A 119958-nucleotide genomic window follows, 5' to 3' on the forward strand; every position below is an offset into this window, starting at 1 on the left:
TCTGTTGGAGACATGGCACTTCTTCACTGTGTCTGTGGGATCCAATGCCTCCTAATAGAGTAAAATGACATCGCATTTGGTTTGTATTTGGTTTGTAAGCGCTGCATCGTTGCAAGGTTACATGCATCTGGCGGAGTAATACAATGGGAGCTACGGGAGTGGGATAATGTCACTCAAACTGTAAAATGTCTCTTAGCCAATCACTCTGCAAGGTCAGAACTAACAGTGGTATAATTTTACATAAGTGGGTAAGCAATGCAGGTATGAGCTCAAGATTTATGCACTCTGAAACTACTCAGCCAAAACTCATCAACAATCGCGAGGTCTCCCTCCTACTCCTGGGCTCTTTGAAGAAATGAGCGAGATAATGTAAAGTCAAACGCGTGGAGAGAGCCTGCTGCTAACTCTTCTGGAAGAAAAGGTGAGGATTAAACGAAAGGCACAACAGCTTTCGGGGAGATATAAAAGAAGAAAGGTTCCTATAGTGGATTTTCCAGGCTGATCAATGCAACCCACAAGAGAGACGAGGCACTTCTACATTCTTTCCCACATTTTCACACCACACCCTCTCTCCTCCCTATGGGAAGACTGTCTCCAATGTGAGATAATCTGTAAATCAATGAGGCGAGTTGTAAAACTCTTGCTAAGCCATGTCGACCCAGCTGGGGGTAAATTCACTTGCCAGGAGCATGAAAGTCCTAATTAGAGGGCCGCCTGTTTCGCGGGGCCAAAGGGAACAAGGTGAGAAGAGATTGGACGGGGCATTAAAACCCAGAACCGCGTGACAGGAAATGATGCTTGATGCTAAAACAATACACAATGTCTTAGAGATAATTACTTGAGTTTTACTCAAATCAGATTTATTTATAAACCCTTTTTTACAAGCAATATTGCTACAAACCAGCTAGTACCACTATAAAATAAAGCTCTATTATAAAGCATTCATAAATATTTTTAAAGTGGTTTATTAACCCTCAAACTTTGGTACTGGTACCGCTGGTGGTACCCGAAGCATCCCAAGGTGGCACAGTAACTAGATGACCTCAGGGAAAAAAAACTCTGTTATTGTTAAAATATTAAGGAATAAAATCAATCAATCAACCTTTATTTAAATCAAAATAAAATTTTAAAGACAGTGAATAAAAGATAAAAACAGATGCAAATAAACCTTAAGGTTTAATTTTTAAGAAACTAAGATACAGAAATATGATAAGAAACAGTAAAAATATTAATAACAGTACTATTTAATACACAATAATAAAATAAACAAAATACAATAAGTTGAAAAATAATAATTGCAAAACTATAAAAAAAATACATTCGGCATTATATTACCAGAAACTTACTAAAACAGTGCTTTTTTTATTGCTGCCTTTGGGCAACATTATGCAGATAAAACACTTTTTTACTTACTTTCTCCAAAACAACTGATTCAAACAATCAGTTTAAATCAAACATCAAAATAGAAATGTTATATATCCACAGGGATATACAGTCTTTGCAAAAATCATAATTTTAGTGCCATAGATGGTTCATGCTAATTAATTTTGTTGTAAATACTTTGAAAAACATTAATAATTATTAACTTTTATGTAATAAAATAATTAAATAATATAGAAAGTCAGTTTATATTAATTTAATATATCAGTAATATGTGATGATATGTTATATTTACTGAATAAAGAAAAATCTGTAGTTAGATATCTAAATACTGACATTTTTGTTTGTCTTCACCAAAGAAAAAATTATAATGAACAATATTTTGTAGGAACATTCAGGTGGGGTGATTAGTGTATACTTAATATGGTTACAGGTGTATAATGGTTGATTATAATGGTATAATATAAATACTGAAAAAAGAAAAAAGAAAGATCTGAGATTTACTGTAGAAATGATTTTACTGATGAATGAAATTATTTTTACAACCTATTTATTAACCATTAATAAACTCCTTTATACACCTTTTATAAACCCTTTATAAAGGAACCTTAGTTTAAAGTGGTACCAACCAAATTTACAGAGATGTAGGTCCGAGATTATTCTGAGAAAACCATTAGCAAACAGTAGCAATAAAAAAAAATCCTCAAGAGCTCAAGAAAGAGGAACCAAGACTCTAAATGTAAACCCATCCTCACGCTCACACGCTCAACACCTGATTGCACAACGTATAGCAGAACAAAAAAGAAAAATAACTGGACTGAAATAGTGAGATAATCAGGAGCTGTATTTAATGTGACAGCAAGCCATGAGTTATGATTATGAATGCACGTGGTGGGTCGGACACATGGTCAGTGTTAATGTGAAAGACCATGCAGGTTAAATAGTCGTATGCACAGCAATGCAGTAGCTACTGTGGCATTAATGAATCAAAGTAACGCAAATCTAGCAGCAGGGTAGTAGAATGCCAGACCAAGCAGAACCCCGGCAAAGAATAGTAGGAACTGGGCAGTGCAATTGCAAATGCATGGAAAATAGAGGGAAATAGAGAGGAGATAAATTAAGAGAAATAAATGAAGGAAAAATGAAACAAATAAAAACAGGGATTGTTGGTGAGTTTACTTAGTAAAAAAAGAGCTTGATCCAGAAGTAGGCAGGCACCAGCACCCAACCACAATTTGTTTTCCTCTTCGGAGGTCTATTTAAGAGTTCATTTTTATTGGTTATTCATTGAGGAAGAACAGAGACATGAACGCGAACATGAAACTCCAAAAGAAGAAGAAAAAAAGGAGAAGAATAAATAAAAAAAATAAAGGGAAGATAAAACGAAGGGCAAAATACAAGAAAATCTCACAGAAATAGGTAGAAAAGATAGAAAAAGAAGAAAAGAAGATTAATTGTTGGTAGAGAGTGATTTAGTAATTAATGGGAGAGAAGGAAAATAAATAATTCCTAAATGATACCAATTGTTGCTTTGATAATGTATGTATATTTGTAGGTGTTGGTAAGTGTGTGTGTGTGTGTGTGTGTGTCTGTGTGTGTGTTAGTGTGTTGTTACATAGACTGTTGTATTGGGTTGGGTATTGGATCGCCGTTTGGCTGTTTTCATTGTTTTGAGTTGTTTTTTTAGGCTGATTTCAGTTGGAGGAAGGTAAGGATGGAGGTCCAGATTGAATTGTATTCAGGGATTTTATTTTTTGCAAGAAACAGATATTTTATCTTTGGATATATAATCTATAAATACACTTTTTCTATTGACTGATCTTAATGCTGTGTCTAGACTTCCAGTTAATGAGGGTAGTTTTTCTTTTGGTGATGGTTGGAGCTGTAAGTAAAGCAGTGGGCATAAAACACAAAGCACCCAACCATAAATTGACCTGCATGAGCAACATGAAATGAAATAGCATTTATTGTGCTGTGTTCTAGATTTATTTTGCACAATTTGTTGCACGCTTATGTCATACTTTACTTTTTGTTCATTGTGGCACCATGGGGTTGGTTGATGCTGCAGTTGGTCTGCAGGTTTAGGTTCAGCAACAGTATGTGCTGAAAGAATGAGGTCAGCAGAATATACTGAATATAGACCAGGTTATTTTATTAATGGATTTATTTTTTCTTCCCTGATGAACACGACCATATTCCAAGATAAGACAATGTCAGGATTCATGGGGCTGGAATTGTGAAAGAGAGCATGGAGGTTCAGGGAGCATGAGATCACACATGGATTTTCACACATGGATTGAGAGAGAGAGTTCACCACAGAGTCCAGATCTTAACCTCATTGAGAATCTTTGGGATGTGCTGGATGGAGAAGAGCTGCTTTGTGCAGCGGTTGGTCAGACTCTACCATCATCAATGCTGCTGCAAGATCTTGGTGAAAAATTAATCCAGCAACACTGGATTGAAATAAATGAACAAAAAAGCTTATCAAGCTTTTTGACCAGGCAGTGTATTTTAGGTAAACTATATAGCACAAACGCATAGCCATGATTTCTGCATCTTCGCCCAAGTAAGGGTCAATAGCGTCTTGATCAGTCGAGCCAAATAAGCCAAGTATTGATCGTAATAAAAGCATTTTTTTTTGCAGTAATGAATCAAAATGAAGAGCAAGCATATTAATCTGGCAGAGGGAATCAGATCCATACAAAGGTAGTTTGCTGTGGGTGTATGAATCGGAATGCGGCGAAAGGTGGTAATGAAGATACACAAACCTGACCTTCACTATTGAGCATCTCTTTGCACATGCATGACTCGACTAAACCCGGGCACTGCAAAATTGATTGGGCCCGGGTCAGTCTCGCATTGCAACCCCCGTGCGGACACTGTAAACATGCGAGTGACTCGGCGAATCGGGTCAGCAGGCATTTCCATAAGTTCACAATGGCGGCGGATCAGGCGTGCGGGTCGAAGGGAGCGCGGGGGATGCCAGGGTAAACATATTGAGCTGTAATTAAAAATCGCAAGCTTTGTAGACTTTAGCGCGGCTCGACGGGGCTCAGGTGGAGTGGTGAAAAAAAGAGGAGACCTTGGCTTACTTTGATATGCAAGCCACCGCTCCATTTTAATCCGTGGACTTTCTCGGTGTGTCCCCAAAGTACTCATTGCCTTTAGGAAGACAAACAAAGGATATCCTTGGATCTCTTCTGGATCACATCAGTCCAGTAATCATCCTTCAGCTTAGGACAGGGAGGAGCGTGCGTGAACCCTGTGGATCGGTGTGTGCCGACTGACTTACGTCGGTTTTTCTTTATTTCTATCTTTCTTGATTTCTCTCCCCTAAGTCTTCATTTATTCCTCCTGTCATTCTTGATGATTCTCTCTTCATCTGATTTATCTCTTTATTTCTCCTGCTTTCATTCATTCTTTTCCACTCTCCGTTTCAATAAACACACAGCCCTGAGCTATACCTTAAAACACAGACAACAGCAGCAAAAAAAAACGACATTCGCTTTAGGAGAGGAAAAAAAAAAAAAGACGACAGATAGAGTTTGACAACAAAAGAAAAATGAGTGAAACTGTGCTTCGCTGCCTTTTTTCTCACACACACACAATGTAAAGTTACGATATGTTTGACTGATTTTTCAGCTGGTTAGCTCCAGGCTATTGTTTGAAAAACAGCATCAATCTAACTTAGAGAGCTTAGATGCTGGGGGAGATAAAAAAATACTTTTTTTTACTCAAAGGTACACTCTTCATAATTGTACCCTCAAAGGTACAATATTGGTCTTTACAGGAACATATGTGTTCTCTCTGAAGTACAAAGTCATTTCTAACAGCAATAAGTAAAAATTTGTACCATTTAACCTACAGCCAAAGGGTACATTTAGTATTCTGTATCACTGTACTAATAAACAATTTATATTTTAATTGCACAATGTTTATTTGCAATCCAGACAATTTTGGATCATCAATTTTTGAATCATATTCAGTTGATGATGATGTTTATAATCTTTATAATCTTTACTGGCACAAAAACCATTTGTACAAAGTCAAAGTCAAAGTGGTTTTTATTGTCATTTCAGCTATATACAGAGTACACAGTGAAACGAAACAACGTTCCTCCAGGGACCATGGTGCACATAAACACAGTGTAGACAGAACAATAGTGCAACAGTACAAAAGTGCAGACAGAAAATACAACACAATACAGACAAAGAATTATAAATAACAAGACAGTGTGCAAATTATGCAGTGTGCAAAAAGTGTGCAATAAAGACCAGTGAGGTAGTAATTACCTCTATTACACAGTGTGCAATAGAGTCCAGTGAGGTAGTAGGGTTTTTAGTGCTTTCCATTTTCTGGGGTAAGTGGGGTAAGAGTGTGTGTGCATGTACAGAAAAAACATCAGTTCAGTCTCTGCAGTTGAGGAGTCTGATGGCTTGGGGGTAGAAGCTGTTGCAGAATCTGGTCGTGCTGGACCGGATGCTGCGGTACCTTCTTCCCGAAGGCAGGAGGGAGAACAGTTCGTGTGAGGGATGAGTGGGGTCATTCACAATGCTGGTTGCTTTGCGGATGCTGCGGGTGGTGTAAATGTCCGTGATGGAGGGGAGAGAGACGCCGATGATCCTCTCAGCTGTCCTCACAATACGCTGGAGGGTCTTGCGGTCAGAGACGGTGCAGGTCCCAAACCAGGCAGTGATGCAGCTGCTCAGGATTTTCACTGAAAGGTACTTTTTTGTACCTCAATATAAGGTACAGCCCCAGCGACGAGCTTTGTACTCTTTTAGGTACAAATCTGTACTCACTTTTCTTAGTGTGTACTGTATATATCACTGGCTTTATTACGAAATGAATTGCATGCTCTTGCTTTATGAAACTGTTCGGTCCACCTGCCTTCACCTTTATCATATTGCCGCACGCTTTCAGAAAACACACGCTAGCCTCCGCTCCGTGTGGGTTCATTGCCAAAGCCAATATGTAAGAACGCAAATCAATATGTCAATATGTGTCGCGCTCGTGTAGCGCCGTTCCTGTGCAAGTAGTGCAAGCGTACGCTTTCATATCTGCCACATCTGCTGATCTCTTTAGTCTGCTGCGGCAGTGCGCGGTGCGAGCTCCAGCCCATCATTCGCACTATTCGCTATTCAAACTACGAACTGCACACTAACTACTTCAGAGAGCTGACAAGACTTAAGAAAACCGTCAATGGAGTCAAATCTAATAAGATCATACTGCTTCTTTCATGTGGAACTGTCATTTCACCTAAACTGCACTTCGTTTGATCCTGAATCCGAAAGTGACTGTCCAGAATAGGTCAGAAGAAGATTCAGTAACACTTCCTGTGAACCCTGTGTTCATAACGCCTCATGAATGCATTCATAGTGCATTATATGACATGCATAATACCTTATAATGACTGTAATAAGCCTGTATAGTAACTCACAATTACTTACAGCGACATTCATAACACATTACAAACTACAAGTGTAAGGGTTTATAAAGAAAGGGCTTACAATGCCTTATAATATCTGTTCATAAGAATATTATAGTATATTTTGGTTTATAATGCATTATAATATGCTATAATTGCTATAATTTCTCAATGTATGCTTTTATATAAGAGCGAAACACATTATAAATCCTTTTATACACTCATTACTGACTTTAAGTGAAGTAAGTTTTGATATGCTTTTTAAACATGAAGTAAATTTTATTATGCCTGACTATAATGTCTTATAGAGCATTGAGTGCTCTTTATTGGCTTTAAGTGAAGTGTGTTTTACACGGGAAGCAAATGTTATAATGCCTTACTGTAGGCATTCAAAAGGCATTTGAAAACACACTTCACTTAAAGCAAATAAAGAGCATTCATAATGCTCTATAAGACTTTATAGTGAGCCATAATAGTTATAAATTTACTTCACGTTTAAAAAGCATATGAAAACTCAGTCTCAGTACTGACTGTATATAAGGATTTATAATGTGTTACGCACTTTTATAAAAGCTTCATTTGAGAAATCATAACTGCATAAAAAAGAGCACTCAATGCTCTATAAGACATTATAGTCAGGCATAATAAAATTTACTTCATGTTTAAAAAGCATATCAAAACTTACTTCACTTAAAGTCAGTAATGAGTGTATAAAAGGATTTATAATGTGTTTCACTCTTATATAAAAGCATAAATTGAGAAATTATAGCAATTATAGCATATTATAATGCATTCTACTAATATATACCAAATCTATGTTATAGTGCATTACAAGACTACATTGCACAATGTTCTTATAAAGCATTATAAGCCCTTTCTTTAAAAAACATTACTCTTGTAGATTATAATGTGTTATAACATGTTATAAATGTCGCTGTAAGTACTTATGAGTTATTTTACAGGCTTATTACAGTCATTATAAGGTATTATGCATGTCATATAATGCATTATGGATACAGGGTCATATGAAGTGTTACCGAAGATTCATATCAGAGAAATAAATATATAAATAAATCATCTGTCCACATTGGGATTCAACAGCTGGATCCAGCATATCTGAGCATAATAATATGTTGCAGTAAAGATTTAAATAGGTCCTTTCCTTCCTACTAAAAAAATGTGGCGATCTGATCTCCCGCTAACCGACACCGCCAGCCTTCGCTCGCTATTAGCCTCATTAGCATTTTTTTAGGGCTGAACTATATCCCTTTAAAACATCAACTGCACAGAGGCTCAAAGAAACGCCAGGCGTATCACCTCGCCAGGAGCTGGAGATGAAAGGGTGAATTTAATATCAGGCGAAGGCAATATTAAGTGATAATAATGGAGTGAAGGTGCCTTTTGATGGTTCGTCTGATTTTTTACCGTCCCGCCACCAAAGAGAAAGACCTGTCACTGTCAAACTCAACTGTTCTGTTTCATATCACTAGAGCACTGTATTGCTTTAGTGGCTTCACTGCCACTACACACGAGTCATGGGTGTCTCATCTAGAGAGGCTTATCCTATCACATCTTAGACACGCATACACACACACACACACACACACACTGTAAACACACACACTCACACACAGACAAATTTGACATCATATAATCAAATAATCAGACATGCAGTAGATACTCATGTCTTTATTAATTTAATTCATTTAAAGATAGACAAAAGCAACTGAACAGTTACAAAATGAATTAAAACTGCAACATCTCGGATTGCTAGAGCCCACAGCGGACAGTTAGGAGAGCTCTATTTCCTCTCTATCACAGACATATACACTACATGCTGCATCCGCAAAACCACCAGCATTGTGGATGACCCCAACCAGCCCTCACACGGACGCTTCGTTCTAATGCCACCTGGCGAAGATTCCAGAGCATTCGAGCCTCCACTACCAGACTCTGCAACGGCTTCTTCCACCAGGCAGTCAGACTCCTCAACACACAGAGACGAAGCTGAACCCCCATCCACCACACATTCAACACACTCACACAAAACTTAGTAACTGCTGTGATCATGTATGTTCTGTATGTTACAGTATGTTACATACCTCTGCACCTTATCCTCATTATGCACATTTCACAGTACCAGATCGGCACTACACTGTCCTGTCTGCAAAACTGTCTCGACTGCTGTATTTATTGTAGTGTTATAGTTTTTGTTGCACTATTGTTACTTTTTTGGACTTTATGTTTGTCTATTGTGTTGTCGTTTCATATTGCACCATGGTTCCAGAAGAACGTCATTTTGTTACACTGTGTACCTGTGCTCAGATGTAATGATAATAAAAGCCTCTTGACTTGACTTGAAAAATTATTATTAAAAGTAAAGTTGATCATGGGTGTGTGTTTGTGTGTGTATAGAGGGTAGAATATTTTTGTTGCTACTGTAACCTAGTTAGAGGTTTGCATGAGGCATAGCTGTGTGTGTGTATGTGTAACTGTATTTGCATGTGTGTCTGTAGCTGCAATACTTTTCCACTGAGACCACATATGCATATATTTAAAAAAGCAATCCATATACATTATGCAAATCCAGGAGTGTAATTATCTGTGTTATTTTTAAACATACATTTCTGTGCATTTCCAACTGTCTTCCCATTAGATATCAGACTGACAAATCAGACAAATATGGACAGTGATATGTACATGATTCTATTATGTAATACATACAAAAATTATGCTGCACATGCTTAACAGTACTTGTACCATATACCGCGTATATGTACGTATACAGCTCTTAAAAAAAAGGAGACCACCTAAAAATGATGAGTTTCTTTGTATTTACCAAATTGAAAACCATATATAATAATATAATCAAGAGGAAGATGGGTGATCTACCAAGCTGAACTGCACCAGGAGTAAAGGCACAAAGTTATCCAAAAGCAGTGTGTAAGACTGGTGCAGGAGAACATGAAGCCAAGATGCATGAAAACTGATTAAAAACCAGGATTATTGCACCAAATATAGATTTTTGAACTTATTTCAGCCTTTTACCATATTCTGCAAATAGATGCTCTAAATGTAAATATTTTAACGTTATAGAATAGAAAGTTTATAGAATAAAAACAACGTTCAACAATGAATATGTATATATATATATATATATATATATATATATATATATATATATATATATATATATATATATATACTGACAATCATATTACACCTTCCTTTTTTGTGTTTTACTAAATACCCAGTAGTCGATCTACCTTTTTTTTTTTGCATAAGATCGTATATATATGTTCTTTTTTGTCTCCAGCCCGCCTACTTGGCTGCCATCTGTCAAATGAGTCTGAAGCTTTGCTCTCCTTTGTAGTTCGTTCCAAACCTCTGTTCTCGAAGGTTGAAAGAGATTTACTTTTCATGTCACCTTGTGAAGCAGGCGCAAAAAAAAGAAAAAAAAATCATCTTTAGGTTGTCGACTCTTTCAGCCAAGAAGCTCCAGTCGCGATGCGTCTTTTTTTTTTTTTTTTCAAAACACTCCCTGACAATCTGAAGCACGGAGACAGCCACGCATTAATTCCTGCGCTCTTGATGGGACTCCAAACTCAAAGGCTTGCGCTTCAAAGAGATCGTCACCTATTGGCACATAATAGGGCGTCTCTGCAGACGTAAGATTTTAAGTGTCATTTCGGCGCCGGCGGGCTCCTCAAATCATTCATATTTTACAGATGGATTTGGAGCGGTTGAAGCTAGAGCAAGATTTTGATAATGACTCGCTAAATTGGTGGGGGACCAGTCGAGCGGCTGTTGGGTCCAGACAGCGCTTCAGTGACTCCCGTCCCTTTGGTTCAGATTCACCTTAGGGGCGACTTAAAGTGTCACGAATGCATAAACACACCAGCCCAGCGCTCATGCACAACCGCTCAGCAGATCGTGACGGCGGAGACTGAGCCATCCTCGCCGCTCTCTAAATAAAGCACGTGGCCTTGGGCAGTACCTTGGGCTCCATTTTCACTTTGCCGATGACTCACATCCAATTAAAAAGCACCCCCTTTCCATTCTTATTTGTTCCGTTTATTTATTTTTTTTCCGAAGCCCTTTTTCACACATTGTCCTCCACGAGCATTATCAAGCGGAGAGGGGCGAAGAGAGACAAACAGCAGAAGAAAGGCTCAGGCTGTTTTGATTAACAGTAATTAATGAACTCAAACTGGTTGGGGAGGATAAGCGGCCGCCGCGTTAAATTGCTCACCGCAGAATGCGCCGTGTTTACAGGCGCGTGGCCACCCACCTTAGCACTGCTGGGCCCTTCTCTGGCTGACATTTCCAAGGACAGAGACCTGCTGCCTTTCCTTTTCAAAATGTTGTTTTCACTTAATTTCCCGTGAATGGGCTCTGACAATTTCGCTGCGAAGAGAGCAGCATGCAAAAATAGGAATGGATTGATTTCAGGCTTCCGTCGGCTAGCTTGAACTCGTATCACAGTAGCCTCACGCTTGTAATGCCTTTGATTCACAAAACGCGAGGCATTAGCCTATGAGTGTACGCGGCATGGAGATTATTTTCTATTATAACATTTCACGCTTCAGTGTAGAAACACACACATGCAAACCTACCCAAACACTACCAATAAAGAAATCGAAATTTGCAATATACACTGCCTGGTCAAAAAATAAAAATACCACCTGGATTTAAGTAAGTAAATGATGTGGGGTTGTTGCTGCAGTTGGTCAGGTCTAGGTTCTGCAACAGTATGTGGCCTATGCCTATGACCAGGCAGTGTATATATATACAGTATAATGTATATATATATATATATATATATATATATATATATATATATATATATATAATACACAGCTCTGGAGAATTATGAGTTTATTTGATTTTACCAAATTGAAAACCTCTGGAATATAATCAAGAGGAAGATGGATGATCACAAGCCATCAAACCACCAAACTGAACTGCTTGATTTTTTTGCACCAGGAGTAAAGCAGCATAAAGTTATCCAAAAGCAGTGTGTAAGACTGGTGGAGGACAACATGATGTCAAGTCTTAAAACTTTATGAATTTATGATGTTTTCTTTGCATCATTTGAGGTCACAAAGATCTGCATCTTTTTTTCTTTTTTAATTCAGACATTTCTCATTTTCTGCAAATAAATACTGTAAATTACAATATTTTTATTTTGAATTTGGGAGAAATGGGGTCTGTAGTTTATAGAATAAAACAATATTCTTTTTACTCAAACATAAATACCTATAAATAGCAAAAAAAAACTGATTCAGAAACTGAAGTAGCCTCTATTTTTTTTTTGTATATAAAACTAGGTAATGAATTTAGGCTATGACAATTGGCTGTGCTTACTGGTAACTATAGAACATCACTGGGGAATTATTGTATAACATGCTAAAAGTTTATAAGATGATTGAAGTTTATGGTTAATATTTTTTTTTGTATCCATTTTGTTATTTGAGTTAATTGCAGTTTTTTTGTGGAATGTGGAAACATTCCTCCAGATAAAAAACAAATGAAATAACTATGTGACTAATATATCTTGCTCAGTCACGAGACATAAGTTTAAATATATGGCCATATGTATGCATGCAGTGTATGCCTTCATTTGTCTGTTTATGCATTCTATATTTTACAGCAAGCAGCCAGTCAGTCGCTGCACAATCCATTATCACACAGTAAAACTCACACAGGCAGCGGATGCAGTTGGTCCTGTCAGCGCAGACCAATAAACTGGCATTAAGCGCCCCATGGTGTACAGGCAATATTTATTCAAAGCAACAAAACGAGGCCTCTGAGCAAACGCCCATATTGTGCGAGCTAAATAGTCATAACTAGTTGCGCTTCATCACCTTTGAGAATAAGCAAGCAGATGGGATCAGTGAAACATGCAGGGCTTTTATTTATTTCATTCTTTCTTTTTTCAGAGCAGACAGCGCGCTGGAAGCACATCCTTCCTCAAATTAATCAGGTGGGATCCGTCCGACGTTCTAGAAAACTGTCAGTCAGTCTGAAAGACTTGCTGTTATAGACAGTTAGCCGGAATGGGGGACTAGCTGTCACATATTAGCCTGTGTCTGTCCTGTGTTTTTCCCTCTTTTGGTTTTCTGTGCTCCTGCCCTGTTTTCCTGTCTTGTGTTTCCAGCCATGTGCTTTTTTGAGCACATGGCATTGTTTTGTTATTGTTCTGTCTCCGCCCTAGCCCCGCCCTAGCCCTGCCCAAGCCATTAGTGTTGTCACCTTGTGTCTCATTTGTAACTCCGCCCCCTCATTACTTCTACAGGTGTCCCTAGTGTGTGCCTGTGTATAAATACCTCATGTGATCCATTGTTCTCTGTCGCGCTTTTTTGTTTGACCGTGTTCGTTAATCTTTTCCAGATTGTGTTTAAATGTTTTGTTTAGCCTCAGACCTGTTGTGTTGTTTGTCCTCAGTGTCTCAGGTTTGCTTTATTTAGTTTGTTTCTTTGTTTGCTTAGTTTGCTTGTTTGGTTCAGTATTTTAGTTTATCCTCTGTTTCATAGTGTTTTGTTTTAGTTACCTTTTCTTTTTATACTCTCTAGTGTTCCTTCATTTGTTAGTTTAAATATGGATAATAAAAAAAGACTTGCACTTGCATCCTGCCTCCTCCTCCATGTTACACTAGCATTAGCGAAATGGCTGTAACATTTAGCATTAGCCTGTAAAAGTAGCCTGTTGAAAATCATTACGGAGATGACAGCAGCCACCCTGCTGGGATATAATTATCAGAGGGCCAAAACAAAGTGAGACTGAGTGGATTTGTTCCGAGCGAGCAGGAGACTGGAGAGAGACCGCACCGATATTAATACTGCGAGGCCCCGCTTCCTTATTTACTGCAGAAAATGACCGTGGAGAAGCTTTGACACATCGGGCGCTAGGCCGCCATGCCTGCTTTTAAAGGCAATTACCAGGATTATTTCCAGAAAACAAGTGCTAGGCTTCCTCCTCTAGTGCCGGAATAATGCATCTAATTGAATAGATTGCCTCTGAAATGAGAAATTCACTATGCTTCTTCTCCATTATATGCAGAGATATCATTTCAGATTGACAATTGGCACGGCTCAAAAACACGTCCATCCACTGACATTCAAGTTCAGCTAATGCAAGCCTCGGCTCTCGGGCTTTTAATTGCCACAGACTGAGGCATGAAGAAAAAAAAAAAAAAAAAAAATATATATATATATATATATATATATATATATATATTTATATAGTTATCATTTTGCTAGCTTTGGACATTTCACCTATTTTCTGGGACACACATTTCTGTTTTAATAGTTGCCGGTACAATTTTTGCATTCATACACTCACCTGTACTCTCTTCCTGGTCTGGCAAAGGGCCCTATCATTGTTTTTAGCTGCCCTTATATAGGGCCTGAGCAAAATTGGGGCATGCTCACTGGGCCCATTTTGGGCCATACCATTTTTGAGGGTATTCTTTGGTGTTAAAAATATTTTAATTATTCTTTTCTTTTCTTATTTTCATGTTTATTTCATTGGATAGTGGCCTATGTAATACATTATGATTATTTTGAGAATTTATTTTTTTCATTGTCTGTTTATTTGATTTATTGTTTGTTTTGTTTATAATTGTATCCCCCTGCAATGGAAAATATGTTGGTTTTGGCTGGGTTGGGTAGACCAGTGGTGGCCTATTTAAGGCCTCATTTCATGTTTGATAAAGGTTGGTTAAGGCTGAGGTTTTGTACGGTTAATTTATCGTATGAACCAATGTACGACTTAAGGAATGGGTTGATTCCTCATGTACATTTTTGTAAATAGATTTTTTTTTTCTTTTTTTTTTGGTATTTTGCCATTTTTGTGCACCTTCACAAATAAAATCACTTGTACTGGATGTGCTACTGCAGTTGCCATCATTTCTTTTTCCTACAACCCATAAAAATTTTCAGCACAACTACCCTCACCTACAAGTAAGGTGTGACATATATATATATATATATATATATATATATATATATATATATATATATATGACATATATATATATATATATATATATATATATATATATATATATATAATCTAGATGTTTAACATTTTACATTCATGCCTTCCCGTCTGTTAGAAGGTAATTAACTTTTTTTCCATTTTTTTTTTTTTTACGTTACGCTACTCTCACATTTTATACACAGTAGGCTATCTGAACATTTTTTATATTAATATTATTCTTTTATAGAATCACTATGTTGGAATCTAGGCCACAGAGCAATTTGAGGTTAATAGCCTCGCTCACAGGCACAGTACAGCACTCCTGTACCCGTACCTAGAGCCCACCAGAATCCATGTATGGACCACATGCATGGTGGCACCCATTGGAATAAACCCACAAACCGCAAGCCGCAATGCTTCCTCTGCTTCCTCATTAGTGTGCTTATAATTGACCTACTGTATTTTCACTATTATGTACAGTAGACACTTGGTGCCGTGGTGAGTAGACTTTACAGTAATTTAGGTTTAAATATATCAGTTTCTCTGATTTTGCTATTTATAGGTTTATGTTTGAGTAAAATGAACATTGTTGTTTTATTTTATAAACTACAGACAACAATATTTTCATTTAGATCATTTATTTTAGCAGAAAATGATATTTGGTAGAATAACCCTGTTTTTCAATTACAGTTTTCATGCATCTTGGCATCATGTTCTCCTCCACCAGTCTTGCACACTGCTTTTGGATAACTTTGTGCCTTTGACTCCTGGTGCAAAAATTCAAGCATTTTAGCTTGGTTTGATGGCTTGTGATCATCCATCTTCCTCGTCATTTTTAATGAAAATTGGCTGTTCACGAGGTGTAAGATAGCAATGAGCATCACGTAAGATAGGGCCCCAGGTCAAGCACGTTTTCATAAAATCTTGTAGCTTGCAGTGATAGAGTGGACACATGCACGACAGGAAATAAAAATGAACATAAAAAGTGATAAAGCTGGGAACATTTTATTCTGGTCTAGTCTTATATGTTTGAGTTAAAATCGAAATACTTTCTTTTTACCTTTTAAGGACCAAAAGGCAACGTATTTTGATAATGACCCAATAAAATAAAGCTTTCTGAACCTGTAAAAAGGTTCTGATACGAAGACAGGTAGGGTATAGCGTGTTATTATATATATTTTTTTGCCCATTTTCAAAGCCATACACGTAATTAAATAAAAAATGGCCTGAAAAATGTGCAGTGCTGTGGAACGCAAATAGACTTTCTTTAAATGTCAATGTAAATGTCTACATTATTAACTGTGAGACATGAATTATCTTTAACCACATGTTTGCTCAACCTTAGGTTGCTTGGTTTGCTGTTGAAAGTTTTGCTTGTGTTATTTTTACACAGATTATGTATGTATGTACATATATATGTTTGTTTACTGTATGATTTTAGTTTTGTTGCGTAGCATCATGAAGAACTAACTGTAAGCAGGTCTTGCTCTTTTAAGTGCTGCTTAAGGTAAACTGGATTTTTAATGCTATAATGTTTTCTCAATATCAACCTCCAGTAAACCTTGTGGTAACAAGGCAAGCAAACCAATCAATTGGTGTGTGGGAGGTTTCATGGCTAAATTGGAGCAGCCTGGTGGTCAATCTTTATTAATTTCACATTGCAGCAGTAAGAGCAGTAAGAGTGTGAAGGTTCAATTAGCAGGGTAAGAGCACAGTTCTGCTCAAAATATTGCAATGCACACAACATTATGGGAGACATACCAGAGTTCAAAAGAGGACAAATTGTTGGAGCACGTCTTGCTGGAGCATCTGTGACACAGACAGCAAGTCTTTGTGATGCATCAAGAGCCACGGTATCCAGGGTAATGTCAGCATACCACCAAGAAGGACCAACCACATCCAACAGGATTAACTGTGGACGCTGTAAGAGGAAGCTGTCTGAAAGGGATGTTCGGGTGCTAACCCGGATTGTATACGAAAAACATAAAACCACGGCTGATCAAATCACGGCAGAATTCAATGTGCACCTCAACTCTCCTGTTTCCACCAGAACTGTCCGTCACCACAATCAATTATTGTGGTCTAAAACCAGGTGTTTCAGTTTCATTGTCCAACCCCTGTATATATTAAGTATGTGTACTAAACATAAGCATTAGTTTGCTGTGTTTTAAGAGCCCCAAACAGCTCTGTATTCAGCACAGTCTAGACTGGACGTGCAGGTTTTAGTTCCTCCAAGCAGAAGCACCAGTTCACATGGATCAGAAAATCTGAAGAAGCAGCAGCAGCTGAGATAGAAGCAAGCTGCAGACTTGTCATTTAAAGCAGAAATGAGCTGTGTGTCAAAATGTCAAAACAAGTGCCTACTACAGTGCATCAAGTGATCAGAGGTAAGACAGGAATGTTTCATAACCACCTGTCCAGCACTGCAGAAGATAAAAACATTGGGTACCACTTTAAAATAAGACTACCTTTATAAAGGGTTCATAAATGGTTTACAATGAGTTTAATAATGGTTACTAATTAGGTTGTAAATGCCTTAAAAATCATTAATAATCTGTTATAACACATACCTAGAAAGGGTAACAATATAAATGGCTGTGGGTTCACCATTTGCCAAACAACAGGTCATTGTTGCCCTTTCTACGTATGTGTTATAACTGATTATTAATGATTTTTTAAGGCATTTACAACCTAATTAGTAACCATTAATAAACTAAATGTAAACCATTTATAAACCCTTTATAAAGGTAGTCTTATTTTAAAGTGGTACCGAACATTTTAGCCTAGCAGGCATGAAGGTTTGGATTTTACCTCGGCTACAGTACGTCTTTTTAGTAGACCTTTCTGGGCACAAATTGTGGCAGTTTGTGATTGGACAGTGATGATTATGAATGTATTTCTGCAGTTATCTACTTATATTCTATACCGCCTGTCCAACAAAAAAAGCAGCACACTGCATTCACTGTGGCATTGTTTCAATAAGCTTCTGCAATTTTACAAGATTTATTTCAATCCAGTGTTGCATTAATTAATTTTTCACCAAGATCTTGCAGCAGCATTGATGATGGTAGAGTCTGACCAACCGCTGCACAAAGCCTCTCTTCTCCATCCAGCACATCCCAAAGATTCTCAATGAGGTTAAGGTCTGGACTCTGTGGTGAACTCTCTCTCAATCCATGTGTGAAAATGATAAATGATGATCTCATGCTCCCTGAATCTCCATGCTCTCTTTCACAATTCCAGCCCCATGAATCCTGGTATTATCATCTTGGAATATGGCCGTACCATCAGGGAAGAAAAAATAAATCCATTGGTGGAATAACCTGGTCTGTATTATTCAGTATATTCAGGTAGAGTCACCTGACCTTATTCTTTCAGCACATACTGTTGCCGAACCTAAACCTGCAGACCAACTGCAGCATCAACCAACCAACCCCACATCATTTACTTACTTAAATCCAGGTGGAGACTTTTTTTTTTTTTTGGCCAGGCAGTGTATCTACACTAAATAGTCATGTCAACACCATTTTCTGACTTATTAGATTCCAGTAAGGTCTAAATATCTGATTTTAAAATGTGACAAATAAAGAGAGCTTGATTTTAGCTCAGTAATCATGTCCATCTCTGTCTATGTAAACTCATTACCAGATTTCATACCTTAAAATTATTGTTTAAATATTCTTCATCTTCTACTCTGTAAAACCCAATAAGTTCACTAAACGCCACAAAAACTGATTGCATAATAAAGTTTAACTTTATATATTTTTATAAAGTTTATAAAGTATAACCAGAACATAGCCAGAACATAAAATATATGATAGTGTATTTTTTTGTTATATCTATTGCTCAGCTCAAATAAAAATAGAATTTGTAGATTTGTATTTATTCTTCTCTTTGATTTCAAGATGTTTATATCTCATTTTATTCTGTGAGATTATTGTCTGCTTGCAAAGCAACCTCCTATTATTATCCTCCTCCTGTAAACTTAGAGTTTTCCTAAAATCTGATTACCCAAGTTCATGTAAATGTGTTGATTGGATTACTGACAAACTCTAATCTTATGTAATGTTAAGTGCATGTAGTAAATACACTCAGTGAAGGGTCTTTCAGTGCTTGTTCACAGTCATGCTGATGATATTGAGACTGCGAGTGCGTTTACAAGCACTTAATTTAATCTCTAATAACTGCAGAAAATCAGATTTTGGCAGTAATCCAATCAACACATTTACATGCACTCGGGTAATCAGATAATGGCAAAACTCCAGGTTTACATGAGTCAGGCAATAACTGGATTACTACCTTGCAACCAGACAGTAGTCTCAGAGAAGCCAGGGACATAAACCTCAAAGTTCCTGATGTGGCTTTTTGTTAACATTTGTTTTTAAGACAAAACAACAAGACGACAAGACACCAATAAAAATACAAGAAAAGACAATATGACAACAAGAAAAGACAACAAGGAAAGACAATACAACCAGACAAAAAGACAAGACAGTATAAGACAAGAAAAGAAAAGACTGGACAACAAGACAAGACGACAAAACAAAACAAGACAAGACAACCAAATATACAATACTTATTCTTAGATGTCTGATTTCTAAATCATTTTTTAAGACAAGACAAGACAAGACAGGACAAGACACCAATAAAAATGCATAATAACACAAGACAACAAGATGAAACAATATGACAAGCAAGGCAACAAGGCAAGACGATATGACAAGGCAACAATACAAGACGACAAGACAAGGCAACAAGATGAGATGACAAGACAAGATGACAAAACAACAAGGAAATACAACAGGACAGGAAACTAATAAAATACATGATAAGACACGACAACAAGATGTAACAATTGAAGATGACAAGACAAGGCAACAAGGCAAGACGACATGACAACAAGGAATGACAACAAGACAAGATGACAAGACAATACATAACAAGACAAGATATCAAGAAAATAAAAGACAAGACACCACAAGAAGACAAGTCAAGAAAAGACTAGAGAACAAGTCAGGGCAACAAGGCAAGATGACAAGACAATACAAAACAAGATAACCAAATATAGTATACTTATTCTGAGCACAGACGTAACCTAGTTTGGTGTTTCACACACTGTTTTGACAGATCCACTCGACACTGTATGTCCTCCTGTCTCTCTCACGGATCCTCCCGTTTATTCCTTTGATGTCAGACTTAATTAGTTGATTAGTTATATGAAGTGGAAGGAAAATCCTCGTTTGGAATAAAAAGTTTGCACGGATTTAGATTATTGACCCCAAATCTGCTTCCCATTTAATGGAATTCCACTCTGAAAAAAAAAGATGAGGCTGGAAATTGGACAATTATGCACTGATAAGGAACATTATGCAATTATATATTGATAACATAAGAAGCAGAGGAAGTTCAGGACAAGATGAAAAGACAAGACACAAGACAACAATACAACAAGCTAGCTAGCTAGCTAGCTAGCTAGCTAGATAGATAGATAGATAGATAGATAGATAGATAGATAGATAGATAGATAGATAGATAGATAGATAGATAGATAGATAGATAGATATGCCATAGAGGTATTAATATGTATATGTAAGAAATATAGTTCTGTAAAGTGAATATGTGAATATGCGAATACCCAATCATGGGTAAATGTACACCAAGACAAGACAAGACAAGACAAGACAAGACAGAACAAGACAGGACAAGACAAGACCAGACAAGACAAGGCAAGACAAGACAAGTCAAGGCAAGACAAGGCAATATATGAAAAGAAAAGACAACAAGACAAGACCACAAAACAACCAAATATACCACAATTATTCTGGGCACAGATGGAATTTTATCTCCATTTATAAAGTAAAATCATGAAAATTATCAGGGTGCTCAAACTTTTTCATACAACAGGCCATCCTTAACATGCAGCAATTACAATGTGTGTTTGTGTGTGTGTGTGTGTGTTTGTATGAAAAATAAAACAGTATTTTGCTGTTTGCTGCGAGCTCGATTTGCCTGGTTTCATGTGAATGCCTAGTCATGGCTTGAAGCGTCAGCAGATGGTTATGCTTCCATCCAAATGGCAAAGTCACTCTTTCTTTACAGACGAAAAGATTCAGAAATGGATATTTGAATGCAGAGTTAACATAAAACCATCTGTCACCTGATGCTGATCTACATTTCTCTCATTTCACCCATCTTAATTACTTTACTTCTCGGGGACAGGGAGGAATTATGCATCCCGCACTAAAACTATACAACTTCTTATCTCAACTCTCAAGGCCTTTTAAGCAGAGGCATTTTGTGACTGTGAATAATTGATGAAGAAGTTCCACTTGACTTGTAGCTTTTAATTTAAGTTAGGCCATTATCAACTTGTTTCAATTATGTATCTGGACTAAAAAAGGGAGGATCAGGCACCGCATTAATGACTGTATCTTTGTCTGCAAGCCCATAAATGAAAATCCGCTCGCTGGTTTTATTGAACGGATCTGTTGTTTTCTGACTGGTTTTAAAGACTTGTCATGAAGAAGCTCAGGAACACAATAAAGCGAGCTTCAAGATGACTTCAGGTAAGAAAGAAAGATCCAATCAATGCCTCCTAAAGCTTTAATCACACCCCTCTTTAATGATAGCCTCTTCTGCAGCTTCTAATTTCTTCTTTACCAAACTACTTTTCTTCTCTCTCCATACTTTCCCTTCGTGAACTTCCCTGTCTTATTGATTGATATCGGCACATTAACTCCACAGAGATGGAGGTCTCTGTTTTTAAGCTGCTCTTGAAGAGCATCTTCAGCTATTGCTTACTTCACTCCTCCTAGGAGCAAATTGGACTAAACCAGACAAATCCAGTGGAGTAACTTTCTTTCTTTTTTTCTCTTTCAAGGAAACCAAAGAACACAAGCGTATCAATTGTGAAATGCACTATATAAATAAATGTTTTTTATATATATATATAGGATTTACTATAATGTAAATCCTGTTTAGTTATAGTGTTTATTGAATTGTTGAATTGTAGAACTCTTCCTTTTAATGTTTGCTGCAGTTCAGTCAGTATCCAAGGGCTCTTATTCTGAAAACCAGCAAATAGTGGGTAGTGGGTATTTACTATTACTGAAACAGTAGGTGTTTATGACACCTCAGCTTATCAGACAATACAGTGTTGTTGATGCTGGAGAGCAGCACTTCACCTCCAAGTTCTGGTAGTTATAGAATATACAGGTTGCTATTTACTGTAGATACATATCACTTGTAAAGTGCGCTATATAAATACATTTCATAATTGTATTTAATCAGTTGTGTTTTGTGTTAAAATATAGCTCCTGTTTAATTATTGTGCTTTTATTGAATTGTTGAATTGTAAGACTCTTCCTTTCAATTTTTAATGCAATTCAGTCAGTATTGAAGAGTTCTCACTCTGAAAACCAGCAATTATAGCATTACTACCCACCACCCGGGGCAATGAATATTCACAATTAGTGAAACAGTAGGTGTTTATGACACTTCAGCTTTTCAGACAATATGGTGTTGTTGATGCTGGAGAGCAGCACATCACCCCCCAGGTTCTGGTAGTAATGGAATATACAGGTTGCTATACAGGTCTTCCCAGTATTGTACCAGTCTCAGTCACAGTAGAGAATGATTTTTAAAGAAAATACACTGTAGATACATGAGTATCCATAATTACTGATATTGAGTGGCCAGTGGCATCATATAGGCTTAATCTGTAGGACCATAGCAATGTGTATGTGTAAGGGTAGGAGAGAGTTAAATACTGTAGCCTATCTATTGAAATCCTGCATTTGTTTTAATGAAAAATTACATATTCATGCAAGAACTCTAATAAAAAAAAGTGTACCAACTCTAATATTCCAATTTCAAATAAATTGTTTTTTTTTTTATCCTAAATGATTTACTTTAAATTGTTACACTAAGTTTTTTAAGTAATAAAAAAGTCATTTTAAAGTTGTAGAGTTAAATGTGCTGCTAATTTAGACGAATCTAAAGTATTCATATAAAAATATTATGATTTGATTTACACCTTTTTGTTTTTTGAAAGAAGAAAAGTATATGGGAACAACAGTATATGGGAAACGATGTTTGGTTGTCCTACAATTACATTATTTAATAAGAGTGTTTAAACTATGCTTACTAAGACTGCTTTAAACCAGTCAATAAATCAGAGCTTATAGATTTATATATTTGTATTGTTAGACTTTGTACAGAAAAAGAATTGGAAAAGTTATTTTTTTTTTCATTTAAAAAGTTATGAGTTACTGAATCAATCCTTCAGTATTAATGTTCCCATTAATTGATGTTTCTGTTCAGGTTCATGGAACCATTTAAATGTCAATTTGTTTTTGCGGAGAAGTCACTCAGGCTTTAATAAATGTATTAATGACTCCAAGGTTGTGATTTTACTTTCTTATACAGAAAATAAAACATTTCTCTCAGTGACATATTATATTTAGACCTGTACATATTGATCAATGATTGCATTTATGTATATTTGTCAGGTCTGGTGCTAGAAGCACTGCTGTCTCTCCCACATTCAGCGCTGCAGACGATCTCCAGTCTCCCAACTACACTTCCCAGAACACACCACACTCTGACATCACGCACTCACCTGTTCACCTGCCACCACCCGGAAGCCCTGAATATTGATTACCCACACTATAAAAACCCCCTTCACTTACACTCTGTGCCGAGTAATCGATTGGTTAGCCCTCATTACAAAGCATATTCTTGTTATCTATAATTCTGATCTCCTGGTTTTGACTCTCTGGTTTGTTATTCTCGATTCTGATTTTTGCCTTCTCCCTATTGTTGGAACTCTGTGTATTACCTGGACTGTTACCGATTCTGATTGTTTGGATTATCCTCTCTTGTTTGCCTTCCCGTGCATGAACTTTGGACTGTCCCTCACTCTGGTTAGTGCTTTTCCTCTCTGGTTGTTGTTTGCTCCCGCTGACCTTATATTTCAGTCTGACTATCCTGTTGTTATTATTGATATCTGCTCTATTTAATAAAATATTCTTTATACTGCATCTGCGCTTGTCTGAGTATATCTGATCATTACAATATTTTTTTTCTGGTTTGTATACTGATTAAAATGTGCATATGAGTTTATTTTAAAAACAGAAATCAGAATTTATGACTTCATCATAAATATATATATTGTTTTATACAGTACATTTCGGTACTGTCTAAAAATATATATTTTGACTATTTTATTGCAGACAGTAACCCAATATGTTTTATGTTTTGTCTGGTAACATTTATTTTATTATTTGCATCCATTCCAGGAAAGGGGCAAAATATGAGAAATGAAAAAAAAAACAAACTAAATAATATATTTTTTTCCTAATAAACACTAAATGAAAAAACAGCTGATGTCAACAGTTGATTGTAATCATGTTTTGATATCAAAGGTGTGAAAAGTATTTCAGTTCATTACTCTTGTTGGTAGAAGTATAGATATCTGGGTTTTAAAAAAAATAAGAGAGCACTTAAAAAAGATGAGTTTCTTTCATTTTTACCAAATTGAAAACCTCTGGAATATAATCAAGAGGAAGATGGATGATCACAAGCCATCAAACCACCAAACTGAACTGCTTGAATTTTTGCAAAGGAAGTGTAAAGGCATAAAGTTATCCAAAAGCAGTGTGTAAGACTGGTGGAGGAGAACATGATGCCAAGATGCACGAAAACTGTGATTAAAAACCAACCAGGGTTATTCCACCAAATATTGATTTCTGAACTCTTTAAACTTTCTGAATGAATATGAACTTGTTTTCTTTGCATTATTTGAGGTCTGAAAGCTCTGCATCTTTTTTTTTTTTTTTGTTATTTCAGTCATTTCTCATTTTCTTCAAATAAATGCTCTACATGACAATATTTTTTTATTTGGAATTTAAGAGAAATATTGTTTGTAGTTAATAGAATAAAACAACGATGTTCATTTTACAACCCAGTACTTTTGCACGATTTAAGATGTGCTTGCATGAAGAATTTGAGAAAATAACACGTGAAACACTTTATCAATTAGTATCCTGAGTGAAAAAAAAATGTATTTTAAGTGTTATGAGGAGGAATAGCAGCAATACAAGTTAGTACAGAGGAGCAAATGCTATTCTGTCTCAATGTATTGATTTATTTCTTTTGAAATGTGAGTCTATGTATATTAATAAGAGAAATAAAGCTGACCAGACAAAACATAAAATACAGTATCTTGGGTATCTAATCCAGTGGCATGGAATAAATGTCAGTGTAGCTTGTTTTGTCTTTTTTAATGTTGGGCTTGTAGATTACCCCCTTTTTCTTCGTTCCTTTGTTAGAACTGTATTATTATTTTTGTTTTTTTTTTTCTCTCAAATTTCTTAGTATTTTTTTCTGTGAAGAGAAACAGGAAGGAGTAAAAATTTGAAGTTGTACAAATGCAGTACATGAACAAGCACAGTGTTAAACATGGGAGCTATTCCTCTTTGCTGCTGACACAATAATAAACTCATTTTTCTACTGAAAGGAAATATGTCAGAATCTCGTCAGCCACCCTGACAGCAGAGCAGAGGTTCTGCAGATCTGATTACTGCAGATCTGGAGCGCCACCAAGTGAATCTCTGTGGTTAGTGTTTGGTCTTTGCTTTCCCACTAGTGGAAACACATACAGTACATTACAGTTTATACATATACATATATTTTTTCTTTTTAAATTCTTCTCTTAATTGAGCTAAAAACTGATGGTTAAAGGATATATAGTGGGGAAAATAAATATTTGATGCTTTTTTGCAAGTTTTCTCATTTACCAAAAAAAGGAGATGTCTATAATTTACATTGTAGGTACAAAAAGTTTTATTATATGATTTACAAATTATTAATTTGCATTTTATTGCATTAAAATAAGCCTTTAATATGCATAATGCATATGAAACACTGCAACATGCAACATGCCAGACATCTCAATTCCATGCAGCTCCAAAATTCTCAATTGAATTTTCTAATTTTAAGGCAATAAATCTTATTTACTTTGCTGAGATTTTTTCTGTCTTACTAATTATTGTGTAATTATTTTTAGATTATTATTTTAGGAGTATTTATCTTAATCAGTCTTTTTTCAAATTTTTACCTTATTTTAAGTCATGTGAACTGTAAATAAGCACAAAAAGTCATCAGTCAAGTTATTCTGCTTCTTGTGTACAAATTTCACATCAGTGTTTTGCTTTATTTAAGTCTTTCTTCACAAATTTTTAAAACCTTTTAAATCTTCCTTAAGATTAGCTCACCCCGCAGATGTTTTGCTTAATATAAGCATATATGTCATAATTTACATTTACAGCTCTGGAAAAAAAAATGAAGAGACCACTTCAGTTTCTCTGATTTTGCCATTTTTAGGTTTATGTTTGAGTAAAATGAACATTTCTCCCAAATTCCTAATAAAAATATTGTAATTTAGATCATTTATTTACAGAAAATGAAACAATGGCTGAAATAACAAAAATGATGCAGAGCTTTCAGACCTCAAATAATGCAAAGAAAACAAGTTCATATTCATAAAGTTTTAAGAGTTCAGAAATCAATATTTGGGGGAATAACCCTGGTTTTTAATCACAGTTTTCATGCATCTTGGCATCATGCTCTCCTCCACCAGTCTTACACACTGCTTTTGGATAACTTTATGCTGCTTTACTCCTGGTGCAAAAATTCAAGCAGTTCAGCTTGATCAGTTGGATGGCTTGTGATCATCCATCTTCCTCTTGATTATATTCCAGAGTTTTTTTATTTTTTATTTGGTAAAATCAAAGAAACTCATCATTTTTTTAGTGCTCTCTTATTTTTTCCAGAGCTGTATTTTGTCTTGATTTTGCCAAAGGATTTTTTTGCAGTCTGGATGTGTGATTCATGATGGGTTTATTTCTGTAGCTGTTTTTTGATTAGGAGTAATTCTTCAAATGATATAAAGAAGTCTGAGTTTTAAAGCTTTGGAGTTAAGAGGTATGAGCCACTAGGTGTCAGGATTGCTCTTCACCATCTATCATCTCATAAGCAGACGACACATTTGTGTCACTGCTGTTGTTTCTACAGGCAAATGAAATCACGTTTCTCATTAACTCATAATTATTCCTCCAAATTATTGCGCTCGCATTGTAATTCAATTCCGTGGGCATTAATGCAACAACCCAGATTATACTGTGATTCCCCTCAGCAGGTGTTCTTTTGATGATGTGCAAGGTGGATCATTAGAAAAAGAATATTTATTCTCTTATCTTATAAAAGCCTTTTATAATCCACTCCAGCTCCATTAGGCCTCCAGTGCTTTCACGAGCGCGTGTGCCGTTACCTCACTGCTACATCTGGCCTGTTCCTCACCAGTGAGCACCAGGACATCACACCAGTTTACCTCCAGTCACAGCAGCTGATAGACCTCCTGATTCATTACCAGCTTTACTGGGTTTAGTTACTGTTCTAGAGGGTCTCTTAATGAAAACGTGGGTACCACTTTAAAATAATACTCCTTTATAACGGGTTAATAAATAGTTTATAAAGAAGTTTATAACATTAAACAGGATATGTGCAATAATTTCTAAACACAGACTAAAACATACTAAAACTGTGTCTAATAATAATAATAATAATAATAATAATAATAATAATAATAATAATAATAATAATAATAATAATGTGCAATAACTCTCCTGTTGAAATCTGGTATATTGTAATTTTTAATTTATTTCTTTTCAATTGTCCTTGTGTTTATTCATTGATTACTGTAATGATGCTCTATCTATCTTTCTATCTATCTATCTATCTATCTATCTATCTATCTATCTATCTATCTATCTATCTATCTATCTATCTATCTATCTATCTATCAGTTGAAACCATTATTAAGCAGTTATAACACATGAATACCCTGATAAAAAATATATACTTAATTGTACTTAAAATATATTGAGAAATGTCTAAGTATGCTGTAAATATACTTGCAGATTTAAGTACTTACCTAAAATATACAAAAAAATACATTAATATTATGCTTTAATCAAATTTATAAAAGTAAACTTTGATCATGCTTTAAAAAAAGTACAATATAGTGTATTTTTTTAAATAAATAGACTACTATGGAGTACACTGTTAGTTTAACATAATTCAATATACTTCTAGCATATATTTCCAAATATATTTTTGTACATTTTTAGTAAAGTGTGTTTAAAAACAACCGTTACAGTAGTTCACTTAAAGTACAATGTATCATTTAATAACATGTTTTGATAAATATCTTTGTATCTTTGCATTTTCCATCAGTCATTTCTGTTAATTAATATACATATATATATATATATATATATATATATATATATATATATATATATATATATATATATATATATATATATATATATATATGTATATTAATAATAACATATTAAACGATCAAACTGACTTTCTATTATATTTTATTAGATATGTTAAAAAGTCATTGTCTTTTAAAGTATTTACAACTTAATTCATGACCATTAATAAACTGCTTTATAAACTATTTATAAACCCTTTATAAAGGAGCCTTGTTTTAAAGTGGTACCAAAAGTTAGATATAGAATAGAGTAGAATGATGCAATTATAAGTTATTAGGGCAGAATTGTTGGTAATACTTTAATTTCTGAATGTCATCTCTATAAATCTCTATAAACATACTCATAACACATTATAATTAGAGCTGTCAACATAAAAAGCTTTAACAATAATGTGTTACACATTTTTAGAAATACTTTTGTAGTATGAATGCATTATAATGTTATATGCATGCAATTATAAAGCATTATACACATTTCATGCATCCATTTCATTAATGTTTTATTTTTAAATTAATCTTTGCATATATGATAATTTTTTTCTCTGACAAAAATCTGCAAACTCTCCTGCAGTACTTTACCCATCAGCAACTGTTGACACGTAATGTGATATAATACACAGTAATATGATACTGGGTGACATTGACGCTGGCATCGCTTCTCAGCCAATCACGTTGCAAGGATAGAGCTAACTGTGGGATAATGCCATGCAAGTCATTGCCTCTGTCTGCATCACCTTGAGTCTTATTAGTCAGCTGGAGATCAGGGGGCTTCACGCTCATCGTCTGTCACATCGAGCTTCATGCTTCAGCAAACATTACAGCTATCCTCCTGAAAGCAGCCCTGGAGAAACGTTCAGTGACATCATACTGCGGCCTGTCGCCTGAGAGATAAATTATGTCACATAGAAGAGTCACGTCGCTCTACTTCCCTAGATATTCTGTATTTCATAACATAAAAGATGTAAATTATTTCAATGGGGCTTACTCAAATTTTTTTAAGACAAGATTTTAGGCCTTTATTAACAAATTAGACTTGACGGACAGTTCTGGTCGAAACAGGAGAGTTGAGGTGCACACTGAATTCTGCCGTGATTTGATCAGCCGTGGTTTTATGTTTTTGAATACAATCCGGGTTAGCACCCGAACATCCCTTTCAGACAGCTTCCTCTTACAGAGTCCACAGTTAATCCTGTTGGATGTGGTCAGTCCTTCTTGGTGGTATGCTGACATTACCCTGGATACCGTGGCTCTTGATGCATCACAAAGACTTGCTGTCTTGGTCACAGATGCTCCAGCAAGACGTGCACCAACAATTTGTCCTCTTTTGAACTCTGGTATGTCGCCCATAATGCTGTGTGCATTGCAATATTTAGAGCAGAACTGTGCTCTTACCCTGCTAATTGAACCTTCACACTCTGCACTTACTGGTTCATTAATGTGCAATTAATGAAGATTGGTCACCAGGCTGCTCCAATTTAGCCATGAAACCTCCCACACTAAAATGATGACAGGTGTTTCAGTTTCATTGTCCAACCCCTGTAGATAAGTACTGTAATTAGTAACTGTAGGGCTGAACAAAAAAACAAAAGCTTTACACATTTGTATACATTTTTAGTTTTACACATTATTTCTGACATGGTACTTACACTTTTGAAACATGGGCTCCTTCATCGCTGAACCAATCATTAGATTCCATTTGTCTTCCATTAGCTTCCATTGTCTTTGGCCACTTCCAGATGCAACATTGCATTTCTTCTCTTTTCTCCCAGTTACCCCAGGGTGAAGGCTCCACCCACTTGCCCTCCAAGATCGCAAGTGTGTGCAGGAAAAATAAACATGGAATCACTTGTCATTCCCTTTAAGAGGCAGGTGAGCTCTGACTTTGGCGCGTTCTTATATTCTTTATTCTGTTTATTGTTGAGAAATAAGTTGGGTTTACACAGCTCTGCAGTGCGTCTGTGTGTGTGCGTTTAATGAGCGAGTGTGTACGATCGCTGTGTGCACCTATAGGAATATAGGACTCTGATGATTGACTGTTGTCAGGGTTTTAATCAGTCAGTGGAGCTCCTGTGTTTTCCTCCTCCAAAATATATATAAACCCGCCAGCAGACCACCACGCCCATCAGTGTAGAATTATTTCTAAACTCTGATGCTATTTTAACAGCATGGGTGCACAGGGCATACGATAGGGCCCTAATTTATTTGTTATCAATGTAGGAAGACTGTGTTAATTGGTTTGTTAATTAGTTGATTATAGAACACTCACAACAATTGACTACATGAAGGTAACAGTGCCTCCGTCTGCTACTGCTAACAAGAGTGCTCTGAGAACAGAGATACAGAAAGAACAGCATCATATGCAAATGCAGCATCCCTATGTCATCTGCTGGTGTTGGTCAACTGTGTTATATCAAGTCCAATGTCAGTGCAGTGAGGACTTTTTTGGAGATTTCATTTTCCAGCAGGATTTGACACACTGCCCACACTGCCAAAAGTACCAGTTGGTCTTATATAACATTCTAATTTTCTGAGACACTGATTTATGGGATTTCATTGGCTGGAAGCCATAATCTGTGTGTAATACATCTATATAAAATATTATATTGTATATATAAGTTTTATATTTTGAACTGAATGACTGAAACGAAGGAACTTTTCAATGATATTCAAATGTTTTGGGATGCACTAGTAAGTAGACAAATCATTTTTTATAAGATTCTCCGACGCTGTTTTAACAGTGTGGGCGCAAGGTGTCTGATAGGGCCCTAAATTGTTCTTAATTTAATGAGTCTCTATTAAAAAAAGTAAAGTGTAAAACATGTAAAGTCACTATATGTAAAGACAAGACCCACAGCAATCCAGAATCTATTGACAATGATCTAAAACACTCACATCAGTGTAGGAAGACTGTGTTAATTGGTTTGTTAATTAGTTGATTATAGAACACTCCCAAAAATTGACTACATGAAGGTAATAGAGCCTTTGTCTGCTACTGCTAACAAGAGTGCTGTGAGAACGAAGAGAGAGAAAGAAAAGAGAGAGAGAGAGAGAGAGAGAGAGAGAGAGAAAGAGAGAGAGCAGCTTCATATGCAAATGCAGCAGCATCCCTATGGATGAGAAATCTATCTCTTGAACTAATCCTGCTGGAAGACAGAAGCTCTATCTTGTCCAAAGCATGAATGTAAATGTAGAGATAAAATACATTTTGCAGTTTTGTCGATTTTATCATTGGACAGTTAGTCGAGATGGGAATGGAGCTTTTGTGTAATTATAGAGTGAGGGAGTGAAATAAAGAGAGAGGAAGCAGCTCAATAAAGAGTAATTATGAAAAAACATCTCTCTTCCACTTAGGAGAGGTTTGTTAATTAGCTGATTATTTGCGTGACAGTGGAAAGGAAACGACTGAAATTTGTTAGAATTTGAAGCTTTTAAAAGAACATCACTAACGAAACCCCTTAAAGAAACCCCTAAAGAGATTTACCAACAATGAGCCAAAGGAACGTCTTAATTATCCCATAAATCTCTATCCTGTGAGTGAGTGAATCACTTCTCATTGCATCAGTCAGAAACCAGAAACCACAGAAGAGAGAACAGAACACATCAACATACAGCCTTTTGTTTAATTGCAACAAATTACATCAGTCAGTTATACAGAATTTTCAGTTTTATTACATACAACACATTCCCAGTGCTTCTTATTTCTTACAAATAATAAAAAAAAGAAATGCTGAAATTCACTCTCAAAAGATTGAATATACCTTCGTATCAGATCCACTGATAATCCAAATAATCCAGGCTGCCGAGTGGAATCAGGAATATTAGGGAAAAAAAAGGCTCTGCTGACTAGAACGATTCTGAAATATGTGGATTAATATGATCTGCCTATTAAAAAAAAAATAAATAAAAAAAATGAAAGTACCAGCGCTGGCAATTTAAAGCTAATGCTATATGGAATGGAACATACCCTAAATTAACATCAGTGCCATGTGTACTCAGTCAATCCAATTAAATTCTGGATAAGCGGAAATGGAAACTGCAACTAAAAGTAGTTATTTGGTGTGTCTTTTCATTTTTTATCTACTATAAAATTACTATAAGACATACAGGGGTTGGACAATGAAGCTGAAACACCTGTCATTTTAGTGGGGGAGGTTTCATGGCTAAATTGGAGCAGCCTGGTGTTCAATCTTCATTAATTGCACATTATTGCACCAGTAAGAGCAGAGTGTGAAGGTTCAATTAGCAGGGTAAGAGTTTTGCACAGTTTTGCTCGAAATATTGCAATGAACACAACATTATGGGTGACATACCAGAGTTCAAAAGAGGACAAATTGTTGGTGCACGTCTTGCTGGCGCATCTGTGACCAAGACAGCAAGTCTTTGTGATGCATCAAGAGCCACGGTATCCAGGGTAATGTCAGCATACCACCAAGAAGGACCAACCACATCCAACAGGATTAACTGTGGACGCTCTAACAGGAAGCTGGCTGAAAAAACCTCAACGCTCCTGTTGCCAAACAAAAAATACAGTATATCTCTCATTTGTGCCATAATCACAAATTCCATCATTCTCGTATTTCACACAATCACAAAGTGAATTCATAATTTAATGATGAAATAATAAAAAAAAAGACGAGCAAGACGGAAGCTAATCACTTTTTATTGTTGAGTCCACTTTTATTGTCACTCTTTGTTTTTTTTTTACATTATTACATATTTCTACAGCCTGGAACAATAACCACAGGCCACCTTCATGTAAACATCATTACAGTCAGTTCAAAGTTCACCAAAGATATTTACTGCCTTAGGGCTACACTCTGGTAGCTCTATTAAATGATTAAATTCACTGTGTAGTTAAAACAAAACATAAAAAATGTACAATTTTATAAGCTTTGAACTAAAGGCAGAAACATACTTTACACCAGGATGTGAACGCAAATGCAAATTCACAGTTTCTGTTTTATTCAGACATTATTTTCCTTTTTTAAATGTAACAAAAAAAACATACTAGTGCATCTCAAACAATTAGAATATCATCGAAAATGTTTGTTTTATTTCAGTAATTCATTTCAAAACGTGAAACTCTATATATTACATATAGATGTATTACACACAAGTGATCTATTTTACGTGTTTATTTCAAGTGGCAGTGTGGGCAATGTGCCAAGTCCTGCTGAAAAATGAAATCCGCATCTCCATAAAACTTGTCAACAGAGGGAATGCTGTAAGATTTTGTGGGAAAAAAAAAAACTGCACTGACTTTAGACTTGATAATAAAACACAGTGGATCAACACCAGCAGATGACAGACATGTCTCTCCAAACCATCACTAATCATTAGTAAATTTTGCATTTCATTTGTAAATCAAGGTACCAGAGTCTGGAGGAAGAGTGGAAAGGGTAAAAAAAACATCCAATGGAGATGCGGATTTCATTTTCCAGCAGGACTTGGCACACTGCCCACACTGCCAAAAGTACCAATTGGTCTTATATGATATTAAACTTTTTTGAGATGCAAATGAGATGCGATGTTCATAATCACATTGTTAAGAGTAGGAACCAAGTGCAGTATGGTCTAAACGTTCATCGGAAAGGAAAGGATGCAAATCTGTTAGACACAAGAAAACTTGGCTCGTGGCAGTGCTCAGAATGCAGATTTCCTCTGGGTTGCATTATGAAATGTGTTGTGAAACGTTTCTGAAAGCAACTACGCATAAAATCCAATCTGTGTAGCTTGAAGCATCTGCTTTGCATCCTGGTGTGAAGTATGTTTCAGGCCCTAATCATATGTTCATTTTGTAAATGGGCACAGAATAAGTTGCAACAAAACGAGCACATGCTTTTTATGTGCTGTCATCTTTGAAGCATGACCCTGCATTCACCTCCATTCATTCCCTATTATCTGCCTCGGTCTGGAAAGCTGTTCCAAATTCTACCTTTTTTTTGACGCCGTCTGAAATTTGTCACTTTAATGATGAAATCAGACTAAATGCAGCATTTTCTCTCTCGGAAGGAGGCTAAACGAATTTTTTTTTCAAATAAATGCGGCACACGCTGCTTGTCTGCTGTCATCACAGAGCGAACCGAAGAAACTTGTTTTCCCACTAATTTGCAAGTGTTCTAATAATATGCACGGGGACACACGACGACGGCGCATTGCGTTCATCAGTAGATATTCACCAGCGTCACCAGTGGCACGGTGTTAACACACACATTTACGACTGAACGGCTGCCCTACAGTCAGAAACTCAACTCAAACACTGCAACTCAAACGTGTTCAATTATTCCACTGCCGCTGCCTCATTAACCAAGTTATTCATACCCCTTGAACTTTTGCACATTTTGTCACCTTAGAACCACAAACTTAAATTTTTAAGTAATAGACAAATACAAAGTATTGCATACATGTGAAGTGGAATAAAAATGATTTCTAAAAAAAAAAAATGTGACGTGCAAAAGTATGCAGTGTTACTTTTCTTCCCCATATATAGCGCTTTGCATTTAGGCCAGAAAGTTCAACATAGGTCTTATCTGACCACAGCACCTTTTTACACATCTTTGCTGCAACTGAAAAAACATAAACAGCTATTTATTTGTTTCTTTTAACAATGGATTTCTTCTCGACACTCTTCCATTAAGGTCATATTTGTGTAGTGCTGATTTCTGCAGCTCCTCCAGAGTGACCATGGGCCTCTTGGCTGCTTTTCTGACCCCGTGCTCTCCTTGCTTGATCTGTCTCTTTGGTTGGATCATGGCCATTTTATCTCAACTTTATGTCTGATGAGTTCTTTGGTCTTTATGATGCTGTTTGTTCACTAGTGTTTTTCTAACAAAGAGGACTTCAAAAAAAAAAAAACAGGTGTTTTTATTTATACTGAGACTAAATTACACACAGTTGGACTCTATTAAATAATTAATTGACTTCTAAAGGCAGTTGATTGCACTGAATTTTATGTAAGGGGGCTGAACACTTTCGCACGTCACACTTTTTTTTTAAAAGATTTTTATTTGATAAAACGTTTGGAAAAAACTGTATGTATAATTTGCATTCTACTTCACAGTTATGCAATACTTTGTGTTTGTCTATCACTGAAAATCTCAATAAAATACATTTAAGTTTGTGGTTGTAAGGTGGCAAAATGTGTAAAAAGTTCAAGGGGTATGAATACTTTTGCAAGCCAGTGTAATGGCAGTTCAAAATCAAAGGCTGGAAGCATCAAAGATGGAAGCAACAGAAATTTGCGTCTCTGCATCATGCGGATCACTCGGCGCTCAGCGTTTCCATGCACCTGTTTAATACTAAAGCTCCTGTACACAGTATATCTCATACTCAAAATATTTCAGATACAGGATTTTTCATATCTACATTACATACAAGGTATAGCTGCATGTTCACAAAAGATGGAATGTTTATTATTATTCAGAAGCACGTGATTGATTCTAATAACTCTCATAATAAAACACTCAACTGTGCAAAAAGAAACAAAAAAAAATAAAAAAATTGAAAAAATAGAACAGGTAAAACTTGCCTGACCTAATTCATTTCCTTTCCCCTCTCAAATCTTATTTAAGTGATATTCTAGACCTGATTCAACCTAATCTCAACCAATCTCAATCAATTCTGTAGTGTATAAAGCTGATTATCACAGACAATCATTTTATTGTTTTCAGCTATAACAGAAAATCTGCCAGCTAAACAATAGCAACAATATATAGAATTTACTTTAACCTCTTAACAGGCCTTGAACCCATTTTTTTCTGCTTTAAAACAATTTAGGTACCACTTTATATTAAATAAGACTACCTTTATAAAGGGTTTATAAATGGTTTACAACTAGTTTATTAATGGTTACTAATTTAAGGCTTGTAAAGGCCTTAAAAATCATTAATAATCAGTTATAACACAAAAATATAAATGGCTGTCAGTTCACTATTTGGCAAACAACAGGTCATTGTTACCCTTTCTACGTATGTGTTATAACTGATTATTAATGATTTTTTTTTTAAACTCTGTTTATGAGGGTTTTTAATACAGAAACTTACACACCACTATACAATATACAATCACTCACAACATTACTTCCAATGTAATCAAAAAGATTCATTATTAATGATTTTTAAGGCATTTACAACCTAATTTGTAACCATTAATAAACTAATTGTAAACCACTTATAAACCCTTTATAAGGGTAGTCTTATTTTAAAGTGGTACCACAATTTATTCTATAAGTAAATTAAGAAAACTTAGAGAAGCCTGTTTAATGCATATTTAGCATATTTAACAATAGACATAAAAACTAGACAACCGTGATGAACCGTGGTGAATCGAAAGGTTTAAAGGACACAATATATTTGACTTGTATTCTGGAAAAATATATTCAAAATGTTTGTTAATGGAAAGTTTGTTCATGAAAAGTGCCAATTTTAGGAATTTTATTCTTAAATGTAGACAGTTGCATATTTTCTTCCATTTTTTATATGTATTACAATTACAATTATGATTTTCAGTAACATTTCTTATTAATCATTAACTCTTAAAAAAGTAATGTTTTGATACAAATCCTCAAGATATGGGCGTGTAATATCAGGGAGAAAGGGGTTAAAGAATAGCGCCTCTGTTATTGCTACTCCGGGCTCTAAATGCTGCACTAATTGCACTATATAACTTTGGTGAAGTGATTAGGCCAAAACATTTATACAGTAAACTGTACTGTAACAATGCAAAAAGAGTCATATTACTGTATGTATATAAATACTGTATTATAATTATATTACCTCAGTCCACAGGTTTCTTTTACTTTTAATGATGGTTCTCGGTCTCATACCTCATTTTAAAAAAATGTAGTGGTGAAATGTGTAAAGCGTGTCCTTAACTGGTGAATAAAAGCAAGAATTTCTGACAGTAGGTGGAGCCCAGAAACAAAACATTTTATAGACATTTTATTGAGTTACTGTCGGAGGTAACCCATTTTATAAACTACAGATGCATCAAATATTATGTTGAGATCAGGTTGAGTAAGTCCACTAAATAGATTACAGTAAACTGTCCCTAGCATGCCACAGTCTATAATTTTAGCTACTGAAGCTAAACTTATCAACAGACAATCATGCATCATATTACTCAACACTTTCCACCGAATGCGACATGTGCATTCCAGTGGCTGTAGGGAAAGATGGAACCACACTGTCGAACAGGAAAGATTAACCGGGTGCAGGCTTCATTAACTCAATCATTAAGCACTAATCAAACGCTGCAAGGCACTGTTCAACAACGTCTGGGTTTTATGCACTGAACATGTAAACACATTCTGAGCTTGACCTGAGCTTGTCTTTAACCCTATGCGACACCATGGGAATGTCATTAAAGGAATACTCCAGTGTTTTTCAGCCTCCGTCTCTATTCAAATGTGCTGCGTCTGTAGTAGGGTTGAGTCACAATTAATCGATTAAGTTACTTTTCTAAAACTTGTAGGTTCTTCCAATTAATGCTGTTCTTACACAAAACGATTTTCAAGTGATTTTACTGTTGTAGACAAATGTCCAGTGTCAGGATAAAATCATGAGTGTCTTGCTAAAGTGGAGTTCAGTGTAAGGTGGTTAGGAATAAAGGTTTAAGTCAATCTTTTGGTCATCCTTGCTTTTATCTTCAGATAAAATCAACTGTGTTCAATATTATCATAAGTCTTGAGACTTGGCTCACGCAAAGAGTGACGTGAACAATGTCAACAATCAACAGAAGAGCTACGGGAAGCCGCAAGGAACACACAAAGGCAGCTCAGAAAGAATCCAGAGATTTGCAAATAGTGACCCTACAGGATCCCCAGTCTTCATAAAATCTTAGCCAGTGACTAAAAAGTCTGTGACTTGTCTTTAGACGCAAGAGGGTTTCAGACTTTAGTCTATCAAAAGTATTTTCAGACTTCTTCAAAGGCATCTAGTGTATGGTTAGCACAAAGGACCATGAAATGTGTGGATGTGTAAATGCTAACCCCCAGCAGACGGAAGCATAGAGCCTACAGTACATATTGGTATTGCCTTGGTAAGTCTCGGTAAGAGTTAGGTTCAGGTTCACACTACACAAATTTACCCCACTTTTTCATTGATAACAGACAAAACCTCTGCTTGCGTGGTGTGAACTACTGAAAGACGGTCTTCGACCAGTTGCAGATGCCCAGCAAATATTCAACATGTTAAATATCTGACTCAGTCGACGACTGGGAGTCGGGAGCAGCGGCTACCTACAGCCAATGGGATCAGAAAAAGAGAGAACCACAAGTCCAAAACACATCAGAGCCGTTTATGTATAATCTGACCACTTCCTGCTTCCCCTGTTATATCAGTAAATTATTGTGAAACTCTAGCGTGAGCTCGCGAGCACAATGACTTACGACTCAAAAAGTGGTGTAAAAAGGAAGGAAGCACTGAAAGGCTACTAAAGCCGCCTAAAGACAACCACAGACTACTATTCTATAGATTTCACTATAGATTGAGTGAAATATACGGTATAATTAATATTTATGTAGTAACTGTATCAAAGTGTCAACACAAGCAACATTAGCTTAGATGCTAAATGTACTACTTTCTTAATTATTATACATTTTTTGATTTTTAGATGTATTTATTGTGCCTATTTTTTCTCATGGAATAGACCCAAGTGTATGGGTGGAATTTATTATTATACTATCATATAAATCTAAATGTCATATTTGAACAAAATGCCCATCTCTAGTCTGTGGAAAATGGTCTGCTACCACTGATTATAATTTCCCTGTGCTTAGCTCCAGTCTCTGCCTATTGACCTCTATTATAAGTGTCTATAAGTACAGAGAAAATAATCTCTTATGTTTCTAAAGCCTGTTAACCTCTACTCTTTATTTTAAGTACAGGAAAAAGGGGCAAAATCATAAAATCAACCGTACACTACAGACGCAGCAGACAGTGAGGCTGAAAAACCCAGAACTATTGCTTCAGGAATTAATACTAATACTAAAGACCTAAAAGTGATTGTTTTGCAGTGTTTACTGTATATAAATCGTTGCACAGCACACAACCCACACTGTGTCAGTTTAGTTATCAAGACTAAACAATGAAGACGAAATGAAACAGAAATGTGTGCAATATAGTTTAACATCAAAAGATTATATATATATATATATATATATATATATATATATATATATATATATATATATTTTTTTTTTTTCTTTTCAGATTTTCAGTTCATCACATTTATTTATGGGTATCTATTTTTTTTATAAGTCCATATTATACAAAATGATGAATGGATGTCACCTCCAAGAGATTACATTTTGCTTGTGCTGTGTAAAATGCAGTTCATTTATTTATTTTTTATATATTTTTTTTTTCACCAACATGTCATCACTGCAGGAGTTAAATATAAATATTCGAGGGATTCGCTGTCCTTCCTTTGGCTTTTTTTTAGACTAGCCATTAAACCATTAAATCATTAAACCAAACATTAGCAGGCCAGTTCTGTCCGTGGGCGTCGTCAAAAGTCACAAAGTATTTTTGGCAATAAAAAAAAAGAAAAGAAAAAGAAATTTCATACTTTCATATACACTTAAACATGAGTATCTGGTTGATACTGCAATCAGATTTGATTCACGGGTATAATAAGCATTTTTTCTAAGTATGTACATGAAACTGCAATTTTATTTGTATTTATTAATATTCATGTTATCAGTAAGAGTGATAAATAGCATTTAGTGCAGCTATTAGACAAACAATAAAATAAAATAAAAAAAAAAACCCATCAAAACTCTTAAATACAAATTAAATTGTATGAATGATTTGGCTGTGCTTATTAGAGTGTAGTGATACAATACCAGCAAAAATAAACCCCTTTTGACAAAAATATCAGTAATAATACACTTTCAAACTTTCAAACAAACAAGACTTCAATGGACATAGAAAATAAAAATAAAAATTCAGTGTTTGTTCTTACTTTACAGCACAAAGCACACTGCCAAGCTGTACTGATGGATTTATTCTCATTTTCCTCTATATGAAATTCTCAACCGTTTTCTAAAGATGCTCCACCACAATGAGTTTAACACCCATTGTTCTAATATCAAAGACAGAACTAGGCAACTATTATCAAAAAGCATATCCAAGCTATCCTCAGATATGTGAATTTAGGCCTGACAGTGCTACCAAGACATTATAACTGAACACTGAGTAAAGTGCTTCAAATAAGATCTGGAATTGGTCGTCTGGATGCAGAACAAATCCACGGTAAATATATATATGCTTAACATGACTTTGGCACAAACTACTGTATTCTGAGAAGGAAACTTTTGGCAGACTGTAAAATCAGAACAGATCGTCACCATCACCGAGAATACATGAATACCCTGTTAGGAAGATTTGGTACAGGCTTTTTTTAGTCATGTTAAGCTGATTTTTCTTAAGGTGTACTCACACTAGGCTAGCAATCCGTCCCAGAGCACGGAACAAGATGATGTCAGTGATGCACCATTCCTGTATACAAAATTGGCGGCGTTGTGCCAAATTCAGCACCCCCACCAGGAAAAGCACCCTCTCTCTGAAGTGCGTGCTATGTCACTATGTACAGCTCTGGAAAAAAAATTAGGAGACCATTTCAGTTTCTGATTAAAATTTCAATGATTTTGCTATTTATAGGAATATGTCTGAGTAAAATAAATATTTATGTTTTATTCTATAAACTACGGCAACATTTCTTCCAAATTCAAAAAAAAAAAAATTGTCATTTAAAGCATTTATTTGCAGAAAATAAGAAACGGCTGAAATAACAAAAAAAAAAAAAAAAAAAATCCAGAGCTTTCAGACCTCAAATAATGCAAAGAAAAAGAAAGTTCGTATTCACAAAGTTTTAAGATTTAAAAATCAATATTTGGTGGAATAACCCTGTTTTTTAATCACAGTTTTCATGCATCTTGTTTCCTTCATGTTCTCCTCCACCAGTTTTACACACTGCTTTTGGATAACTTTATGCTGCTTTACTCCTGGTGCAAATATTTAAGCAGTTCAGCTTGGTTTGATGGTTTGTGATCATCCATCTTCCCTTTTGATTATATTGCAGAGGTTTTATTGCAATTAGGTAAAATCTAAGAAAATTATAATTCTTAAGTGGTCATTTTTTTTTTTTTTTCAGAGCTGTATGTTACTGTGACTGAGATCCTGAGAGAGGGTGCTTTGCATGGCAGGGGTGCTGAATTCAGGACGACACCGACCAGCCCAGTGAGCAGTAACGAGGAGTAATGACTTAAGTGGGCTTGGGCACGTATTGTTTAAACGCAGTGTGAGTGCAGGCCAGCGGGGCTCCAGCACAATTCAACCAAACCAGGTGTGCCTAGTGTGAGTACACCGTTAAACTCAACCTGCATGGTCCACCCTAAAACAAAAAGGCAAAAGCAAAACTTACGCATTCCTTCACACACAAAACAATCAACAAAAAAATAAAAACCCAACCTGCTTAAAGAGATGAGACAGTACAGAGCAAGAGCAAGTATATCACGACTGAGTTACAACTCTACTGATCTTCTGCTGCCAGTTACAGTTCAGTAACTGTGTAACTACTATCCAGTGCTTACTACTCAGCTTACATAGCTTACATTTCATAGAGCATACAGCGTATTCAGGCTATTTCACACTTCATGTTCATATTTCCCTTTTCCTTCTTGGTGCAGTACTGTTTCTGTTATACTACACTTAAATAAGGATGCTTTCTCCAATGAGGCTATTGCTAACAATGGGGCTAACAATGAATGAAATCTACACTGAAAAAATGATGCGTAAAATTTACTTTAATTAAACTTTAAATTTAATTTCAGATAAATTTAAGTAACTTCAACTCGGTTTCAAGACTTAAATGTTACACAGAGTAAATAAGTGAACTGAACTTCAGTCAATCCTTTCTTTTAGTAAACTTTACTTCATTTCTGCATACAATATTACCTCATTACAATTACTTCATTTATACAATATTATTATATATAATTTTAGTTAAAACACACATTCAAATATTTACATAATCTCAAAGATTTATTTTGTAAACAGACCAAGTCTCACTGTCTCAACACATGGACGGCATGTAATACATTATTTTTAGTTTACTAGTATAAAGAATGTACTACATGCCATGCATGTGTTGAGACTAAATGCATGTGTTTTAACTAAAATATTTTAAATTTATATTTCAGGAATTATAATATAATATTATGTATCAAAAACTATTTGAGTAATATTGTATAAATGAAGTAATTGTAATTAGGTAATTTTGTATGTAGAAATTAAGTAAAGTTTACTAAAAAAAAGGATTGACTGAAGTTCAGTTCACTTATTTACTCTTATTTATTAACATTTAAGTCTTGAAATTGAGTTGAAGTGACTTGAGTTACTTACATTTATCTGAAATTAAACTTACTTAAAAAAAAGCAAATGCAGAAAGTTGCAAAAAAAAAAATAATTAAGTAAATTTTATGCATACCTTTTTTCTTTCCCATTGTAGTAACCAGTTAGCACTAGTAAAGCTTTCATTAGCTGTTAGCCACTTCACTCACCACCACCAGCATTTTGGAGGAACTACTCCTTTCTTCATTATTCATTCATAGTCCAACAATTATTCTAGATAGCAAAGTACACATTAAGCGTCAATAATAAATGACACACACTTTGTCATTTTACATTGTGCCAATCTGGAAATTAAATGTAAAAAGTAAAATAAAATAACAAACAATAAAATAATGAACAACAGATGTTTTTGATGCCGTTCAGTCACTGGATGCTGAAATGTCTTCGTCATCGTCATGATGAGCAAAGTCTTTAGTCCACTGTTATTGTCTGTCCGCAGTGTGAGATATTCAGAAGAAATAAGCAAAAAAAAAAACAGCCTCCGTATCCAGAGAGATGGCTACTTTTTTAACAATGCTAACCTACCAAAATTTTGCCAGAATGGAGACTGGCTCCGCCTAGGTTGATGAATCTCGTATAGATCTGATTGTGCCAAGTGGTCAGGGAGTATGTACTGCCCTTGGGCTATGGGGTCCTGTGGGGGCGGGGATGAAGGGGGCACATACCTGTTTTGGCTCACACCTGAGCAGTGAGGAGGTGCAGGAAGTGGAGGAAGTGAAGGGAGGAAGGAAGGAAGGAAAGAAAGAGTGTGGTGGAGGAGGGAAAGAGTGGAAAACAGAAAAAAAAAATTAGTAACAGAACCAAAGCCTTCAAAGCCATTGTACAACTATGACAACTCATGCTTTACAACATAACAATTACAGTACATATCTATCAGCTACAAACTGGAGGAAGACAAGCTAGCTTTACTGTGTTTTGATGCAAATCTAAAGATATATCTGTATAAATCTACTGTACTACGACTAGAACTAACATCAATATCAATTTGTACAATTGATATTTGTAGTTAAGAAGTTGAGAAGTTGCCATGGCACCTTGATATAAAAGAAAACACAGCAATCTTTCAGCGTCAAAGCGAGCTTTGAGCTTAATTGCTTGTTTACCTGATTTGCTTGGTATAGTAAGTGTTTGATATTGAGTGCACTATGTGTCTTAATTTCCACAGACTCTCAAATCCGAGGGTACATTAACGACCGCATCAACAATAGCATTACAGCTACCGCCCACTTTTCTACAGAGCCATTTTCACAGCAGTTGCCATGGCATCTTGGAGAAAGTATAACTCTACATAGAACGCTTATAAATATACCTTTATCATTTTCATACCATGTCCATATAATATGGCCCTCTTTCTCAAGATGATATCTATAAATGAATCTGCAAATTCAAGAAAATACTTCACCGTTTGTCAGTGAAGTACAATGGATTTCAAAAACAAGGTGTAAGTATGACAAGAAGAAAGTATTATGCAAAATACTTTGTTTTTTAGAAGTAACATTCAAGAAAAAAACACAATGTCCATGCATTTTCTTTTTTTTTTTTTTACTTTACAGACAACACATATTAATGGCAATTTATGGCAATTACATGGTTATAAATATCTCTACTGATTTATGTATTCATATATTGTTTTAAAAGACATTATTTAGAAGCATGCACAGATATTATATATATATATATCTGTCTTTTCATTGATGTTTCACTTAAAAAAAAGTCCTATAGCTTTAAATTAGATAAAAAAAAAACAGATGGTGGTGGTAAGATTCTTTTTTTAAACTGAAATTTTGGCATTATAAAGAAAGCCAAAAGAATAAAAAAAAGGAATACAATAATTTTTTTGCTCTGTATGGATTTTCTTTTTTTCTTTTTTTGCCTTGGCCAAAGTGGTTTTCCTCTCCAGCTTAGTGAATTCAAAAGGAGAAGAAAGATTATAAAAGATATAAAATATATAAAAGATATAAAATATATAAAAGACTGCACAGCCGTCAGATTCCTCACAAGAGGCCGAAACAGCAATGATAAGACAGGCTCGGCTTAAAGAATAGAAAAAAATTGAATTCACCTGGTATCGCTTTGGTGCCTCACCTTTCTGTTTAGTCACCTTACGCACTGTCATAGCTGCTTGCCGTTTCTGATATTCAGAAATTTCAAAGCCTGAAAGAAAAACAAATGTATTAATAAAGCTTATATATTAAAGGCAAATGTAGAGGTGTTTTAATAAATAAATGATCAGTCTCAGAATTCAAATATGAGACTTGTGTAAATAAAAATAAAGTTGTTAGTTAAGTTAGTTAAGGTGTTCAGTGTTTTTTTGTGTTCTTTTAAGTTTAAGTTTGAATGAGAACTGGTTAAAATATTTTGGTATTTAGTTTCTCGAAAAACTTAAAGGGCCCTAATTTAGGGATCTATAGGCGAGCCGTCAACCCTGCACCATATAGCTTAATTTACTACCAATTCTCTTGATTTAGTCCTAATTCTCGTGTTGTGTTTTTAGCGTATTGTGCAATAAACCTTTAAGAGCCAGGTGTGCTCTGACTTTTGCGGATTGCTATTTTAACGGTGCAGCGCTTCTGTGCTTTTCAGCAGAGAAAACTGACTTGTTGGCGGGGTGTGAGATAGCAATGAACATTGTGACGCACCTTGTGCAGTGTGTAAGACCTAACGACCTAATATGGCCCAGGGAGTTTTGTGTTGTTAAAAATGAGGTAAAAGCTTTAAACTAAATCTAAACAGTGATAAATAGGGTTGGATGGTATGACGGTAATACTGTATGCTGTAGAATTTTTTTTTTATTTAATTCTAATGCTATCTTGAAATGAGGACATATTTCAATATCAATATAAATATATATCCTGTGTATATATTAATTTAGTACAAGGCCAATATAGCTCATTCATTCTTGTGCATTAAGGATGGACACAGAAAGAAAATAAAAGCAAGGATAGGGATTAATTTAATTAATATAGACTTTTTGTATATATCAAAAAAATTCAGTTTTAAAACAAGGCAAAATTAGATGAAAGTATGATGGTATGGAAGCCATTTAATGCAAAGCCATATGTGCTTCATATAACTATAATATATATATAGTTGTTATTGTTATATGTATATAATATATAATCTCTATTGAAAATACTGTGAATTCCAGGACAAGGCTTCATCATTGTTTGATTAACCGTCCCTGGATGTTCAGATAAAAAGAAGGCTTTTTAGTATCAGGTAATACATTATCAGTATTAAAGAACAAATCCTATTAGGAACCTAGCATTCACTTATTTATGCAAAAAAAATAATATAAATATATAGTAAAATAAAATGTGTGATATCGCTGTATAATCATGCACAAAAATTACAATTACAATAATGCTTTATTAAGATGAAGATTAAGTCTGTTTAATATAAAACTGCATTATAATTGCTTACCTATTTTTTCATCTTCTTGCACCATCTTACGCTCCTCGTGAAAAGCCCTGAGCCAGCGAATCTTCTCCTCTAGCTTTTTGGCTAGGAAGATGTGGATCTCCTCTGTGTCCTTGTTATGAAGTTTGAAAGCGTTCTTGACGCTGACGTTGAAGTCATCATCCCGGCCATCGATTGCATCCCTCACATCATACCTGTCCATGTCGATGCGGCCTTTGTAGTACAGGATGTCGCGTCGTATCAGGTCCTGCGCACAGAGAGCAGTCAAACGCATTAGCTTCAGCTTAGCCGAGCAGCTTTACACGCTCACCGGCTCACGCCACACCTCACTGCACACATCAAAACTCCAGCAGGAGCCTTTCACCACATCCCTCACGTCTAAACTGGAATTAACGCGTTAGAAAAAGCAGCAGCAGTGAAGCTTAGGTACTACTTTGAGTCTTTGCATTTGCGTTTTACACCAGAGCATTGTATATTGTGACTCTGTTTTTCACTATGTAGTAACTGAATGTTTATATTATATATTATTGACAAACACCCTATTTTTTTTACACTAACCATGAAATCCAGATATATCTAAAAAAAATATTCATATAAAAAGGGGCTTAATTAATTAGCTACTTAATAATCAATAGGTTATTTATGTTTCATTTTCTACTTATTGTATTTTTTGCACTATAAAAAGCACCGGGTTATAAACATCAATTTTTTGATCTATTGTTTGGTCTATTTTCATACATAAGACACAATGGATTATAAGGCACATTATGTACATTTGTAAGGAACAGGGTTGTCACCATGTTTTCCTTCTAATTCAGCCCTCTTAAGCTAAGCTAAGTTTTAACACTATAAACATGCAGACTACAGTGCAATATACTCACCTCTAAATGGCAAAAAAGTTAATGCAGTTAGCAAGTAATGCTGATACTGCTCCAGCAGTGCTAGCGCGGGTTAGCAGTAGGCTACAGGCCAATAATACTCCCCTCTGAATGGGGAAATAGCAGTTAGCGGCTAATGCTAATGCTACTTCAGCTCCGGTGCAGGAGAACTAAACTGAAACTCCTGTATAACTCTGTACTTCAGCGTTCAGAGTGACTTTACTGCTCCTTTATACCTGACTGGTAAAATATATAAGTCATACATAAGACGCCCTGGATTATAAGGCACACTGGCGGTTTTTGGGAAATTAAAGGATTTTAAGTGCACCTTATAGTGTCAAAAGGATGATAATTAGGTTGACCAATCTATCAATAATATGTCCTTCCAAAAAAAGCATAATTGCATGCTCTAATGCTGTGTCCTTTATTTGGTGTGCAGATCTGTCCTCAAAGCTAAATGTGGTACTTATAAGAATCTAAAGTATACATTTTTAAATGTAAAATTTTAATTTTCAATGTAAAAAGAAATATAAAAAGAAAGAAAACACATTAAATGAGAAGAGGTGTGTCCAAACTTTTGACTGCAATAAAAACCCTAAATGCTGGGGGTCTCGTAGCAGTGACAGAGGGTATGCATGTGTTGTAGATGGGGGTACGTTTGGGTGCGTGTAGGCATATGTATATTTATGTCTATATATATATATGTATGTATATACACACACACTGAAAATAATAATCTATCTATCTATCTGGTGCTGCATATATAGCGTGGTTAAAGTTAGGACTTAAAAAAAAAAAGAATCTAGTCCTACTTTGGTATAAATGTCCACCTTCTTTTCTTAGAGTCTTCTTTTACTGACAACTCTTGCTTCAGGCATCTGTCACCGGTGCCCATCTCTGATACAGCCCACTTGCACTGGTCCCACAGGGGAGATGATACATTTGGAAAAAGCATTTTTTTATTTTTACGCCAGCTGAGACAATCTTTTGATGTTTGACGGCTGGTGAAAATGTCGTCTTGCCTCTGTTTTGTTATTCTGGTGTAATAGAGCGTACTTGATATTCTCCTCTCATTCTTACTGGAACACTTTCCTATAGATAGTGTGAAAAGTAATTATTAGCTCGCTTGTCATTTCACTTGTCACAGACCAGGCTTATTTGCCTACTATTTGATAGGCTGGGCTGAATATTGAACACTTGTATTTACTCCATATCTTGACTGTGAAATTAAAATGCTCGTTCTTTTCAAAAGCAATTGGAGTCAACAGCTAAACATTCTGGCTGTAAAAACAAAAAGCGTGATACAGAGTGAATATCAATCAACTTCCATATTTCAACTATGTACAGCTAAAGAGCTTCAGTTGTGAAATGTGAGCATAATGAGTTTTGTCAAAACAAGTGTGATTTGAAGTACTTCATGAATTGCCAGCATAATTTTAGAGGTATGATTTCAGTATGTTGGAAATGTTAATTAAGGGTATATTTGGAATATCTGGCGCCCTAGCGTAGACCCTGCGCAAGGCGTGTTGCAATGCTTTTTGCTATCTTACACCTAGTCCTGTCACGATAATTACATTATTGACTTATCGTACAATAAGCGGACATGACCTCAATAATATTTTAAAAATTTAATACTGTCTATTGTGATTATATGTAAAAAAATAAATAAATCACATACGTTACAGTGAACAGTATTTTAGCCAGCCATGCAAGACCAGACACAGTGTGCAGTGACTGAAGTAGGTGAAGAAAAAAAAAAATATATATATATATATATATATATCCTGAACTAAGATTAATTAAAATGTGTTGTCTTTAAAAGGGTAAAATTGCTTTGTTATGTTATTCTATTATCATTATATCAGTGGCAATAAATGGTCTTAAAATTACAATTATATTGTTTATTCCAAGCATTTCTGGCTTATATATCATATCAAATAGCGATATATATTCAGATTGTGACAGGTCTACTTACATCCCCTCAAAAGTATATTTTCACGCCTTTGGCCAGCGCTGTTAAAACAGTGTCTGAGTTTAAGAATAAATCTAAATCTACACTGATGGGCGTGGTGGTCTGCTGGAAGTGAGGTGTGTTCAGGCAAATATCTGGTGTGTTTCTATATATTTTGGCGGCAGAAAACACAGGAGCTCCACTGACTGATTAAAACCCTGACAACAGTCATCATCAGAGTCCTATATTCCTATAGGTTAACTCAACAATAAACAGAATAAAGAATGAAATAACATTACTGTTCTCTTAAATCTGAAAGCTGCTGGTGTATCTTCACAGTGTGGACGCGCAGCTCAGTATCTGTCTCTGCTGAGACGCACAAAAGCGCCGTGCTGTTACGATACGAACACGCCAAAGTCAGAGCTCACCTGACTCTTAAAGGGAATGAGAGGCAAGTGACACACTGATTGGTTTATTTTATGTTACACCCAAAATTAAATACACCTATGATTAGTTAAGAGAATTAGTACATGCCTTTTGTGTGTTTTGAGATGCGCAAGCCATATATTTTGGGCCCTCACATTACCAAAGACTAAAATAGGGCCCATTAATTCAAACTCAAAGGTGTGAAATAAATGCTGGCCATTAACATCCTAAAAAAAGACATGTAAACCTTCATCAAGATGTTTGCAAACAATCAGCACCAGTCAAAATCCCACACTCCCTTTCAAATCTGGTTAAACATATCTTGAGAATAATGAATTGTGTTCCCAGAATCAGGCACAGAATCAAACCGTGAGTCACGACACCCTCAAACATATGCCGTGACTCGCTTCCTTCACAGTTTTTTTTTTTTTTTTTTTTTTTGGCATTTGGTGCAGTTTTTCTGCCAAAGACACTTCAGAAGCAGCAGTAAGTAATGAGTATGGATTTATGCAAATGGATGATTCAGGAGCATGCACATGGATTGATATTCCTCAACACAGCAGAACAACACATATTTAGCAGTGGGAAACGCTCAGGGCCTTACGATAATATGGCAAACCAAAAATGAATGCAAGGAAATGGTTTTGTTTTTAGTTTTTTTTTTTTATTATTAACTTATCATATGTTTAGTGTAGTGTTTAGTTTAGTTTAGTGTTGGTAAAATCTCTAACCACGTAGATACAGCCAAACCACGACTTCACACTACTTATAATTACCTAGTAACATATATAGAAATGGACAGTAAATCAATCAATTATGGAAACCAGACAAGGATAAAATGTCTCTATGGGTCTTTTACTGGTCTTACCTATGTTACAGTATGTGAATACAAACAGTAGATGGCTGCATTTAATAGATAGTAGAACACAAAAAAAGGTCACACACTCTAATATTTGGTTAAACCACCTTTAGCATTGATTGCTAAAGTGCCACACTGCATGTGGTATTGTTTCAATAAGCTTCTACAACATCACAAGATTTATTTCAATCAATCAATTATTTTTTTTTACTAAGCCTTCTCCAGCACATCCTAAATATTCTCAATGAGGTTAAGATCTGGACTCTGGAAGATTCTTTCAGCACATACTGTTGCTGAACCTAAACCTGCAGACCAACTGCAGCATCAACCAACCAACCCCACATCATTTACTTACTTAAATCCAGGTGGAGACCTTTTCTGGCCAGTGTATTATGGGCCCTCCAAGTAAAGTGATACCCAGTATTATTGTAGATGTGTGTCTTTGTCTCAACATTAACAGCATGAACTTAGGGGCTTGCTGTAATAGTTTTATGACACCAAATGTTCACGTTTCTGAAACATATAATGAACCTTCAAACCCTTCATTTCCAGTTACAGAGGAACTTTAAGCAGCTAACGCTGAGCACCGTGTGAAAGTGAATGCATATGTCCACAGGGCTGAAGACAACAACTGTTTATAAGCCACTGATTAGCAGAAAAAAAGGCAAGGCAAGAACAGCACATGCATTTCAACCATGCCCAGGAGACTGGCATTACACATACATGCTGCCTGTCCTAATAAAAAAACACAGAACAAAGCCTTCTGATACATAATTAAGCGTGTCCGGAAGACACTTCCAAGTAAACAGCAGTTGGTGTTAATATTAAAGTGGGCCGTGTTCTCCCTGATGGAAAGATAGTCATCCGTTGGAGATGATGGGAGGATTACAAAAGGCTATTTGTGAAGATGCAGAACCGTGCGGTGAACCATATTTCTGGCCTGAGATCAATTTATGCATCTAATTACGGCGAGCTGGTGGAAGCTTCCACTCATTAAGCTTCAGCATCTGATTTTGCAGGTATGATATTGAGTAATTAGAGGGAAGAAAGTATTAACATGTTTACAAACTCCGGGGAAATCCAGGTCCAGCTACAATTCACTGAGGATAGTAGTCTTTACAAGTCAGATTCAGTTCATAATCACTGTAGACTGACCCCATGAATGAAAAAAATGGTTGCCCAAGGCAAATACCTGCATCATGATCATGGAAACATTATAAATGCTGTATAGCAAGAAAAAAAAATCTCATAAACAGATAGTAACCTCCACAAGACACAAGGGGTGTAGATATATCAATACACCTTTTAAAAAAGACATTTATAAAAAAGTGAAGAAAATATACTCATGAATCTACCCAAACAAAAGGGGAAATTGGTAGAATAGCCAAGTCAATGACCAGAACTTATTGCAATTGTGCATATAATTGTGCATGTCTGCCTGAAGAAAAGACAGAGGAGAGAAACTACCTGAAATAACTGAAATAAACTGATAAAAAGAGAGAAAAAGCAGCATAAAACAAATATGCAACAGTTTGATGTCAGTGGGAAACCCAGTGTGAGGCAGTTGTTGTCAGTAAATGATATTTAACCATGAATAGGGTTATTTCCATTGAATTTACTTACTAATATTTTTCTACTTTTTCAATATTGATTTTAACATACACGATTTAAAGTGTCCATGTATAAGTAATTTGATATATCTATATGTAAAAATAAGCAAATAAAGCCTGAATAAAGTATCTTCTGATGTCACATATGCATACCTTTAACTCAATACCAAATATCTTCAATATATAGCAAAGCAAAAAGAACTGACAGCGGCCCTTTACTACATTTCACTCTCCTGGCTCAGTGGAAAATGTGGAGACTGGGCTAGATGGTAAATCTGGTTATGAATCTGTGTAAAAACTGAAATCTGTGTTAAAAAAAAAAATATATATATATATATATATATATATATATATATATATATATATATATTAAATAGCCTACACTGTAAGCTCTGATATGTTGAATTTACTTTAAAAATTTGAGGAAACCGGTTGCCTTAAAAAAGTTAAGTAATGGGGGATGAAAACTTGAGTTAGCATAACTTAAAACATCAAGTTTTGCAACTAAAGGGGAATTTTTTTTTGTTATACTGTAAGACCGGATAAGTTGAGTTTATTTAACTTTTGTAAGGCAGTCGGCTTGCTCAATTTTTTTAAGTAATGGGGAACAAAACTTGAGTTAGCATAAATTAAAACATCAAGTTATTACAACTAAAGGAAAAGTTTATTTAACTTTTTTTATTTTTGTTATATTGTAAGAACGGATAAATTGAGTTTACTTTAAAAAATCGAGGAAACCAGGTGCCTTAAAAAAGTTACGTAATGGGTAATGAAAACTTAAGTTACCATTACTTAAAACATCAAGTTATATATATATATTATATATTTATATATATAAAGGGGAATCTTTATTTTTGTTATACTGTAAGACCGGATAAGTTGAGTTTATTTAACTTTTTTTAAGGCAGCCGGTTTGCTCTTTTTTTTTTTAAGTAATAGGGAATAAAAACTTGAGTTAGCATAAATTAAAACATCAAGTTATTCATTACAACTAAAGGGGAAGTTGATTTATTTGTAAGGTAGCTCAGGGGGAATCACTATGATCACACTGATGATGAGTGTTGGTGTCAGAAACTGTTGGACACACCCAGTATGCAAATAGATTGTGACAGAAGCCAATGAAAAAGAAGCTGATAATGGAAACAGACTAAACTCAGTTATTATAAGTTGTTTCAACTTAAAGATCTCAGTTTGAATAGTACAGTATATGTGCCCACAAACGTTTAACTAACTCAAAATAGTTGAGTATTGTTTAGAAATATAAAATTTTATGTAAAACAGACTTAAATCATTTGAGTTCAAACAACGTATGGGTTTACAGTGTAATATGTATAGGGTTCATACACGTTTTAACCAATAAATTTCCATGATATTTTCATGACTTTTCCAGGCCTTCAAGGCAAATTCTCATGACCATACGATTTTTAAAACATCAGTGCAGAAGACATGGAGAATAAAACCAAAAAACTACTAAAACTATAGCTAAAATAGATTATTATAGGTCTAAAATGAATCAGATAAAAATTTGACACGCAAATTTTAATAATAAAATGTGTGTCAGGTCCTGAGAGCTCCATTGTGCAGGATTAAATTGCTGAATTAACTCTGAGCTGATGTATTTATAGCTCACAATATATTTCCTCTAGTTATAACCTGAAACACAAAGATTTGTAGACCAAATTTTCATGACTTTTCCAAAACTTATCCAGGCCTGGAAATTGCAATTTTAAAATTTTTCATCACAGTTCAAACCCTGTATGTACAATGTAGACATGTTCAACATGTATATGTGTGTAAAATGGGATCTTTACTAGTGTTTAACCTCAAAATAGTGGATGCAAAATAACAAAAGTGTGGGAGGAGCTTAGATAAGGCATCTGTTCTAAGTATTTGATTGTATTACTTAATGTATGTAAAACATACTGTAAACATTTGAAATGAGGCAAAACTCAGGAAGAGTAATTACCTTTTTACACAAAACCAGCTGGTGGTCAAAGAGGAAGAATACTCGCTGCTGACTCCTCCCATAAGGCTGGTATATCCAGGACAGTTCCCCTGTGTAGATCAGTTCTGAGCTCCTATCCAGAATATCATCACCCTGCATAAAAAAAAAAAAAAAAAATCACACATCAGAATCACTGTGCAGAATCAGCCCAGCATATCACTGCTGCATGAGCTTCTGAGATTATTTATAAGATCAATAAAATAGAACAGAACAGGATTATTTGAAGCACGGCTCTCTGTTTTGTTTACTAACTCATATCATTAAAATGATGTATATTGCTTCTGCTAGATACAGTGAATGTGATATACCCTGAGCTGCAGAGGGAACAAAACACAAACAATGCAAAGAAAATGAAGTGATAAACGCAGAAAACAAAAGGAAAGAAAAATAAAGAACAAAAAAAGAGAAGAAAATGAGCAAAGGTAGAACAGAGGGAAACAAAAAAAATAAAGACAAAAAGAATAGAGCACAAAATGTAAGAAAAAGTCACTGACTGACAAAATAAGAAATAAAAAAAAATAATAATAAAATAAAGAATATTGTAGGAATAAGTATAGAAACAATTGTATAATAAAAAAAAAATAAGAAGAGAAAATAATAAAGAAAAAAGAATAACGTAATTGTAGGTATAGAAACAATAGCATACTGGGAAAACAAAAGAGGTAAGGAATAGAACAAATGAAAAAGAAAGAATAATGTAGTAATAAGTACAGAAACAATTGGATAATAGGAGAGAAAAATGAACGATAAAGGAGAAGGAAAGTAAGTAAGAAAGAAAGACAGAAAGAAAGAAAGAAAGAAAGACTAAACTAAAAACTAAACAAAAAATAAGGTAGAAATAAGTATGAAAACAATTGTATAATAGAAAAGAAAAATGAAAGAGGAGAAATTTAGCAATAAATACAGGAAAAAGTGAAAAGGTTAAAAAAAAATAAATAAGCACTAAATAAGGATAGAAGCACACAAAAGGTAAGAAAGCTGTCACGTCTGGTGCTGTTAGCTCCTCTGTCCCTTCCACACCCAGCTCTAACGGAGGTTCTCAGGTCAACAACTACATTACCCAGAATGCACCACCCGCTGACATCACGCACTCACCTGATCACGTGACACCTCACCTGCTTCCTCCAGGAAGTCCTGAATACTGATTACTGGCACTATAAAAGAGCACTCCACACAAACACCCACGCCGCGTATTGTAGGTTCTCCTCATTACAAAGCGTTTCTATATCTCTTGTCTCAGTTTATCTTGTGTATGACCTTGCCTTTGTTTTCTCGACGCCGATTATTGCCTTTGCCTCTGATACTGGATTGCTTGTGTATTACCTGGACTGTGTTTTCACTACTGCCTCTTGGATTACCTCTGACATTGGATCTCTCGTGTATGAACTCTGGACTGTTTCTCGTTTATGGTATGGTTTTGTCTACATTGCTCTGGTTTCTGGTGATTAACTGTTTTCTGTATCAACCACGTATTACATCTGTTTATTTTTATAATAAACATATTTTATCAGTATCTGCACGTGTCTGCAATTCTGTGCTCATCATGACAAAAGCAAGAAAAAAGAAATAAAGAAAAACAAGAAAATGAAATTAAAAAGAATAATGTAGTAATACGTATAGAAACAATTGAATAGTAAAAAAGAAAAATAAGAAGAAGAGAAGGTAGAAAGAGTTTGAGAAAGAAATAACAAGGAATTTAGCAATAAAGGAGAAAGGGCCTAAAAGAAAAGTGAAAAGGTGAGAATAATAAATAAGTACTAAATAAAGATAAAACAAAAGAACACAAAAGGTAAGAAAGAAAGAGAAAGAGAAAGAAAGAAGTGAGCCGACTCTGTCAGGCAGCTGCATGCAGACAGTGAGTGTAGCAGCTGGAGGCAGTGGCGGCGGTGGTGGCAGGGCTGTGGGAGTGGCAGGTGGCGGTGTGGAGTGTATGGCAGGTCTCAGACAGCGGCTGACGGCAGGCCTTCAGTGGGCTGAGAGGTAATAAGATTAGATCTGAACGGTGTGACAAGCTCTTTAGACACGAGCGCCGGCTGACTCGCCTCAGCCCGGACCACTTCAATTATTACACTACAGGAGCAAAAATAGACTCGCCCTCCATACAGGTGTGAGACATCTGGCTCGACTGACAGCTGATTTAAATTCATCACCTCGTGGCCTGGCGCATATGAAATCAACTCATTTACAAATGATGGATAGGAGCACTGTGGCATAACAATTTTACAGTGTTACACAGTCAGTCATTTTAAAGGAAAGCCTATTCAGATTTAGAATGTTGATGATAATTCAATATTTAATATTCAATATCATTCAAAATTCTATATTTGCACAAAAACACATCCATCAGTCCGTCCAAAATGGACGTCAAGTTGAGGAACACTGTAGAAGCGCTTTGTTCCTTCATATCTTGGGTCTCAACAAGCAATGAACAGTGGCTTGCAAAAATATACATACCACTATTTTGTCCTATAGACCCATATTTTGTCATTTTACAACCACAAACACAAAACAAAGAAGCATAAAGTGAACAAACAGCATCATGAAGACCAAGGTACTCATCAAACAGGTCAGAGATAAAGTTGTAGAGAAGAAGTTTAAAGCAGGGTTAGGTTATGAAAACATATCCCAAGCTTTGATCATCCCAAAGAGCACTCTTCAATCCATTATCTCTAGAAGCAGTCAAGAGGCCCATGGTCACTCTGGATGAGCTGCAGAAATCCACAGCTCAGTCCACAGGGCTATAATTATAACTGTAAGTTGTGCACTTCACAAATCTGGCCTTTATAGAAGAGTGGGAGCTATTCCAAAAAGTCTCTAGATGCGCAAAGCTGGAAAAAACATTCCCCAAAAGACTACTTATAATACTTATAAAGACTGCAAATATAATTTGCGGAAAGTAAGTACCGATAAGGAGTACTTTGAGATTTTAATTTGGTTACAATAAAAAAAAAAAGATTATTTTTGCTGCACTTCATAATTAAGTGCTACTTTTTGTTGGTCTATCACATAAAATGTCAATAAAATGCATTTGAGATTGTGGTTGTAAGACAACAAAATGTGAAAGTGGCTGAAACAACAAAAAGATGCAGAACTTTCAGATCTCAAATAATGCAAAGAAAACAAATTCATATTTATAAAGTTTTAAGAGTTCAGAAGTCAATTAATCATATTTGGTGGAATAACCCTGGTTTTAATCACAGTTTTCATCATGCATCTTGGCATCATGTTCTCCTCCACCAGTCTTACACACTGCTTTTGGATAACTTTATGCCGTGGAACTGTAGGGTATATAAAGGGCTAGGGAGGAGGAGTTCAGGTAATCAACGCTTGTCCCATTCAAGCATGAAAAATTGATTATCAAAAATGATCTTACAGTATGATCATAAGTAGAATGTCCTTCATAGCTGCATTACATGCATCAATATCTATTAAATTACTGAAAGATGAAAACTGCTTGCATATTTTGCACTTTATTGTCTCAATACTAAATTATCATCACTGGGATTTAATACTTTAGAGTATTTCTCACACAGACCTCCCAGTCCAGCACAGACGCCTGCCACTGAGCGATCTTGTCAATGTTCTCCAGTCTTCTCTTGCGCTCGTTTATCTGTTGGGTGACGTTCCTCATAACAGCCAGTGCTGCAGCCACATAGCGGTAGTCACTGTGGAGAGATCCAGATAAAAACATATATATATATTACTGTCAGTACAATGTTGCTCCCAGAACAATTCCCAGAATTATCTCAATATTATTCTCATTTGTTCATTAATACTAGAAAAATAATACACAGAATTAGCAAGATCTATGCAGGGCTGTGTTTCAGTTCACTTCAGTTCACAAAAACTGAAACGAATGCATTAGAATTAATAAAAAAATACATTATGTTGTGCACAAAGAATTTCTTACAGACAGACATTTCATTATTACAGATTTAATATTACAGCTGTAGCATCAACTCTGTATTCTGTACTCTGTCTTAATAGAAGTCAAAAATCACATTTTATGGAGAGTAAATATCTTTCTCCGAGCAATCATGGGCACCCCCAGGGCAAAAGAGCATCAGACACCTGGCACAGTCTATCTGCTGCCCACTGCCAATGCTGCCAATGGTGTGCCAGTCTGTGAGCCAAGCATCATGCAGGGAGTCGTGGGTGAGCCATTTGAGCTTTCTTGGCAGGTCCATTTGTTTGGCCGAGGCTGCACTGCTTAAAAATAACACTGGCTCCAGATCAGATGCTGGCTGCCGAACTTCACACCAGTAATTGACAATGAGTGAGGACAGCTCCTTGTCTATTGTTCTATTGTTTCGCTCCAGCAACACACAAAAGAGTGCCCACCAGAGGATGGAGAGTTAGTGGACCACTTGTTGTCTGTTTACAAAATACCTTATGTCTGATGTTGAATCAGTTTCTCTGATTTTGCTATTTATAGGTTTATGTTTGAGTAATATGAACATTGTTGTTTTATTCTATACACTACTGACAACATTTCTCCCAAATTCCAAATAAAAATATTGCCACTTAGAGCATTTATTTACAGAAAATGAGAAATGGCTGAAATAAAAAAAAAGGTGCAGAGCTTTCAGACCACAAATAACGCAAAGAAAACAAGTTCATATTCAGCATTGGCATGTTCTCCTCCACCAGTCTTACACACTGCTTTTGGATAACAATTCAGTTTGGTTTATATTCAGAGCTTTTTATTTTGATAAAATAAAAAAACTCATAATTTGTAAGTGATCTTAAAGCTGTATAAACTGTGGTTTTCTGAGAAGTTTCTCCAGCACTAAGGCTGGGTACAGCAGCATTAGCATTAGCGTTAGCCGCTAACCGCAGTGCTAGCTCTTTCGTTGTTCAGAGCCGAAAATATATCAGACTGTAATCTGTATGTTTACTGTGTTAAAACAAGCGTGGGATGTGGGATGAACCTCTAGGCGGCATTTACTTCCTGCTAGCGCTGTGGTTAGCAGCTAATGCTAATGCTAAAGCTGCTGCACCCAGCCTTAGTGCAGGAGAAGCTTCACTTATAATCTGGTGTGCCTTATGTATGAGACAGACCAGAAAATAGACGTTCACTGACAGTTTGCTACACTGATATTCCGAGAAATACAGGTATTATTGAATCAGACCAGTAAAAATAACTTTTTTTTTTTTCAGAAAACTTTTATTAAATGAGAAACTTTTCTCTTTTTCGAAATAATATGTCTCTTACATATGAAGAGGGCCATAATGCACAGCTCTGGTGATTGGTTACATATGTAGATGTCAAAGACAAAAGCGAGTTATGTGAGAAGCTTCAGTGTCTTGCTGGATGTTTACCCTTTGTTGAACCACTAAGCTGTTCGCATTTGATTAGAAACGACACCCGGAAATTGAGCTAGATAAGAATTAATTGGAAGGCATCCTCTGTATAGAGCTGGCCGGGGCACAGCTTTTGTTCCTTTGAGCTTTATGGTGAAATTCTGACATATCAGTAATTAAATCAGAAGAAGCGTAAAGAGTGAAAGCCACATCATAGTTTTGTCACTGCGGCACAGTGAAAGTCACAGCTTTCACTATTCACAGTATTATTATAATGTATAGGAGAGGTTAAGGATGGGATATGCGTGTAGGTTAATATGATAATAGGCAAACATTCATAACATGTATATATTGCATTTACTTGTATTATGTTTTTTTTAACGATAATTAATCTTAGCATATTGTGTAGTTAATCTCACTTAATTGCATTTACATAATTTGCTCAATGTGGGCCCTAAATAAATTCTTAAAATGAAAAATAAGCTTTAACAGAATATATATTACTTATATATTAATTATATATTATTATAACTGTTCATAATTCAATAAAATTGTATTGTGTGAATACAGGTCGCTGCATTGCAAAATTGGTATTATTTTAGGGCAATGATTATATTTACATGTTTTTTATGTTTAATATGTTTCTTAATATATTTATTTTATATTAAGGAACACAGTCAATGTGCTCTCTTTAAAATGTCTCTTTAATCACAGAACTACCCAGTTTTATTTAATCATTTAAGTTAATTACATATTCTAGACACACCAAGGCGGAACTGCTGCCAGTTGTTCAGTCTAAATATAATTTAAAAGAACCTTGAAACAAATGTGCTTTAGGCTAATAGACACACTATGACGTGACACGTGAAACAATACAGAAGCAATGAAAAATACAATTATCAGCTATGTACCCCTTATGCTCTTTCATTATATTTACTATTACTCTTTTTTATAGCCTAAGAATTTCTAGCAGGTCAATACAAGTAATGTAATGCAGAAATTGTACCTTCCTTATAATAATGGAGAAAATAAAATATGGACCACTGTTGATCCAATGACTATATTTTCAGAAGTAAATGATAAAATGCAAAGTTCAAGCTCTGTCATCTCTTGTCAGCAAAGCTAAAGCCAGTATTTTATTACTAGAATTGTGCAGTACGCCTATATCTCCAGGTGCTGCTCATTCCTCAACACTAATTCTATCTCCGAGGTTGCCAGGTTTAAATATATATGTAAATAACAGGTGCTGCAGCCATGGGCTTGTTCAACCTAAACCTTAGCTGCTACACAGCATCTTACATCCAAAATGAGTAATGCTAAATGTTGCTTATGCTATTCCTAGCAACTAGCTAGCTACTTAGCTAGACTTTGCTTGACACCATTGAGGGCATGTCATAACTGTAGATTTATATGTTATCTGCTGAACTAAGCATAATATTACTGAGATCTGTAAAGGTGTAACTCTGTAACTCCAAATCTCGGGTGTGTATTTTCGGAGCAGTGGGCTTTTTTTTCCGTATAACGGACTTGGCTTAGGCTAAACACAGCTAGCGTTGCAAAAACGGCTAGCTAGCTAACAGCGGACAAAGTTTACTGCATAAACTCCAAATGAGCTGATTTATATTGTTATGGTACAAGTTATTGAACCTTTCACTCATTCATGTATTTCAAGTGTCCCCAGCTTGGCAACCCGAGTGAGCTTGGCGTCTCTGGAGAAGTGGGCGGGGCAGACAACTCTCTCTGGTGTTTTGAAATTGGACTCTTTGTAGCCATTCCACACATTCTCTCGTTTGCTACTGATTGCTTGTTTAAAGAGGTTAATATGAGGGGTGTTATTATTTATTCATACTTATTATTTTCGCATTTGGTTTTTTTTTTCCAATATTCCTTATGTTCTTTTCGTCTTAAATATGTTTTTTTTTTAGGATATCAAATCTAGAGTGACAAATATATATTTTTTTAGCAAAATACAGCACAGAAAGGCGAATACAGAACCTTTTTTAATGGAATTAATTTATGCATTAAGTTTTAAAACACAGTCAAAAGACATTTTAATGAAAAGGGAATTTTCTGGCACCTTACGCAGCTCTAGCAGTTTCCAATACACTTCACAACTCCATCCATCAACTCAGTATTACTGTTTTGAATAGCGTATCTTGGCAGGAAATGCATTTGTTGTGTGTGTCTGTGTATGTGTATGTGCAGAAGTGTGGCTGTGTGTGTATTTGTGTGTTTGTTTGTGATACCTGTGCTCCTGCGCTGTGTATTTGAGTAGCTCCGCCAGCTGCAGCGGGTATTTGCAAATCTTCTGCACGGGGGTGAGCAGGAAGCCATCGATCGCGATGTCAATCATCTGCTGAAGAAGGCGACAAGCCTCGAAGAAGTGCTGGTAGCGCCCATCCTTCATCAGCTTGGACAGCTCCATGCATGCGTCCAGATGGTTGTTGCAGTATTCCGAGTAGATCCAGAAGCCGTCTTGCTGTGATGCAGACAGAGAGAAAACGCACAGCCGTCAAAACTGCATCAGCGCTGCAGCTCGAGACTCATTAACACTTGCTGCTTACACACAACTGCTGAACAACCAGGATCAACAGAGTGAGGAAATTAATGACAAGGTACCAGAAACATACTTATAAAACAAAAAAATCTAACTTTTTTCAATTATAATAAAGTTCGGTAACTTCATCTTTATTAGACGCTATAACCACATTCATAACATATTATAATACATTCATAAGGCATTATGAACGTGGCTATACATGTTTATAAAAATGCATAACCCATTATAGCCATGTTTGTTAAGCATTATGACTTGTGATCATAACACATTATAAGCTGTGCTTATAATATATATGTTAAAATAGTATATCTCTATCATTAATAATCTAGTCCTACAATGAAAGTCTGTCACTTTACTTAAAGCGCACAAAGACCTGTTATAATACATTATAACTGACTATAATTAATATAATATTCAAGACAAGAATAATTTATGAGTGGTTAAAATATACTTATAGGATTATTGAGGGTGTGTTTATAAGTTGGAAGCTTTTTTAGTCATGATACAGATGGTCTGCAAGCAGGCACTGAGTTTCTTGGTATTGATGTATAACATGTTATAAACGCAGCTATAAATGCATTATAATCACAGTTCATGCCGCATAATAAACATTGCTATGATGAATTATACATTTTTATAAATATGTATAGCCATGTTTATAATGCCTTATGAATGCATTATAATGTGTTATGAGTGTGTTTATAGAGTCTTATAGAGATGACATTCAAAGAAAGTGTTGTCAGACTCCGCCTCTTTTTAAACTTTAGCATCACAGCGCTAACGCTCGGAGAAAAGTGCAGAGACTCGGTTCTGATACATCAGCTCACAGACGCAGCCTTGTGCTAATCGACATCACCCTTGGAGTGATGAGGGAAAAGAGTGCCATCTACTGTACTGTACCCATCCAGAGAGAGGGCAAGGCCAATTATGCTCTCTCGGGGCTCCCGCAGCTGATGGCAAGCTGCATGTCTGGGATTCGAACCAGCAATCTTCCGATCATAGTAATAATTTGTAGTTTGTATGCATTCACTACATTTTCTCCACTTTAGTATAGTGGTGGTTGGTGTGGCGCAAGCCAAACCTTGGGTTTAATTCTTGTTATGGGTGACAATGCTATGTTACACCAATAAGAGTCCTTGGGCCAGACTCCTAACACTACACTACACTTATCACCTGTATAATTTAAAAGTAATCCTTTATGGTGACTTTATTTTTATACATTATTTTTATATTATATTATTATTATTTTGTTACAAAATTATTAATTAATATTTACACAAAAACAAGCAAAAGTAAAAGCTTTTTTTTATTTTTACTTAATGTATATTTTGTTGTAAAAGGGTAATCTTGAAATTGATCAAACATTTTTTAAGCATTCTGACATGTCACCAAAAATGTCCTTTAAATATCGGAATATTAATCTACATCCATATCAAACACCTCTATTTATAACTATCAAATGTATTTTTTTTTTTTTCATTAAACTCTCTGCAAGGTCGTGCAATTGTTCTAATTTAGACTGTTATAAAACAGCACTCACAACCTCTCTCAAGGTCAGTACTACTGCCACACACTGTCCTCAAAATAATTCCACTCCAACTAACAGAGGCTGGAAAAATGCTCAGCAGAGAGAGACGAGCAGAGAACTGTGCTGCAGAGAAACAGATAATAAAGAAGATGTGCGTCTGAAGTGTATAATTTGCATTCAAGTCCCTAAAGAAAGAAAGCACATTGTATTTGAACATTTGCTTGAGTTTTAAGAAAGGAGGAATACCACTGCAGTAAAGCAGGGGGTCCAGTCCTGGAACTCAAGGCTATATAAACTTGAACCCTAATCTTAAAAAGCTGAACCAATTTTACATCACTCTCTTATTGCAATTTGGGATTAACAGCCCATAGCTGAAGGGCAATGGTTTTGGCCGTCCTCCAGAACAAGAGCTAAGCTCAGTGATACCCTCCTTCAGCAAAAATGTTTCCTGGTCTAATGTAGAGGCACTTGATAGCTGTCCTTTTCCAATCTACACTTCTTACACTTCTTAAATTCAAATGTTTTTGCTTGTGTATATATATATCTATATATATATATATATATATATACTATATATTGTCAGTCCTGTTTCTGACTGTCCGTATGCAACAGTCTCTATTTCTCGCGCTAAAGACTCCCAATTTTCCCAAAATGCATCAGCGTTCCGGCTCACCTGACTGTTCAGATTGTCATTTCCTGTCTCCCATTGTATAAATACCGCCCCTGTTTCTGTTCCCTGTTGCTGAATATTTACCCTTGATCCTCAGCACTTCCACTCCGCATTTCCTTTTTTATTTTATTTTATTTTTCTACCTTGCTACTGAGCTTTTGTCTCTGTTTTGGATCACCCATGTATGACCTTTTTTGCCTATTATCTCTAGTTTATTGTATCTTGCTGTTCTATTTGGATTTTTACCATGCCTGTTCAGCATAACTTGTGTTTTTGCACTAAAGCTATAAACTCAATATATCAATATAAAAAAATGTGTTGGTTTAGAAAGTGTTCTCTATTCTTAAACCATGTTAAATTATATAAGATTAAAGAAAAGTAATTCAGACATTATGCTTGTAGCCTAATTTACAGATGTTTAGGCGTGTGAATCGTTGTTCGCATTGTTCGTGTTTCAATCTTTGGGAGATCTTTTCTTAATAATATTTTTTATTAATTAATAGGTCTGTGCTTCTTCAGTGTTGCAATGCTAATTATCATCATTCTGAACAGATTTTCGTCATTCAAACAGTCCCAAAATGTTTTTAAAGAGCTCAGTTTTAACGCTCTACTTACTAAAAAAAATGTGGGGTTTAAATCAGGCTTAGGCTCATAATAACAGTTGGGTTCGGGCATTACGTGCACAGGCTCGGGCCGGGCTGGATTTTTTGGGCCCAATCTAAGCTCTAGAAGGAAGCATGTGCTTAATAGTAGTAATATATGGAGCAATGTTAAGAAAAGGCAATAACTAAACTAAAAATTGGAAATTTGATTTAAAATACTAAACCTCAAAAAAAAAAAACACACACACACATTTAGGCCAATTAGCAGCATATAGTTCCCAGTCTAATTACATATGATGCATTATTTATGTGTTAATAAATTATTAATCAGTTGCATTAAAGCAGTCAGGGTTATTATCAAGGTAGAAATTAAAAGTGCTTACATGTTCCAGGAAGCACGGTCCGATTTCACTGAGATGAGGTTCCTCTGTGTTGTACTGCTTTTCCAAATCCCGAACAAATCCCATCTGAAATCTGTAGATGTCCTCAATGTTGCCAAATATGACCCTTAGCTGGTCATCGTTGAACATGTCAACCCTCTTCCTGCACTGCCTCAAGTAACCCTAAATAAAAAAAAAGAGAAAAATATTCAACATCCCCTTACTAAATAAAAATCATGTAAAATTAGTGCTGGGCGGTATGACCAAAAATGCATATCACAGTATTTTTTTTTTTTAATTTATTTAGAGTTTTTTGCATGACTGGGATTTAATATAGTTTTGTGACTTACTGTACTGTTAGGAGTACATCTAATATAAAAAATTAAGGCTTTAAATTAAGGCTTTGATTACTATTGCGTTTACTTCGTCCCACGAAATAACACAAAAAATGAAGAAATCAGACTTAATTAGCATAAAACAGAAAAGAGATACACCAACAACTTTAACACAGCTTTCTTTACTTTCTTTACAATTAAATATTTTAAATAGTTCCATAAACACTGTAAATGAACCTAAAACACTCAACATGTAAGTAATCATTTACACACAATAATTTTTTAAAAGCTTTATTGCACAAATAAGGTAAGATAAGTTTAATATTAATTTACAGTGTGTTATTACTGAAGCCATTAGAGGCATTAAAGTATTTAGGCAGCTGTTTATCAGTTTATAACAATTCTCTCGGTTCTCTAGTTAATAAATACATTCAGTTCAGTGTGCATTAATATTATCCTTTTAGCTACAGTATTAATATATATATATATTCAAACAGGGCTATAGTTACTCATATTGTAAGGAATAATAGTTAAAGCACTCTACACTTTTTACATGGCAGTATGGTAAGGGAAAAACATATACCAGTTCAATTTTCCCCTACAGTATATCGTATAAATCGGTATACTGCTCAACATTATGCAAAATAATCCTATAAACATGTAAATCACACAAAAAACACTGTGTCTGTATTTGTACACAGCTTTTTAAACAGCAGCAGCAGCAACAGCTTCTAGCACGTGGCCGGTGTTTGTACACAGAGGGAGAAAAAGCCTCTGGCTCTGAGTGGGCTAAACTATTGATTTGCTGATATGAATCAGAATCATTTGGGTGAGTCATAGCCAAGAGTTTCTGAATAAACTTGTGTTTTCAGCCTGGCAGAAGTGCACTCGAAAGGGCCGATGACTGGCCGGCCTGCAGTCTGTTTCATCTCCAGCCAGCTAAAATCCCAAACACAGACGCTGAGGGTGAAAAACAAGTTATCAGAGTCAAGACTGTTTTCATGATTCTGAAGGTGACAGACAAAGATCATTCTTAAAGTTCTTATTGTTTAAATCATTTTTTATTGTGGACAATGTATATCTACCGTATTTTTGGGACTATAAAGTGCGTTTCAAAGTCAAAAGAGCACTGGATGCTAATCCACACAGATTTCTCTCTTGAAAACAGTTTATTTGAATAAGTAAAGCTCCTCTGTTTATTTACAGGAAGCTTAGATTTATAATATTTTGTCTAAGGATGAGTTTTCAGTGAAGGTTCTCCAGCACTAAGGCTGAGTGCAGCAGCATAAGCATTTGCATTAGCCTCTAATCCCAGCACTAGCGGGAGAGTTAGCGCTGTGGTTAGCGGCTAATGCTAATGCTAATGCTGCTGCACCCAGCCTTAGTGCTGGAGAAACTTCACTGAAAACTCACCTTTATAACACTGTAATTCAGCAGAGTGGCTGACTGGTAAAATTATTTAGGATTATAAGATGCACTGTTGATTTTGGGGTAAATTAAAGGATTTTCAGTGCGTCTTAAAGTGGAAAAATTCGGTATACTGTATAACTGTGTTAAAATTTCCCCAAAATTACCTGAAATAACCTGAAATTACATTGACTTTCACTGAAAGTAAAGCTAGAGATTATGTTTTTTTGCTTGTTTTTCATTAGACAGCGACAACATGCTATACACTGACTGCACAAACATATGGCAGATAAATATCAAATCTAAAGTCCACACTTAAACAGATCCTCTCCTGTTTGTTCTTTTATAGGAAAGCTACCTGAGGCTGTTACACACTTCTTTTTAGCTCTGCTAAAAAGCAGTGTACGCTGGCTGTTAATGCTGAGTGGTGAGTGGTATATACACTCCATGCAGGAGGCCTAGCAGCGTTTAATGACATTTAAAACTATACACTGGATATAGAAGGTCAGCAGTGTTCAATGGCATTTGACAACAAACAGAACACTGAATGTAGAGAAAGCCTGACAGCAGCTGATGGTATTTCACTATCTTCCCTTTTCTTCCCAGCAGCAGGAGTCTCATGCTGTTCTCTAGTCAAGGTACAGCAGTTTTTACTCTGATGGAATCTCTTCAGAAAAGCAAATGCAATATACCAAATCATTTTTTACAGCACTATTCATGCAATTGCATGTTCAATTTATTTGACTATATTATTCTAATGTGATTAGGTATTTCAAAGATCAGACTATAACAAAAGAAAAAAAAATAATAGGCAATTTATTTTTTATATGAATTCTCAATTAATATGAAATCATTCATGAACAATTACACAAATATTTTTTGTCAATTCTAAGTGCAACTGTATTGTTGAATGGGAACTGGAATGTCATAAAGCTGTAAAATATATATATATATAAATATATATAACTTTTTGTCTGTTGAACCACAGTGCAGTATCCATAATTTCACAGAACAGACTATAATAAAAAAATTAGATTTTTTAAAAATAAGTTGTTTTTATTATTAATTCTTAATAAAAAAAATATATATATATATATAAATAATTATTTTTACAATAATTATAATAATTATTTACAGTAACTATAATTATATTGGTAAAGACTATAAAAATATCTATTATTTGTATTATTAATTCTTAATTTGAAAAAAAAAGAAAATGTATTTTTTTATAAAAAACAATTATAAAATACTATAAAATATTTGTATTATTTATTCTCAATTTAAAAATAATTTAAAGACTGCTAAATTATTTTATTCTTAATTATTTTTAATTATTTGAAAGAAAAAAAAATACAAAATTATTTTTATTGTCAACATTAACACCTCATCCCCAACTCCCTAAACCTTCCCCAAACTATTATTAGATAATTTGCCAACAGGATAAATGCATCTGCTACCATTATAATTGTTATGTTAGATATTATTGAGCAATAATTTAGAATTTTGTGCTAAAATACATTATTTCCTAAACAGTAAAATATGTCTATTCCTATGATATTCTATATTATATATTCTATATATAAATTATACCCTAACATTTACTGTAACATATTTGTTATGATTTTAAATATACTATAAATATATATTTATGATTATGACTTGATCATTAATGTATTTTCAAACCATCCTCACACCAGCTGTCATGTTAGGCAGTAAAGTGTGTGTGGGAAGAGCGTAATGCTCAGCAGTACCTCACAAATGTCTTTCAGGTGTTTGATGTAATGCCGCTCGGTACTCATGATCTCGTTGATGACATTGGCCCTCATCTGGTCCCTGTTCTGCAGAGGCTGACCCAGGCAGAGGCAATCATTGCCCGGGTCAAGGTGACCATTCTGGACCTCGCTCGTGCCCTCGGCCGGCTCCACCGCTCGGTCCTCCTGATTCACCCACAGCTACGAGAAGAGGTGCAGAGACACTCATTACCAACAAAGACCAGGCCACAGAATCAGAAATGGCTCTTTTTTTTCTAAGCTGCTTGAAACCGGGAAGAGAACAGGTATTTAGTCTGTCATCCAATGAAGCTCCAATGAAGCCACACAGCAAATAACACTTGAATAAGAGAACATAATCATGTTTCACTTACATTTACTTCCATATATATTAGCATGTATTTGTCTAATGTAGGATATATACAAAAACTGTATTGTGCAAAAGTTGAAATAAGTTAAATTGGCCAAAAGACACATTTTGTCAGTAGAAAAAATAATGTTTTTAATAACAAACCCTAATGCAGTTAAATTGTCTTTGACACATCAAAACACAGTTAATGATGTATTATAATCATAGAATTCATAATGCATATTAAACTTAGCTATTTTCTGAATATTTATAACCATGTTTATAATGCTTATGAATGCATTATACTATGTTATGAATGTGTTTATAGAGTCTTATAGACATGCCACTCATTGAAGGTGTTACCAGTGCATTTAAGATTGTTCTTTTACACTGTTCTTATTAACAGATACCTGTATTATAACGCATTATGAAACCGTTTTTATAAAGTCACACTTAAGCTTCTTGTACTACCTTTGTACGTGTTTTGCTATTTGCATTAATAACTTCATAAAGTAATAATAATACAGGTTATTACAATCAATATGAGGTTTAACCGAAGCTCTACATGTATTTCTCCGCCACATACAGGTAACTTAGCAACAATTCAGCGCTTACAAACCAAATACAATCCAGTAAAGCGCTTCCGTTTATTTACAGTAAGCTTAGATTTCCACAATTTTGACTGAAATGGCCGATAATAGAGGTCACCACACTTTACTAGCAACAATGCAGCGCTTACTGCGCAGCTACAAACAAAGCAGCTATGGAACTATTTGAGCTCGTAGAGTGTTTATAACCAAACAGATTGCATTTTGCCCTTAACTTTAATTAAAAATCTTTCATTAAACAGCTATAATGGAACTGTGGTATAGTTATAATAGTACAATTGAGGTTTGTGCTGTAACGTGTAACGGCTGTGCCAATATTACACATTATAGCACGAACCTCGAGTGTATTATTGCTTGAATATGTTCCACATAATGCATTATAACTGCATCCATAATATTTTATGAACACAGGTTTCATAGAAAGGTTTACAAATGTGTCCTTTGGCCAAGCGTTTGCTTAAGATTGTATCTATATATCAATATGTAATACACACATTCTTCATAGAACTTACTGGTAAAGTATATTTTATATATTCTTCATTTTTGTCCTTAAATGTTTTTTTTTTTCTACTTCAAAGAACAACTCATCCGTGGCCTTCAAGGAGGTCTGTGTGCCTAAAAAATATTCCCCGCTCAAATCACTGATGCAGCAGGGTTCCACTGCTCCAAAATTACACCCCCAACCAGCAAATTAACTCAGTGTGACAACAAAGAGCATCTTAAATCATAGGCATCCACTAAATTATGAAGCTTAGCGTTTGGCTAGCGACACGTCGACATCCTACAAGCTACAATGCAAACAGAAAAAAAATGAGATGTCGCCTCACAAAGACAAGCAAAGAGAGAAGTGGTATTAGATAGAATGTGAAGCAGCTCACTACAGAGATGCTACGAAGCACTGACATGGAGCCTACCTTTCAGAGAAGAGTCTCACTCACTACATTAAATGATGCATCCAAAATAGGCACATCACGGAATGGTTACATACACTGAATGTTATTCCTTTCGGAATAAAAGTCTACCAGCTCTAACATGAAGAACACTAAGAGCATGATCTTGGTCTGACGTGCTTTGATGCTCGTGAGGTGGCTGCGTTTGACAAACTCGGCAGCGCTTGATGAGGTTGGATGAGCCAGGAAACGCACCTTTGCTGTTGTGTTTTGGAACCTTGGAGTTGCTATAGGGTTGATATAGAAAACCTGTTTTGTTTGGGGTTGAGGAGGGTGGGGTTCGACCTTAAGAAAGAATGACAAAATTACAATTTGGTTTAACATGATCTTGTGGGAATGCAGAATGGGTGGGATGGAAATGGGTTGGGATTCGGGCTGGGTGATATTTTATTTAAAAATTATATATTCTTTAACTTCAGTCGATACGATATAATTGTGATATCTAACATATTTTTCGCACTATAAGGCCAACCAGATTATAGAGCGCACTATCAATAAACGTCTACTTTCATACATGAGGCATAACTAGCAGTAAAAAACAGGGGTGTCAGCAAGTTTTCCTTCTAATTCAGCCGTTGAGACCTGAAAAGCTTGATAGATAGATAGATAGATAGATAGATAGATAGATAGATAGATAGATAGATAGATAGATAGATAGATAGATAGATAGATAGATAGATAGATAGATAGATAGATAGATAGATAGATAGATGTTGTTATCCACTGCACCACAAAAACCACCAATGTAATAACCATCATTTAGTGACAGATGCTGTAAATAATAAAGTAATACCATCATTGAACTGCTGCCCAGTCCTAGTTAAGATCTGTGCTAGTCAATCGTCTTCACCTTGTGTTAATGTTTTCCAAAAAGCTAAAGCTAAAAAATCCAAACTCGTCAAGATCGTCATTGCCCTCCCGTCTAAAAGAGCACGAGTTACTGCATGGAAATGATTATTGTGGGTGATTGATGGCATTGAGGATCAATAACGCCTTAGATGGCTGCATTGATCAAAGAGATGGCTGGAGGCCAGACTTACCCTCACAAAGCTGGCTGGGAACCATCCCTCCTCATCATCGATCTGGCCCCACCACCAGTCCTTGTTCGAGGCATCCAGGACCTTGATGACGTCCCCGGCCTTAAATGCCAACTCGCGGTCGGCCATGGTCACGTGATCCCATACTGCCTCTGCGCTGACGATCGATCCTCCACTGATCAGCTGTAGAGGAACACATTACAGATGGAGTAATTCTACTTAAATTAGAACAGTGCTTAGGGAACATGCTTAAACTACAAGGAAAGTGCCAAAAAGCTAGCAGGATCTTATGTGTCTTTAATGCAAACCAGGCCCAGCTTTCATTAGCATCAAACCAATCGATGAGTGGCATGTGTGATAAGTGGCAAATACTGAAATTTTACTTTTAGTTTTAAATGTTGTTGCTAATATTTGACTAAAAACGATTTTTTTGTCATTTTATAGAGGTCTGTTTTTATTTTAATTCAATCACTTCACTTAAGATGAACATATTTAAAAAGCAGTATAAATGGTTTAATTGTACTAGATTTGTAATAGAATGGTTTAATACTTTTATAGTTCCAGGATTGGAGACTAAGATATTAGATTATTTTCTGCTAGTATTTTTCTAGTACCTATTTTACCTACTTTCATATTTTTTTATCATACAGCTTGGTACAATCTTTAATTTCAATTAAAATTTCTCATTTTAAACAGTTAGCATGAACTCCAATAATTATATTCATGTGTTAAAAGTCAAGATTTTCGAAAAAAAAAAACTTGGTGCCCAGCAACAAACTACCAGCACACAAATGTACAATATGTACAATGTGTATCATACATGCTAGGACTGTACAATATTAAAAAAAAAACTGACATTGTGATATTGCATTGTTTAGCTTTATATACTAGAGCATCTTAAAAAAAAAGAATACTATTAAAAAGTTACTTTATTTTAAGTAATTCAGTTCAAAATGTGAAACTCGTATATTATATAGATGTATTAAACACAGAGTGATTTATTTTAAGTGTTTATTTCTTTTATTGTTGATTAAACCCAAAAATAGGTGTCTAAGAAAATTAGAATATTATATAAGACCAATCGGTACTTTTGGCAGTGTGGGCAGGTGTGCCAAGTCCTGCTGGAAAATGAAAGACGCATACAATATAGAGAGCCATGTCTAAAATCAGTGCAGTTTTTTCCCAAAAAATCTTACAGCACTTCATGCTTCCCTCTGCTCACAACTTTTATGAAGGTGCAGATTTCATTTTCCAGCAGGACTGCCAAAAGTACCAATTGGTCTTTTATATATATATTTTTTTGAGATTCTGATTTTCGGGTTTTCATTGGCTGTCAGCCATAATCACCAACAATAAACTAATTAAAAGCTTAAAACACATCTATACAATATATGAGTTACACATCTTAAACTAAATTACTGAAATAAAACTCATTTTTTGAGATGCACTAGTATATTGTTTTCACCTGATTTTACCACAGGTCAATAATCCAACATGGCATATTAATAGTAATGCACTCCACGTATTGGAGTAAAATTAACATGTTATATACTGTACCAAAAATAATAAATGGGTCAATATAAATGGCTCAAAAAGAAAACTACACTACATTAGACATAATATCTGCATTTTTTGCTTTGGTTCTTTATGCCATTTATTTGGTTAATGATTTGGTAAAATGTCCCTTAAGGCAACTATAACTGTGTCACCACTGACAAATAGATGCAAGGTCATTCTGCTCAGGACTACAGAACTAGGCTGCATGAATCAGACCAGGCCTCGCTCCAGAGTATTATTTTTACAGTAACTCATGCATCTCATGAGCTGACCTGCAATCAGCCCTGCTGTTGCTGCTGTTGTCTGTCAGTGGGTTGCTGTTTTTTTTTTTTTTGTTTTTTTTTTCTGTTCTCGATCCTGTCAGAATAAACCCTGATTCCATCTGATGCCATCAGAAGATCGAAATCAAAAGAAGCTACAGGCGAAGACCCAGCACTGTACAGGAGAATCTGACACGCCCACATGTTCTTGTGTTCTTGCGATCATAGGGAGAGGCACTGAGCTTTCTTATTAGTTATACATGCAATAGGGCCTATTTGTATTCTTGAGCGGCAGTCGGTGGACTAAAGGCCAGTCTCATTAAGACTGAGAAGATAGTATTAGCTACCGCCTGCAACCTCATATCAACCCACCCCTCAGTGATTGCCTCATCCAGCTGAAGAATTCCTCATTCACCTTGAAGCTGAGAGAGCCAACCTTGGCATGTTGTGGAAGATGATTTGATATTCCTGCCACAGAGCTCTCAGGCTTAAAAGCAAGCTAAACATGCCCATTCCAGACAGACTAACCTGCATTGCGGACTGAAAACCGTATGCAAAAACGCTCTGAGTGAGATAGCAATTCTAATCGGCAGAGATAAAACAGTGCATTGCATCTATATATTGCATTATATAACCTATAATAAGAACAAGAAGACTAAAAAGTGAAGCACGTATCCATGGTTTCACCATCAAATGGTCTCTGTGGTTGGTTAGTTGGTTGGTTGGTTGGTTGGTTGGTTGGTTGATTGGTTGGTCGTGTCATACAGCATTTAATTTCAGGTAAAAATATATTAACTGCAATGTATGTCATATGATTACTTAAGAAACTTTTTGCAATATAAAAAATGTAATAAATACGTAAGGTAAGGGTGTGCTATGTCATATGTGATAACGATATTACCAAAGATGAAAAAAATAGTGAAAGCAGTCTCTTTTGTATGTGTTTTGTTTGTTTTTTGTTTACAGTTTATATTTAACAACTATATATACACTACATATTTTCTACATTTTTAATTTTGTTCCTATATTATTATTTTATACAAAATCATGTTTGAAGTTTCTGTTTAAGAAATAGACAAATATTTATAGACTTCTATGTTTATAACAAATGTATGAAACAATTATGCAATATTTATACTAAATAAAACTTTAATAAATATTTTGTTACTGTAGCATATTCTTGAAATTATTGTATTTTTGAATTGAACTGCTTTGTCATATTATCATAAATAATGTTCTCACAAATATACCATGAAATATTGTGAGGATATTGTGTGGATGATCACAAGCCATCAATCCAAACTGAACTGCTTGAATTTTTGCACCAGGAGTAAAGGCATAAAGTTATCCAAAAGCAGTGTGTAAGACTGGTGGAGGAGAACATGATGCCAACATGCATGGAAACTGTGATTAAAAACCAGGGTTATTCCAACAAATATTGATTTCTGAACTCTTAAAACTTAATGAATATTTGCTTTCTTTGCATTATTTGAGGTCTGAAAGCTCTGCATGTTTGTTTTGTTATTTCAGCCATTTCTCATTTTCTGCAAATAAATGACTATATTTGTATTTGTAATTTGGGAGAAATGTTGTCTGTAGTTTATAGAATAAAACAACAATGTTCATTTTACTCAAACATAAACCTATAAATAGCAAAATCAGAGAAACTGATTCAGAAACTGAAGTGGTCTCTTAATTTTATATGATCATCCAACATCAGAACCTCACTATTGCTCATTACTAGAGCTAGTAGAACTTGTAGAAAGCTTGCTTTAGACAGTAGACACGGACAGTAGACTTTTTAGAATCAGTAGACAAAGCATGTTTCCAAATATATTTGTACACATAGTCACTGTTAGTCTATAACATAACATCTTCAAAGCTGCAACTTTATAGGAAAATGTATTTTATACAGTTATATGCTTTTATAAGTCATTTGCTGTAGTTTACAGAACAAGACTCATGTTGTGTATTAGTATATATATATTGTATATATTGTATATATTTTATGATATTTGTCATATCTTCCTGGATCAAAACTAGAGAGGAACATAATATTCAGTACAGATACACATACAGTAAAAGTGCAGACATTACAGAACAGTAGCTCAGTCCCATCTGAACTGAACATTCTGTACAATAAACTCGTCATCGAAATACCAATCCAATTCCAATTAGTCCAATCTAAATCCTTGTCTGTTTCCAAGCTTTTTAAAGCAACTAGCAATTATCTTTTATATCAGTGTAATTCCCATATTTTCATGCATCCCTAGTAAGACTTGTTTCTGTAAATCTGGATTAGCTGTCTACCTTATCTACCTTAAAGTAAATTAATGTATTATTATACTATATATATTGTCCATCTGTGCAATTTGAAGAAAAAAAGACCCTATAAAACCCCATATTAGACCATATTACGACTATTTACTATTTAACATACAATATCACTTTTTATCACTACTTATTTCTGCAAGTGAACAGTGTGTCACATCAGTTTAGGATAAAAGAGAGGAGACCATGAGTGACTATGGTACCAAATGTTCAGCACAGCCACAGGTTCAGGCACTCCAGCCCTGCCGCTGTTGCCGCTGCTGCCTGACGGTTCCCCTGGGTGATCGCCAGACAAAATCTATGCACTGAATTCCTGATATCCCAGGCCATCATGCACACAACCAAAGCAAAGCATGCCTTATTGCATGCCTGTACTATTTGAATATAATAGAATATTAACATTTCTCCACCAAGCCAATAAAATCAAGAAGTGTATGACTTCTAATCGATGCAATTAATACACATAAGCAGGTTAGCCACTAAGCACTAACACTAAGCACTCTACAGTATATATGTATATGAGTGCTGTATGTATGTCTCAAGGATTCCCCATTAGTCATTTAACAAGCATATCCATCTCATCTCCCCCCCAAAAAATGAGGTGCCGTTATATCAAGATCATTATGATTCATATGCCTTTGATGCCGCCTCTCCTTATGGGATCCCAGGGCTTCTCTGAACATGTCTGAATAAATTATTGTTACATAATCAATGGCTCTAACTCGCCTCTTATTATCGCACTTATTCCGAAGCGTCCTCCTTCCTTCGTGTGAACAATTTCACTGTCAGGCTCTCTCTAAAATAAAAAAAAAACCGCCAGCCTCCAGCTGAAACGGTACCAGCGAGGGCTATAGAGACATGATCTGAATGCGAGGAGAAAACGAGGGGGGGAGAATAAAAGCACAGGAACACGCTGCCCTTTTATACACGGTCGGTCTTTTATACAGAAGCAGCTTGCCGTTACATGCTGTTATAATGCTGTTATAATACGTTATAATGAATGATGTCCAGAATCACTTAACTGCACCAGTCAAATAAACACTCCGAATACTGTTCGTTCGTTTGTTCGTGCCATTTTTCCTTTGAAAACTGAAAAGCTGTGCCTGGATATGAAAAAGCTAGAGCTTAATCCTCACAGACTTCAATTCAATAAGGTCCTTATGTAAACAATACCGCTTAAAGGATTGCTTAATTAAAGAAGCAGGCTCGAGAATATGAAAAGAAAAGGAGAGAGAGACAGGTCTTACCATGTTGGTGGCAGCTACATGGAAATGTTCGGCGAGAGTATGCATGGATAGAGCCGGCTCAGACATTCATGGTGCATCGAAAAACAGAAAATAACATCCGATTCATTCATAAGTCTTCCAGGAGAACAAAGGCATTTTTGAGCAGCCCAGGTAGTCGGCAGCGCGGCATCCTCTAAGCATTCCACAGCTTCACTGAAGCGCCAGTCTGTGTCTGGCAAAAGATATTATGTAACACACTTATGTCCTGGGAGTGAGGGCCAATCAAAGTTGCTCTGCTTCCAACCAGCATGAAAAAAACACAAAACTGACTCACACGTGCGCACACATACACACATACACACCCTCACACATCCACACATATACACACACACACATCCACAAACCTCCTCACTAGGGATCAAACAGCATATCAAAAGGATTTCTCCTAGCTTCTTCAATTCGTCTGAAAGGTAATGCGTCTCTGACACGCGATGTGCCGGATAGCTTGTGGCACAAGAAAGAAAAAAAGATAGAAAGAAAAAAAAAGGCAGCGGAAAGCAAGCAAGCATCCCCCTGTTACAGTCCTACTTAATCCAAGCACCAACTGTTCAGCGACACTGGGATATTTTTTGAGAAGAAGCCTCACAGCCGTTTGGGGGTGAAAATTGAAATCGGAACAGCCACGTGTTCCAGAAAGTGAGGAAATGTGGAACCACACGCTTTCCCGCATGTGACAGCACTTCCCAATGCATTAAACATTGATATTCCTGATCTAGTCCTGCCGTCAGATCATTCTTCAGATTAGCAGATGATGTATTTATTTATATTTATTTTTTTTACAGTTTTCCTCCAGACCACTGGAGTAACCATCAAAAAACAGGCCATTTTTTATTCACATGACAGAGTGGTTTCTGGTTTCTGGGGACCATTTTACATACTGTAATGTACGTAACTAATACACTGCAGGAACATGTGTTACATGTGTGTTGCAAAATTCCTTTTTTGCAGAATTAATTCGTATGTTTTGCTTAAAAAAAAAAGAATAACCTTTTTTGGAGAAATTTGTTGTCGGTTTTTACATTAAGATGCTATATTTTTACACTAAAATGCTTATTTAGACTTTTTTTTTTTAGACTAATTTATGAATTTCCAGTCCAAAATGTGTATTTTCCAAGTGACAAGATCTCAGCATATACACTTACACTCCTAATAACTAAGCATTCCATTGAACACTTAATTGAACTTCCTTTTTGACTTGATGGCTCAAACATGCACCAGTACTGTGTAACAGGAGATTCTACGCCTAAAAAAAATGGGTTGAAGACAACATATTGTAATGCATAATTAATAATAAAAGCCAGTTCTATGTCTAAATGTGCCAAAGGGGGTTGGCACATGGTACACTGGGCGATGCCGCAAAGAGCGAGCCCCTTTTTCTGCCCTAAGGAGTCTTATATTGTCTTTCAGTGCGTTAAAGGAAGTGCATTTCCAAGAGTTGAAGAGTCTTACTGCTTTAGTTGATGTTAGCTTGCTCTAAGAACAATGAAAATGAATTTCTCCAATAAATTAATAAACTGGCAAGGTGTTCACTAGGGTGAAAGTCCATTTAAAAAAAAATGTTGAATCCAAATTTCAGTGCTGACTAATAATTAAATTGTAACTATAATCTACTACAAAAAGTGCTGGGGACTAAAATGCAATGAGGGCGGGGTAAGGGCTCAGCCTGGTCACCAAAAGTGACAGACACAACAGATTACATGTTTTCTCACTAAATATCTTAATATTTCATATCTAAATTTCTTTTGGTTTCTTAAAGAGCATTTAAACTCAGGTTCAGCTGTTTCTACTATTTTGAAGTGAAGAGAAAGCTAGTTGACTAATCAACAGATTAGTTGATTATTAAAATAATCATTGGATGCAGCTCTTCATTGTCGTACTAATGAGTGCATTAGTACAACATTTAGTAAGTGCTAAAATCAGTTAGCTTAAGAAAGCTAAGGGCGTTTTAATACCAGCCATATCTGGTCTGGTTAAAACAGACTCTGGTTCGTTTGTACCTTTAGTGCGGTTCGTTTGAGCAGGTGTGAAAAGAGTAATCACACTCGGGTGAGGATTAAAACAATCGGACCGAGACCTACTGGAGGAGGTGGTCTCGGCCCGGTCCCAAACGAACTCTGGAGCGGATCACATGTGGTGAGAACGTGATCTGGTCTCGATCCATCCCAGCTAATAAATATAGTCCATTTATTTGAGCTAAACTGCTGATAAGGCGCAGTTTAAACTGATATATTAGCAAGATGACGCTAATTACCACAAACTATGAACAAACAAAATATTTACTTTTTTCGTATATTTATATTTACTCCCACACCAGACAGCTCTGACCAATCAGAGGACACAGCCTGCTCACATGGTTTATTGGTTCGCATTTTGATGCGTTTAGGTTTATGCCTGTGTGAAACCAAACCAAACAAAGGGAGAAAACACTCCGAGCAAACAAACTCATCAACTGATTCGGACCAGAGAAACGACCTACAGGTATGAAGACCCCCTAAAAGAGTTTACCACAGCTGGTTTAATCATCCTTCATTGGTGCTTTAGGGCCAATCGAGTTAAAATATATCCCGCTTTTATATATACCAGCATATAATTTTTACCACTGTCCCAGCTTAGAATTTTTAGTGATAGAAACTAGTATTGGAATTGTAACTGATAACAAAGCATAAACTAATTGTTGTCATTTTGCATTTAAAATTAGTCCCAGGTATCGTGAGAATATCAAATTGTGAATCGAATTAAATCAAATCATGATTAAAACGAGTGCATCATTAGACCTCTAATAAACAGCCTCAGCCTGTTGTCAAGTCTAGTTTACACAACCATTTACATAAAGTACAGACTGTACTGCAGTGAAATGATTATCCTTGAACAGTACGTTTCAAGCCAGGAATCAGCCAAGTTATGGGTGTTTATTTTCTTCTGAGTTTAAGTGTAACTTGGGCTGGTTTATGATTCAGCTCTAGGCTGATTTTCTCTATTTTAATGTTATGTAACTAAACACATTAACAACAGGACTAGAACTGAACTTAGACATTTAGACCACATCCCTGCTAAAAATCCAGCTGGTCATTCAGCGAAAACATACTCTATGATGGTCTACAGCTACTTAAAGAGCTAGTCAACCAGTATAGGGTATGGTTTTTCTGGTTGACCAGCTGATCTTGAGCTGGATTATTTAACCAGGGTTCTAGACTAGTGTTCTAGCCTTCTTCCACAACATGGAAGGAGATAGGTAGAGGGAGGGGGAGTTGGGGGTTGGGGTTTAGCCACAGGCTTGAAGTTAAAGCAATGCAAAGAGACAACCAACCAGTTGGGTAGAAATAAGTGGACACTGAGACTACAGTGCTGCAGCAGCAGCAAAGACAAATCGAGCGTGTGCATTAATGGAGAAATCTGGTGTGAAATGCACTTGAGGTTGTAGTAAAACATGATAAGGATTACAAACTATTGTCCAATAGCCTACCTCCATTTTCCCCCAACGTTTTGAAATACAGCGCTTTTAGCTGATGCTCCTAACAGGCTTACAATGCTAACAATATGGGCATAGTATTGCCCAGGTAAAGAAATCAATACTTACTCCATTATTAAAACTCAAAGTAGCACCACACTTCATTGGTAGAATTCTTAGGGGCCTTAGGCACTTTAAACGAAATGAGAACTTTAAAGGTGCACAGGTAGTTTATTAAAAAAAGGCTGTTTATACATATACATAAGTCATGATAAGTTAACTGACGAGCACAAACTAAGATTGCAAAATTATTTCAGTGGAAATGCATGATTATTATAGAGAAATTTTCAGCATTAGCTAAAAAAAACAGTCATTTTTTCCATGAAAAATGCTATGCCATCCATACCTATCAAGTTTTAGGCACCAAAGCAAATTAAACTTATCCATTTATCTTGGCAATATGAGTTTTTACCTGAAAAAAGCACCACATATGATTTAACAAGATGCATATAAACATACATACAGTAAAACAGAACACAGATTTCTCATTTTAACTAGGTATGTTATATTCTGTGAGCCAAGCTGAAAAAAAAGTGTAGAGATACCAGATTTCTCCTGGATGCTCCTCAGCCAGCATGTGTATATTATGTTCAGTTCCATCAGCAGCTCACTCGACTTAACAAATTAACCAGTAATTTACCAAATCAGGTGTTGATATGCTAATAAGAACTAGAAATAACTCTATTAATCTCAGATGAGGAGAAATTAGAAGATGTTTTAAGGTAAACAGCTTCGCTTTTTGTAAAATTGCTGTTTGTATTTATTGTAACGCTTTAGTGTTTTACTGAGCTAATAAACACTTATTTCACAGATAAGATGCTTATGCTTTACTGAAATTCCTAAAAGTGTCTAAAATATTTGCACAATACTGAAATATGGTAGTTTCCAGGCTAAAATGAGAGACTTGACAGGTTTTCTCTAAGCTCCTATCACTAGAATTGTAAGCCTCTTGGGAGCATCGGTTAAAAGTGCTGTATTTCAGAATGCTGTAGGAGAACAGAGGTGGGCTATTCGACACACTTCGTACTCATCATCATGTTTCGCTAAACCACAAGTTCTTTTGACGCCGGATTTCTCCTTTAACAGACATGTCTATGAGACAGTAGAATATATTATATTAAATACTGGGTACTGTAGGGGGGGGGAGGGGGGTGAAAGGGGATACAGGCTGGAAAAACAAAATACCAAGGTATCCATGTTGCCATTGCCGGGGGTCCTCGCTGCGCTGTAAACGTCCCGGTGGGTCGCCCCCCCCCAAAAAATCCGCTGTTTTATTTATTATTTATTATTTTTCCCGTTTACCCAGAGCTCAGGAACAGCATAAGTATCACGTTCACAAGCACGAGGATGGCGACCACGGCGAACACCACCACCTTCTGCCCGTCCAAGGTCATCCTGATGCAGTGCAGTCGGGAGAGCGCTCGAGCGGCCGCGGTGCGGTGCGGTGCGTTGCTGTGCGTGCAGGTCGCGGGCGCTGTGCTCGCGGCCTCCGGTTGCTATCCTCAAAAGCGAACCGTGATTCTCTCACGCGACCCCGATTCTCTCGCCTTCGTGCGCGCGCCTTTAAGAGGCAGAGCAGCTGGAAAACAGAGGAAGAAGCAGCAGCCTCACCATCGTCATCCTCATCCGGCGTCTGCTCGGCACGCGCGGCTCGTTCGGTTCCGTGGCGCGCGGACGCCGGTCGGTGTTAATCTGGCGTGTTTTGTTTTTTGTTGTGTTTTTTTTTTTCAGGCTCGCGCGGACGGACACCGGCGCGCGCGCATCGACAGCAGCAACAACAGCAGCAGCAGCGAGGTGTTTCTACGGCAAGCGCGACGTGTGGCTGCAGCTGCGCGCTCCTGCAGAGGGACACGCGCGCAGCGAGTTCACGAGCGCTCTATAAATGCTCACAAGCGCGTTTTGAACAGTAATTAGCGCGCGTAACGTTGCAAACGCTCTAAGCACGTTTATAAGCACTCAGTAGCCTGTGTGTATATGTTCATAAGCATTTATTACATGCCCCATAAGCACTCACTGTATGTAAATGATCTGTCTGAAACCCACTTTTCTTACTAAATATCTTAAAATTTCACATTCCAATTACTTTTGGACATTTAAAAGACATTTAAATCCCAAGTTTAGCTGTTTCTACTATTTTAAAGCAATAAAAAAGCTATGAACAGAAGCCGTATCCACAGCAAGCTGAGATAGAAGGCATTGTAGAAATAATATAAAACAAATAATAATATAGAAGGCTTTAAACACATTACAAATACACCAAACAGCTAGGCTATTTTTACATAGCTTTTTCTTAACTGATGGGTTGCAGACACGTCATGGAAAGGTCGCGGACAGCTTGTGAAAACTATATGCATTTAAAATAAAAAATATATGTTTTTTATTTATTTATTTATTTATTTTTAAACAATTCATTCTGATTTTGTACTATTTTTTTATTTTGAAAAAAGAGAGAGAGAAAGTTTTTTTACTGATACACTCTGAAAGCAGAGATAAGCTGAGAAGTGACATATTTAATTTCATACATACATAACATTAATTTTGTGGTCTGATTTATTTTGTGCAGTTTTGATATTTAATGTTATACATGTAGTTGTCATGGTTCTCCTTAGTTTCTTTTAAAAATTGCTCTTAAATTCACTTTGCATGCATATGTTTGTTTAAACTGGTTTTTGAAGGCTATATGAAGGTATCAAAAATGGTATCAAACAGTATACAAAATAATGCTGTAGATATGTGAGCCTCTTCACGCCTCATGTTGGCTGTGTCTCACTGATGTGGCGAGGACTGTTACATAAGCCAGAGACAACCTCCCCAACTGCTGCCTTCGCTCCCTCCTGACATTTAGACAGCAAAGGTCACATCTGAAATTCCAAATTTACAAAGACCAATAGATGCAAATACGTTTCATGAATTCATACACAGTCCAAGTCAAGTTTGTCAAAGCGTCATCAGTATCCAGCTAAGAAGCAGCAGAAGGTCAGCAGAGAGCAGAGAGCAAAACCACGACGGCAGCCAGAACTTTCCCTACACTACACAAAAATGTCCCTTTAAATAAAGATAATTAAATCAGTGCACAGTGCATCTATGTAAATATGTAACTGAATTGGATCTATGTTACTGAATTGCCTTCACAACCTTTTTTAACCTTTTATGAACTATAAAAAACTAACTCTGACTGATTCAACATGGCCTGTCATGATTAATACATTATGGATTAATCACACAATAAAAGGACATGACCTGAATAATATTTGACTATTGTGATTTGGTCTGTTGTCATTAGAGCGAACGGTGATTAATTACAATTGTGTTGCCTTTGAAAGAGTGTAATTGTTTTATTGTGATATTCTATTACCATTATATCAGTGGTATATAAATGGTCTCAAAATGACAATAATATAGTTTATCAAAATCATTTCTAGGATGATATGTCAACAAAAATATTCTTATCGTGACAGGAATAGATCCAACTCATAATGTTCACCTAAGACAATTAAATTAGTCTCATTTCAATTAGGCTCTCTGAACATACTGTATATACTGACCCTCACAAATTAGTTTCATTTGTTTTTCCAACTCAGCTGAAACAAATTTATGCAGTTAATATCACAGCCATACTTTAAATTTTAAATTACACTTTAATAGGTTTAGATAAAAAACAGGTCTATTTACTGGTCTATTTTCACACATAAAGTGCCCTGGATTATAAATCACACCGGATTTCTCTCCAGATAACAGTTTATTTGGGTGAGTAAAGCGCTTCTGTTTATTTACAGTAAGCTAAGACTTTAAAAATTTAGTCTAAGGGTGAGTTTTCAGTGAAGATTCTCCAGCACTAAGCATTAGCATTAGCATAAACTGCATAAAGCATTAGCATTAACATAAACTGAGAAACCCTGAGTGTTCTGGAAACCCAGGGCACTATCCCCCAGCTAGCGGTTCATCCCACATAGCTTGTTTTAACACTGCTAACACGCTACAGACTACAGTCCAATATACTCGCCTCTGAACGGCAAAAGAGGTAGCGCTGCTGTTAGCAGCTAATGCTAATGCTGCTGCACCCAGCCTTAGTGCTGGAGAAAATTCACTCTAAACTCACCCTTATGTCGCTGTACTTCAGCAGAGTGGCTTTACTGCTCCTTAACACCTGACTGGTAGAATTCATACATAAGTAGCACCGGATTATAAAGCACAGATTGATGTAGATTTGTGGGAAAATTAAAGGAATTTAAGTGTAGCTACCTTATATTTTGAAAAATACGGTAATTGATTTGCGTCATAGCAAATCAATTACCATTTTCTAAATGTAAAACCACTAAAAACAGCCAATCATAGATTCTACTGCATCCATCCTTGGTTGATTCTGCTCTTGTTCCACAGCTGTTAAAAGAAAAAACGGACCAAAACTGACAAATAACGTCCACCTCCAACAGAGACAGAGGGGGATTATGGAAATGGCTGAAGCATCAAAATAAAGCAAAAAAGGCTGAACTAAAAATGTCAACACTAATGCTGCTTTATTGGGGGCGATTAGGGCAGCTATGCATTGATTAGTCGGTTTTAAGGTTCAGGTTTGAGGATTTCACCAGTGAGCAGAGCCAGACACTTCCCTGCCCGTTCATCCAGCAGGAAAAAGCCAGAAAAGCAGGATTTTATATTTGTTATTCAAGACTAAGAACTATCATCACTTAGTAAACAAAGATAATGTATTTTGTAAAAAAATATATATATATTATTCTGAATAAAATAATTATTGGAAGAATCGGAAATTATAAGTAAAACGTAGTCCCGAATTTAGAACTCACAATGCATTCCCAAATACTTTTATATATATATATATATTTTTTTAACCTTTTAAAGTTAGTGAAAAAATAAATCATAATCTCATTGAGAATCTCTCGTTTCTGCATGCCTTCATGTGTCATTTGCTAGGTATAAAATATAAAAATATAAAATAACTCAAGCAGTTAGAAATTCATAGCACATCTAAAAACTTAAAAAAAAAAACTCAGCACTTTGCCATCAACTCGACGAATCACTATGAATCTCAGAAATAGACTAGAGCCGAGTCGTATGTTCACACATTCCTGCCTCGGTCTTGAGACTTGAGAGTTTCAGCATCTCGTCACGGATCTTAAAGTTGACTATGTGAGCTGATTACACAGATTTTGCTCCCTATTAGTAAATGACGCTATTTGTAGCACGTAATTTGCTAATGGGAGGGAATGGCCACCCCACCCATTTCCTTTCTGCACAGACTGCTTCTTTTGTTCAGCCTCGAGCCCCTGTCCCTTCATCAGCCGTGCTCACTTCCTGCTTCCTGCTAGGAGGCCTCAGCGCCAGGCTGAGAAGAACTAAAAATACCATAAAGTCGTCTTCCTGTGCGTTGTGCTGTCACCATTGTTATGATATCAGCTGTTTATTCGTTCGCTTTCAGAATATTGAGGGTAGTCTTTTTGTCTGAGGGATAAAAGGTCACTTGGTGTATAAATAATGGAACAGAGCACACTTGGGAAATCGTTCTCTTTGTATTTCCATCACTGGATGTTCAGAGATGTGTTCCATAGACAAACAGTATCATATACAGCAAACAAGCCTACAGCTTTAGCATTTTTTATGAAAAGTGAACACAGTGGATCAACACCAGCAGATGACAGACATGTCTCTCCAAACCAATCAAATCAATGATCATCAGTAAATTTTACATTTCATTTTGTAAATCAAGGGAGCAGAGTCTGGAGGAAGACAGAGTGGAGAGACACACAGTCCAAACTGCTCGAGGTCTAGTGTGAAGTTTCCACCAATCAGTGATGGTTTGGAGAGACATGTCTGTCATCTGCTGGTGTTGATCCACTGTGTTTTATTATCAAGTCTAAAGTCAGTGCAGTTTTTTTTGTTTTCCCACAAAATCTTACAGCACTTCACGCTTCACTCTGCTACTGACAACTTTTACGAAGATGGGAATTTCATTTTCCAGCAGGACTTGGCACACTGCCCACACTGCAAAAAGTACCAATTTTTGGGAAAAAAAAATTATAATGTGATTTTCTCAACAAAACTTGAAATTAACAAATAAAATGATGCATTGTACTGTTTTACACTAACAACTACATTTTTGCATAATTCCCCTCATTGCTTAATTCCAAGTATCGGTATCTGTATTGGCGAGTACAAAAATACTCAGTACTCAGTATTGGTACTCTGTCGCAAAAAATGTATTGATGCATTCCTAGTAAGAAATGTTAATGCATTCTCATAGTAAAGTGTTGCCAAAAATGTCACATATTTCTTTAGTAGGCCAATATTACAAAATAATGTACTGCACAAAAATAATGAAAAATTTTACTTTTAAAAACTTTTAAAAATGGCCAAAAATACCTCAGTCTCCCAGTCACTCAGAACATGAAAGCATTGTACGAGTGTGATAACTCATCTCACGCATCTCATTACAAACAATACAATAATTTAAAAAAAATAAAAAATTACAGAGATGGTTATGGAGATAGCTAGCATGCTCTATATTGTTGTGATTCAGTGATCATGAGCAGCTATATACTGAACAATGATATTAAAAACATCTTCAGTTACAAATGAAGGCAGGGAGTGCTGGCTGGTCTCAGGAGCGATTTAGACAGAACAAGAACATTAATTCACCGTCTCGAGACTACAAACCTAGAAAGTGCACAATTACATGATTGATGATTCAGACACTGGGAAACCACGAGGGTATTGTGGACCTTCAAAAAGGTCTAAAAATATCTAAGAACTGAAAATCTTGCATGTATTTTAAATTTGAAAGCACTGCAGTAAAATAATTAAACCATGATCATGTAGTATGTACTCTGTAGATTCTACCAACAGAGCTCCCTCATTGGCTAAGACTTAATGCCAGACTATGCATGTATCTATGACAACAGGTCTTTTTATATATATATTTTTACATTGTAAACTTAATATTGAAGACTATATTGAAGCTATACACAACCATAAGTGGAATTATTTTGTAAACCAAAAGTGTTAAAGAATCCAGAACATGGTTTATACTTTAGATTTTTCTAAGTAGCACATTTATCTTTAAGAAAAGATCTACACACTTGGTATTTACTCTTCATGAGGTAGAGTCACCTGGAATAGTTTTATCAGCATCTTGAATGAGTTCTTGGAGGTGCTGGATGTGTTATGTTACATATAGCACAAAACTAACATGTGATTTCAGAAAAAGAATGATCATTTTCAGCAATCAGTTTGTGACCTCTAGCTCAGGCCTACTTGGGTTCTGCAGCAGGACAATGATCCCAAACAGACTTATGGAAGTTTTGGAGGATCTAGTCAAAGTCTGATTAAGATGCTGTGGATGATCTTAAACAGGATGTTCATGCACAAAAATCTTCCAATGTGGTTGAATTAAAACAATTCTGGACCTAAATTCCTCCACAGAGATGTAAAAGACTCATTGCCAATTATCGCAAACCCCACTGTCTACAGTAGCTTGTAAAAGAAAATATTCAGAAAAATGAGTGGATCAGGAAAAGCATTGTGTCTATGTCAACTCTTGAGTTCATGGCCTCGCCCACCTTGGCTTGGGACCACCCACAGGAAGAGCTGAACCTGGGCTGCACCTAAAAGCTTACAGCTTTGTTAGCTATCTTCTGTTAGTAACTTCAGGTTTAAATCGGATCTCCGGGGGATTCCGCGTTTTACTGAGACCTTAAATATACTCTAGGGTTTGACAAGCACGGTTTGACAAGGTTGCACAACTCGGCAGAACACCGGTCAAAGCCGTTGCCGTTCGTGTCGGATTTTATGATATAGATCAGACTCTGAATCTCCATGTCTGAGGTAAGAGTTTAATTGCATTAGTTTAGCTGAAAGAAACAGTATGAATGCATGGGGAGAGCATCTGACGTTTAGTGGGTTAAGTTTAAGGGTTAAATTTATCTAGCATTCAGTGCTATATCTTTATAACTAAACGATGGAATGAGACATTTAAAATGTTTTTGTTAATCTAAAAAATGTTAGTATTATAAAAAAGCAAAAACAATAGAAATCTATAGGGTGGCAAATGCTTTTTCACAGCTTGCATAACTTTGATTTGTTGGCTAGAGTATGGTGAATTAAAAGTGAAACTTGCCTCCACAAAGCCAGTGTAAATCATTTTTGCATGTACATGTTTCAGTCTGCAGGATATTTTTATTTCAGAAATATGATGTAAAACAAATGTCACTTTCTACTTAAATATTCCAATAATGAAAACCTAAATGCCTTTAAGCAAAACTTCAACTTACAGCACTGCTAAACTAAATAATCACTACTGTTCTACATGTGTCAATTCAGCACAATTCTAGATGTAGATAAGCCTTCTTTCTGTTGCACTGAGAAACCCCAGTGAGATCAATTATTCATGATCATTCTTTAAGCTCAGGAGATATTGGCCATGTACTTTCTCACACCTTTTTATTTAAAGATCAGCGGATAGACTCCACATGAGCCATTAATGCAAAAGTACTTTTCCATTTCTCTGCGAGAAAATGGAGCTTACGTAACAGCTCGGGACAATGTGTCTCTAGTGCTCTGATTCTGGAGAGCAAAGAGGTCAGTGTGTTACTGAGAGGGGAGTACAATTCAGCACAATGTGGCACCAACCGCAAGTCTGTGGGCACCAGGTGCCTCAATTTCAGCAACAGGTCAAACAATGTCACAGTCAATTAGCCGCTGGTTGTGGAACTCTGGTGCCAGCAAGTTAGATTTGCAAACTGCCAAGAAACCAAGTCATTTGCTCAATAAACCTGTCACATCGGAGATCACTGAGCCTGTAGCTGCCTAAGAAACTGCAAGTCCTACTAGCAGAGGAATTGGCTTATTTCTAGGAAAGTACAGCAACTGTTCTGACAGATACTGTAGCTTACGCTCTATAATAAGATGTTCTTGCCTCACACTGTTATACAGGATGTCCAACAAAAGCAACTTTACAGGAGAGAGATAAAAACCTTAATTGTCAATGGAAATCAATATAAAAAAGTTAATCTAATATATTAAAATTATCAGAAAATGTTACGAAAAATCGTCAAAAATGCACAAACTGGCTTTTTTTAATTGGACAGCAACAAGATTGATTATAGCTAAGTTTTGGTTTGAGCCACAAACTCCAAAACACAAAGAAAATGAGAACTACAATAATGACAATTCGGTAGTTCTAGTTTTCTCTAGTTCCAATGTGCGACTCTAGAACATAAAGAATGCTAGTGAAAAAAATAAAAAATAAAATGCTTCTCTGGTGAGCTGTTCAGCTGTGCTTCTCTGCAATCCTGTTCATGTAGCTTGCCATCTGCTACCAGAGCCCTGAGAGAGCACAGTTGTCCTTGCTCTCTCTGGGTGGGTAGAATAGATGGTGCTCTTTTTTCTCATCACTCCAAAGGGTGATGTTGTTCAGCACAAGGCTGCGTCTGTGAGCTTGTGTATAAGAACTGAGTCGCTGCGCTTTCCTCTGAGCATTAGCGTTGTGATGCGACTCACTAATGCAACAGCATCAGCAGCAGTTCTAAAAGAGGCGGAGTCTGACTTCACATGTGTTGGAGGAGGCATGTGGGCTAGTCTTCACCCTTCTAGTGTTGGGGCATTACTAGTGATGAGTGGGTTGGGTAAGGGGAAAAAAAAGTCAAAGGTCAAAAGTTTTTTACATACACATGTGATTTATTTAATAGCATTTAAAAGTCATGTAATTAAAGATGATGAATAGATTGAAAGTCAGAAAGAGGTGGATCAGCACCAAAGGGTTAAAGATATCTAGATACTACACAGTGTCGCTGGCCCCAAGCAGCAGGCATCAAAAAGTGCAGACACACCGCCACTCCCCTGCTTTTGTTCCCGAACAGCACACTCGTCAGTTATGTAAGCAAGAAAAATGCCTCTGAGCCAATGACAGTGGTAGTGATATTGAACACATGTTTACTGCAGTTCTGTAAATACAGCTCACGACAACTGTAAGAAATTCTCCTCTGGCCCAGAGGAGAAATCACCTGCCAAGCCTAACTCTATAAAAATGTACTTTGCGACTCATAACAGTGTTTACGATATGAAATCTGTTTTTTTTTTTGTTCGTTTTTTTACAGAGACCCTGGGAGACAGTGGGGAGTACATCAAATAAAAAGGGAAAATGTCCCTTTTTAACAGCCCTTCGTCTCTGAGGCATGAATAAAACATGCCGGTCATCCCTCAACAAAGTTGGGTTACAGCGATCTTTTCTGTGCACAGTCGGAATTATGTTGTCGGGGCGCACCCTTCATGTCTGACGGCTATAAAGAGAACTCTGCTGTTCTGTATGCATTATGCATAGGACGAAGATCATTACACGAGTATGTCAGTTTGATAAAGCCAAACTCTTAAAACCCATTTTCTTCACCCGGTTTGTTTTAAATCTATGATGCTCTCTGGCTTTTTTTTAAGGACGAATTGGAGAGAAGTTCAGCCAGTGCCACACTGAGATTGCTTACTTTAGGATTACGGATCATCTTGCTGGTTTATTTCATGGCTGTCAGCATGAAAAACTCTTCTTCCTTTTTCTCTCTGCCCTTTTTTAGTGATCAAATCACATCTGAATTTTACTTACAGTGTAAACACAACTGGGACACACTGCATTCAGATTACCACATTCAAGGGCAGCCAGGGACAGATCTTGATCATATTCAATACTAGTGCTACTATACAATACAAAGAATGCATATTCTGTATTCTGCATCTGCATGCAATTACTGTATTTTCCAGGCTATAAGGTGCACCATATTATAAGACGCACTATCAATAAATGTATATTTTCAGGTCTATTTTCATACATAAGGCGCACTGGATTATAAGGCGCATTTTAAGCGACAATAGTAAAAAACAAGGGTTTAGCAGCGCTTAGCGCTAGTAAATGCCATCTGACAGCGCTATACTGAGGAAAATTGAGTGCTCTGTATCAGCTAGTGTTTCGTCCCAAATAGCTTTAGGTTTTAACATAGTAAAAAACACAGACTACAGTCCGAAATACTCGCCTCTGAACAGCGAAAGAGCTTGTGCTGTGGTTAGCGGCTAATGCTAAAGCTAAAGCTGCTCCAGCCTTAGTGCTGGAGAAACTTCACTGAAAACTCACCCTTATAATACTCTATTTCAGTGGAGTGGATTTACTGCTCCTTAATACCTAAATTGATAGAATTCATACTTAAATTATACATACACTGGATTATAAGGTGCACTGTAATTTTTTGGGAAAATTAAAGCATGTTAAGTGCTCCTTATAGTGCTAGAAAATACGAAACATAACTGTAGTACCATACAGTTATATACAGCGATATGCCCAAAGTCAGTATGTAAGGCGGATGTATGTAAACTGATCTTAAAGTGTTCCTTTAGCAGACAGCTTGGGAACACCCACACCTGTATATGTTATGAGGTTATAACTTGTGAGTAGGGCTAAAACAAATGAAACACTTCTTGAGCAAAAAATGATCTGGGAATTTTTTTCTGTCTTGAGGAGACATTTATATAATTGTAAAGCTAAAAGCACATTACTTCGCATGGACTACTTTTAATGTGGCACAATGCACTTACAATTTGACATTTGACCAAAAATTGCACCTTGTGGTCTTCTTAGCTTAATAACTCCAGAACGGCTCAACACATCAGCATATACTGTATATATATATATATATATATATATATATATATATATATATATATATATATATATATGGCTAGAAAGAGCTAAAAAGTGATTGCTCTAGGTGATTAACACTTAAGCTGCTCTGTTTCTGTTTAAATAGCTACATTTTATTGCCTATATTATCCTATTGCTTGGGTGTTAAGGGTGGTCGATATGGTCCTAAAATTATATCATGATTTGTCATGGTATTTTCGCGATAACGATACTTTTGGGGATATGGCAAAACATTGAATTAAAAAATATATATTTCAAGAATACACTACTGCAACAAAACAAAAAAATTAAATTGTATTATTGCATACTATATGATAGGGCACACCCCTAACTGAGATACTAAAAAAGACAAGAATTTTATCAGATTTGTAACAGAAGTCAATGACTCAAAATGTAATGATACTAATAATAATAATACACTCCATATATCCAGGATTAAAGTAAAATAAATGATACTGGACAGATATAATCTAAAGTCTCTAGTAGATATATAATGGGCAATGAGAACAGTGTGATTTTTGTTTTTGCTAAAAACAGCAAAAAAGTAGTACCCTGATGTGATAATTAGGGGAGGGTGATACGGAAAGATATTTCAGGAAATAAGATTGTACATGATATTCAAAAATACACTAAAACTAGACATATTGGAGGATTAAAATTATTTTTATAGAAGAGTCTGTACTCTGGCTGGCACAAAGATCACCTAAGGTATTAACAGATCATTACATGATATTACGATACAAAGCAAGCAAAGGTATTCAGACATTCATTTGTAGCTTGGTAACGCTAATGTGTGATCATTTAAAGATTATGGTAATATGTCACGCACCCATCATCAGCATAGCTGCAGTAAATCAGCATCACAACCTCAGTTAACCTCATTAACTGTTCATTTCCATGGAGTCATCCCCACAGCTGCCCCCAGCTACCTACATGCTTTAAATGACAGGGTTTAAATGGTGCTCTAATGGAATGCAATAAGGGACGTCTGAGAACTCTAAAGTCTGAAGCTATGGGGCATATTAACCATTATACAGTATGAGGACTGTACACCTAGCTGGTGTGCAGTTAGAGACCATTAATGGCATAATTATACACATATTTTAAGGTTAGACACATCTTCCAAGTATATAAATATATATTATAATACATTTTCAATATTTCATGTGTAGAAAATGCATATATTAAAAAAAAAACATACTTAATACAGCTGTGGAAAAAAATTAAGAGACCACTTCAGTTTCTGAATCAGTTTCTCTGATTTTGCTATTTATAGGTATATGTTTAAGTAAAATGAACATTGTTGTTTTATTCTATAAACTATGGACAACATTTCTCACAAATAAAATATTGTCTTTTATAGCATTTATTTGCAGAACATGAGAAGTGGCTAAAATAACAAAAAAGCTGCGGAGTGTTCAGACCTCAAATAATGCAAAAAAAAAAAAAGAGTTCAGAATATCAATCAATATTTGGTGGAATAAGCCTGGCTGATTTTTAATCACAGTTTTCATGCATCATGGCATGTTCTCCTGCACCAGTCTTACACACTGCTTTTGAATAACTTTATGCCTTTACTCGTGGTGCAAAAATTAATTGGTTAAATTCCAGAGGTTTTCAATTTGGTAAAATCAAAGAAACATTTTTAAGTGGTCTCTTATTTTTTCCAGAGCTGTATTTACTACACTAAATAAAAAAATAAGGTCAACATTAGAATCATGTCATGTAAAAAATATTGATCTTGCAAAACATTACAACTAAGCATATCTTCATTTTTAACCCCCCAAGAATGCAATAATATAAACTATATTAACTATATGCTGAGGGCGAGAAGGAGAAAAATGTTTCCAGCACATTTAACCAGTGTTAAACTAGCTGTGACTGTTCTGGACAGCCAGTCCTGCCTCTGAATATCATAGACCACCAGCATCAAGTTGTGTTCCCCACTGTACCATCTTATTTTGGGCGACTGGTAAACTTCCAACTTCCAAACTTCTAATCGGTTACAGGTGTTTAAATGCCTATTATTCTTCTATTTAATAAATTGTTTAAAGGATTATTTACCTTTTTCTGTTGGACAGAAATTGTTTTTGGCTTCAATGGCCTCAATCGGACTACTCTATTCAGATTGAGCTATTAGTTTGATTATTAATGGATTATTAGGCTGCAACTAAATGTAGCCAGTGTCCAATACAAATTATATGTGTATGTTTGTCTTTGTCTGTAACTTAGATAGTAAGTTGTGAGTTGTTATCTTGTTGTGAGTGAGTTTGAACACTGGCCATTGTGCTCATGGCAGTTAACACCCACAGTGGACAGTACAGTTGGTGGCAATGGACATGACTGATAGAATCAGGCTACAATTGGCATTTTTAAATAAAATGGATAATGATTATACTGTACATCTGAGTTTCTTATAGGGATGATACATATTGTAAGGATGCACTTGATAATTAACAACTGCACTGTTTCTAGTTATAGATCAAGGTCTATACAAAATAAGCTGAACTGAACAGACAGCCTTTTTTTATCCAAGCAACACAAGATAAAAACGAGGAGCTAAAACGAGTGCAGCACAATATGCCTGTCTAATCTGTGTGGCAGAACGATGCCTGCTGCCGGTCTGAGAGGAATCATTATGACTCACTTCCTACTGGGTTGAAGAATCCATTTAAATTGGATAAGTGCGGAGGGACTCTGGATTTCCAGGTGGGAAGCGAAGCTCAACATCTGGGCCGAGTGTGAATACAGTGGCACATACGTGGAGAGAGGCCAGCCACACACATCCTGATTCACTCTCTGCTTCCCCCGCATGCTTAGTCTCGATGACTCATCAGTTAATATGTGGTGCTGCATAATGTGATTATTGCAAAACACAACTTTTAATGTCTGCCCTCAATTTTAGAAATGCCGTTCTGTTCCACCAAGGCGAGCGAGGCAATCCTATTTTTACACATGAGGCAAAGTTGACAGGAAGGCCACAGCCTGCCTCGACGAAAAGCTAATGTTCGCAGCAGCCTTATCGCTAGTTTAATTAGCGCTAGAGTGCTTCTTCACAGCCGCCGGCTCAGCGAGTAATGTGACAGAGCTGTGAGGGACAAAAAGAGCAAAGGATCAAAAACTGGCCGCTTTGCCCACATGATAATTTACGATTGCTAAAAATCTCACGATTTAAAACATTATATCTATATTTAATAGAAAGTCTCTCGTTGAACTGGCAATCATGGTATTTTACATGCTTACAGCTCCTAGAACAGAGCAAAGGAAAATAATATACCTATAAATATAATGTCGCTGTCCAATAACAAACATGTATCTCCAAAATGATGGCCTTATAGAAGAAGGTGGAAATATATTTTTTTAATTTATTTGAAAGTCTATGAAGCAAATACAGGGTTAAAACAAAAGAGAACACTAAATCCAAACAAAAATGGTGATATACTTAGGACCAAGGTCTTAAAAGCATTGCTAAATTTCACTGTCCAGTGAAAAACAAGTGACATAATTTAAACACACACAAACTCTCCTTTACATTGTCAAAATTTCTTGATGAATGGACAAATAGAAAATCTAAAAAATGACCTAAAATAATCTATTTTTACAATGATTTACTAAGTAATTACGATCAAATAGTGTTGCAGTAACATGTTAGCTCATTTATTAATAAGCACAACTGATGTGTTTTACTTTTTTGCATGATATCTTTTTCCTGCTTTCTGTGTCCCTCATTTGTGCCATTAATGATTCATAAACCACATATGCAAAAAGCATCTGTAAGGAAGATTATGACTAACTTGTCTGATAAAAAGCCAAAACAGGTTTGGCTGTTTAACTATAAATTGCTGGTGAAATTGGTTAAGGATTTAAATTTACCACAGCTCAGGCATGGTTCAGCCAATCAGATAAAGTAATCCTGTAATTTCTCCCTGTTCACTCCTCCACTGGACTAAAGCGAGCGTTATACCGGATCACTAGAATATATATATATATATTTTTCACAATAAACAGCTCACATGGCATTCACTCATACTAGAGACTACAACTAAACATTTTAAAAGAAAAAAGAATAAAAAACCAATGGAATAAGGTCTTTAAATATCTACATTTCAGCATGGTCTGCTGTGATTATCCATGGCTTCTATCAATAAAAAAATAAAATAGTTGTAATGAAAGGGAGCAGATGGGAGGCGGACGTAAAAGCGGGTAAGACAGACTTTAATATGCAACAAATAAATAAACAAACAAATAAGGAAATAACGAGAAAATATGAAAGCATAAACAGGGAAACAAACAAGAGCTACACTAAACAGAAAATAAACTAACGGGGCTAGGGAGATATACAAGGGATAAATACGTAAATATATACAGGTATAAACAAGGAAACAGACAGGAAATAAACGTGACAGGAAATATACGTGAAATACAGGGAACTAGAAATAAACAAGAGATAAACAGAGCGTAACGAAAACCGTGATCAAACTATAGCAAACGTGGTGAGACAAATGACAGAGGAAGGTGCACAGACAGACAGCAAACATAGACTAACAGGTACTATTTATACTAACATGAAACAATGAACACCTGGGGAAAGGGCGGAGCTACAAATTACAGACACGTGACGGAAAAATACAGGAGAAACACACTAGGAAATGCTGAAACATAGGGGAACAGTGCGAGGTCGTGACAATAGTAGAAAAAGATCATTTTTGATTTTAGTTAGCTAGACTTAAAATAATCTTTCTCCAGTAATATACAATAGAATACACACTGGTTCATTATAATTGTTTATCAGTTATTTTTCCTGCTTACTTGGCAAAACCCAGATTATCAACAAAAAAAATCAGTAGATCATTCAATTACTAAAATATTCAAATCCTATAGTATCCTGCTATCCTCCCCATTCACATTTCCTATTGTCAGCATTCAAAGCCGGGCCTAGCCTGGAGCTTTGATTTACAAGCACACGCACTCTCAGTCTCTTGCGCCCACACATTTCTCTATTTAACTCTCTCTCTCTCTCTCTCTCTCTCTCTCTCTCTCTCTCAGGCTCTCTGTGCTCTCATTCTCAGACAAAAGGGGCTTTCTAAAGATAGAATCGGTAAGAAAACAAGCACCTGTGAATATCATAGCAACAGAGCCTCCTGATGAGCCTGTAATCACCCACCTCATAACTCACACTCGGCTTCACAATCAGGTGAGTGTGTGGCAATGCCGGGGAAGAAAAGACAGATTATTGAGAAACATTCTTTGAAGTGCATCCTCACACACGCCGCACACGCCCACAGGCCACGAGACAGACACTAACTCGCTGTAAATTGGACAGTTCCTGTTAATTCCCAAGCAAAATAATTAACTGGATTCTACAGGGTAAGATTAAGCTCCAGAGCTCTGTCTTCTAACTGAAGCTTAAATTACAGACCGCATCTTTAATATTACACTTTCATCCAATATAAATCTAAAGGCAAAACTCAATTGTTTAAATAACCAATGAAGGATGAATAATCCAATGCATTACATTTAAAACTTCATTAAGATACATTAAGAAGTGAATACAGTGAGTATAGCACTGTTGGTGAAGGTTTGCTCTAGTGTATTATATTTGAATGCTTCATATATAAAAGACACTACATATGTTTCCTCTTGCAAAAAAGATTTTACACACATTTTAAGAAGAAATCCAGTTTAAAATGGGCTTGGGTTGTGGTAAAACATGATACCTAGTACAAACTAGTAGAAACAGAGCTTTTAGCAGATGCAGGCTCGCTTTTTCACCTACCATATTCACTTGTAGAGGTCCAGAACCCGGTCTTAGCAGCTTCCTCCGATTGGATCTGGTGCTGCCATTCCGTAACCGGACAGTAGCTGACTGTGCCACACACCCATCTGTCCAAAAAACAAAAAACATGAACGATAGACACGGGTATCAGTCTGCTGGCCCGTACAATACAATACTGTTAGGCTCTATTAGAAAAAAGGGCATAAGAAATATTACAAAACGATATACTGATATATAAACACTGCTCTCTTGTATTTAACTGGAAAAAAAACAGTCGTATAGCTAAAAGTGTTGGCACCACTGAAATATTTTTTCTATATTTTCTCTTGAAACTGATTTATTGTATAGCCCTATCTTATATATATACTGTAATTAGCCAGCATGTTTACAGCAAGTGAATTATTGAAGGTTTTTTTTTTTTTCTAATATAATTTTATCCAATTTTCTCCCAATTTAGCTAAGCCAATTGTCCCACCCCCACTAGTGATGCCACAACACATGGAGGATAAAGACTAGCACATGCCTCCTCTGATACATGTGAAGTCAGACTCCGCCTCTTTTTGAACTGCTGCTGATGCAACATTGCTGAGTTTAGCATCACAGCGCTAACGCTCGGAGGAAAGTGCAGCAACAGACACCTTGCTGATTGGCATCTGATGTCAAGCTGCATGACCAGGATTTGAACCAACGATCTCCCAATCATAGTGGCAGCGCATTAGACTGCTGGACCACCCTGCATCCCAATTATTGAGTTTTAATGTGGCCTGATGGATGGGGCATTCTATTTCTATAAGTTCTGCCGTCACTTAACATTTCTTGTTTCACAGTGTCATCAGTGTACTGAGAATACAGCATTGGGGGCATCAACACCCAAAGTGGGTGGCAATAACTGGTGGTAATGATTAATAATGATATTATGAGATCTCATTATTATGACATTATTAGAGCTTCCATATGATTGTGACAGGCTAAAACTGTCCATGCAGAAATCACATTCACATTCAATACAGGAGACCCTACATGCATATGCCACAGGTATCAAATATACTGTATTTACTGCATTAAGAACAAAAGATGTCATAAGATGTTTTACAGTTAATATATTTCAAATAAAAAAGGAAAGAAAGAAAATAGAGCATGTCTGTTTTGATATGCAACACTACCTCGTTGGGCGAGCAGCTCCGACAGTCCGGCTGCCTCCAGTCCAGGCCAGGACGTCTGGGGAAGAGGCAGCGAACGACACCTCTGGAGCACCACCTTAAAAGGAGGGTCCTGGGGCGACACGCCAGGAGGGCGAGAAAGGGCCTGAAATGCACTAGACAGAGTCAGCTGGTGCGCACTGGCCACCATGCAGCTCCCATTAAAACAAATATTTGGCATCGCACTGCTAACTCTGCAATGGTCATATGACTCATCTAAGCTTCTGAATCATTTCCAAGTGAGTGGATGAATCGTAGCAGGGAATGACTCAATGGAAGGCGAGTGGAGCGGCCAGTGGAGGTGCACAAGCATGAAAAGCAGCGTCTAAAAATACAAGCGGCTGAGGATTAAACGGGGCCACTATAAGCAGAAGTTTGTTGAGCGTTCATAAAGGCTAAATTGGTGTGAGCTTCACAATCAGAAAACGCAAGCATGCATGCATGATTCATTTTCAAGCTGTTAGTAGTGTGCTTGAGAACTGGAGAGGGTGTGCGGGTCAAGCCTCACCAGTGATTCATTTTTTTTTTATTTTCTCAGCAGAGTATCTGAATCCTAACGGCAGACATTAAAGAGAGAAGAGTTGCATAATGGCAACACATTTACGGTTTTCTGTAAGCAGCATCGCTGGAATTGTGGGGAAGCTCAGGCAGCTAAAAATAGCACTCCTCTGGAGGATTCTCTGCAGAGTTTCATCCTTATTAATGCTGCTTGTGAAATTTTAAACATTTTAAGACATTTTAAAGGGGGCATATCATGAGAAACAAGGGAATTTTCTAGGTTTAGTTTTTTTTTTTTTGTCCCTATTTTACAAATAATAGGACAAACTAGGGGTGCACGATTTGGCCCTAAAATATTATCACAATATTTCATGGTATTTTTGTGATAAAGAAACTCCTGTCGATATGACAAAACACTGAATTTATTAACTTAAAAAAAAATCAAGAATACACTACTGCAACAAAATGTAAATTTATTTTTATTTTTGCATGAGACATATGATATGATATGGCACACGCCTAACTGAGATATTAAAAAAATCCAAGAATTTGATCAGATTTGTAACAGAAGTCAATGATCCAGAATATCATGATACTAATAATGCACTCCAAATGTCTCCAAAACATCCAGAATTAAAGTAAAATAAATGATATTGGACAGATATAATCTGTATAGTAAATATATAATGGGAAATGAGAACAACAGTGTGTTTTTTTTTTTGTTGTTGTTGTTGCTAAAAACAGCAAAAAAGTAGTACCCTGATGTGATAATTAGGGGTGGATGATATGGCACAAAATTTCAGGGTATAATATCGTTCACCATATTGAACTCTTTTGAATGTTGGTTTAATTGCAATATTTTGTGCAAAACTGTGCTCTTACCCTGCTGATTGAACCTTCACACTCTTACAGCTCTTACTGGTGCAATGTGCAATTAATGAAGATTGAACACCAGGCTGCTCCAATTTAGCCATGAAACCTAAAATCCCACACTAAAATGATGACAGGTGTTTCAGTTTCATTGTCCAACCCCTGTAGCTGATGTATTTGTTAGCTCAAAATAGCTTTTCTAAGTCAATAAATGGGGACTTTTCCAAAACTTCATGGGTATTTTTATGTTTTTAAAACTTATCAGGCCTGGAAATTGCTATTTACAAATTACATGACTTTTCCAGGTTTTTCATGACCCTATGAACCCTGACACTTCATAAAACTATCACTAATCCATGTCAGTTAAGGACTAATTATCCATGCCAGGACCACTTAAAACTTTAGAGTTTCAAAACACATAAAAATGCTAACAATTCATCCTTTTTTTCATAAACTGCATGATGAAGTAGATCTATATCTTACTCTCTGTGGTTCCATTGGGGATTTGGGATGGACGAGTGCTTGTCCCTCTATGACAGACTGTGGTCTCCTGAGAGGACGTTGTCTCCTTGGTACGATTGGCCGAGGCATGCTGGAACAGCCCTGCCACCGCCACAGACAGCACTGCTCCTCATTTCCAGAGGACAGAACCCCCTCCGTTATGGTGGGACACTGCACGCTCGGCCCAGACATGCACACAGAAGCAGGTCGCAGCCGGGGTCTTTTTGGAGGGGGTACCCTCGATGCTCCAGATGTTCTGAAGCGCCTTGGACTTCCCTCGCCCGTGTAACAGCAGCCACCTGCTGTGGCCTATTTTTAGGCATGTGGTTACGGGGGAGAGAACATTTTGAGTGACCTGAATGTAAAGGTAGAGGCAACTGTAGCTTCCAGGAAAGCCTGCTCCTTCAGCACTGCAGGAAAAAAATCTCTTAACCCTAGAACACTAACGCCGGGTGATTCTCACCCATATAATTCTTCAATTATTCATGTGATTTGTGAGTTGCATAGGACTTTGGGTAGCTTCACACTGTCTCATTTAATGTGTTTTCTTTATTTTCATGACTATTTACATTGTAGATTCTCACTGAAGCATCAAAACTATGAATGAACACATGTGGAGTTTTATGTACTTAACAAAAAAAAAAAAGAGCTGTCCTCCACAGTCACCGGACCTGAACCCAATCCAGACGAGGTTTGGGGTGAGCTGGAGCACAGAGTGAAGAAGGCAAAGGGGCAACAAGTGCTAATAAACACCTCTGGGAACTCCTTCCTTCCTTCAAGACTGTTGGAAAACTTTTCATTTCAGGTGGCCACCTCTTAAATGAAGCTTATTGAGAGAATGATGCCAAAATGCCAAGAGTGTGCAAAGCAGTAATCAGAGCAAAGGGTGGCTTTTATTTAGAAGAAACTAGAATATAAAACGTGTTTTCAGTTATTTCACCTTTTTTGTTAAGTACATAAAACACCACATGTGTTCATTCATAGGTTTGATGCTTCAGTGAGAATCTACAATGTAAATAGTCATGAAAATAAAGAAAACGCAGTTAAAAAGAGAAGGGTGTCCAAACTTTTGGCCTGTACTTTTCATCTGACGTTAGTGATAGAGAGTAACATACTGTATACTTTTATGGGTGTGATTTACCTGATATTTGTTTTTGTGGGTTTAAATCAGGCGCTCACATGTCTCATGGGTGAATGGGTAGACCAAAAAGTTAATAGGAGCTTGGTTAGGACATTACCTCTTAAGGATTCCCTGATTTTTGATTCAAACTTATTTTCTGCTTTTTTCTACAGTAGCTATCCATGGCACTATTTTTCTTTTTTATTTCATGTGATATATTTGTACGTTGTAAAATTAAAGAAGGTTCCCAAACTTGTCATACAGTGTATACCCAACGTTACCCAAGTGATGGTGTTACTAATTGTAACGTTAGTGTTCCAGGGTTAAAGCAAGTCATAGTGCAGCACTGCACTGCAGCTTATTTCACGGGGCTAACAGCCTTCCACAAAACTTCAAAGAGACACCCCAGCTCCAGCTCCGTAGACAAAAAGGCTGCCGATGGTGCTCACCTCGAAATGCACCGTGACTCATGTACTCTAACAGCCCAGGTAATTGAGCTCTACAAGCTATTTGACGAAGAGCTATTGGAAATAACATATTTCCCTAGTGAGTTGCTGATTTCTTATTAGAGAGATTAAATGGGCTTTGGGCTGTTGTTTGTCTGGGCTTCACTTAATTGCTCTACCTCTGACATCCAATAGGTGGAGCTCAAAGAAATTCATCACGTATAAACAGAGAGTGACTTTAATCTTTCCTTTCTTTAAAATGATTTAAAGTTATTTAAAATGCCATTTAGAATGGAATTGTTGTGCAAATTGGATGAAGTTAGTCATGGAATGAAATGAAATGCTATTACACTGTTATGCTATGACACTATGATGTTATATGACATATGATCAAAAATGATATGAAGAAAGAACAATGCAGGCCATGATAAATACAAGTGCATCTCAGTATTTCAGTTAAAATTGTGAAACTCATATACTATATAGATGTATGACACACAGAGTGATGTATTTTAAAGGTTTATGTATTTTATTGTTGATGATTATGGCTTCAGCCAATGAAAACCCCAAAATCCCAAAGTATCTCAGAAACTTTGAATATTATACAACACCAACTGGTATTTTTGTCAGTGTGGGCAGTGTGCCAAGTCCTGCTGGAAAATGAAATCTGCATCTCCATAAAAGTTGTCAGCCGAGGGAAGAAGCATGAAGTGCTGTAAGATTTTCCTGGGAAAACAACTTTAGATTTTGCCTTTGGAAATTCACTGATAATCAGTGATGGTTTGGAGAGACATGTCTGTCATCTGCTGGTGTTGATCCACTGTGTTTTATTATCAAGTCTAAAGTCAGTGCAGTTTTGTTTTCCCGCAAAATCTTACAGCACTTCACGCTTCCCTCTGCTGATAGCTTTTATGAAGATGTGGATTTCATTTTCCAGCAGGACTTGGTACACTGCCCACACTGCCAAACATAACAATTGGTCTTATATGATACTTACTGATGAACTTACTGAGACACTGATTTTAGGGTTTCCACTGGCTGTAAGCTATAATCATCAACAATAAAATAAATATATATTTTGCACTGATTTTTAATGCATTAGTACAGAAAGTAATAAATAACACATCCAAAAACAAATCTTACCTTAAATATCTCATCTGGGCAGTCTGGAGCTAAGTCCCTACTACTGCTGCAAGTATCTCTCTTTTCCCCAATTCCTCGACTGCGCAGAATTTTCAATCTGTGTGATGAAGCCGAAGCCTCTAACCCATTTTCCCTCTGCTCCTGAGGCCGTTCCTCCTGCTCCAGAAGGTCAAACTGGAGCTCAGGCTCAGACAGAGAACTCCCCTCCTGGCCATCACTTCTCTGGTGGTTCTCAATAGTGGCCAGAGAGGTGTGAGTGGAGGTGAGTTGGGATTCTGTGCCGTCAGAGACGCTTCCCTGGAAACCGTTGGCGCTCGATGTGTCTGGACACGCTTTCCAGGACTTTAGCACCACGCGAGGAGATGGGCTCACAGCTTCAGCAGGTAAAATTAGGTCACACCCGTCAGAGGAGAGAGCCGAGGCTTGAGCCTGGTCTTCACTTTTTAATGTTGCGGATGCAGAGTGAAGGAACTCTCCCGTCCGCTGCGTCCTCGGCGAGCCGACGGAGGAGCGCTCTTCTTCAGGAGGCGTGAAGGACCGGGATGAGTTCCTCCATTTCCGGGCGGTCTCGGCCACACTGTTGAAGAACCTGAAGAGGCCTCCAAAAGTGCCACCCTTGACTTCCGGGCCTGTCTGTTTAGGCGCTCGATTAAAGTCTTTAATACATTCTAGATCGACAGAGCCGTAGTCAGAGTCGATAGTTTTGTCCAGTGTGTACATGGAGTCAAAACTCTTTTCGAACAAATTCGAATTTCCCTTTCCTATGAAGGAAATTCTCCTCAAGTAAGTCCAAACATCACCCCCCTTTGAACGTCTTCCTCCGAGGGGTACCTTGGGGCTGTCCTTCATCTGACGTTCCTCGTGCACAGTCACAGACGAGTTGTTGCAGTTGGAAAAGTTGGATTGGGCTTTCTTTGTGTATGTGACTCTTTCCGCAGCCTTACATCCATTCTGATGGCTTGGCAACTGGTGATCGTTCTCAAGCGTGGCAGAAAGGTCTATATCCTCGAAGGAACAGTCAAACTCAGTAGTGTAGCCGGCGTACGAGTGTCTCTTACTTTTATTCCTGAGAAAGTTCCTCTGAGAGTGCAACAAAGCAGGCGAGTCCCTACTGTCTTCATTTGTCTCATCTTTAAGCCCGCTGTGGAGCTTCGCACTGGCGAGCTTGCCCACTTTCCCTCTGAAAACAGAGGGAGACTTCAACTTTTTGAAGCCCCTTACCTTGTCAGCAAACGACAACTTGGGAATGGACGCTTCCCCAGGAAGGATCATAGAGTGAGGCCGCCTCTCGTTCTCAGAGGCGACCCTGCGGCGGTTAAGGATCCTCCAGATGCCTGCGTTCCTGGGCCCCCGGCCAGGCTCCTGCTTCTCTCTGATGGGCGTCTGACAGGAAGAGGCATCCTCAGGCTTGGACTCACGGATTCGCACAATCCCGGTCTCGCTCTCCATGTCCAGCGACACGTTGAAGACTTTGTTGACGTAGCCATTGGAATCGCTACACTCAGGCACGGAGTTGGCTGCGTTTTCCATCCTCTTACATTGTTAGATATGATGTCAGCTTTCAACTTTAAGGAGCACCATTGTGATCCACTTTAATATCTAAGAGATATAAGAGAAATAATCAGTCAAATAGCTTAAGGAAATAGAGATGCAATGGAGATGCAATGGTGGCTACTTTATTATAACATAGAGTGTCTAAGATGCACTCATATACTGTATTACGTAATCATGTAACTACAGGATTAAAGAGAAGCCTGGATGTTGAAACCCTGTGTACACACACACGCACAAAAAAAAATATGATGTCTAAACCAAGAGTGGCTTTATTAAGGCTTTATTACAAAAAACAACATGATGAATATTAAAAATTCCATTGCTAGTAGGTCACCATTGTTGCACTGAGGTGATGATGTCATATGGAAAATACCACAACATCAGTAAAAAAAAACAACTCTTGGGAAACATCCTGCTCTGGCTAAAGTTGAAAGGGCTATGATGTATTTGATATAAAATAGACATATATTTTTTTACAATCTAAGTGTTTCTCACTCAGTAGACAAGATAGAAAACAATCATATAATTCTACAACCTACTGGTAGAAGATAATATCAACTTTAATTGATGAGCTAAGCATTTTGGAGCATCTGTATGGCAAGATTCAAGAGGCATACTGTACAAACGTGGACAAAATTGTTGGTACCTTTGATTTTGCCAAATTGGAAACCTCTGGAATATAAAAAGTGGAAGATAAATGATAACAAGCCATCAAACCAAGCTGAACTGCTTAATTTTTTGCACCAGGAGTAAAGCAGCATAAAGTTATCCAAAAGCAGTGTGTAAGACAGGTGGAGGAAAACATGCCAAGATGCTGTGATTAAAAACAAACCAGGGTTATTCCACCAAATTTTGATTTCTGAACTGTTAAAAACTTAACTTTATGAATATGAACTTGTTGTTTTCTTTGCATTATTTGTTATTTCAGTCATTTCTCATTTTTCTGCAAACAAACGCCCTAAATGACAATATTTTTATTTGGAATTTGTGATAAATGTTGTCTGTAGTTTGCAGAATAAAACAGCAATGTTCATTTTACTCAAACATATAACTATAAATAGCTAAATCAGAGAAACTCATTCAGAAACTGAAGTGGTCTCTTATTTTTTTCAGTTTTCTGTGGTTTTGTACAAAGTTTTGGGAAGATTTGCTCAGTTGTTTGTGGCCTCTGTAGTTTAGTGACACCTGTTCTATGAGGTGAGTTATAATCTTCAGTTGCTCCTCCTACCCCATTACATCATCAGTACTAATACATCAGCCATATTAACACACATAATCTTTTATAATATTGCTTCTAAAGAGATCGTCCTCTGTCTGAGTTTACATTTGCTACGTTTACATTACCTGTTTATCCCAACAATCGAGTGTCTTATTTCAAGCAACAACAAAAAGCACAATATGAATCAAGTCCCCAGGGCTGTAATATTACCCATTTCACAGAAAAATGCTGGTCAAAGTTATGCAATGTCTGCTTTAGAAAAGAAGAGGAATCTCTGAACGGTTAAATAGTAAGATGACAATAAGATTTAGTGAAGAATTAAAAAAGTAAACATGTAAAAACTTTGACCAATATAGTAGTATTTTATAAACATTTATTTAGAAATTCAGATTTTTTTCATGTTGTAAATATTATAATGTTGTGCACTCTGTGGTACAGTTTATGGCTATTTAGGTTAACCAATAGTTCAGAATTATTTAAAAAGTGTTTTGCAATTGATAAAAGTTGATATTAATGTAAAAACTCATTAAAGCATCTTGATATTAATACATTAGTCTGAACTAAACTGTCCTAAGAGAAAAAATAATAATAAAAAAACACTAAATTGACACATAACACTGACATAATGATAACAGAATAACAAAACCAAGCCACTATACTCTTTTAAAGACAAAAAAAAACATTGTACTTAATCATAATTTGGGAAATATATACTTTTTCGTCACCCACTGCAGTGTGTGCACACGGTGTATATAAAGAGTCTCAGTTATTGAACATTACTGTTTACCGTGAAAAGTCTAGATTTTTCACAAGAAGTGTTGATTTAACTCTAAAAAAAGGTGTTGATTTAACTCTTAAAGTGTTGATTTAACACTAAAGGTGTTGATTTACCAGTAAAGTATTGATTTAACACTAAAAGTAATGTTTTAACATTATAAGTCCTGATTTAATACAAGAAGTGTTAATTTAACACTAAAAAGTCTTGATTTAACACTATCAGTCCTGATTTAAACTAAAAGTCCTGATTTAACACTAGAAGTGTTTATTTAACACTAAAAAAGCCTTGATTGGACCCTAGAGGTGTGAATTTAACACTAAAGTGTTGATTTAACACTAAAAGTGTAGATCCAACACAAAAAGTCTAGATTTAGCACAAGAAGTGTCGATTTAACACTAAAAAGTGTTGATTTAACTCTTAAAGTGTTGATTTAACAGTAAAAGTGTTGATTTAACAATAACAATTGTTGGTTTAACCCTAAAAAGTGTTTATTCAACACTAAAAAGTCTTGTTTTAACATTTAAAAGTGTTGATTTAGAGTTTTCTGCTGAAATTATCAGATTAATTGAGTTGTATAACTAAAACCCTTTACCTGAGGTGAGCGTTCCTCCCGGAATCCTCAGTCCCAGTGCTGGATCAGAGGAGCTGGGTTTAAAACTTCTCTCAGAGCCGCTAAAAGCCGCATGTTGGAGTGTTTATTCTCCTCGGGCTGATTCTCCGGGTTTATAGTGTTAAAAGTCAGGAGATTCCCCGCATTCCCGCCGAGCAGCGGCTCAGTAAAAGCGCTGAACTCTTGCCCTAAAGAGACTGAACAGACACCCACTCTCAGATATGCGACAGGCGCGTGCACGCGCGGGCACGCGCACACACACGTCCCGCTTGTATTGGTGTACTCGTGGGGTATCTGAGGTGAGTGTGTCAAATAGTAAACTGCTGTCTACATCTAAACCTGTAACGATAATTAACCTTAATAAATATACTTTATATGTGGACTATATATATGTATATATGCCTATATATTAGCCTTTATGTTTTTTTTCTTAAGGTCAAGAACAAATAAACATATAAACATGTTTTAAATTATTATATGGTTTCACAAATATATATGGACATTGCTTCATTAATGCTTTTTATTTAATTCATTTTTTTTTTATTATTTTTACTGACCTTTACTTTTTTATTGCAATTTCATATCTTTAAATATTTTTAATTGCTCTTTAATATGGTATAATCTTAGGATTAAACTATTACACATACATATGATTTTATAGATGCATACATGTATATTTCCTTTATATGCGTCTTTTCTGTCTTCTATGCTGGTGTAACATTGTAATTCATTTCCCCACTGTGGGATTTATAAAGGATTAAAAATATTAAAAAATAGCAATAATGTAGTTCATCGCAATAATTTTATGGACCATGTTTGCACATTAAACAAAAAGAGTTGTCCTGCTAGTGTTCAATTAACACTGTTAGTGTTCAATTTCATAACATACAGTGTTGATTTAACCTTTTTCACTGTCTGATTTAACCTGATATTAAAAGTAACAGTATATTTAGTAACAAAACTGAAATATCTTTTTTGCATTTCTTTTATTATTAAGTGATTAAAAAGCTGCATCTTCCATGTAAACTGTATCACAAGATTTAATTTGACTGCAAGAAACAGACATACCGTCCCCACAACAGGTTGAATACATGGCCAGACACACACGATTTGACACAACGCCCAATTCCTCTCAGGCAGGCAGCCCAGTCCCAGTCTTTTTCTTTTTTTGCTACTGTCCTACTGTAGCTACAGTAGCATCTGTAGCACTTAGTGCTAACTAAGCTTCTGTATCTTCATTTAAAACAAATTAGCTTGTCTTTAGGCGTTTACACAGCCTATTAACCATTTCTGCTAATTCCAGCATTTAGCATTTGTGTGTGTTTGTGCTCCAAACATGCTAATCATAACAATGCTAATATCTGTGGTGGTTAAAGCCTGGGAAATAATAAACACAACGCAGAAAATCGAGTGTGCTGTGCTTAGGGAGACAAAAGTAAGGAGCCTACATATATTTTAACATTTCCTTTTTGTCCTGTTTTGGTACTATTGTAATCACATGGCATTTTTCCCCCTTACACAGGAAAGAGTGGATCTTACATCAATGGGCGAAAAAAACTCCAGGCCTGACAAAGACAGGAAGCCTGGCTGACTGTATGTAAATATCTCTGCCATACACGCTTTTCCCTCTGTCTGTGTGTGACCAGCAAGGCGATTGTGTTTCTGTCCCTCCACGTACTCATGTTTGTCATCATCATATAGCCACAATGGCCTTTTCATGACACAAAACATGTGTGAGTTACTATATCAGTATCTACCAAACAAATATGCAAACAGAGATTAAAGGTCGAGAGACGGTCATGAAAGTGGCTATTATGACCAGACGTGAGCTATCACAGAATTATTAGTAACACCATACTAAAGGGCTGCATTCATACAAGACGTGGTGTTTATATAGCCGTTCGCTGACAGTTCCATAAACGTTTTTCCTTATTTTTACTTTTATAAAAATAAATTGCTGGACCTCCTTAAGCTTTGATTGCAGCTTTACGCATTTAATGATTCTGCAATGTCACAAGATTTATTTTAATCTAGTGTTGCTGGATTAATTTGTCACCAAGATCTTGCAGCCGCATTGATGATGGTAGAGTCTGACCAACCGCTGCACAAAGCCTCTCTTCTCCATCCAGCACATCCCAAAGATTCTCAATGAGGTTAAGATCTGGACTCTGTGGTGAACTCTCTCTCTCAATCCATGTGTGAAAATGATAAATGATGATCTCATGCTCCCTGAATCTCCATGCATTCTTTCACAATTTCAACCCATGAATCCTGACATTGTCTTATCTTGGAATATGTCCATGTTCATCAGGGAAGAAAAAAATAAATCCATTGATGGAATAACCTGGTCTATATTCAGTATATTCAGGTAGTCAGCTGACCTCATTCTTTCAGCTCTTAAGTAAATTTTGCTTTTGTTAAATAATTTGCAGAAGTTTGACAATACACAGTCGGTTTATGACACAATTTTGTCTTTTGGCTCACAACCACATTAGATTTAAAGTAATTGAGTTGTGAATTGTAGACTTTCAGCTTTAGTATTATGTCACATGATTTTAGCCATGTTCCATGATAAGGAACTGGCCAGATCAGTGATTTATCAGTCTACTCATGCTTTAGTACAGCTCAGAAACACTGAGATATATAACTGATCATCACAGTGATTTATCAGTCTACTCATGCTTTAGTACAGCTCAGTAACACTGAGACATAAAAATAATGAATAAAAGCTAATAGTATTTCAAATTGCATGCCTATTTTTAAAATACAAAGGTTTTCTAAAAAAAGATCCTAAACTATCTAATGTTTTTTGATGCCTATTCAAAATGTAATTCTAATTAAATACAGATACTTTTAGTATTCTGATAATATATTTCTAATGCTTAAACTCTTTTTTTTTTTATTCCAGAACCATTTACTTTATGGTTAATCCTAAGCTGTATTTTGAATCCATTATGAATTATTCATATATTAATAACACTATTATGTACATTATTTGCAGTTTAGAGGGAGGAGTTACAATGTAGACCCATATTATGTATAATTAGCTGTAAAATCAATATATCATTATATCACAGGGTCTCCTCATCTTGACGCAGGTCTTGAACAGGGACGCCCACTTCCCAAGCACTTTGCATTCAGCCCACTTCCTCAGCGCGGTCAGGCGGCCTTTCCTGCTGTCCATTCTTGTCACAATGCACATCCTGGACAGCTGAGCCCTCCTGATTTTCAGCCTTTTTCCCAGAATCTAAGTCAAGACACAACATCTCTTTCAATAGGAAGAAAAAAAGCGGCCATGGGACTTTTTTCTTTTTGTTGTTGTTGTGGGTTTTCCAAGATGAGGAGATGTAGAGTAGAGAAAAAGAAAGAAAGAACAAATGAAAGAATGAAAGAAGAAAACAACTAGACAGTAGGATGAACATTCCAGGGTGTGATTTTATTTGTAGTCATCCTACCTCTAAAGAATGGAGGAAAACAAAGAATGAAAATAAGATAAAACCTCACAAAGTTAATTTTTTTTTAGAAAAAAAATAGCTTTTGAATCAAGTTTAAAAGTTTAAACGAGCCTGTTTACCAATAACAATGTTTGCCTCGTTTAAAAAAAAGGTTGTTCAGAAACACCTCTTCTAAATGATGTCATCACTTTTTTTTTTGTTATTTTCCAGAACAATCGCCGTCTTCCTCGGCTTCCTGTGACACAGTCCCGACTGTGCACTTTGATAGCACACGCTGGAACAAAACAACAAGCACGGTTTTAAGCCCCGGCCGTAATTGTTTCACCAGTAATTGTGAGGAGAGGCTAAATAAAGAAGCTAGCGTGATGTGAAAGCGTGATACAGCCACTAAAGGTGAATAGAAACGTGGACTATATAGAGCAGGACCTCAGATACATAGACTTCAAATAGAACATTCAGCTTAGCTGTGATAAAATCATGGTGCGCACTCTGCCCTCTCACTCTGTGGCTCACATTGTCCTTTAGAATTCCTGCTGAAAAGCTCACAAGTGAAGTATTCACTAATGACACGGCAGATAGCGCGGCGTGGCTCGGGCGGCCAGAGCAGCATCAGCCCATTGTTCCGACCCACACATCCACACGCCAGGCCACGTCTCGCCATGATGGACATGCAGGTAATCATGGGCGGCAGGGGGGATTTAGATAAAATTACACAGACATTCTTGGCATTCCCTCAACGGTGCAGCACATTTTTCTCATAGCCCCTTGTGTTTCTTGGTCCACAGCACCACACCACTTCAATCCCAACCCAAGTCATTAACCAGCACAATCACTGGCAAAAAAAAAAAAAAAAACACGGGTCTGGATGTCTGGTGGATTCCTCCTTATGAGAGATTTGTATTCAGAAGATTCACGCCTCTTCAATGGGCTTTGTGTGCACAGAGTTCTGGCTAAGCTAAGACTTGTCAAGAATCTCAAGATAGGGTGAAGACGTTCAGTGCTGGTGTCAAGAACGCTGCAAATTAGCATAATTATGTCCACAAAATACTTGAATTGTCATTCGCCTATGAGACAGACCTACTTAAGAAAAAGAAAAAAAGATGAGGAGGGGAATTTCCCCTCCTGAGTATGTGTACAAAATGATGATTCATAAACCAATGCAATGTTAAAAAATAAAATAAATAAAAATAGAGTACAGAACAGTAGGCTGTTGTTCGTGTAGTACAAAAAAGATATTAATTTACTGTATTTTTTAGAGGTTCATAAAGGTAAGAAATCTCCCTGCTTGGGGTAAAATGCTCTCATGGTGCATAGTTTTGTATTAGATAGATAGATTATGATAGATTATGTTTTCCTCCGGAAAACCTCTGGAATATAATCAAGATGAAGATGGATGATCACAAGCCATCAAACCTTTAAGCTGAACTGCTTGAATTTTTGCACCAGGAGTGGCATAAGGTAATTCAAAAGCAGTGTGTAAGACTGGTGGAGGAGAACATTTGATTTCTGTACTCTTAAAACTTTATGAATATGAACTTGCACTTTATTTGAGGAGCTCCTGTTGCTGTTCCTCACTGTATGAGTGTTTTTATCTGAGTAAAATAGAAAAACAGCAGCAAACAGCAATTATTTACTCAGAAAAGAGACAAATGGAAATGTGCAATCGATCCACGGCTCAGAGAAAAATTCCTCTCATCTCCCGGACGAGCCCAGAACCGGTCCTGGATACGGAATCATTTATTCAACACAAATGATAAACTTCCTTAAACGTATACTCATATTTTGAATACTTATATTTTGAGTATTTTAGGACTGGTTATAGTGTTTATTGAAATTTAAAATTAAAATATTTAGTTTTTTAAGTGAAGCCATGTTAAAGTTGTTGGTGTATGTTTTTTTAAGGTCTATTGTTTATCTTCTTTAACTGTTTTTATGCTAATGAAGTCTCAAGATTTCTTTATATATTGTGTAATTTTGTGGGGCAAAGTAAACCCAATTATAATCAAAGCTTTAATTTAATGCCTTAGTGTTTTATATTATATTATATGTACTACTAACAGTCGAATAAGTCATAAACCCATATAGAAGCCCAGTCGTGCAAAAAGATAAATACAATAAAGTAAAATAATACAATACAATTACTGTAATATACTGATGTGAAAACATCAGAATCTTGAAAAAAATATTGTGATATACATTTTTGCCCATAGCGCCCAGCACTAGGTCATATCTTAATAAAACAATGCATTCTGGTATAAAGTATATGATTGCATGTGTACTTGATGGATAACTTAATACTGGATGAGTTGTAAATTAGTATTTCTGACCCTGTGGTGATTATTATTACACACCTGGACCCAGAAATCTGCATTAGGAGTTAATGATAAATCTTCTTCACAATGTTTGAACAGTAAGCTTATACACTGAAAAAAATTATGCCATCCATGTGTTGAGACAGTGTAATATGTGTGTTTTAACAAAAATATTTACATTTCAAGAATTATGATATATTATGTATCATAAATTATTTGAGTAATATTGTATAAATTAAGTAATTAAGTAATATTGTATGCAGTAATGAAGTAAAGTTTACTAAAAGAAAGGATTGATTCAGCAAAAATAAAAGAAGTAAAGTTTACTAAAAGAAAGGATTGACTGAAGTTCAGTTCTCTTATTTACTCTGTGTAACATTTAAGTCTTGAAACCGAGTTGGAGTTACTTAAATTGATCTGAAATTAAATTTACTTGAAAAAAAGCAAATACAGAAAGTTTAGTAAATTTTACGCATCATTTTTTTTCAGTGCAGTAAGATTTAATTAAGGTATTATTTTATATATTTTGGATAATATTTTATTTGTTGTAGTAATGCTAAGAAATTCTGAAATTGGTGAAGGCAGGTCTGATGTGATTGGGTTGATTTTGGAGCAGATGAGCGAGCTTAACTGGTGGTTTTGTAAAAATTGACATTAGGTAAAGAAGAATGGATATGAATACAGCCCGGATCCAGATGTTTCATTAGTAGATTGCAGAAGGAAACATTCGTTAAAGATCAGCTGAAGGGCTCCCTTAAGACTGGATGTCTTAAGAGTGAACAGCTGCATGAACAAAAACCTTATCTCTAACCCTTAAGTTGATTTGAGGAGGCAAAGGCTTGAGGGAAGCACTTTTGTCACAGTCTGACAGCAAAATAATGTTCTATGGAGCTCAGAATATCGAACAGTATCTGCTGTGAGCTTCCCACAGCTCTGCTCTGTCACTGTACAGAGAATAAAACCAGCCAGCCATCTTCCAACACCCATGGACTTCAGCTGCATGATATCAGAGAGAATCTGAAAACAGGAAGACAGGCTACAATAAACATGGTTATGCTTCCTCTTGCAGGGCTGCGAAGGAAGTGAGACATTTTTTAGGAATTCTAGTCAAGGGAGACATTTAGCATCCTGCTCTTCTTTTTGCTGTAAAAGCCTATGTTTGCATTTTTCGATATTATAGCTTGTTTATTAAATTGTACAGTCATTGCTTGTGCTGTATTATTAATACTCTTAGACACACCTTTGTAGCTCACTTTATCAACTATATTACGTTCATAATTAACATTAGTTTTATAGGCCCTAAAATAGAACCATGAGGGACTCCACATTGTATGCTAAATCAAACTGTTATCAAAACAAACTTAGAATTTAGGAGGTTAATAACATTTGTAGCTCACTTTATCAACTATATTACGTTCATAATTAACATTAGTTTTATAGGCCCTAAAATAGAACCATGAGGGACACAACATCGTATGTTAACTTAAACTGTTATCAAAAAACCTTAGAATTTAAGAGGTTAATAACATTCTCAGCTCAATAAAATAGTTTAAATTATTTAAATAATTTTAATAATTCACTCTTTTTTATTCTAATAGATGCATCTCTTTTCTTGCAGCATCCTGTTCATTATTGTACATTATAAGTCCTTTTAAAACAATCTATAGCCTAAATCTGTCATATATATGTATATATATATAAATATACAGTATGACATCAGGGATGCAGTCAGTGGCCTACTTAGTGTGTTTGGATAAATGCTACAGATGTTTATCCAGTATGTTATACTTATCTACTCTGCCGGTTCTCCATATCAGGGCTTTTATCATCTGGCTACGAGCCGTGGGCAGGGTTTGTGGGTCAGCTCCAACACGAGAGCTCCTGCTGTCTGCCTATAAAAAATGAGCTTCCTTCCTCGTTGCATTTCCTCGTTGCTTCAAACAGGGCCTTTTTATATCCCGCTCCTGAATCCTGAAATCTGATTCGTCTTTGGGTTTTTTAACAGACATTTTTTCGGCAAAGTCTCAAATCTGCCTCGTTGCAACAATCATTACTGGGAGCTTAGAACAACACGTGTTCAGCAAAACATAAGAAAAGGGTCAATTTGTTGCAGCCCACCGCTGAGTTCATTTAGGATGCCCCTTTTAAAAATTTAAAGCTGCTAATACACTGGTAGTGATTAAAAATGCAGGATTGGTCTAAGGGCCCCTGCCTGTAAATTGTCCTGTTTATTGTTGTAGTGGGCGTTGACGCTGGGTTATTGTGCCTATCAATTAAACACCCTCCTCTGCACTGACTGCTCTGAGGTATTTCCCACAGTATTATATCTACGGTACGGGACCTTCTGTTTTCCACTTCACCACACAACATGCATGTTCTTTATGGGTGAATTCCAATTTTATACTAATTATTATTTACTAATACTAGTTTTTGAGTATGAAGTATGTAGTTTTAACGGATAGCAGGCGGGAGGCGGACGTAATCGCAACAAACGAGAGAAAATGCAAACATAAACAAACCGGGAAAACAACGAGGAACTAACTAGACAGAAAAATAAACTAAACAGGACTAGGAAATAAACCAAGAAATTAACCAGGAAATAAACAAGAAATAAACAGAGATCAACAGAGAAAAACAAAGATAAACAAGGTGCAATAAACGAGAGTATACGAAACTAGAGAAACGTGGAAAGACAAAACAACGGAGGAAGGTGCAAAGACCGACAAATACTGACTGAAACACAGGGGTATAAATAGACAGGAAACACACAAGGAAAGTAGAAACAACTGGGGCAAGGGGCGGAGCTACAAATTAGACACAGGTAAATGGAAAAACACTGGGGAACACACTGGAAAACAGAGTAACACAGGGAAACAGAGCAAGGGCGTAACAGTAGTAGTATAGATAAAAGTGTCAAAGTTAACTATATGTAAATATAAAGTTTACATTGACAAAATCCTCAGGTGTGGTCGCAAAGGCCATCAAAAACGTTATGATGAAACTGGCTCTCATCAGGAGCACCCCAGGAAAAGAAGACCAAGAGTTACCTCTGTATTTTCATCTCATTTTTATGAAGCGTCCCTCAGTTTTTGTACAGGAAGAGATGCTTCATCACTTTCAACTCTGTTAAATAAAGATATAAATAAAAGCAGGATGACAATCAATGTAGACCAGCAAACTTATCACTGATAGGACAAAATCATACGATAAGATTTTAATTATACTAACATTAACGCAACTAGATGGATAATTCATTAAATAGCGTTGTTCGTTATGTGACTGTACAATATCAGACCAATCAACGAGTTTTGTTTTTTGGCCCCTAGCAGTACCAATGTAGTCCACTGGGGGCCACGACCCACAGGTTGAAAACCACTGGTCTATACCTTATAACAGGGGTGTCCAAACGTTTTTTGTTGGGGGCCAAAAGGAGAAATATATTTGAAGTCACGGGCCACAGACTCTGTAATAAAACAAATAATGAAATATACCACTTTAAATAATACATTTTCCTGATTATTTCATTTACACACCATTTTACTTGACTTACTATCTTTGTCTTTGACAGTGTTGTGTAAACTAAGATTTTTTAAAATTGATGTTCAATTTCATGATGTCTCTTAATATTAAACTCCTTAATTATGGCAACTTTTAGACTCTTTGGCCCTTTTTTCTGCGCTAGAAATGCGCACTCTCTCCGCTGTTAGACTCTTTGGCCCGTTTCTGACACCTAGCGTTCAAACTTTGAATCTCACATTATAAAAACCTGCTTTACAGCGGGCCAACTTTCATTCTATTTCTAAAATACCTCGCGGGCCGCTCCAAAAAAGGAAACGGGCCGCAAATGGCCCGTGGCCCGTAGTTTGGACACCCCTCCCTTATAATATTAGTGAATAATGCACCTCTGAATCATAACCCAGTAGGAAACAAGTGGCTTGATTTTTTTTCTTTTTTCAATCCATGTTAAGATGTTATTTAGCATATTGTTAGGGAAATGTCCATCAAACCTGTGATCAGACTTCCCATATAGCCCCTAGCAGCTACGGTTACAGAAATACTGCAACGAAAGGCAGTCAGTCCACAGGGAGAGGAGTAGAAATCCCCCACGTTACACAGCTCTGACCTAATTGGAGAGAAAAGTTCCTTTTGGCTACAGTGAGCCACAGAACATCAGAAGCCTCTGTCTCTTATACTTTCACTCTCTTTCTCTCTCTCTCTCTCTCTCTCTCTCTTTTTCTCTCTCTCTCTCCTTTGGAATCTTTTAGTTAAACAAATGAACATCTAATCCAATTGCCATGCCATTTATATCCTATTTTTTTAAAGGAACAGTCGCTGTCTTAAATTGAATTTACCCCAGTCAAACGCCTGGTAATTACTCCGAACAGATGGAGCAGTGTGCAGACCATGCAGCAATCAGGCTACAAAGGCTTGGTGGTATGCCTTTAAAACGATTCCCCCACCAACCAAAACTTTTCCTCCAGACTCCGTTCCTGCGAGACGCTTCAGTAACAGATTTTACATAACCGCAGATTATCTAACCTTTCCAAATAACTACTCTCACAAAGCCTTTATCCCATCGGAGCTGTACGGATATTCATCTGAAGTGCTGTTTCCTACTGGCCTTTTGATCATCACACACTCCCAATCATAAAAAAGAATCAGTTGCACAAACACTGACACATGCCCACATACATACACACACACACACACACACACACACACACACAGGGGAAAGTGCTTTAATCCAAAAATGATCAAAACATAAACTATATGTGCAAATATGTGTGGATACCTCCTCTAACGAATGCTATCAGCTGCTTTAACTCTCAGCCATTGCTGACACAGATGAGCAAATGCGCACAGGTAGAGCTTGTATTGTCCCTATATAGATACTATAAAAAAAATACTGCCAATAGAATAAGACTCTAATGCCAGGTATGGGCTAGATGGGTAAAATAAAATAAAAATAATAATTAATCCATCAGCACTAAACTGTGGAGCAGCAGAACTGTGTACTAATAAATAATGGATCAAGTGGAAAGCTTCTGTTACTAAATGCCATCAATTCCTCACAACAATGCTAAAAATTTTATACTATGGAGTCACTCCTACCAAAGCTGGATAAGCTATAACATAGTAATATATATATATATATATATATATATATATATATATATATATATATATATATATATATATATATATATATATATATATATATATAATATTATAGTTCTATTTGTTTTTTTAGTCTGCATTATAATCTGCGAAAAGCTAAGTTGTGGCTGCTAAAATATTAACTGTTTTCAGTCTTTTTAATCAGTATTTATAAATGTTGAATTAGGATTATTTCTGGTTTGTTCTACTTTTCAAATGTATGACAAATCACCCCCTTACTACATACAATGTATTTTAAATAAAATTTCAAAGTAAGTTTCTCCTTTATGGGGGGGTCCTCTGTGATTTTATTCCCGTCCAGAACGACATGTATGTGTTTTTCTCAGATGTCCTCTGATAAATTCAAATTACAGGCTGAATTATCTACTGTTTTTTGCTGAACTGGTCCTCCGGTCATTTAATAAAATCGCAATTTGTCCACTGCCGCGCACCATAATTACACTTTGGGTGCGCATTTCCACAGAGATCTACGTAAACACAACAGCGAGTGGAAATGGAGGAGCTACAAAACACTACTGATGTCATGTGACCGAGAAAGCCTAAAAACTCACTGGTCCTAATGTTTTTCCCAGTCCGGATGCAAGAGTTTTAGATAATTGTTTCATATTTAGTTAAGCATTCATTTATTATTGTAAATTGTGTGTGGCAATGTCTGATGTATCGGCACTGAGGCGGAGTCTTAACTTCACCTGTATCAGAGGAGGCGTGTGCTAGTGTTGGGGCATCTCTAGTGACAGGAGGAGTCCTGATGAGTGGGTTGTAATTGGCCATATAAATTGGGGAGAAAATTAGATAAAAATTAGAAAAAAAAAACTATTCCTATGCTTAGAGTATGTTTTTCTGGATGACCAGATGGTCTGAAGCTTTTTTTTTTTTTTGCATGATAATCACCACTATGCTCACATGGAATATAAATATTTTTAAGCATTTTTATTTTTTTATTATTGTTTTAAAAATGTATATCATATTATATTAGCTAATTTTGAGACATACATAAAATACATACATTTTATATAGACATTTACATATATTTCTTCGCCACAAGGGTGTTTTTTTATCATGCCTACTGCTACATAGTGTTACATATCATTTAATACAGCACTGTGTTCTTTAGTTCATTAACAGCAGCAGTAAAAGCAGCAGTATGTTTTTAAAAAGCTTGGATTCTGATTTTATAATGCTGTTTGACTGTATGGCTTTTGGGCTCTGCTTGATATTTACCTGCCTGTAAAATATACATCCACTTCAAACAAGGCTTCTGCCAAGCAAATATGAAGGTTTCAGAGATTTCAGACATACAGACTCACTGCAGAGCATTTTATTATAACAGAGCGCCACCATGAGGCCAGAGAACCCAATACACTGCAGTACTGATCCTGTCCTCCAGAGGGAGGCAGAACAGACCACAGTGATGGAGAATTTTTAAGGCCTCTAAAAGCTGAACAACCCTGAAAAGTATTATATAAA

General features: G+C 36.2%; 1 protein-coding gene across 7 annotated transcripts; it reads right to left on the reverse strand.

Moving 5' to 3' along the window:
• Nucleotides 1-42491: 42491 nt before the first annotated feature.
• On the reverse strand, nt 42492-107745 carry arhgef9b (Cdc42 guanine nucleotide exchange factor (GEF) 9b). Of its 7 annotated transcripts, XM_022683748.2 has the most exons (16): nt 107529-107744; nt 103386-104984; nt 100659-100985; nt 98772-98913; nt 97609-97715; nt 71202-71381; nt 70357-70446; nt 68237-68437; nt 64747-64926; nt 61250-61482; nt 57235-57364; nt 53661-53792; nt 45974-46217; nt 44613-44704; nt 43860-43946; nt 43102-43231 (listed from the first exon to the last, which is right to left on the reverse strand). In XM_022683748.2, exons 2-16 carry the CDS (start codon nt 104913-104915, stop codon nt 43226-43228), a joined length of 3681 nt encoding a protein of 1226 aa, XP_022539469.2. In that variant the 5' UTR covers nt 104916-104984; nt 107529-107744; the 3' UTR covers nt 43102-43225. The 7 variants fall into 7 exon arrangements, with proteins under 7 accessions (XP_022539467.2, XP_022539470.2, XP_022539469.2 ...); XM_022683746.2 differs by lacking the exon at nt 43860-43946 and having other exon boundaries at nt 42492-43231; nt 44636-44704; XM_022683752.2 differs by lacking the exon at nt 43860-43946 and having other exon boundaries at nt 43142-43231; nt 107529-107743.
• Between the last annotated feature and the right edge of the window lie 12213 nt (nt 107746-119958).

This window comes from Astyanax mexicanus, chromosome 10 (genome assembly GCF_023375975.1).
Source record: "Astyanax mexicanus isolate ESR-SI-001 chromosome 10, AstMex3_surface, whole genome shotgun sequence".
In the NCBI taxonomy this organism is placed as follows: Eukaryota; Metazoa; Chordata; class Actinopteri; order Characiformes; family Acestrorhamphidae; genus Astyanax; species Astyanax mexicanus.

Bases quoted from the DNA above. Each gene is read 5' to 3' on its own strand.
- arhgef9b (XM_049484051.1), bottom strand. From the start codon at position 104,915: ATGGAAAACGCAGCCAACTCCGTGCCTGAGTGTAGCGATTCCAATGGC. The intron at 98,914-100,658 runs GTAAGATATAGA...AGTGCATTTCAG, and splicing joins CCCCAATGGAACCACAGAGA to GCCCTTTCTCGCCCTCCTGG. The intron at 97,716-98,771 runs GTAGTGTTGCAT...TTTTTTGGACAG, and splicing joins GGAGCTGCTCGCCCAACGAG to ATGGGTGTGTGGCACAGTCA.